Raw genomic sequence first — 144,179 nt, 5'->3', positions numbered from 1 at the left:
TTGCACTTTAGTGAGTTGATCAATTTGAGTTTGAATCATATGAAAATGTTTAACAAGCATCTTAACATCATTGTAGGTTCTCTCCACAATATCATGCAATTTACTAATAGCTTGAGAATTTTCCATTAAATGATTCTCTACTCTCATATTAAAATTTTCTTGCTTAACAATATAATTATCAAACTCATCTAAGCATTGAGCAGGAGGTTTCGAATACGGAATATCTTCCCTAGTAAAGCGTTGAAGAGAGTTTACCTCAATCATGGATGAAGGCGGAATTATCTTGCATAAATCTTCTATGGGAGGTAAATTCTTCACATCTTCAGATTTAATACCTTTCTCCTTAAGAGATTTCTTGGCTTCCCTCATGTCTTCATCATTTAATTTAAGCAAACCCCTCTTCTTCAATATTGGCGTCGGGGCTGGTTCAGGTGTAGTCCAATCATCATGATTCCGGCCTATTTTAGCCAATAATTCTTCAGCTTCATCTGGAGTTCTTTTCCTGAAAAGACAACCAGCACAACTATCCAGGTATGCCCTAGACTCAATGTTTAGTCCACTATAAAATATATCAAGTAAATCATGCTTTTCCAAATCATGTCCCGGTCGAGCTCTGATAAGAGAGCAAAATCTTGCCCAAGCTTCAGGCAATTTCTCTCCATCTTCCTGGTCAAAACTATAAATTTTCTGCAAAGCAGCATGTTGAGCACTAGCAGGAAAGTATTTCCGAAAGAAAACATCAAGAAAACCACTTGGGCTATCAATAGAATCAGGAGGTAAACTATTATACCAAGTTTTAGCATCATCCTTTAATGAGAAAGGAAAAATTTTAGCAACAAAATAAGTACGCTTCTTGATATCATCAGAAAACAAGCTACTCAAAGTAGAAAGTTCATTCATGTGTTCTACAGCACTTTCTTTTTCAGTACCACAAAAGGGTGTTTTCTCAACAATAGCTATATGAGATAAATCAAGAGAAAAATCATAATCCTTATCCTTAATGTTTATAGGAGATGTGGCAAATTTAGGATCAGGAGACAGCTTATATCTAACAGTATGTTGTGGAAGAAACTTTTTAATTTTACTTGCATCAGTAGTAGCATTGCATTTATCAATAAAATCATCATCAAGCTCCACATAATCCTCATCAGGATCATCACTAGAGTATTCAACAGACTCAGGTGAATTAATAGGTGTAGCAGCATTTTCATTAGGAGTTTCAGTATTTTCAATTTGTCTAGACCTAGCAATTGTAGCATCTAGAAAAGATCCCAATGAACCACTATCATCAAGCACAGCAGAAGCATCATCAAAATTATAAGAATTTTCAGATTCAGTAGAAGTACCAGCATGTGCAGCTTGTGGTGGTGAAACAAGTTGACTTATCACAGATGGTGAATCAAGAGCAGCAGAGGTACTCAGAGTTGTACCTTTTCTTGTAGTGGATGGTAATATGGCGACTTTAGGATCGCGAGATTTACCCATGATGGAGAATTTGCAGCGAACTATATCAATCCAAGTGAACTTGCAAATAAAGCTATGCTCCCCGGCAACGGCGCCAGAAAATAGTCTTGATGACCCACAAGTATAGGGGATCGCAACAGTCTTCGCGGGAAGTAAAACCCAATTTATTGATTCGACACAAGGGGAGCCAAAGAATATTTGTAAGCCTTAACAGCGGAGTTGTCAATTCAGCTGCACCTGGAAACAGACTTGCTCACAAGAGTTTATCAGTAGTAACAGTTTTATAGCAGTAGCAGTAGTGAAATATCAGCAGCAGTGTAACAAAGACAGCAATAGTGATTATAGTAAGCAGCAGGATTAAAATACTGTAGGCACGGGGATGGATGAACGGGCGTTGCATGGATGAGAGAAACTCATGTAACAATCAAAGTAGGGCATTTGCAGATAATAGTAAAACGGTATCCAAGTACTAAACAATCCATAAGCATGTGTTCCATATTTAGTCGTACGTCCTCGGAATGAGAAACTTGGACAACATCTTTTGTCCTACCAGCCGGTGGCAGCCGGGCCTCTAAAGAATCTACTGGAAATTAAGGTACTCCTTTTAATAGAGCACCGGAGCAAAGCATTAACACTCCGTGAACACATGTGATCCTCACATCACCGCCTTCCCCTCCGGTTGTCCAATTTCTGTCACTTTGGGGCCTCGGGTTCCGGACAGCGACATGTGTATACAACTTGCTGGTGTTATCACCAGATTTTGGCCAAATCAGGAGGTGGGCCGTACGAGAGATGGGCTTGGAAGATTACGTGTAGAAGATCTCTGAAGCGGCCTTGCACGAGGAGTTTGGGCTGGATTGCCCGTGTATCTTTAATTATGGTAGATTGTATCTTAGATTAAAAGTTAGAGTTTGTATCGTGCACGGTGGGGGTTATTCCCACGTTAGAAAGTCCCCTGGACTATAAATATGTATCTAGGGTTTATGGAATAAACAACAACACACGTTCAACCAAACAAACCAATCTCGGCGCATCGCCAACTCCTTCGTCTCGAGGGTTTCTATCCGGTAAGCGACATGCTGCCTAGATCGCATCTTGCTATCTAGGCAGCACAAGCTCCACGTTGTTCATGCGTTGCTCGTACTGAAGCCTTGTTGATGGCGAGCAACGTAGTTATCATAGATTTGTTAGGGTTAGCATAGTTCTTCGCGCAACATGCTAGCGTAGTGCAACCCTTGCATATCTAGCCGCCCTCACACCTATCTTAGGTGTGGGGGCGGCACCCCGCTTGATCATTATTTGGTAGATCTGATCCGCTACGATTGCTCCTTGTTCTACAAGGATTAGTTTAATATCTGCAATAGTTAGGCCTTACAAAGGGTTGGAGGATCCAGCGGCACGTAGGGTGTCGTTCGCTAGTCCTAGACAGATGTTCCGGGATCAACCTCGTGTTGGTTTTTAGGCCCTATCTAGGATCGGCTTACGATCACCGTGCGTGGCCGCGAGGCCCAATCGTGAGTAGGATGATCCGATTATGCGGTGAAAACCCTAAATCGTCGTAGATCTAATTAGCTTTATCTTGATCAAGCAGGACCACCATATATTCGTTCACCCCGAACGAATCATGGGTGGATCGGCTCCTTGAGCCGATTCACAAGATAACCTGAGAGCCGATCGAGGCTCTTATTTAATGTTTACGTGTATGCCATGCAGGAAACTAAGCGAGGCATCCCCATCACCTTCCTGACCAGGTATAGGTCAGGTGGCACGCCCTTGCACTCAGCATCGGACGTGTGACCAGAAGTGCTTTGCGGGCCGTCGCTCGGAGGGACCTCAGCCAGCCGCAGCTCTAGGTTGTTCCCGGCTCTACAGTGTTGACCGTCGCTGCCCGCCGGTGGGTTTTGGCAGTCAACACATTCGGCACGCCCGGTGGGACAAGCTTCTACATCAACCACATCGCCATCTACATCTGAGATGGCGGACGGCACGCCAGTCACCTACGAGGAGCTGCCCGACGAGCTCAAGAAGAGGTATGACGAGATCAAAGTCACCCTCGAAGCCGACCTCATCGGCTCTTTTCAGAGAACCCGTTCCCATGGCATCAGATGGAAGGGGTTCTCACCGCAAGGTGCACTCGATGGGCTCGACCTCGCTGCCCCGGCGGAGGACCGCACCAGGTCCCGGCGGCAGGAGATCAACTACTTGGTGGCTCACTCGCTACACCGTCACTCTGAGAACCTGGTCAACACGTTGGAGCGTGTCGCTCTTCGCGTGATCCAGGAGATCATGAGGCACCAGTACTCGCCGTCAGGACCAGCCCTCGGGACGCATCAAGGGGAGTTGCCACTCCAGTCCCGTCCACCGCTGCCATATGCGTTGGCAGCACCAGAAGTGCCGGCTACACCGGCATTCGTCGTCTACAAGATTGGTGGTGACCCTAGTGACTACCAGTTCTTGCCCGAGGCACCCAAGGAGATCCCTCAAGGGTACGCGTGCACGTATGTGCCGCATCGTGGCAACCGGGCACTCACAAACCAGGCCACAACGTCGTGACTTGGGAAAACAGGAGGAACGTCAGCGACAGAGCCTGAGAAGCAGACGTGGCTAACTAAGTACGCCACCCCGACGAACCTCCAGAGCTCAGCTCCTGCAGTTGGCTCAGAGCTGGAAAAGCAAGCATGGCTGGCTAAGTACGCCACCCCGGCGAATCTTCGTAGTTCAACTCCTGCAGCCATGACAATGGATCAGATCGGTACCATGCGAGAGACCAGTTCGGCATGGTGCCGAAAGGAGGGCAATCGGCTATTCCAAGCCGTACCCCGACGACTACGAGATGATCCCGCTGCCACCTAAATATCGGCTCCCTGATTTCTCCAAATTCAGTGGATCAGATGGCTCCAGCTCCATCGAGCACGTCGGCCGATATTTGGCGCAACTAGGACCGGCTTCGGTGTCGGATCAACTACGCGTGAGGCTCTTCTCACAGTCCCTCACAGGATCGGCTTTCGGATGGTATACCTCTTTGCCACCAGACTCCATACGGATTTGGAAGCAGTTGGAAGAGCAGTTCCATATGCAGTACCATTCGGAGGCTTCCGAGTCCGGCATTGCCGATCTAGCACAACTACGTCGAAGCGCGGAGAAACCGTGACAGTACATCCAGCGTTTCAGGAATCTTAGGAACCGATGTTATTCGGTTCGTATAACTGAAAAAGAAGCAGTCGAGTTGGCAGTAGCAGGCCTTGCAACACAGCTCAAGGACATGGCCTCCCAAGCAGATTATCCCTCATTGGCGCACATGGTTCAGAAACTGTCAGCATATGAACAGCGCCACCCGGACCTGTACCAAGATAAGTTCAAGCGTGCAGTAGTCCTGGTCGATGCAGAGGAAGACGAAGTTCCTGCGGGAGACCAAGAGGTAGCAGTGGCTGAATGGACTCGGGGAGGAACCCCCGTGCCCTGCAAATGGGTAAAGCCACCAGGCCCACCCAGGGGATTTGATTTTGACGTGACCAAGACTGAGCAAATCTTCGACCTCCTGCTCAAGGAGAAACAGTTGACGATTCCTGAAGGTCTCAAATTCCCCACGGTGCAAGAGCTGAACGGAAAGCCATACTGTAAATGGCACAACTCGCTCTCCCATGCCACCAACGACTGCAGGGTATGGCGTCAGCACATCCAAGCGGCGATAGAAAAAGGGCGTCTAATTTTCAACCAGTACGCCATGAAGGTCGACACCCAGCCCTTTCCCGCCGTTAATATGGTGGAGTGCACTTACCCTGAAGGTTGCCAGCCAGGATCCTCGTTCAGCATCAACATGGTAGGACCTGGGAACCACTCTGGCAAAGACGGAGACGAGGGCAGCTGCTCTCGTAGCAAGGACACAGAGGAGGCCGCTCCACGCGATCGGCTCCGTCATGATGGCAAGCGCTACGTCACAGAGGGAGAGGTGAAAAACATAAGATATCAGCGACCCCTCTCTGATCACCTCCTCAACAAGTATGTGAGTCAGTACGACCGAAGCCGACGATCCAGCGATGATGATGAAAGAGATCGTCTGGCTAGAGAAGCCAGAAGACATCGTCGGCACGATCACGATGAGGAGGAGCACGAGCGCCGTGCCACGAAACAATCAAGGGAGCAAGATGACAACGCCAGCATCGGGACTGCCCCTTCTTCGTACAACTGCTGGGATTCAGGAATGAGCCGATTGCCCACAATCGGCAATTGCCCAGAATGCAACAAGAAGAAGAAGGAGGCAGCCAACGTGTCTGTGTTCGAGCGCCTAGGGCCTCTCCCGCCACAGAGCAAACGTGCTGAGTCCCCTCGGTGGGCAGATCTCGAGGATTCCGAAGACGAGGGACAAGAAGAGGAAGAAGACAGGTACCACCGTCCGAGGTGGTGCCCTGACGGACTCAGCCGTTCACAAAAGCGCAGGGTTCAGCGATTGCGCGGCCTGGAGGAAGCCGAAAGGTTATACCTGCATACGCTAAGGAAGGCACGGCCTGATCTGGCTGCGAAAGTTCAGTGAACCCTGGATGAAGAGGGTCGTCCACGGAAAATGGAGTGGCGTCCCAAGCAAAAGAAAGCCGATGATGAAACATCGGCTGGTACAAACATGGTGTTTATCCTCCCTTCGGAGTTCAGTGCTCCAGGATTAGACGAGGTACCCGTGGCACAACTTGACTGCGGCCCACGGCCGGTTATCTTCGAAAAGCCACGAGAAAAGAGCTACAAACATCTGAAGGCCCTGTACTTGCGAGGTTATATTGATGGGAGGCCTGTAAATAAGATGCTGGTGGACACCGGAGCGGCAGTCAACATCATGCCGTACTCTATGCTACGTCGGCTGGGACGCTCTAGCTCAGATCTAATCAAGACCAACGTGACATTGAGCGATTTCAATGGCCAAGCGTCTGAGGCACAAGGTGTTCTGAACGTGGATCTGACCGTAGGAAGGAAGACTATCCCTACAACGTTCTTCATCGTCGATAGCACGAGCACTTATGCCGTTCTGCTAGGGAGAGATTGGATCCACGCCAACTGCTGCATTCCCTCCATGATGCACCAATGCATAATACAGTGGGATGGAGATGAGGTAGAGGTCGTCCAGGCCGATGACTCAGCTGAAATTTCGACGGCTGGCATGAACGCATGGGAAGCAGCAGGCCAAGAACCCCTCTCAGGTATCAATTTGGACGACTGCGAGCGCATCGACGTAACGAAGGGAAGGGTTAAGCTGGTTTTATCCACTGGCTTGACCATGTAGTTGAAGCGAAGCGATGATCAAGCATGGCGAGGCTGATCCCTGTGATCGGCCCCAAAAATCTTTGAAGGGACATCACAAGACCTTCAGTCAATGCTTCAAGCATCATGGAGGCCGATCCCAGCAATCGGCCAAAATTTATCCTCACCACGTGTTCTGCTTGTGTTAGTCCTTGTTCCTACCGGAGCCGACGTATGAATTACAGAGCCGATATCTGCCATTCACTGACAGATTCGGCTCGGGGGGCACCTAAATACGATGAACATGGGAACAGATGCAGGGGGACATGTGTGCAATGAAACATTGGGGGCCGATAGGAGAAAATCGGCCAGTAAAAAAAAAAATTTTGACAGCCGATGCAAGGGCATCGACTTTAGAATTGAGAAGCAGCCGATGCGCAGCCATCGACTCTAGTAGAATTATGCGAGGTTTACCGAATCTCCACCAAATCCAGGCCAACTGTGGTGCCTTCTGCTTCTTCGCAGGAGTAAAACAATGGAAATTTCTTCGGCTGCTTCGAGCCAATCCGGGTTTCTGAACCTTTTTGTCGAGGATTTCCAATCTTTGGTGCTAGTTCAGCCGTGTTGACAGAAGGGGTTATCGGCTGTTTAAAGAAGAAAGGGGATCGGCTTTGGCGCGTCTTCTCTGACATTCTCGCCTCGAGTAAGGCTCGGGGGGCAGCAGGCCTGGTGGATGCTCTGTTCAAGGAGCCGATTGGGATACCATCGGCTGATCTTTCGTTGCAACCTTCTTTGCAAATGATGAGTATTAAAGAGGACCATTGGGCTTGGTTGGAAGAATTCAAAGGTTTTCCTGAAGATTCTATATTATCCGCCAGACTTAAAAAATCATCAGTTGAAGAAGGGAAGGGCGAATTTCGAAGGACCGATGCGTTGTTATCGGCTTATTACGCATTGGCAAAGGGGACGAATCGGCAAGGTCAGTGGAAGAAGGAATCGGCTAAATTAAACTCAAAGGAAATCGGCAAAATCAAATTGGGGAAAAGTTCTTCATTGGTAGATTTCTTACATAAAGAGCTGATTGCTCTCAAAAGAAGGTACTAGGGGATACATTGCCCCATCTACTACTACTGGCCCTGTTCTAGAGGTCCTATCTACAGGCCGTCGTCGCCCTCGTCGTCGCCCTCGTCGCCGCTGTCGGTGCTCCCGGCGGGCTCGTCGTCGCTGCTCCAATGGCCGCCGATTGGGCCCTCATTGTCCTCGTCCTCCTCGTCAGCGTCGCCATCGTCGCTGTCGAAGTCGCTGAGGTTCCCCGGCCAGGGGCAGAACCGTTTGGCCGGCGGTTCGTCGGAGGAGGAGTCGTCCTCCGACTCCTCCGCCTCTTCTTCCTCCTCGTCAGAGGAGAGGACTGCCTCCCATGGGAAGAGGTCGTCGTCACTCGCCGGTACCAGCTCCCCGTCGACAAGAAACTGGAGGTCCTCCTCCCCATCGGTGAGGGGTTCGTCATCTTCCGATTCAAGGGAGAAGTCCCAGTCCCGCGCGTCCCAATACTCTGGGGCGCGGGCCTCGTAGATGGCCATCAGATTGACCTCCTGCTCGAGCTCGCTGGAGGAGGAGGACTGGAAGGACAGGCTGGAGGAGGACGAGGAATCCATGGTGGCTGAGAAGGTTTTTTGTTTGCCGATAGCTACTGAGGAGCAGGAGGATGAAGAAGCGAACCGCTCGACGCGGTTAAAAATAAAGGGGATACAGTGGAAATTCAATGTCACAGCAGTTTCCGAGGAAGTAGTGCCTAAAAATTTAACTGCCAGGTCACGCGGAGAAGTTGAGAAGGCAAGGCATCATGATGACGGATACTGCGACGGTTCTGCCACGACATGACCCGACGAAGAAAAGCAGAGTGATTTTGGAATTACCAATTCCAAAACCAAGGGGGCATGTGTTATCACCAGATTTTGGCCAAATCAGGAGGTGGGCCGTACGAGAGATGGGCTTGGAAGATTACGTGTAGAAGATCTCTGAAGCGGCCTTGCACGAGGAGTTTGGGCTGGATTGCCCGTGTATCTTTAATTATGGTAGATTGTATCTTAGATTAAAAGTTAGAGTTTGTATCGTGCACGGTGGGGGTTATTCCCACGTTAGAAAGTCCCCTGGACTATAAATATGTATCTAGGGTTTATGGAATAAACAACAACACACGTTCAACCAAACAAACCAATCTCGGCGCATCGCCAACTCCTTCGTCTCGAGGGTTTCTATCCGGTAAGCGACATGCTGCCTAGATCGCATCTTGCGATCTAGGCAGCACAAGCTCCACGTTGTTCATGCGTTGCTCGTACTGAAGCCTTGTTGATGGCGAGCAACGTAGTTATCATAGATTTGTTAGGGTTAGCATAGTTCTTCGCGCAACATGCTAGCGTAGTGCAACCCTTGCATATCTAGCCGCCCTCACACCTATCTTAGGTGTGGGGGCGGCACCCCGCTTGATCATTATTTGGTAGATCTGATCCGTTACGATTGCTCCTTGTTCTACAAGGATTAGTTTAATATCTGCAATAGTTAGGCCTTACAAAGGGTTGGAGGATCCAGCGGCACGTAGGGTGTCGTTCGCTAGTCCTAGACAGGATGTTCCGGGGATCAACCTCGTGTTGGTTTTTAGGCCCTATCTAGGATCGGCTTACGATCACCGTGCGTGGCCGCGAGGCCCAATCGTGAGTAGGATGATCCGATTATGCGGTGAAAACCCTAAATCGTCGTAGATCTAATTAGCTTTATCTTGATCAAGCAGGACCACCATATATTCGTTCACCCCGAACGAATCATGGGTGGATCGGCTCCTTGAGCCGATTCACAGGATAACCTGAGAGCCGATCGAGGCTCTTATTTAATGTTTACGTGTATGCCATGCAGGAAACTAAGCGAGGCATCCCCATCACCTTCCTGACCAGGTATAGGTCAGGTGGCACGCCCTTGCACTCAGCATCGGACGTGTGACCAGAAGTGCTTTGCGGGCCGTCGCTCGGAGGGACCTCAGCCAGCCGCAGCTCTAGGTTGTTCCCGGCTCTACAGTGTTGACCGTCGCTGCCCGCCGGTGGGTTTTGGCAGTCAACAGCTGGTAAGATCATAAAACAATGAATATCATCATGAAACAATAACATGTTCAGATCTGAGATCATGGCACTCGGGCCCTAGTGACAAGCATTAAGCATAACAAGTTGCAACAATATCATCAAAGTACCAATTACGGACACTAGGCACTATGCCCTAACAATCTTATGCTATTACATGACCAATCTCATCCAATCCCTACCATCCCCTTCAGCCTACAGCGGGGGAATTACTCACACATGGATGGGGGAAACATGGCTGGTCGATGGAGAGGCGTCGGTGGTGATGATGGCGATGATCTCCTCCAATTCCCCGTCCCGGCGGAGTGCCAGAACGGAGTTTCTGGTCCCGAGACGGAGTTTCGCGATGGCGGCGGTGTTCTGGATGTCTTCTGGTGATTTCGTCTAACCCCCTTGCGTTTTTAGGTCGAAGACCTTAAGTAGGCGATAGGGGAGCACCTGGGGCCGCCCGAGGCGTCGCCACCATAGGGCGGCACGGCCCAGGGGCCCACTGCGCCGCCTTATGGGGTTGGCGCCTCGTGGCCCCCCTCCTTCTGGCCTTCTGGCTCCGTCCCTCTTCTATAAAAATAGGCCCATTGGAATAAACTCCGGGGATTTTCCTGAAAGTTGAGTTTCTGCACAAAAACGAGACACCAGAGCAATTCTGCTGAAAACAGCGTTAGTCCGTGTTAGTTTTATCCAAAATACACAAATTAGAGGCAAAACAATAGCAAAAGTGTTCGGGAAAGTAGATACGTTTTGGACGTATCATGAGCAGACGTTTCTTGATGCCGTTGCAGATGATACCGTTTGCTTTCTCGACTTGCCCATTGGTTTGCGGGTGTGCAACTAATGCAAAGTGTAGTTTGATGCCTACCTCTGCACAATAAGCTTTGAATTCCTTAGATGTGAAATTGCTGCCGTTGTCTGTGACTATGCTATGAGGGACTCCAAACCGAAAGATGATGCTTTTCACGAACTTAATTGCAGATGCTGCATCTGGTAAATTTATTAGTTTTGCTTCTATCCATTTTGTGAACTTATCGACAGCTACGAGCATATACTCGTATCCTCCTGGCGAGGCCTTGTGCAAGTTTCCCACCATATCGAGGCCCCATTGAGCAAAGGGCCATGACAATGGTATTAGCATCAACTCTGCTGCTGGGGAGTGTGGTTTTGCGGCAAACATTTGGCACGCGTCACAAGTGCGTACTATGTCCTTTGCATCCTCGATTGTTGTTAGCCAATAAAACCCTGCTCTGAAAACCTTGACTGTTATAGCTCGACTGCTTGCATGGTGTCCGCATACTCCTTCGTGTACATCTTTCAAAATTATCCTTCCCTCCTCGGGTGTGACGCATCTTTGTAACACTCCCGAAATACTTCGTTTGTATAACTCCCCTTTGACCACAGTGAAGGCTTTAGAACATCTGATAACCCGCCTTGCTTCAACTAGGTCGTCGGGTATTTCCTTTCTTAAGATGTATGCTATGTATGCTTGCATCCAAGGAATTTGTACCATCATCACTACGTCTGGTTCCTCTTCTTCTTCCAGTGATGCTATTTTAGCCCCCGAGGGTTTCTCATCCTTCTCCTTCTTCTGTGGTTTCTTCGGCTTGGTAGATCTCTCGGCTATCTCCTCCCAAAACGCGCCAGGTGGAATCGCGAGGCATTGCGACCTGATGTTTGCGAGAACGTCGGCTTCATCGTTGCTGAGCCTACTGATATGATTTACTTTGCACCCATCGAATAACCTCTCGAGCTCGTTGTATACCTCTTTAAATGCTATCATGCTATCATTGACTGCGTCGCATTGATTCATCACTTGTTGGGCCACCAACTGTGAGTCGCCAAAGATTTTTAGTCGGGTTGCTCCACAAGCTTTTGCCATCTTCATCCCGTGTATGAGTGCTTCATACTCTGCTTCGTTATTGGATGCGTTTGGAAACGTCATCCGCAACACATATTTCAGCTTGTCACCTTGGGGTGATACTAATATCACACCTGCTCCTGCTCCTTCTAATCTCTTGGACCCGTCGAAATTCATAGTCCAGGTTCTCGACAAATCTGGAGGTCCCGTGTTTTGTAGCTCCATCCACTCTGCGATGAAGTCTGGCAGGATCTATGACTTTATTGCTTTTCTCTTCTCGTATGTGATGTCCCGGGGGGGAAAGTTCTATTCCCCAAAGGGAGACACGACCCGTGGCTTCTGGATTGTTTAGTATATTGGATAAAGGCGCTTCATTAACCACTATTATCGGGTGTGCCGAGAAATAGTGTCGTAATTTTCTTGCGGTTGTGAATACTCCATATGCCAACTTCTGATACTGCGGATACCTCTGTTTTGAAGGCGATAAAACTTCGCTGACGAAGTATATCGGTCGCTGCACTCCGTGGAGTTTTCCTTCTTCTTCTCTTTCGACCACCAGTACCGTGCTGACCACCTGAGGCGTGGCCGCTATATATAATAGGAGAGGCTCCTTCTTCTTAGGTGCCACCAGGATTGGTGGTGTCGAGATTGTGCGCTTGAGATCCTCGAAAGCTCTGTCTGCTTCTTTGTTCCATTGAAATTTGTCGCCTTGTTTGATTAGAGCATAGAATGGCAATGCCTTTTCTCCTAGCCTGGCAACAAATCTGCTTAGAGCTGCAACTCGCCCAGTTAGCTGTTGTATCTCCTTCAGTTTTGTTGGCTTCCGCATCGTTACGATGGCTTGAATTTTCTCGGGATTAGCCTCAATTCCTCTTGCTGAGACTAGGAAACCGAGTTCTCCCGCAGGGATGCCGAAGGAGCACTTTGTCGGGTTCAACTTGAGGCAGAACTTATCGAGGTTGTCGAAAGTTTCCTTCAGATCCTCGATTAAAGTTATCCCCTTCTTTGTTGTTATGACGACATCATCGATGTATACTTGTACATTTTTGCCAATCTGTGTTACAAGACACTTCTACATCATCCGCTGGTATGTTGCTCCCGCATTTTTCAGACCAAAAGGCATTGTTTTGTAGCAGAACACGTCGTAAGGTGTTATAAAAGCTGTTTTGACCTCGTCGTCTTCTTTTAGTCTGATCTGGTTATAACCAGAATATGCATCTAGGAAGGAAAGACGTTCACAACCTGCCGTAGAGTCGATAATTTGATCGATCCTTGGGAGGGGAAAGTGATCCTTTGGACAATGTTTATTGAGACACGTGAAGTTGACGCACATGCGAAGGACCTTTGTGTTTTTCTTCGGGACCAGTACGGGGTTAGCTACCCACGTGGCCTCTGTATGTAATTCTTTGATAAAACCAGCCTCTCTTATTCTATTGATTTCGGATAGCATGGCCTTGCGGTTTGGTTCCGAAAAACGCCGCAATGGTTGTTTTATTGGCCTTGCCACTGGATCCAAGTTAAGGTGGTGCTCGGCAAGTTCCCTAGGTACTCCTGGCATGTCAGCTGTACACCATGCAAAGATTTCCCAGCGCTCACGGAGAAACTCGACGAGCGCACTTTCCTATGCGAGATCCATATTTGCTGCAATAGATGTCGTCTTCTTGGGATCTGTCGGATGGATCTGTACTTCCTTACAATCCTTGGTGGTGCTAAAGGTTGGTTCCTTGACCGGCCTCCCCACGTCTGGCAACACATCATAGTCAGTTGTGAGCCTTGATTCCATATACTCTGCTTGCATCCCGAAGGTTTCTGATAACCGATGAAAATCCCTGTCGCACTTATCAGCTAGCGCAAAACTGCCTTTTGCTGTAATTGGTCCCTTGGGTCCAGGGATCCTCCACAATAAGTATGTGTAATGTGGTACCGCCATAAACCTGGCGTAGGCTGGTCATCCCAACAAGGCGTGGTATTGTGATGGGAAGTCGACAACCTCAAATTCTAGCATTTCGATCCTGTAATTTTCTCGGGTTCCAAACTGAACGTCGAGATTGATCTTTCCCAGCGGATAACTCGGCTTGTCTGGTGTGATCCCATGGAAGCGTGTGTCAGTTGGTTTCAAGTTTGCTAAGGAGATTTTTATCTTCCTCAATGTATCCGCGTACATAAGATTTAAACTGCTGCCTCCATCTATAAATACTCGTGAAACGTCGAATCCTGCGATCACTGCTGGCAAAATCAATGCTGATTGCCCTAGTCGAGGAACTTGTTGCGGGTGGTCTGCTATGGTGAAGCCAATGTCCTGCCCCGACCAATCTAGGTACTCAATTGTTGGTGGGGGCATCTTTTCTGCCATGAACACTTGTCGCGAGATTACTTTCTGAGCTCTGTTGGATGGCCTGGCTTTCTGAATCATCGAAATCGCGCCATTGGTGTCGACATACGGAGGTGGGTTTGGAGCTGCCGCTATTTGTAACTGATGTCGATTTGCATCTGTAATTGCGGGAGGAGGCGGAAGGTGGATCTCACTTCTTGGCCCTTGGGGGTTTCTATTCATTGCCTGCGTATTTGCTTGCCCTGCAAACTTCAGCATTGCTTGAAAATTTCGACAGTCCTTCTGTAGATGTCCATACTTGTTGGAGATATGCCCAAGAGGCAATAATAAAATGGTTATTATAATATCTTTGAGTTTATGATAATGTTTACATCCATGCTATAATTGTATTAACCGAAACATTGATACATGTGTGTTATGTGAACAACAAAGAGTCCCTAGTATGCCTCTTATCTAGCTTGTTGATTAATGGATGATTAGTTCCATAATCATGAACATTGGATGTTATTAATAACAAGGTTATATCATTGTATGAATGATGTAATGGACACACCCAATTAAGCGTAGCATAAGATCACGTCATTAAGTTATTTGCTATAAGCTTTCGATACATAGTTACCTAGTCCTTATGACCATGAGATCATGTAAATCACTTATACCGGAAAGGTACTTTGATTACATCAAACGCCACTGTGTAAATGGGTGGTTATAAAGGTGGGATTAAGTATCCGGAAAGTATGAGTTGAGGCATATGGATCAACAGTGGGATTTGTCCATCCCGATGACGGATAGATATACTCTGGGCCCTCTCGGTGGAATGTCGTCTAATGTCTTGCAAGCATATGAATAAGTTCATAAGAGACCACATACCACGGTACGAGTAAAGAGTACTTGTCAGGAGACGAGGTTGAACAAGGTATAGAGTGATACCGATGATCAAACCTCGGACAAGTAAAATATCGCGTGACAAAGGGAATTGGTATCGTATGTGAATGTTTCATTCGATCACTAAGTCATCGTTGAATATGTGGGAGCCATTATGGATCTCCAGATCCCGCTATTTGTTATTGGTCGGAGAGAAGTCTCAACCATGTCTACATAGTTCACGAACCGTAGGGTGACACACTTAAGGTTTGATGTCGTTTAAGTAGATATGGAATATGGAATGGAGTTCGAAGTTTTGTTCGGAGTCTCGGATGGGATCCAGGATATCACGAGGAGGTCCGGAATGGTCCGGAGAATAAGATTCATATATAGGAAGTCATATTCCAAGTTTGGAAATGATCCGGTGCATTTATGGCAGGTTCTAGAAGGTTCTAGAAAAGTCCGAAAGAACGGCACTATGGAAGGTGGAGTCCCGGAGGGACTCCACTAGCATGGCCGGCCAAACCCTAAGGGGGAGGAGTCCCAGGTGGGCTCCACCTTGGTGGCCGGCCAGCCCCACCTCAAGGAAAGGTGGGAGTCCCACCTTGGGTAGGACTCCCCCCTTGAGTAGGTTTCCCACCTTTGGGAAGTTTTGGTGTTGGGGTCTTATTCGAAGACTTGGACCACAACTCTTGGGGCTTCCACCTATATAAAGAGGGGCAAGGGGAGGGTGGCCGGCCACTCTTGGCTCAGCCTTGGCCGCACCCCTTTGAGGGCCGGCGCCCAAGCCCCCTCTCCCCAAACCCTAGTTACCTCTCCTCCACTACCTCTCCCGCATATGCTTAGCGAAGCTCCGCCGGAGATCTCCATCGACACCGCCACCACACCGTCGTGCTATCGGGATTCCAAGGAGGATCTAATACTTCCGCTGCCCGCTGGAACGGGGAGAAGGACGTCGTCTTCATCAACACCGAACGTGTGACCGAGTACGGAGGTGCTGCCCGATCGTGGCACCGTGATCAAGATCTTCTACGCGCTTTTGCAAGCGGCAAGTGATCGTCTACCGCAGCAATAAGAGCCTACTCTTATAGGCTTTGGAAATCTTCAAGGGTTAGTCTCGTTCATCCCCTCGTTGCTCCCATCTTCTAGATTGCATCTTGGCTTGGATTGCGTTCTCGCGGTAGGAAAATTTTTGTTTTCTATGCAACGAATCCCTACAAGACTGCCTTCTTCCATTGACGTCTAGATAAAAGTGCATTTGGCATGGTCCGTTTAAGAGGTCCTTGATACGTCCAAAACGTATCTACTTTCCCGAACACTTTTGCTATTGTTTTGCCTCTAATTTGTGTATTTTGGATACAACTAACACGGACTAACGTTGTTTTCAGCAGAACTGTTCTGGTGTCTCGTTTTTGTGCAGAAATCCAACTTTCGGGAAAATCCTCGGAATTTATGCAGAAGGCCCTATTTTCCCAGAATACTGACGGAGCCAGAAGGACAAGTCAGGTGGAGGCCCGAGGGCCCCACACCATAAGGCGGCGCGGCCTAGGGGGGGCCCGCGCGGCCCTATGGTGTGGCCCCCTCGGCCGGCCTCCGACGCCCTCCTTCGGACTATATATTGCCTTCGACCTAAAAACGCACGGGGAGAAGTCGAAGTCGCCAGAAAGCCTCCAGAACGCCGCCACATCGCGAAACTCCGTCGCGGGAGCCAGAAGTCTCCGTTCTGGCACTCCGCCGGGACGGGGAATTGGAGGAGATCATCGCCATCATCACCGCCAACGCCTCTCCATCAACCAGCCATGTTTCCCCCATCCATGTGTGAGTAATTCCCCCGCTGTAGGCCGAAGGGGATGGTAGGGATTGGATGAGATTGGTCATGTAATAGCATAAGATTGTTAGGACATAGTGCCTAGTGTCCGTAATCGGTACTTTGATGATATTGTTGCAACTTGCTATGCTTAATGCTTGTCACTAGGGCCCGAGTGCCATGATCTCAGATCTGAACATGTTATTATTTCATCATGATATTCATTGTTTATTGATCTTACCTGCAAGTTGTATACACATGTCGCTGTCCGGAACCGATGGCCCCGAAGTGACAGAAATCGGGACAACCGGAGGGGATGGTAGTGATGTGAGGATCACATGTGTTCACGGAGTGTTAATGCTTTGCTCCGGTACTCTATTAAAAGGAGTACCTTAATATCCAGTAGTTTCCCTTGAGGCCCGGCTGCCACCGGCTGGTAGGACAAAAGATGTTGTGCAAGTTTCTCATTGCGAGCACGTACGACTATAATTGGAACACATGCCTATTGATTGCTTTGTACTTGGACACCATATTATTATTATCTGCAAATGCCCTGCTATGATTGTTACATGAGTTTCTCTCATCCATGCAACGCCCGTCATCCGTCCCCGTGCCTACAGTATTTTAATCCTGCTGTTTACTAAAATCACTACTGCTGTCTCTGTTACTCTGCTGCAGTTATTTCACTACTGCTACTGCTATAAAACTGTTACTACAGATAAACCCTTGCGAGCAAGTCTGTTTCCAGGTGCAGCTGAATTGACAACTCCGCTGTTAAGGCTTCCAAGTGTTCTTTGTCTCCCCTTGTGTCGAATCAATAAATTGGGTTATACTACCCGCGAAGACTGCTGCGATCCCCTATACTTGTGGGTCATCAAGACTGTTTTCTGGTGCCGTTGCCGGGGAGCATAGCTTTATTTGCAAGTTCACTTGGATTGATATTGTTCGCTGCAAATTCTGCATCATGGGTAAACCTCGCGATTCTAAAGTCGCCATATTACCATCCACTACAAGAAAAGGTACAACTCTGAGTACCTCTGCTACACTTGATTCACCATCTGTGATAAGTCAACTTGTTTCACCGCCACAAGCTGGTACGTCTGCTGAATCTGAAAACTCTCATAATATTGATAATGTTTCTGCTGTGCTTGATGATAGTGGTTCGTTGGGATCCTTTCTAGATGCTACAATTGCTAGGTCTAGACAAATTGAAAATGCTGAAACTCCTGATGAAAATGCCACTACACCTGTTAGTTCACCTGAACTTGATTATTCTAGTGATGATCCTGATGAAGATTATGTGGAGCTTAATGATGATTTTATTGATAAATGCAATTCTATTACTGATGCAAGTAAAATTAAAAAGTTTCTCGCACAATATACTGTTAAACATAAGCTATCTCCTGATCCTGAATTTGCCACATCTCCTATATGCATTAAGGATAAAGATTATGATTTTTCTCTTGATCTATCTCATATAGCTATTGTAGAGAAAGCACCCTTTTGTGGCACTGAAAAAGAAAGTGATGTAGAACACATGAATGAACTTTCTTCTATGAGTAGCTTGTTTTCTGATGATATCAAGATGCGTACTTACTTTGTCATTAAGATTTTCCCTTTCTCATTAAAGGATGATGCTAAAACTTGGTATAATAATTTGCCTCCTGGTTCCATTAAAAGTCCAGCTGATTTGCGTGATGTTTTCTTTCGAAAATACTTTCCTGCTAGTGCTCAACATGCTGCTTTACAGAGAATTTACAGATTTGATCAGGGAGATGAAGAGAAATTGCCTGCGGCATGGGCAAGATTTTGTTCTCTTATCAGAGCTAGACCTGGACATGATTTAGAAAAGAATGATCTACTTGATATATTTTATAGTGGACTAACCATTGAATCTAGAGCATATTTGGATAGTTGTGCTGGTTGTGTTTTCAGGAAAAGGACTCCAGATGAAGCTGAAGATTTATTGGCTAGAATAAGCCGGAATCATGATGATTGGGAAACACCTGAACCAACTCCAACGCCAATATTGAAGAAGAGGGGTTTAATTGAATTGAATGATGAAGATATGCGGGAACCTAAGAAGTCTCTCAAGGAGAAAGGTATTAAATCCGAAGATGTGAAGAATCTACCTCCCATAGAAGATATATGTGAGATAATTCCCCCTTCACCCATGATTGAGGTAAACTCCCTTCAGTGCTTTACTAGGGAAGATATTCCGTATTCGAAACCTCCTGCGCAATGCTTAGATGAGTTTGATAATTATATTGTTAAGCAAGAAAATTTTAATATGAGAGTAGAGAATCATCTAATGGAAAATTCCCAAGCTATTAGCAATTTGCATGATATTGTGGAGAGAACCTCCAATGATGTTAAGGTGCTTGTTAAACATTTTCAAATGATTCAAACTCAAATTGATCAACTCACTAAAGTGCAAAATGATTTGCTAAATAATAATTCTAAAGAGAAACATGCTTATGAAGTAACAACTAGAGGTGGCGTCTCTACCCAGGATCCTCTATATCCTGAAGGGCATCCCAAAAGAATTGAACAAGATTCTCAACGCATTGAACCTAGTGCTCATTCTAAGAAGAAAAATAAGAAGAAACATAAAAATGTTGTAGAATCCTCTGAACCTGTTAATGATCCTAATAGTATTTCTATTTCCGATGCTGAAACTGAAAGTGGTAATGAACATGATAATGATAATGATAATGATAAGAATGATGCTTCTGATAAAGAAGAGGTAGAAGATGAACCTGAAAAGCATGCTAAAAATAAAAAAGTATACTAAAGAAGATTTTATTGCTAAGAAACATGGTAATGAAAGAGAACCTTGGGTGCAAAAGCAAATGCCTTTTCCTGCTAAGAAACTAAAATCAAAGGAAGAAGAACACTATAATAAATTTTGTGATTGAATGAAACCTTTATTCTTGCAAATCCTTTTGACTGATGCTATTAAATTGCCTCCTTATTCAAAGTATATGAAAGATATTGTTACTAACAAAAGGAAAATCCCCAATGAGGAAATTTCCACTATGCTTGCTAATTACTCTTTCAATGGCAAAGTGCCAAAGAAGTTGGGCGACTCAGGTATACCTACTATTCCTTGTTCTATTAAGAATAATTATGTTAAAACTGCTCTATGTGACTTGGGAGCCGGTGTTAGTGTTATGCCTTTTTCTCTTTATAAGAGGCTTTATCTAGATAAGTTGATACCTACTGATATATCTTTGCAAATGGCTGATAAATCTACTGCTATTCCTGTTGGTATATGTGAGGATGTCCCTGTTCAAGTTACTAATAACTGCTTGATATTAACTGATTTTGTTGTGTTGGAAATGCCTGAAGATGATAATATGTCTATTATTCTTGGGAGACCTTTTCTTAACACCGCAGGGGCTGTTATTGATTGCAATAAAGGAAAGGTTACTTTCAATGTTGATGATAAGGAGCATACTGTCTATTTCCCAAAGAAGATTGATAAAGTATGTGGAGTCAATACTATTTCTAATGTGAGAACTATCAAAGTTGGAACTATCGATTGTCCTATATATGAGCCTAAAGAAGGTTATCAAAATCTTATGATTGGATCCATATCGATACAATTCAAGGTAACATGATTGATTTGAGGTTTATTTCTTCATATGCTATGTAAAAATTATTCGGTGGCAAGACTTGATCAACCTTGTTAACGAATGCTTTTTATATGCATAGAGGAGGTAAACAACATCTCTTTCTTCCTCCACTTGTCTTATTTGCTGTAGCACTTTTGATTTGCAAAGTTCCTTAGTTAATTAGAGATTTCAAAAAATTTCCTGGCCAGTAATAATAAACTTAATACCCAGAAATGTGCATTTTTCAAAGTTTTCAAAAATTTACAAAAATTATACCGTTGGTCCTATTTTTCGAAGAGGCACCTGGGAGCACTAGAGGATGACCTGTGGGGCACCCCAGGGTGCCCCACCACCTGCTGGCGCGGCCAAGGAGGGGGGCGCGCCACCCTGTGGTGTGGGACCCTCCTTGCCCCACTACTTCATCTCTTTCTCCCAGAATCTTCTCTCTCCCGAAAAAACTTGAACCAGCTTTCTCTCACTCGCGTTTTTGCTCAAGAGCTCAGGATTTTTCGATCTCTTTGCTCAGCCCAGATTTTTGTCTGAAATTTGGCACATTTGCTCTCCGGTGTGTGACTCCTCCGATTATCCAAGTAGAATTTTGTTTGGTTGAGTATATCTTGAATATTTTGCTGCTGTAGGTAACATGTTTAGTGAGCTTGCATGCTTGTTCTAAGTTGTATAAACTAGTTTTGATGCATGATTAGTACTCTAGCAAGTTCCTATAGTAGTTCCCCTTGATTATATGTCACCAAATCAAATTTTATATTGTTTTTTGAAAATTTCAGAAAATGGAGTGGAATAGATATCAACTTAACCAACAAGAATTGGAGGTCCAACAAGTCATGAGAGTGAACCGTGAAGAGGGAGTATACCTCTCTTACTACCCGTGCGCGGATTTCATGAGAAGCGCAGGAATATTGGAAGATGTTCAAAGCCTAATTTCTCGTGCAGGGCTGAGTGATTTCGTTGATGGGGAACCAAGCCAATATGCAAAATTAACTATGTCTGTTGTGCAGGACTTTAAGTTCAATTGGTCGCGATCTAACCCCACGGTTCAGTATAAAATTTATAATAAAGCTGTCAACTTGCCATTCAGTGATTTTTGTGCAGCAATTAGAGTACCGCAATGGGGATCATGCGAGAAGATAAGGGGATCGCCGCAAGAACTCTTAAGCCTCTTCAAGATGATTTGCTATGGAAGGAGTTTCTCAGAGGATAGTGGTAAAATCACTAGTATTCAGCTCCCAGCTATCCGCTACTTTGCTTATTTCATTACTAAATGCGTTCTTGCTAGAAGGATTGGTGGTAAACTATCTATCCCGGATTTAGCTTTTCTAGCTGCGGCACTGCAAGGTAGTAGGACTTATAATTTAGGGGCATTGATAGCTTATAGACTTACTACTAACCGTGAGAAAGGTGGAATTTGTGGAGGTCTCATCGCCTCTCGTTTACTAGCTTTGCATAATGTAGAACCTCATCATCTTGATATTCCACTTTCCATAGAAAAACTTGACATAGCCTCTATGGTTAAACATGAATTTGTTTCTGACTCCTCCAACTTGGGTAACCTGTTTTACAAGATGACATTTTATAAGAAAGTCTGGAGAATAACTAAGAAAACTGAGAAACTAGTAAGATTGCCTGCGCCTGTTCTATTTAACCTTGATTCCAGGGAGGATTGGTCAGTCACAGAAGGTGCACTGAATGCACACATAGAGGGAGGAGGCCATCATGCAAGAGACAACACGGAGGAGGCCGAGGAACACCTCGAATCATCATCCGATGCAGCAAGTTCCTCGCATCAACATGTTGGATATGTGGAACCTCCACGCTTTTCTTCTGCACAGGAACCTTACTATGACTACGCCATACATTACCCACCGGCGAGGAACAGCGACCCGCGCTGGGGTTGAACTCCACTTAGGCCAAAAGCCTAAGCTTGGGGGGAGGTATACCGGCATCACTCATTCTTTGCATATTATGATTGCTGGATACTTGTATATACTTGTTTTGTTCGTTTGAGTGGTTTTCTAATGAGAGGGAGATGATATTTGGGGAAGTGCTGCCTGAAAACAGATTCTGAACTGTTACCGATTTTTTTTCCAAAAATAGCCAGAACAGTATTTTGCGAAGCCAATTTTTGTGCATGTTCCCCAGGTTGTTATCTAACTTTCATTAGTTGAACACTTTTCGATTTGAGCAGTGGAAGAATTTATTAAAAATCGAGTACTGTACTGCTGTCAAGTTTGACGAATTTCTGCTGCTTTGTGTTTATGTGACTTTTCTAGTTTGCCGTTTCTTGTTTTTGCTTTGTTTCCTTTCCAAAACACAAAAAGACCAAAAATATTTCTGTTGTTTCTCTTCACCATTTGTTTGCTTTGGTTTCTTGCATTTGTTTCGCTTTATTTGCTATTGCTAGTTTGCTATAAGAAAACCCAAAAAGATTTTGCTTTGTTTGCTTGTTTCCTTTTGTTCTTGTTTCCAATTCGAAAACACCAAAAATATTTGCTATTCTTCTTTGTTTTGTAAAGTTCATTATGAGTTCAATGGTCTTCGGTGGCTGGAGCGTGGTTTTCATTTCATATTATCCAAGCTACACAAGTGAAAGGCAATAATGACGATCTACGACAATTGGATTGTGGTGAGAGGCTGGTATAAACTCTATTTGTTTTCATTTTGTACATATACTCAGCAATGTGAGCATGCTTAGTTGGTTCATGTGAGGTATATGTTATTTGAGAAAGTCTAGTAGTTCATGATCTCTCATGTTTAGCTCCAATTTATTAATATGAGTAGCATGTTATGGATGTTTGCTTGCATTGTTTTATTCATAAGTAAGTATGGCATTGTGGTATCCTCCTCTGAATAATTCATTTATATCGACTTGGCACATGCTCATGCATGCATATGACTGAACCAAAGTCAATTAAGCCTCGATGATTTATATTGCTTCAGAGTTCTTGTATCACTTTTATGCCTCCGTTAATTTATTTTGCCGCAAGCATGATTATGACAGTTACTGCTCTCTTGATTTGTCGCTCCCTAGTCTATTGCTAGCCTTCACTTGTACTGAGCGGGAACGCTGCTCGTGCTTCCAAACACCTGAAAACCAAGTTGTTCCAAAGTGTCCACCATAAATACCTATGCATGGCCTTTCAAACCATTCCAAGTAAATTTTCATGCGCTACCTTTAAAACCTTCAAAATGCTTCTCAATTTGTGTTAATGTTTCATAGCTCATGAGGAAGTATGTGGTGTTTAGCTTTCAACCTTGTCATTTACTTTTGACGGACTCTCATATGGACTAGTGGCACATCCGCTTATCCAATAATTTTGCAAAAAGAGCTGGCAATGGGATTCCCAGTCCCAAATTAATTAACTTAAATAGACACTCCTCCATGGTTTGTGATTGTTGGACGGCACCCGAAGGATTCGGTTAGCCATGGCTTGTGTAAGCAAAGGTTGGGGGGAGTGTCATCATCATAATAAAACTAAAATAAAAAGGCACTCCTTCATGGTATGTGATTGTTGGCAGGCACCCGAGGATTCGGTTAGCCATGGTTTGTGTAAGAAAGGTTGGAAGGAGTGCCACATAAATATGCAAATAACTCATGGGAGCCGCTCTTGGGAGTCCGGTTGGCGAGGTAGTTAGTGTACCCATTACCATTCGTTGACAACAACAAACACCTCTCAAAATAATTTTACTCCTGATTTAAAAAATGAAAAGCTCTAGCGCATGTTAATCCCTGCTTCCCTCTGCGAAGGGTCAATCTTTTACTTTTGTGTTGTGTCTCCATTCTTTCTTTGAGCACTATCTTGAGAGCACAACTGTCATTCTTAGTATAATATGCTTGTCTCCAAATATGATTGATTGTGGTATAACTTTGATGCTTTTATCTTTGACAATCACTACTTCTAGTCTTTCTATGAACTCCAGAGGTGCCTGGGCATTTATGTTTTGCCGATCAAATACGGGCAAGCGAGATACCACTTTATCATACTCTCTTATGAACATTGCAATCCTGCTTATATACATGATTCATGATGCTTATTATTAATTGTTGGTACCTCTCCATGATTGACATAGCTGTTGGATGATCTTATTTGCATGTATCTCATTATGAACTGCTTAAGTATTAGCCATAGCATGAGAATATATACATCATATGAGCAAATGTGTTCGTGAAAGTTCTTTTATTGCTCAGTTGTTAACTGAATTGCTTGAGGACAAGCAATAAGCTAAGCTTGGGGGGAGTTGATACGTCCAAAACGTATCTACTTTCCCGAACACTTTTGCTATTGTTTTGCCTCTAATTTGTGTATTTTGGATACAACTAACACGGACTAACGCTGTTTTCAGCAGAACTGTTCTGGTGTCTCGTTTTTGTGCAGAAATCCAACTTTCGGGAAAATCCTCGGAATTTATGCAGAAGGCCCTATTTTCCCAGAATACTGACGGAGCCAGAAGGACAAGTCAGGTGGAGGCCCGAGGGCCCCACACCATAAGGCGGCGCGGCCTAGGGGGGCCCGCGCGGCCCTATGGTGTGGCCCCCTCGGCCGGCCTCCGACGCCCTCCTTCGGACTATATATTGCCTTCGACCTAAAAACGCACGGGGAGAAGTCGAAGTCGCCAGAAAGCCTCCAGAACGCCGCCACATCGCGAAACTCCGTCACGGGAGCCAGAAGTCTCGGTTCTGGCACTCCGCCGGGATGGGGAATTGCAGGAGATCATCGCCATCATCACCGCCAATGCCTCTCCATCAACCAGCCATGTTTCCCCCATCCATGTGTGAGTAATTCCCCCGCTGTAGGCCGAAGGGGATGGTAGGGATTGGATGAGATTGGTCATGTAATAGCATAAGATTGTTAGGGCATAGTGCCTAGTGTCCGTAATTGGTACTTTGATGATATTGTTGCAACTTGCTATGCTTAATGCTTGTCACTAGGGCCCGAGTGCCATGATCTCAGATCTGAACATGTTATTATTTCATCATGATATTCATTGTTTATTGATCTTACCTGCAAGTTGTATACACATGTCGCTGTCCGGAACCGATGGCCCCGAAGTGACAGAAATCGGGACAACCGGAGGGGATGGTAGTGATGTGAGGATCACATGTGTTCACGGAGTGTTAATGCTTTGATCCGGTACTCTATTAAAAGGAGTACCTTAATATCCAGTAGTTTCCCTTGAGGCCCGGCTGCCACCGGCTGGTAGGACAAAAGATGTTGTGCAAGTTTCTCATTGCGAGCACGTACGACTATAATTGGAACACATGCCTATTGATTGCTTTGTACTTGGACACCGTATTATTATTATCTGCAAATGCCCTGCTATGATTGTTACATGAGTTTCTCTCATCCATGCAACGCCCGTCATCCGTCCCCGTGCCTACAGTATTTTAATCCTGCTGTTTACTAAAATCACTACTGCTGTCTCTGTTACTCTGCTGCTGTTATTTCACTACTGCTACTGCTATAAAACTGTTACTACTGATAAACCCTTGTGAGCAAGTCTGTTTCCAGGTGCAGCTGAATTGACAACTCCGCTGTTAAGGCTTCCAAGTGTTCTTTGTCTCCCCTTGTGTCGAATCAATAAATTGGGTTATACTACCCGCGAAGACTGCTGCGATCCCCTATACTTGTGGGTCATCAGTCCTCGAGTGAGATGTACGGTCTCTGAAACCTTGGTCCACTATTTTGTCTGTTAGAACGGGAATCATCCTTGTAATCGCTGCGCTGCTCACCGCACCTCTGGTGATCATCTCGATTGTTTCCTCCACTGTTTCCTTGAAAACCAGCCGATATCTGGCTAGGGGCATCGTAATTTGAGAACTGCCAAGGAAATCGTCGCCTGTTTTGAAAATTTTGACCACGGTCCTCTTCAGGCGACCTATGCCGTTTGTTGTGAACATCATCTTCTCCATCTGCCCACCTATTTGCTATCTCCATTAATGCTGATACTGTCTTTGGGTTAGTTCTCCCCAAGTCTTCGACAAAATCTCCCCGTCGAATTCCAGCCACAAACACATCTATTGCTCTCTCGTCAGATATGTTCTCTGTCGAGTTTTTGATGATGTTCCACCTCTGGATGTACTTTCTCATTGATTCATCGTGCTTTTGTCTACAAGACCTCAACTCCTCTAGTGATTCGGATTTTTTGCATGTGGATCGGAAATTCTTGACGAATATATCCTCAAAACTTTCCCAACTGTCGATGGAACCTGGAGGCAGTTTCTTTATCCATGATCGCGCGGCTCCACTTAGGTGTACTTGAATGCTCTGTGATACGTCTCCAACGTATCTATAATTTCTGATGTTCCATGCTTGTTTTATGACAATACCTACATGTTTTGTTCACACTTTATGATGATTTTATGCGTTTTCCGGAACTAACCTATTGACGAGATGCCGAAGCGCCAGTTCCTGTTTTCTGCTGTTTTTGGTTTCAGAAATCCTAGTAAGGAAATATTCTCGGAATTGGATGAAATCAACGCCCAGTATCTTATAATTCCACGAAGCTTCCAGAACACCCGAGAGGGACCAGAGGAGAGCCACAGGGGGCCCACACATGTGGCCGACGCGTCCAAGAGGGGGGCCGCGCCCCCCTATTGTGTGGCGGCTCCGTAGCCCTTCCGACTCCGCTTCTTTGCCTATAAGAAGCCCCCTGACCTAAATCTTCGATACGAAAAAGCCACGGTACGAGAAACCTTCTAGAGCCGCCGCCATCGCGAAGCCAAGATCTGGGGGACAGAAGTCTCTGTTCTGGCACGTTGCCGGGACGGGGAAGTGCCCCCGGAAGGCATCTCCATCGACACCACCGCCATCTTCATCACCGCTGCTGTCTCCCATGAGGAGGGAGTAGTTCTCCATCGAGGCTAAGGGCTGTACCGGTAGCTATGTGGTTAATCTCTCTCCTATGTACTTCAATACAATGATCTCATGAGCTGCCTTACATGATTGAGATTCAGATGAGTTTTGTATCACTATTCATCTATGTGCTACTCTAGTGATGTTATTAAAGTACTCTATTCCTCCTCCATGATGTAATGTTGACAGTGTGTGCATCATGTAGTACTTGGCGTAGTTTATGATTGTGATCTCTTGTAGATTATGAAGTTAACTATTACTATGATGGTATTGATGTGATCTATTCCTCCTTTCATTGTCTGTCGGTGACGGTGTGCATGCTATGTTAGTACTTGGTATAGTTGTGTTGATCTATCATGCACTCTAAGGTTATTTAAATATGAATATCGAATGTTGTGGAGCTTGTTAACTTCGACATTGAGGTGCTCTTGTAGCCCTACACAATTAATGGTGTTCATCATCCAACAAGAGAGTGTAGAGTGGTTTTATTATGTGATCAATGTTGAGAGTGTCCACTAGTGAAAGTATGATCCCTAGGCCTTGTTTCCAAATACTGCAATCACCGCTTGTTTACTATTTTACTGCATCTCTACTTCCTGCAATATTACTACCATCAACTGCACGCCAGCAAGCTATTTTCTGTCACCGTAGACAGTCAAGTATTTTCTGGCGCCGTTACTACTGCTCATATTCATTCATACCACCTGTATTTCACTATCTCTTCGCCGAACTAGTGCACCTATACATCTGACAAGTGTATTGGGTGTGTTGGGGACACAAGAGACTTCTTGCATTGTGATCGTAGGGTTGCTTGAGAGGGATATCTTTGACCTCTTCCTCCCTGAGTTCGATAAACCTTGGGTGATCCACTTAAGGGAAAACTTGCTGCTGTTCTACAAACCTCTGCTCTTGGAGGCCCAACACTGTCTACAAGAAAAGAAGCGTGCGTAGACATCAAGCTATTTTCTGGCGCCGTTGCCGGGGAGGAAAGGTAAAAGGTACTCACACTCCGGATCTTGGCTACTAAGCTATTTTCCGGCGCCGTTGTAAGTGCTCGAAGCGATTTCCTTTAGATCCTGCAATTGCATCTTTTTGTTTCTTGTTTTACACTAGTTTGGCATAATGGAAAGCAACATGGAGCTTTTTAATCTTTTTCCTGAGTTAAGACATGGATGGTTGATACGTCTCCGACGTATCGATAATTTCTTATGTTCCATGCCACATTATTGATGATATCTACATGTTTTATGCATACTTTATGTCATATTTATGCATTTTTCTGGAACTAACCTATTAACAAGATGCCGAAGAGCCAGTTGCTGTTTTCTGCTGTTTTTGGTTTCAGAAATCCTAGTAAGCAAAATATTCTCGGAATTGGACGAAATCAACGCCCAGGGGCCTATTTTCACACGAAGCTTCCAGAAGACCGGAGAGTCAACGAAGTGGGGCCACGAGGCAGCCAGGAGGTAGGGCGGCGCGGCCCAGCCCTTGGCCGCGCCGACCTGTCTCCTGGGCCCCTCGTGGCGCCCCTTGACCTGCCCTTCCGCCTACAAATAGCCTTCATCGCGAAACCCCCAGTACCGAGAGCCACGATACGGAAAACCTTCCAGAGACGCCGCCGCCGCTAATCCCATCTCGGGGGATTCAGGAGATCGCCTCCGGCACCCTGCCGGAGAGGGGATCCATCTCCCGGAGGACTCTACACCGCCATGGTCGCCTCCGGAGTGATGAGTGAGTAGTCTACCCCTGGACTATGGGTCCATAGCAGTAGCTAGATGGTTGTCTTCTCCTCATTGTGCTTAATTGTCGGGTCTTGTGAGCTGCCGAACATGATCAAGATCATCTATCTGTAATGCTATATGTTGTGTTTGTTGGGATCCGATGAATAGAGAATACTATGTTATGTTGATTATCAATTTATATCTATGTGTTGTTTATGATCTTGCATGCTCTCCGTTATTAGTAGAGGCTCTGGCCAAGTTTTTGCTAGTAACTCCAAGAGGGGGTATTTATGCTCGATAGTGGGTTCATGTCTCCGTGAATGCAGGGAGTGACAGAAACCTCTAAGGTTATGGATGTGCTGTTGCCACTAGGGATAAAACATTGATGCTATGTCCGAGGATGTAGTTATTGATTACATTACGCGCAATACTTAATGCAATTGTCTGTTGTTAGCAACTTAATACTGGAAGGGGTTCGGATGATAACCTGAAGGTGGACTTTTTAGGCATAGATGCATGCTGGATAGCGGTCTATGTACTTTGTCGTAATGCCCAATTAAATCTCACTATACTCATCATAATATGTATGTGCATGGTCATGTCCTCTCTATTTGTCAATTGCCCAACTGTAATTTGTTCACCCAACATGCTGTTTATCTTATGGGAGAGACACCTCTAGTGAACTGTGGACCCCGGTCCAATTCTCTATACTGAAATACAATCTACTACAATACTTGTTCTACTGTTTTCTGCAAACAATCATCTTCCACACTATACATCTAATCCTTTGTTACAGCAAGCCGGTGAGATTGACAACCTCGCTGTTTCGTTGGGGCAAAGTACTTGGTTTGTGTTGTGCAGGTTCCACGTTGGCGCCGGAATCCCTGGTGTTGCGCCGCACTACATCTCGCCGCCATCAACCTTCAACGTGCTTCTTGACTCCTACTGGTTCGATAAACCTTGGTTTCTTACTGAGGGAAACTTGCCGCTGTACGCATCACACCTTCCTCTTGGGGTTCCCAACGGACGCGTGTCGAACGGAAAGACAATACGTCAACCACGCGCATCAAGCAAAATTTCTGGCGCCGTTGCCGGGGAGATCAAGACACGCTGCAAGGGGAGTCTCCACATCCCAATCTCTTTACTTTGTTTTTGTCTTGCTTTATTTTATTTACCACTTTGTTTGCTGCACTAAATCAAAATACAAAAAAAATTAGTTGCTAGTTTTACTTTATTTACTATCTTGTTTGCTATATCAAAAACACAAAAAAAAATTAGTTACTTGCATTTACTTTATCTAGTTTGCTTTATTTACTATTGCTAAAATGAGTAATCCTGAAGTTGAAGTTCGTTCGTTTAAGCAACGAGGGGGAGAATGTTTAAGAGATGCTTGGTATAGAATTAGTGATGCCCATAATAGGTGCACTAAGAAACACTCCACCACTATCCTACTCAGGAATTTTTATGTTGGTGTCTCTAGCTGGAATAGGTATGTTCTTGATTGTCTCGCGAAAGATAACTTCCTAAGTACTCCTGCATTAGAAGCTAGCTGCATTATTGAGAGTCTATTTGGAATACCCCCTGTTGATGAAGTTAAAATTGAAATCTCTCTTGAAGATGTTATGAAAAAATTGGAAACCATAGAGAAAAAATTTCCAAGTGTTGAAACTAAATTGGAAATGTTACTTGGTAAAACTGATGAACTTGATAAATCCTTAGGAGGAATTGATGAAAGAATTAGTGTCCTAGGAACTTGTGTTGTCCATGATAATCAAATCAATAGGATTGGTGAACTTGAAAAAGCTATTGGAACCTTGGGTTCAACTTTTTCTTCTCTTAAATATAAGGAGAAAGCTTATGTGGGTAAGGAGCAAAAGTTTATGTATGTCTCTAAAGTGCCTAAACCAAAAAAATATTATTATAGGCCTAAAATTGACAAAGCCCTTAGTACCACTACAGATGGGGGAGCTTATGGTATCGATGCTCCATCTCTTGATAACACTTGATACACACTTTCTGCGCCTAGCTGAAAGGCGTTAAAGAAAAGCGCTTATGGGAGACAACCCATGTTTTTACTACAGTACCTTTGTTTTTATTTTGAGTCTTGGAAGTTGTTTACTACTGTAGCAACCTCTCCTTATCTTAGTTTAGTGTTTTGTTGTGCCAAGTAAAGTTGTTGATAGTAAGGTTCATACTAGATTTGGATTACTGCGCAGAAACAGATTTCTTTGCTGTCACGAATCTGGGCAAAATTCTCTGTAGGTAACTCAGAAAATTAAGCCAATTTACGTGAGTGATCCTCAGATATTTACGCAACTTTCATTCAATTTGAGCATTTTCATTTGAGCAAGTCTGGTGCCTCAATAAAATTCGTAATTACGAACTGTTCTGTTTTGACAGATTCTGCCTTTTATTTCGCATTGCCTGTTTTGATATGCTCGATGGATTTTTCGATTCCATTGACTTTCAGTAGCTTTGTGCAATGTCCAGAAGTGTTAAGAATGATTATTTCACCTCTGAACATGTATATTTTGATTGTGCACTAACCCTCTAATGAGTTGTTTTGAGTTTGGTGTGGAGGAAGTTTTCAAGGATCAAGAGAGGGAGATGATACACCATGATCAAGGAGAGTGAAAGCTCTAAGCTTGGGGATGCCCCGGTGATTCACCCCTGCATATATCAAGAAGACTCAAGCGTCTAAGCTTGGGGATGCCCAAGGCATCCCCTTCTTCATCGACAACATTATCAGGTTCCTCCCCTGAAACTATATTTTTATTCCATCACATCTTATGTGCTTTGTTTGGAGCATCGGTTTGTTTTTGTTTTTGTTTTGTTTGAATAAAATGGATCCTAGTATTCTTTGTGTGGGAGAGAGACACGCTCCGCTGTAGCATATGGACAAATATGTCCTTAGGCTCTACTCATAGTATTCATGGCGAAGTTTCTTCTTCGTTAAATTGTTATATGGTTGGAATTGGAAAATGATACATGTAGTAATTGCTAAAATGTCTTGGATAATGTGATACTTGGCAATTGTTGTGCTCATGTTTAAGCTCTTGCATCATATGCTTTGCACTTATTAATGAAGAAATACATAGAGCATGCTAAAATTTGGTTTGCATATTCGGTCTCTCTAAGGTCTAGATAATTTCTAGTATTGAGTTTGAACAACAAGGAAGACGGTGTAGAGTCTTATGATGTTTACAATATGTCTTTTATGTGAGTTTTGCTGCACCGCTTCATCCTTGTGTTTGTTTCAAATAGCCTTGCTAGCCTAAACCTTGTATCGAGAGGGAATACTTCTCATGCATCCAAAATACTTGAGCCAACCACTATGCCATTTGTGTCCACCATACCTACCTACTACATGGTATTTCTCTGCCATTCCAAAGTAAATTGCTTGAGTGCTACCTTTAAAATTTATATCCTCTACCTTTACAATATATAGCTCATGGGACAAATAGCTTAAAAACTATTGTGGTATTGAATATGTACTTATGCACTTTATCTCTTATTAAGTTGCTTGTTGTGCGATAACCATGTTCCTGGGGACGCCATCAACTACTCTTTGTTGAATATCATGTGAGTTGCTATGCATGTCCGTCTTGTCTGAAGTAAGGGCGATTTACCACCTTTATGGTTAGAGCATGCATACTGTTAGAGAAGAACATTGGGCCGCTAACTAAAGCCATGATCCATGGTGGAAGTTTCAGTTTTGGACATATATCCTCAATCTCATATGAGAAAATTAATTGTTGCTACATGCTTATGCATTAAAGAGGAGTCCATTATCTGTTGTCTATGTTGTTCCGGTATGGATGTCTAAGTTGAGAATAATCAATAGCGAGAAATCCAATGCGACCTTTCTCCTTAGACCTTTGTACAGGCGGCATAAAGGTACCCCTTTGTGACACTTGGTTAAAACATGTGCATTGCGATAATCCCGGTAATCCAAGCTAATTAGGACAAGGTGCGGGCACCATTAGTATACTATGCATGAGGCTTGCAACTTGTAAGATATAATCTACATAACACATATGCTTTATTATTACCGTTGACAAAATTGTTTCTTGTTTTCAAAACCAAAGCTCTAGCACAAATATAGCAATCGATGCTTCCCTCTTTGAAGGACCATTCTTTTACTTTTATTGTTGAGTCAGTTCACCTATTTCTCTCCACCTCAAGAAGCAAACACTTGTGTGAACTGTGCATTGATTCCTACATACTTGCATATTGCACTTGTTATATTACTTTACATTGACAATATCCATGAGATATACATGTTATAAGTTGAAAGCAACCGCTGAAACTTCATCTTCCTTTGTGTTGCTTCAATACCTTTACTTTGAATTATTGCTTTATGAGTTAACTTTTATGCAAGACTTATTGATGCTTGTCTTGAAGTACTATTCATGCAAAGTCTTTGCTTTATGATTCAGTTGTTTACTCATGTCATATACATTGTTTTGATCGCTGCATTCATTACATATGCTTACAATAGTATGATCAAGGTTATGATGGCATGTCACTCCAGAAATTATCTTTGTTTATCGTTTACCTGCTCGGGACGAGCAGAAACTAAGCTTGGGGATGCTGATACGTCTCCAACGTATCGATAATTTCTTATGTTCCATGCCACATTATTGATGATATCTACATGTTTTATGCATACTTTATGTCATATTTATGCATTTTTCTGGAACTAACCTATTAACAAGATGCCGAAGAGCCGATTCTTTGTTTTCTGCTGTTTTTGGTTTCAGAAATCCTAGTAAGGAAATATTCTCGGAATTGGACGAAATCAACGCCCAGGGGCCTATTTTCACACGAAGCTTCCAGAAGACCGGAGAGTCAACGAAGTGGGGCCACGAGGCAGCCAGGAGGTAGGGCGGCGCGGCCCAGCCCTTGGCCGCGCCGACCTGTCTCCTGGGCCCCTCGTGACGCCCCTTGACCTGCCCTTCCGCCTACAAATAGCCTTCGTCGCGAAACCCCCAGTACCGAGAGCCACGATACGGAAAACCTTCCAGAGACGCCGCCGCCGCCAATCCCATCTCGGGGGATTCAGGAGATCGCCTCCGGCACCCTGCCGGAGAGGGGATCCATCTCCCGGAGGACTCTACACCGCCATGGTCGCCTCCGGAGTGATGAGTGAGTAGTCTACCCCTGGACTATGGGTCCATAGCAGTAGCTAGATGGTTGTCTTCTCCTCATTGTGCTTAATTGTCGGGTCTTGTGAGCTGCCGAACATGATCAAGATCATCTATCTGTAATGCTATATGTTGTGTTTGTTGGGATCCGATGAATAGAGAATACTATGTTATGTTGATTATCAATTTATATCTATGTGTTGTTTATGATCTTGCATGCTCTCCGTTATTAGTAGAGGCTCTGGCCAAGTTTTTGCTAGTAACTCCAAGAGGGGGTATTTATGCTCGATAGTGGGTTCATGTCTCCGTGAATCTGGGGGAGTGACAGAAACCTCTAAGGTTATGGATGTGTTGTTGCCACTAGGGATAAAACATTGATGCTATGTCCGAGGATGTAGTTATTGATTACATTACGCGCAATACTTAATGCAATTGTCTGTTGTTAGTAACTTAATACTGGAAGGGGTTCGGATGATAACCTGAAGGTGGACTTTTTAGGCATAGATGCATGCTGGATAGCGGTCTATGTACTTTGTCGTAATGCCCAATTAAATCTCACTATACTCATCATAATATGTATGTGCATGGTCATGCCCTCTCTATTTGTCAATTGCCCAACTGTAATTTGTTCACCCAACATGATGTTTATCTTATGGGAGAGACACCTCTAGTGAACTGTGGACCCCGGTCCAATTCTCTATACTGAAATACAATCTACTGCAATACTTGTTCTACTGTTTTCTGCAAACAATCATCTTCCACACTATACATCTAATCCTTTGTTACAGCAAGCCGGTGAGATTGACAACCTCGCTGTTTCGTTGGGGCAAAGTACTTGGTTTGTGTTGTGCAGGTTCCACGTTGGCGCCGGAATCCCTGGTGTTGCGCCGCACTACATCTCGCCGCCATCAACCTTCAACGTGCTTCTTAACTCCTACTGGTTCGATAAACCTTGGTTTCTTACTGAGGGAAACTTGCCGCTGTACGCATCACACCTTCCTCTTGGGGTTCCCAACGGACGCGTGTCGAACGGAAAGACAGTACGTCAACCACGCACATCAATGGTTTGATGCGAAAATTAAAAAACCCATGGAACATATTAGTATGAACACCATTGTTGCTAATGATATGGAATCTATGCTTGGGGAAGCTGGTTTTGATGAGCATGATATTTTTAGTCCCCCAAGCATTGAGGAGAAAATTTTCTTTGATGATACTTTGCCTCCTATTTATGATGATTATAATGATAGTGGTCTTTTGATGCTGCCTGTTATGGAGGATAAATTTGATTATGATTACAATATGCCTCCTATATTTGATGATGAGAATAATAATGATAGCTACTTTGTTGAATTTGCTCCCACTATTACTAATAAAATTGATTATGCTTATGTGGAGAGTAATAATTTTATGCATATAGCTCATGATAAGAATGTTTCATTTGATAGTTATATTGTTGAGTTTGCTCATGATGCTACAGAAAATCTTTATGAGGGAGGAAAATATGATTGTAGAAATTTTCACGTTACTAAAACACCTCTCTTTTTGCTGAAAATCTTGAAGCTGCACTTGTTTTATCTTTCTATGCTTGTTGCATTATGCTTCATGAATTTGTTTATTTACAAGATTCCTATGCATAGGAAGTGGGTTAGACTTAAATGTGTTTTGAATTTGCTTCTTGATGCTCTCTTTTGCTTCAACTACTATTTCTTGAGAGTGCATCATTAAAATTGCTGAGCCCATCTTAATGGCTATAAAGAAAGCACTTGTTGGGAGATAACCCATGTTTTTGTTTTACTACAGTAATTTTGTTTTATATTTGAGTCTTGGAAGTTGTTACTACTGTAGCAACCTCTCCTTATCTTATTTTATTGCATTGTTGTGCCAAGTGAAGTCTTTGATAGTAGAGTTGATACTAGATTTGGATTACTGCGCAGAAACAGATTTCTGTCTGTCACGAATTTGGGCAGGGTTCTCTGTAGGTAACTCAGACAAATCTGCCAATTTACGTGCGTGATCCTCAGATATGTACGCAACTTTCATTAAATTTGAGCATTTTCATTTGAGCAAGTCTGGTGCCTCTAAAAACTTCGTCTTTACGGACTGTTCTGTTTTGACAGATTGTGCCTTTTATTTCGCATTGCCTCTTTTGCTGTGTTGGATGGATTTCTTTGTTCCATTAACTTCCAGTAGCTTTGGGCAATGTCCAGAAGTGTTAAGAATGATTGTGTCACCTCTGAACATGTGAATTTTTGATTATGCACTAACCCTCTAATGAGTTTGTTTTGAGTTTGGTGTGGAGGAAGTTTTCAAGGGTCAAGAGAGGAGGATGATATATGATTACGAAGAGTGAAAAGTCTAAGCTTGGGGATGCCCCCGTGGTTCATCCCTGCATATTTCAAGAAGACTCAAGCATCTAAGCTTGGGATGCACAAGGCATCCCCTTCTTCATCAACAATTTATCAGGTTTCTTCTCTTGAAACTATATTTTTACTCCATCACATCTTATGTACTTTACTTGGAGCGTCTGTTGTTTTTATTTTTGCTTTGTTTGAATAAGTTCATCCTTGTGTGGGAGAGAGACACACTCCGTTGGTTCATATGAACACATGTGTTCTTAGCTTTACTTTTAGTGTTCATGGCGAAGGTTGAAACTGCTTCGTTCATTGTTATTTGATTGGTTCGGGAAATGTTTCATGTGGTAGTGGTATAATGGAACACTTGCATAATCTTGTAGATCATTGAGATTTGATAACTTGATTCTTTGCAAACGTTTTGAGGTATTTAGATGGTAAGGCTTGCTGGATAAATAAGTTAAAATTAGTAGTGATTGTTGTCTTTAAGCTTGTGCCGTACTACAAACTCTATTTAAATAGTTGAAGGTGTAGTTGGACTTGATAGCTTTCCATGTCTGAGAGTTCATCGTAATAACTAAGTTGTGCTGAAGGTCGAGGGAGCTAGCGGGGTACTTGTGCCACCGTGAACGGCCCTCCTTGGAGTAAATTTTAATCATGCTCTTAATGATGAACCTGCTAGTTGTTTGCAATAAGCTTGTGAGTTCTTTTTGACTAATGTTAAGCTACGGTTTTTGGCACTTCCACCATCCAAATTTGCTAGCCTCTTCGGTACTGTGCATTGCCTTTTGCTCACATTGAGAATTGTGCATACTTCGCCAGTACATCCAAACACATGGGAGGACTTTCTCTTGTTCTCCTACACATAAGCCCATACATCTCCTCAAAACAGCCACCATACCTACCTACCACAGCATTTCCATAGCTGTTCCGAGATATATTGCCATGCAACTTCCATTTTAAATTACATTACATGTTGTCGTTTATTATTTATATATTGCTTTGCATGATTCTATACAGCTGATGTGTGGTTTACCCATGTTACGCTAGATCATTGCACATCCTGCTACACTAGCAGAGGCATACAGTTTCATACATCATGTTTTATTCATTATGAGTTATTTGTACCAAAAAGTGTGTTGTCATATTAGGATGTTGCCCCTAAAAGTGAAAAGAGCCATGGAGGCCATCGAAAAGAGAAAAATAAAAGAAAAAAAAAATAGAAAAGACAAAGAAAAAAGAAAAGAAAAAGAGAATAAAGAAAAAGGGGGCAACATTACTATCTTTTATCCACACTTGTGCTCATGTTTTAGCACCTGCATATTCATAGTCATCATTTGTGCTCATGTTTAGCACCTACACTTCATATGAGAGAGTTTTCATGTTTTACTAGTATAACTATGTGGGGAATTTACACTATAGAACTTGGGTTGTATATTCCAATGATGAGCTTCCTCAAAAGTGCTCTAGGTCTTCATGAGCAACCAAGTTGGATGCACCCCCACTAGTTCCTTTGGAGAGCTTTCATACACATATAGCTCTATGTGCATCCGTTGCATGGCATTCACTACTCCTTGCATAGCTTCGATCATAAGGCTTCCTCTTGTCTAATGATCACTTATAGCTTTGTAAGATTTTCTTCCATTTGGCCTTCCAAACCCCCATTAACGTTCTTTATGCCATAACATCCTGGTGCTAATACCAAATGCTTGCGCTCACCGGTTGAGTAGACTTCGAAACATTTGATTCATGATGTTCATGTTTATGTTTACTTGACTGAATCCTTCTTATGTTGTGAAAATTTACTTGATGCTTGGAATGAAGGATAGAACTTCTACGCTGAATACTTAACACATATTTAATGAACTTTGTACGGTTTCATGTCTTTGAAGCAATAGTTCATGAAAACTTCTAGCTTGTTTAACCCTTACATTATCATCTCTTATATCAATATAGACATTTGCTTTGAGTGATTTGATCTCAGTTCATATGGTTAACATTATTATTGGATCAAGATTATGTTGGTAGCATGTCACTTCAGAAATTATCTTTGTTATCGTTTACCTACTCGAGGACGAGTAGGAACTAAGCTTGGGGATGCTGATACGTCTCCAACGTATCTATAATTTTTGATGTTCCATGCTTGTTTTATGACAATACCTACATGTTTTGTTCACACTTTATGATGATTTTATGCATTTTTCGGAACTAACCTATTGACGAGATGCCGAAGCGCCAGTTCCTGTTTTTTGCTGTTTTTGGTTTCAGAAATCCTAGTAAGGAAATATTCTCGGAATTGGATGAAATCAAAGCCCAGTATCTTATAATTCCACGAAGCTTCCAGAACACCCGAGAGGGACCAGAGGAGAGCCACAGGGGGCCCACACATGTGGCCGGCGCGGCCAAGAGGGGGGCCGCGCCCCCCCTATTGTGTGGCGGCTCCGTAGCCCTTCCGACTCTGCCTCTTCGCCTATAAGAAGCCCCCTGACCTAAATCTTCGATACAAAAAAGCCACGGTACGAGAAACCTTCCAGAGCCGCCGCCATCGCGAAGCCAAGATCTAGGGGACAGAAGTCTCTGTTCCGGCACGCTGCCGGGACGGGGAAGTACCCCCGGAAGGCATCTCCATCGACACCACCGCCATCTTCATCACCGCTGCTGTCTCCCATGAGGAGGGAGTAGTTCTCCATCGAGGCTAAGGGCTGTACCGGTAGCTATGTGGTTAATCTCTCTCCTATGTACTTCAATACAATGATCTCATGAGCTGCCTTACATGATTGAGATTCATATGAGTTTTGTATCACTATTCATCTATGTGCTACTCTAGTGATGTTATTAAAGTACTCTATTCCTCCTCCATGATGTAATGTTGACAGTGTGTGCATCATGTAGTACTTGGCGTAGTTTATGATTGTGATCTCTTGTAGATTATGAAGTTAACTATTACTATGATGGTATTGATGTGATCTATTCCTCCTTTCATAGGCTGTCGGTGACGGTGTGCATGCTATGTTAGTACTTGGTATAGTTGTGTTGATCTATCATGCACTCTAAGGTTATTTAAATATGAATATCGAATGTTGTGGAGCTTGTTAACTCCGGCATTGAGGTGCTCTTGTAGCCCTACACAATTAATGGTGTTCATCATCCAACAAGAGAGTGTAGAGTGGTTTTATTATGTGATCAATGTTGAGAGTGTCCACTAGTGAAAGTATGACCCCTAGGCCTTGTTTCCAAATACTGCAATCACCGCTTGTTTACTGTTTTAGTGCATCTCTACTTCCTGCAATATTACTACCATCAACTGCACGCCAGCAAGCTATTTTCTGTCGCCGTAGACAGTCAAGTATTTTCTGGCGCCGTTACTACTGCTCATATTCATTCATACCACCTGTATTTCACTATCTCTTTGCCGAACTAGTGCACCTATACATCTGACAAGTGTATTGGGTGTGTTGGGGACACAAGAGACTTCTTGCATTGTGATTGCAGGGTTGCTTGAGAGGGATATCTTTGACCTCTTCCTCCCTGAGTTCGATAAACCTTGGGTGATCCACTTTAGGGAAAACTTGCTGATGTTCTACAAACCTCTGCTCTTGGAGGCCCAACACTGTCTACAAGAAAAGAAGCGTGCGTAGACATCACTCTGCATGGATGTTACTCTAGTTCCACCCATCAATTTCACCATCTCGAGATAATCAACTAACCAATCCTCAGGATCTTGCAAGCCGTCGAATTTTTTGTAGTTATCGGGTAGTTTAAACCCTGATGGAACTCTAGTTTTACGGACTCGTCTTGTGAAACACGGGAGCCCACACATATCTTCTTCATTGACCTCTGGTGAGTGCCTGCGTTCCCTTCTCTCCTGTCGCGCTCTGTCTACCCTTGCCTGAGTAGCTGCATCTCTTGCCCCACTCGTTCTTGCAGGATCTTGTACTGTTGCCGTAGGTCGTGGACTATTTTGCCTTGCTGATCCTTCGGGAGGCGTACCTGCAAATGCTGTGCCCATCACTCCAACTCCTGCCATGGCCATGTTGTACAATAGTTCCCTTGGGTCTCCAGGAGGTGGCCTGGATGCGAGTATAAAAGTTTGCGTTGCCATGTACCCAGCTTCTGGCATTTTGGGAATAATGTTCCCCCTTGTGTCTATGGACATGAAGGACATGTCGAGGTTTTGAACTCGATTCTCCCTTTCAGCCTCAGGTATGTTTTGCAGTCGAGATCTTGCTCTGTTATGAGCTGCTCTGTGACTCTCTCCCGAAGTACCTGATTGTCGACTCAAGTCCGCCCTTCGCCTGCTTGACGCGGAAGCTGCGGCTTGCCTCCTGTCTAGCTCAATTCTCTATTTTTTGAGCTCCCGTCTAGTACGAGCAAGTCTATATTGGTAAGCTTGTGACTCTTCAGGTGTCGCTGCTATGGTCATTGGCTCTGTGCCATCCATGGCTCTTGCAACTCTGTCCCATACTGCCTGCGGAAATTGCACCATCTCTCGTGTTCCAGGCCCGATATATTTGGTCCCCAGACCTCGCGTGAGATATGCGGGATCGACGTACGGATTTCCCGCGTCGTCAAAGTTCTCTGATGTCTCCTCTTGTGGACGACTTGTTTCTCCAATTGCATAGATTTGATGGTATTTTGAGTTTTGAACTTTGTCAGGATTGGTGACACCATCATATAGATTGGTGAAGACCTCTCCAATAATAGTGGATCTGTCGATGAAGTTGAAGCTGTCGATGTTGCTCGAGTCATCGCTTATATTGGAGTCCGCGGATGACTCGAAGGACATGTCGCAGAAGATCTTGGCGAGTTTTTCACTTGCCATAGTGTTGATGAAGCGTGGCGGCAAAATCTCCTCGTCTCCTGTCTCAGTCGATGACGTGGAATTCGAAAAATCGGAATCGATCTCCGATAATCCCGACGAGATCGGAAATTCGAGACGATACGATCCTTCCTTTTCGACGCGGAAGTGGAACTTGCCAAACGTCATCTCCATAGGCTCCTCCAGATATGCACATGCATCCAAACGGGAGGGCGGGTGAGGAACAAAATCGACTAGATCAGTTTCGATATGTTTACCTCTATCCATCGCGTTGCTTGCTACCGAAGAAGTCGACGATCTTGAACGTGCCATCGAGATCAGCTCCTTGTCGCCTCCAATTCCCACAGACGGCGCCAATTGACAAGGGATTAACTTATCAATGCCTACGAGTTGTAGACTAGGGTTTAGTTGGAAGTAGAGGGCAACTAGATCTCGAGGGTTTCAGCCGAAAAGTACTCGACGATTGAGAAACTAGGGTTTGCGTGAAACAATGAATCGATCCTTTCTTTGTCCCTCGACTCCCCCTTATATAGGAGGCGGAGCCGAGGGATTCGTGGTACACAAGTTACAGAGTCCGGGAGGGTTTCTGAACCGTCCCATAATAATTACAAGCTGATATTCCTAATACAATTCTATCTTTCTTTAATACTAATTGGGCTTCCAGGCTTCATATTCTTTGACTCGTGGACCTTCAATAAACCCCGGGTACCATCTTCGGCAGGCCCATTGGGGATGCCTATGTCAGGCGGCAATAGAGTTGCGGCGGAGCCGACAAGTAGCCGAGGCATGGAAGAACTTGGTGTTTTCATCGCCTTCAAGGGAAAAACACACTTTTGCCCAAAGCCTCCAGTAGAGAGCTTTTTCCTTGACAGCAAGGTGGAGGGCGTCCATAGTAAGGGAGTGGAGGTGGTTTTCATGGGGGTACAGAGGATGGTCTTACTCCAACAAGTCCAGAAGGCTGATCAGAATGCGGCAATCATTTTCCCGGAAGAGGGTAGGGGAGGATCTCTTCGCCCAAGCTTTGCAGTGGAAACGACATTGGCGAAGGCGTGCGGCAATTTGGGTAGTAGGGTCATGTCTAGTCGTCCTAGCCCAGGTGGAACAGATGAGGTGTTTAAAACCATCGTGAAGCCCCCAAGAAGCATCGTACCGGAAGTGCCCGCGTTTGGGGATGAGGGTGGAGATGGTGGCAATAAGGGGGACGTGGTCGGAGGTATCATGAGTGAGCGAGGAGAGAGTCGACGAGGGGAACGTGGCGTTCGAGGCATGGTTAATGAAAACACGATCTAGCCTAGCGAGGGTAGGATTATTGCGGCGGTTAGACCAGGTATAGCTACGGTCAGTTAGGGGGAGCTCGATAAGGTAGAGGTTATTGATGGAGTCATTAAACATGGTCGCATCGTTGACAGAGAAGTTGTCGTTGTTTCGGTCGGAGGGGTCACGAGTAAGGTTGAAATCCCCGACAATAATCCAAGGAGTGTCGCCGTCCGGTTCATGAGTGGCAAGCGACTCAAGGAACAGGGTTTTCTCCGCCCTATCGCAGGGGGCATAAACGTTAGTAAACCTAAGCGTGAAGCCATCTGCGACTAAAGCGAGGTCCAGGGAGAGGAGGTGGCGGGAGGAGGTCTCGTTTGCTAAGTTAAACATGTTTTGATCCCAGGCGGAGAGGAGTCCACCTGAGGCCCTAGTAGAATCGACGGCGCGGAGAGACCGGATGTGGGAGGGGAGGAACGTGGCGTCCTTAGAAGGCAAGAGAGAAGTGAGCTTCGTTTCTTGGATCGCAAGAAGATTGGGTTTGGCGGCAGCAAGGTCCGCAAAGACAGCGCAACACTTATCGTCATCTCCTAACCCCCGAACGTTCGAGGTTTCGATTACGAAGTTAAGGCAAGCACTCATAAGGAACAGAAATTGCACCAGGTAGCAAAAAAGAGCTTACTGCCATAAATTTTAGAGGTAAACAACCAACGATGGTTTACAAGGAACACCGGAGAGGAGACCGGCCGCGTCGATGCCAAAGCATCATTCGGAACCGGAGTACCTCGTCTGCCTTGTTGACAGCGTCGGGGTCAACGCCGCAGGCAGAAGCAAGCGCACAGTGTAAATACAAACTAATCACCATAGGGCATTTTCAAGCTCATGTTTGGTTGCCTGCAGTACCCACCACGTCCATGGGATGCAAGAAATCAGGCTGGATGATTGCACTAGGTATTATTCGTAGCACACACGCTACTCAAAGCACCTGCTCGAATCAGTAATTTCTGGCAAGCCAGTCTTGTTCCAGTCTTGTTCGAGGTGCGGAGGGGAACACGGCTGCACGCCTGTTGGTAAGTTTGCACGAAATTAATCGTTCTCACATTCACTGTGTCTATTTCACCTCGTATGTTTTGATCTACAAAACAGTTCTTCGATTTCATGATGAGCTCTACACAAACACACAATGCACATCGACAATCACATTCTCGCGATTGATTCCACGTTCCAAGTTTTGTTAACTATAACTCTTCAATTTTGTGTCTATGTTTGAACTTTTTGTTCAATCTCATCAAATTCACGAGGCTGCCATTGTTGTGTACCATGCCACGCACCCGCGAGGTCGACAAGGAATTTGAGGTTGATGGTTTCTGGGATGACTATATTGTTGAGTGGTGATCGAGTGTCGATGCCGACTATCTAGTGTCGAGTCAGTGTCAAACTAGTGTCTGCAGCGTTCATGTGTCGAGCTATGGTTGTATGAACTATCTGTATCGATCTATGGATCAATGGACAGTTCAATTATGTGTCGAAGTTTAGATTTTACTTCAAATTATGTGTCGAAGTTTAGATTTAAAATATGTCTAAATACATTTATATCTTGACAAAATTAAGACAACTATTTTTAGACGGAGATAGTACAGCTGGAGAATTTTTAAAGGAGAGGTAATGTATTTTACTTCATCTAAGTTTTAAGAAAAAACAGATGATGTAAAAACAAAAAAAAAGCAAAAAAAATGCATCGTATGATGTAAATTATCTGTTTGCTCTAATGATGTGATCTTTTGTCGAGGACAAACGGGTGAGATACCCGACTCAACAACTGTGACGGAGACGGTAGACGGCGCGAAGAAGTTACCGATCAGGCGACCACAAAGAGAGCCGTGAAAGTTCCATCGAACGGCCGGATTTTGTTGCTGTGTGGACCAGATATCTTGATCGGACGGCAACAATAGAGTCCACGAATTACGGAACTAACCGGCACAGTCGCACCTTCCGGTTGGTGGGCGGTATCCTTCACCGAATAACATTTCCTTTCCCCTTCACTGCGCCGCCGCCGCCGCCGCCGCGCTCGCCGGATTCCGCCACATTATTTTCCGCCCACGTCCTCCCGGCCCCGTCCTGCAGGCTCGCCGCTGCGGCAAGCTCCTTCGCATCTCGAAGTTTACCACGACAAGCTGACTCATTTAGTCGGGTGATTGGCGCAACCCGTGGGCCATGACGCCGATGGCTTCCCTCTCCCTCTCGGTCTCCACCGTGCCGGGGCGCGCGCGCCGTGCGACGAACGTTCAGGCCCCTCGAAGGCGGCGCATGGCGGTGGTGCGGGCGAAGGTGCGGGAGATCTTCATGCCTGCGCTGAGCTCGACGATGACGGAGGGCCGGATCGTCTCCTGGACGACCGCCGAGGGAGACCGCGTCTCCAAGGGCGACCCCGTGGTGGTGGTCGAGTCCGACAAGGCCGACATGGATGTGGAGACCTTCCACGACGGCATCATCGCCGCCGTCCTCGTCCCGGCCGGCGGGACCGCCCCCGTCGGCGCCCCCATCGCCCTCCTCGCCGAGTCCGAGGAGGATGTCGCCCTCGCGCAGGCGCGTGCCCAGGACCTATCCAAAGCCCAGGGCGAAGAGCCCCCTCCTCCCCATGCCGCCGCCGTGGCTCCACCCACCGTGTCTCCCGCTCCGGCGCCAGTGGCCGCGCCGACGAAAAGCATCGCCACGCCTCATGCCAAGAAGCTCGCGAAGGAGCACAGAGTGGACATCTCCAAGGTCGCCGGTACCGGGCTGAACGGCCGCATCACGGCGGCTGACGTTGAGGCAGCCGCTGGCATCCAGCCAAAGCTAAAGGCTGCTCCACCTCCAGCCCCTGCGGTTTACTCTGCGCCTCCAGCAGTAGTGCTGCCTCCGGTGCCTGGCGCAACAGTGGTACCATTCACATCCATGCAATCGGCGGTGAGCAGGAACATGGTGGAGAGCTTGTCAGTGCCAACATTCCGAGTTGGGTATGCCATCACAACTGATAAGCTTGACGCGCTCTATGAAAAGGTATCATTGCTATGAACCTTCCACAAAGTATTGAATTGCATAGCTGAATCCTCGTGATACTGCCCAGGTGTTCATGTGTGTGGTGACAGTTGATTAAAATGGATTTGATAGGTTAAGTTGAAAGGGGTCACAAAGACATTGTTGCTAGCGAAAGCCGTAGCCATGGCGCTCGCTCAGCACCCAATTGTGAATGCCAGCTGCAGGGATGGAAAGAGCTTCAGTTACAACAGTAGTATCAACATCGCGGTGGCAGTTGCCATCGAGGGTGGCCTTCTTACGCCTGTCTTGGAGGATGTTGATAAGGTACAAGCTTATTGCATTAGTTGTTTTTTCTGATGAAATGCAACATTTTTAGCATCCGAGTAAGTCAGCTGAAAAGCTCTAAACTAAAATTGACATGGCAGGTGGATATATATCTGCTTGCACAAAAGTGGAGAGCCCTGCTCAAGAAGACGCGCTTGAAGCAGCTTCAACCAAATGAGTACAGCTCAGGTATAGAACGTGTGTTCTGGTGTTTTGACAATTGGTATTCATTGACACTCTGCTTACATGCTGATCTGCTAATGTATAGGGACATTTTCGCTGTCCAATCTGGGTATGTTTGGGGTGGATAGATTTGATGCAATCCTTCCACCTGGTCAGGTTAGTTTTTTTTCATCGCTGACCTGTCAGTACCAATGCAGATAAAATTGCTTTTGTGCGACATAAGAACTAAGTACTGCATGTAAATGGCTTGATGCAGGGGGCTATCATGGCTGTTGGAGCATCGAGACCTACTGTGAAAGCTGATAAGGATGGTTTCTTCAGTATCAAAAACGAAATGCTGGTTAGTCTGCTTTTCACATAGTTATAATTTGGATATATTGACGCTCTGACTGTTGTTTAATTTGGATACAATTTGGAGTGTGTCATAAGAATGCGACTGAAATTAATGCGCGCGAACCTAGCACATGTTGCTGAAGTATATTACTACATCATATCATATATAATGTTAGAGCACAATAAGTATGTAAACTTGGTTGGCTACCCGGAGGTGCTGACAGGATTTTCTGTTTGCCTGAGCTGGCTTATCTAACAATTTGGTCAGTTGGTCTGGTTCCGAAACTGCAAGCACATTTTGAGTGTGTGGCCTCATTAGTTTTAACATTTTGAGTATGTTTTGTGGCAACTATCAAGGATACTGAGTGTCTCCTGATTTCCTTAGAGGCTGTACATTCTCAGTACTAACCTACAAATGGTGTGTTTCTTGTCAATCTTTTCCATGATCATACTTCACAGTATATGCCACAGACCACAGTTAGACCTTTAATCCTCCAGTTACAACCACATCCTTTTGTTTGGTGGTAGTAACAGAACTCCCTTCAAGCGCAGCTCCTAACGAAGTTTCTTATTGCCTTTTCAGGTCAATGTTACTGCTGATCACAGGATTATATATGGCGCTGATTTGGCAGCATTTCTCCAAACGTTTGCAAAGATTGTGGAGGACCCTGAGAGCCTAACATTGTAAGGAGAAGTTCCTCACAGGTGTTGCCTGCACGTCCGTGATTTATCTGGTTCCAATTGGAACATGATGATAGTACTAATAATGGTGTGGAGAATCCGCCGAGATGTTAAAGATGTAGAATAGCCACAGACAACACTGTATACTCTTTCTTTCTTGGATGTAGATACCCTGATTCAGCAAACCATGAATAGTCTACATTTCTTGGAGTGTTAATAATAATAATGCAAAAGATCTTTTTTACATTCAGAATGTCTGTTTGTGGCTTGGATGATGCTGGTTAGCAAGAAATCAAGGTTAAGCAGTGCTTCAGTGATGAAGTTCACTCGAAAAACCCATACAAGAATCTACAAATCATGAATATATAAGCGTGCACATAAAAAGAGAGGTACTAAATCCTCTGAAAAGTAGGTTTCATTTGGCAGTCGATGAGTTTCAGGTACTGAAGCTAGAGCAGCAGCATCCAGGTGCTGGTAGCAGCAACACAAGTAGCTAGCGTGGGAGGCGGGTGAGAGATTCAAGGCATATGCTGGGCCGCAGCGTTCTGCTCGTCGCCGGCCTGTGGCCCCATGGCCTCCCTGAGCTCCAGTATCTCGACGCGCCGGTTGGTGCGCTTCCTGATCTTGATGGCCACGTCCTGCGGGCTGAAGGCTCCGCACACGCTCACCCGGCCGTGCTTTCGGTCGATCAGGTGGCTCTCCAGCTCTGCAAAATTTGATTCAGATCAACACCCAGACAAGACAGATGACAACTTCAGGTGCGTGAAACCAGTACTGGCCAAGGTACAGGTTTGAGAGAGAGAGAGAGAGAGAGAGAGAGAGAGAGAGAGAGAGAGTGTGTGTGTGTGTGTAGGAGGTAGCACCTTGCATCTGGAGCAGAGCCCTCCTGATCTTCTGGTAGCACCCGTTGCAGTCTATGCTCATCCTGAGGGTCATGTAGTAGAACTGCTGCTGAGGACAGTAGACAGAAAAACATACACCTTGTCAAACCTGCAGCCTTCCAGGCTGCAAGCTGCTCATATGTACACACGAGAAGGGATCGGCCATTACCCTATACTCCATGAAGACGATGAGGCTGCTCTTCCCGGGCAGAGGCGCGGCGGTGTCGACTGACCGGAGAAAGCTTCAGGGTCTGGGGGAAAAGTTGCAAGGAAAGCAAGAACCTTAGGTGCAGACAGTATGGAATTAGCGTGGCCTAAGAGCCTCTTTATGGCCATCCGGTTCTCTGTTCCACTGTGGGCACGATGTGCGTTGTCGGAATCAGATTCTGCTTCCCAGATTTCCTTTGCCTTGTGTTCTTCGCCTTTCAAGTCCAGGTAGGGCCTGAAAACATATGCTCTCGGTATTAACTTATGCTTTTCAGTCTTCTTCCAGGCTATAGCTTGTACTTGACAGTTTACCTTTATGCATTTTCATTCGTTGCCGCATTAGCAATAGTTTACTGTCTGTCTGAAACTATAGAATCATATATGCAGCAAGGGGTAGCGGTAGTAATATTTCAGTGTTCAAACAAGAGATGGAATGCATAGATTTGTCACCGAAGGACCTGTAAAAAGCTGCGACATATACGTTAATCTATGTGAACATCTCCATGCTTTTCTGTATTCACTGGACTTTTCCAGCCTTGCATACACACCTAATTTATGCGTTGTAGGCCACCGGATTAACTAGCCGGCTAGTTTGACCTGCCAGTTTAATCAGGAAATTATGCAAGAAGAAAAGCAGCGACGCAGTGAAGTAAAAATAGGATTTGGCCTCTAGACAGTGAAACTGGTCTCAACCTGCATGATGGTTTCCAGGATCAGATTCCTGAATCTGTTGCCCAGTTTGTGCTGCACCACCAACACCAAGCCAACAACCTACTCTACATGCCCGGATTTCTTCGTCACAGACAGCACCATCTACATAATGTAACGATAGGTAAACACCAAAGTTGAGGAGAAGAACAGATTATGAGACGAGTTTCTCAATTTATTCTACAGAGTACAAACACCACTCTGTCTGGAAGGGATTTAAAGAGCAGTACATCAAGATGGCAATGCGCAAAGTCTTGAGAAATGGAATTCATGCATGAATCAAAAGTAAAGCTCAGCCTTCATATCCTGCTACTGGTTTCATTCACCATCTGACAGGTCGATCGTTGGTGGCTTTGTGCTGGCAGGAGCCTGTTCATTGTTCTTGCATTCCTCTTTGACAGTCACTGAATTCACCGGCTCAGTACCTCCATTCAGGGCAGAGTTGCTTGCCTGGCTGCTTCCGTCAGAATACCCCATTAGGGGACCAGATCCTCTAGCCTTACGTTCAGCCCACTTCAGCACATTTTCAGACTTCAAAAAATTTGTAAGATCAACTCTAGGACGCTTGGCATCAGGGAGTGCACCGTCAGCAACAGAAATGCCACCTCCCTCCTGACTCTCCTCAATGGAGCAATGGAGGATCGTTTTCTGCGCAGCTGGCTTTGCAGCTACATACTCAACTTTCTCCCTTGATTGCAGCCTTGCCCTAGGCGCCGCCACTTCTGCCGATATGCCTTCAGCCTTGTGAGTAGATTGCTGGCTGCTGGTGTTCTGCGCCGCTGGCTTTGAAGATATGCCACCAACCTGCATTGATTCCAGGATTGCTATTGGAGGTACTGGTTTTGCAGATCGCTCACCCTTGAGTCCCTTAAGGATTATCTTCCCCGCGGATTGATTAGCATGTCTTGCAGCACCCATGCTGGATAGCATGCTTGCCCCCTTCTGCATATCTAGTTCTGGCCCAACTTGATTTTTCATTACATCAGGAGGCGGCAATCGATCCGCGACATCTTTTCTTGGCATAAAACTGAGCCATCTTTCACCAACCCACTCAAATGAGCGCCGCAGGTCCCCCTCGAGGATCTCCCTAACTATCCTCTGTCCTGTAAATTTTGAAAAACATGAAAACGTTGTGCTAAAAAGCGGAATACTAGAGGAGTACAAGGGAAATAAGATCACATGACAAACAGAAGTAGTAGTCACCTGGGAAATATACTCTTACACGGCCGACAGTTTTCGGCTCCAACACGATCCCCTCCCACCATCCGTCTGGCCTCCGTACGTCGACAACTGTCCCAGCGGTCACCGGACATGGGGTATTGGGCAAATCTGAAGGAAAGGGCCGAATCATCGGTCTCCCAGTAAGGCGTATGCCCAGCCGGTCAGGTAGAGCAGTTCTTTGCAGTTTAAGCCATTCCTGCAAAAGAAAGCCAATGCCAGGTTAATACTAATTTCTAACTCAGACTGCATCAACCCATTTGATTAATTACAGAAGAAAGCACTGCAATGCGAGACAGAAATAATAAACCAACCTTGAGATGTCCTCTCCCTTCGGCGTGAAGGATATCTTGGTACTTGACCTTGATTTGAATGATATCGTCCTTGCGCTTCTTCTTTACTATCACACCTATGAACCAACAGCCCCTGATGCCGCTGTCCTGGGACAGGGCTTCAATACGGCAACCGATGTCGAAAAGTTCATTTGCATTGGGCTTCACAACACTCTGAAGCAAGCCAGAACCAGAAGCAGACCCACCTGATGGATGGAGCTTCACCATGGCCTGCGCATGGGCTGCATTGCGCGAAGGCTTGTTCTCCACAGTCCCAGTCTTTGGTGCATTGACATGATCATTGTTTTTGCCGGTCTGTTTACTGGTAACATTTTGTCGAGGGAGCTTCTGCACGATCTGGTCATTGGCTGCATGACACTGTGGGAGCTTCTGCACGGTCTGGTCATTGGCTGCATGACACTGTGGGAGCTTCTGCACGGTCTGATTGTTGATAGCAACATTTTCTGGAGCATCCTTTGCGACAATCTGATCATTTGTTGCATTGCATGGTGGGAGCTTCTGCACGGTGTCGATAACAGTAAGGGCAGTATGGGTTTCGACGCCCCGATCACCATTGACATTACCCGGGGCAGCTGGGTTTTGGACGAGCTGGTCTTCACTGATTTCGTCGTGCTTCCTCTTCTGCCCCGCATCAGTTTTATCTGTGCTAGGTTCCGTGGAGTGCACCATGGAAGAGGGTGCCCTAAAGAGTGCCTGAACAATCTCCTGGTTTGCATACCCTTGAAGATTTGCGATGTTAAAGGGCTCGAGAGTGCTTCCCACGATCTGCCGCTGGCATAGGTAGGGTTTCCATTTGCTGTGCTCTTCTTCGTTTCTCTGGAACCACTCAAAATGCTGGTCATTCAGGACCGGAGCCAGTCCCTCTACCCAATTCACTCCGACATCCTGCAGCCCATAGGAGAAGAAAACCTCCCTGTCATGAACATCCGGGGGCATTGCAAGAGTTTGGTCATCGCCGGGTTTCTCCAGCCAACGTGCCACGACCATCTTGTTTTCGCTGCCGTCTTCATACAGATCTTCCACGTAAGCAACATAGCTCTCTGTCCCTTCTACGCCTTGTTGGATGTAAATAAAATCATGAACCTGCAAAGGTAGCAGCCGACAATTTGTAAACCAAGCTGCATATCCTTCGAAGCCAAAAAAAAAAGAAGGCTTATGTGCGGATGACCCAAGAACGTACCGAAATTCTCATTCCGTTGCGGTAAAAGGATGTGTAACGCTTCCGCCATTGATCCAAGTGCGGCAGAGGACCTAACCATGCAAAGCCTTCTGGGTTGTTTCCAGTAAATGTTATAGGGCCGGCATCCTGGATAAACAACAAAAATTAACCTCGTAAGTTATGAGGAAGCAATCCTCAGCAACAGGATAGATAGAGGAAAAACATAGTGAAATCATCATACCATGGACGCGGAGCTACCACCATCATGGTCAACAACAGAACATCCATCAGATGTATTAGCCGACGTAGAGGTTCTATACGGATTATCTGCACAAATGGTTTTTAAAGAAAGAAAGTCAGGCTCCACTCATGCATCCTCGAAAAGGAAATTAATCCATTCTTGAAAAGGAAATTATTTCATCCCCGAAAACAGAAGGTATTTTAGCGCTCGTGTCCCTAGACCAAAACATCGGATCAGATCTGTTATGTCATAGTAAGAAACAAATACATAAACCCAATGTATTAACTGAACATCTAACAAGGAAGCCAGGAAGGAATGGTGTTTAAGCCGCTGAAATTTGATATGCATCTGCCAACTTATTTGTCATCCTACAGAAGAAAGGAGATAAACACATACTGTAACACAACCCAAAATGGTAGATAGATAGGGCTAATAAGGGAACACAAGGAGAGCATTGTGTCGCGCACGTCCCTGCATGGTATTCAGTCTCCACTCATCGTGTAAAAAGTATATATTTCGAAAACGTAATTAAATTCCTTCGCTACCAAAAAAAAAATCAGATCCATATCCCTAGACCAAACATCAGATCAGACCAAACGCTAGAGCAGATTTATTGTGCCATATTAATAACCAACAAAAGAAGGAAAATAACATAAACCCACTGTAATTTTTTTGACAACTTTATGGTAGGGGAAACCCACTGTTTTCATCTAATTAAACCTCTTACGAGGAATAATCAGATAGATCTACTGTGTCATAGACCAAACACCAGAGCAGATTTATTCTGTCACAGTAATAAAAAACATAATAAGAAGGAAAATAACATAAACCCAGTGTATCCGCCCAACATGATATGATGAATACATCAGATCTACTTTGTCATACACCAAAAACCGGGGCAGATCTATTGTTTCATAGTAATAACTGACATAATAAGAAGGGGAAAAATAAACCCAAAGGTATTTCACCGAACATCAAACGAGGGATAACCCAGATAGGCAGATACTGCTGATCAGGGGACACAAGGAGAGCAGTGTCTCGCGTGTCGGTGCTAACACGAGACAAAAACATGACTGAACAGAAGAAGAAACGGACCTGGATATAGTTGTAGACAGCAGCGCAATAAACACCAAAAAGTTCCCCAAAAAAAAACAAATTATGCTAACCAGACAGTAGAAACATGAGAAAAAAGATGGGATCTTGCGTTCAAGACGTAAACTTCCCTAATACGAACCATATTCATATCGATCGCCGGAGCGATGACTCAGTACAAACACTAGCTTGCAGCCTTGCACTAAAACCATTCACCAGTCACGTCAGCACCCAGGAAAGGAATGGAACAGAGAAGAGAAGAAGAACGCTGGCTACCTGCGACGAGCGAAGTGAGCCAGTCCATGACCTCCCTCCTGGTCTTACACCTCAGCTGGCGGCACTCCATCTCCACCATTGCAGCCCTCGACGGCCCCGGCGACTGGGCCACCGCCGCCTGGATAGACCGCAGGAACTTGGGGTGCGCCGAGTACTCCATGCTCCCCACGCCCCAGAACTTCCCGTTCACCGCTGGATCCCTCTCGACCTCGCCGTCGAAGTCGCCGTCGCGAGGCCGCGCGCGGCGGAGATAGTAGCACACCAGGCGATTCCCATTGCCGTCCAGCAGGACTTCCTCCTCCCACCCGACCCACTTCTTGCTACTGCCCTCTCCCGCGGCTGCCGGCGGAGGAGAAGAGCGCGAGCTCTTCGCCATGGCTAGAGTGAGAGGAAATCACCACCACCACCTGGTGGTGGACGAAAACCAAATGGGGAGCGGCGGAGGGGGGCTTCAAACGGGTGGGGGCCAAGGAGAGGGACCGAAATGTGAATCGTAATTCGAGTGATGGGGTATGGGGTATGGGGGCTTTTTATAGGAGTAAACGGGGATGATTTTTTGCAGAGTGCCCTGGACTTCACAGGAATTTCATTTCCCAGGGATCGATCGTGACAGTTTGACCCTAGTTGTGCTAGGAAATTCTGTCCTAAGGTTTCAGTTTTTTTTTTCTTCTACATCCATAAGGAAATGAGGAGCAAACTCTATGAATGGGGGAGAGGGTGGTGGGTGCGATTTATGCGCCGGAAAAGGCGAGCATGATATGTGACTGTGAGAGGAGGGGACTGATGGGCGGGGAAATGGAGAGTAGAATGTGTGATGTTGATTATGGACAAGGGAAATGGCGATTATGATATATGAGGGCGACACCGGTGGGAGCTGATTTGTTGGCGGGAAAATGGAGAGCATGTTAGGGAGAGGACGGTTTCATGGGCCGGAACCAACAAGCATAATATGTGAAATGGGAACTAGTATATGGGCCGAAAAATGGAAAATATGATAAGTGAGGGAGGGGGCGGATTTATGGGAATGAAACAATGAGCTTGACGTGTGAGAGATGAGGTTGAAATATGGACGGAAATGGCGAGCCGAATATGTAAGAAAATGTGACTAATTTATGGGTGCGTGCTACGCGCACTACCGGTTCCGGCAACCTCTGCCCCTTGTCATAATGACCCGTCGCTACCACTTTTACCAGCCCACTACGAGCTTTGTCTATCAAATTCGAAAACGAAGACATGTTTAAACTTTGAAATTGATATATTTCAAATTTCAGTTTGAGAGTTGAGTGTTCCTGCTCTACAAAAAGGAGAAAACTCAATATGATCAACTTTAACAAAAAAAGATTAGCCAACTTCCAATCATAGTTTCCTTTGACTTTTAACCTTACTCCACATGAAAAATCAACCAAAATACCCAAGTTTCAACTCCAATGATCAAAGTTTATTTCACACACACACACAAAATCTAGGACCCAATACCATCATCTTTAGTACTTGTGGCTTGCTTGGTTAAGGCAGCTACTGATGGTGTGACAGACCATGTGTGTGCTGGCTAACGATAGCGTGATAGCCATGCGATAAGCTAACGGGGACAAACAGAAGCAGGGTGTCGCGCCTCTAGATGTCTAACACAAGATGGGATTGATGAGAAAGAAGGCGAGAGTACAAGACAAACATAGAGGACATGAAAAGATAGAAACACGAAGAAAGAGGAAGAGAGATCCAAGAGAGGACGCGATGAATTAACAACGACCGATAAATATACAGAGAAACCTGAGAAGGTACATCCCACACGCATGCGCTGATGTCGAATTCACAAGTGTCTGTTAATTGGAAATTTCTTTGTGTGGGAGATCTAAATTAAGAAAAGTATCCTACTTTGATGGTGTCCCTCATGGGAGACGAGGAAGGGGAATTTTATTTGCGTTCATGTTAGCGAGATCTATTGGGTCGATGGTCATGTATTTGTGGGGGATCTGACAAAAAGAAGAAAATTCTGAAACAAGTAAAATAAATACCTTTGAAATTAGCCGAACTTCCTCCATCAGATCTTCTCAATCGTATATATAGAGTTTCATGGCTTAGATCTGAGTTAAGCCGTATACTTTCTTGTATAGCTTTGATGCTATCCCCATCCATCGCCATTTAGCAATGTGTTCTCTTAAGTTGCAGGGCCTAGTTTCTAGCCGACAAACTGTGCAAACACTCTTACGTTTTAGCAAAAGATCTTTCATTGGAGCAACTATTTATAGTCAATTTCGAGTGATCGTCCACGTGGTTTCTTCGCATCGTTGTCGTCTTGCCTGCCAGGTGTCTATGAGCCTATGAGGTACGTGATCGGTTGCCACATGTCTTGACTCTTGAATCGATTAATGTACAAATTCGAAAACATTGTTCTTGTAGTGGAATTCCATGTGCTTCTTTCTTTCCATTAAGCTAGACTCATGATGTAATATATGGTTGTGTTAGTTCATACAAATGCACCATTGAATTGTAAATGATTTTCTTTACTTGTGGAAAAAATATGATGCAAACCCATGATCATTATTGGTTCTTGAATCCCAGGTCCCTATGTTTTTGCCAAATGAATTTAACTTGATCATATTCCATCCCTATTATGTAATATCTAGCATAATTTTCCACTATATGCTCTTTTTGGAGTTTAATTGCTATCGTTGTTATGCCTTTTACTCTATAATTAACTCGGTAAAAATGCAAATATTCTAACTAATGATTTCAGGTTGTTTAACAAAGATTTAAAAAATGATATATGGCTTGCATATTTAAGAGAACCAAACGAGGGACAAATTCTAGCAACAAGAATAATAATATATACTGAGGCCTAAAGTGTAAAATTCATTTGTGAGAGGAGTCAAAAATAAAAATTAAAAAACATAGGGGCTGGAGTAAATGTATGCTTCGTCGTGTGCTACCTAGTTTTGTCTCCTCCTGGCCAGTCTACTCCAAATAATCTTCACTTTTATAATTCCTTCCTAACATATGATTTCTCTTTTTGCCCTTTGCAGGTGCCCATGCTACTCGGTTCTGTCTAGGTCAAATTTGGAAATATAGCACAATCTTCTTCGCATTAATTCCTGTGAGCTGTTCATTATTACCAATTAAAATTAGTACTAGTACTACTAAATCTCGTATATCCAGCATATCTCCACCATTTAATTTGCTTCCACTGTATTTATGGCTCTACTTCTTAATTCGATATACTACGATTTTCCTTGAGCCTATTTCTTATTGCATCAATTATTTAAAATACATTAATGCATTAATTAGTTGAGATATATATCGACCATTTAATGCATTAATTTGCTTCCGCTGCTGTATTTTTTTTAATACATTAATGCATTAATTGGTCGAGATATAGAGATATATCTCGACCATTTAAGGCATTAATTTGCTTCCGCTGTTGTATTTTCTAGCTCTACTCCTTAATAACCCGCTACCATACGATTTCCAGCTCATGGGTATACGTGTACGTGCGTATAGAGGCTGGAGTTTTTGGCTCCGAGTGTACAACCCATTTGGCCATTTCGGATGGGTCAAACTCCAAGTGTTTGCGTCAGAAACGTTACGTAGGCTCTATTCAATAGCACCAGTGAAGGGTGCGGTCCTTGAGCCGGTGAGCGCCTCGCCATTCATTTGACCAGGCGACCTCGCTTGGGCTGGCATGTGGTTCTAAGGACATAAAAGAAGAACCACGAGGATGGGGGTGGTGGTCTCTGAAATGCACACGTGGAAAGGGGCACCTCTGGCTTCGGTCCAGGGACACGTGGCGCAAGGTGATGAGAGTCATGTGTCCTCATTGGAGAGGAGGTGTTGCATCCCGTACACTCACTATAACAGGTGGTGGTATGCGGCTCCACCATGGCACACTAGGCACTGGCCACCACAACCACCGACGTTTTGGTCCGTTCTGCGTCTTAACTTTTCCATTTGAAAAGGTTTTCTCTTTCCCCTAGTTACGATCACCATACCATCAAAATATCGTATACATGTACAACATTAAGGAGTATATTATTTTGGTTCTACTCCTTAATAATCCACTACTTTACGATTTCCAACTCACCAGTATACGTGTAGGTACATATAGAGGCTGCATGTTTTGGCATGGAGTAGAGTACTTTTCGGTGTGGTTGGTGACTAGCGTCCAGCTACATCGCAAACGCTGCTCACATGAGCCAGTAATGGATGGATGGGGCAACCTCGCCGGGGCGGCCATGTGGGCCCAGACGTTAGCCACACCAACAAAGAACCTGAGGGGTGGCGGTGGTACACTCCATGCACATGTGGAAAGGGACATCTCTCACTAACTGCATCTATCTGCCCGGTCTGGAGCATAGTTTTAAAAACCGGAGCGGACCGCCGGTTGAACCGGAAAAAACCAGAACCAGACCATCCACTGGTCTCTTAAGCGCACTGGACCGTACGCGCATGCGACCCAGATAAAACCGGTGGGACCGCGGCTCGACCGGCGGTTTCAGCAGAAAACCAGCCCTAACAGCTCGACATGTACAACATTAAGGAGTAGATTATTTTAATTCGCAAAAAAGGAGTAGATTATTTTGGTTCTACTCAATAATCCACTACTTTACGATTTCCAGCTCACCAGTATACGTGTACGTACATATAGAGGCTGCATATTTTGGCACGGAGGAGAGTACTTTTCGGTGTGCTTGGTGACTAGCGTCCAGCTACATCGCAAACGCTGCTCACATGAGCCAGTAATGGATGGATGGGGCAACCTCGCCGGGGCGGCCATGTGGGCCCAGACGTTAACCACACCAACAAAGAACCTGAGGGGTGGCGGTGGTACACTCCATGCACATGTGGAAAGGGACATCTCTCACTAACTGCATTTATCTGCTCGGTCCGGAGCATAGTTTTAAAAACCGGAGCGGACCGCCGGTTGAACCGGACAAAACCGGAACCAGACCATCGACTGATCTCTTAAGCGCACTGGACCGTACGCGCATGCGACCCAGATAAAACCGGTGGGACCGCGGCTCGACCGGCGGTTTCAAGAGAAAACCAGCCCTAACAGCTCGACATGTACACATTAAGAAGTAGATTATTTTAATTCGCAAAAAAAAGAGTAGATTATTTTGGTTCTACTCCTTAATAATCCACTACTTTACGATTTCCAGCTCACCAGTATACGTGTACGTACATATAGAGGCTGCATGTTTTGGCACGGAGTAGAGTACTTTTCGGTGTGGTTGGTGATTAGCGTCCAGCTACATCGCAAACGCTGCTCACATGAGCCAGTAATGGACGGGTGGGGCGACCTCGCCGGGGCGGCCATGTGGACCCAGACGTTAGCCACACCAACAAAGAACCTGGGGGTGGCGATGGTCCACTCCATGCACATGTGGAAACGGACATCTCTCACTAACCGCATCTATCTGCCCGGTCCGGAGCATAGTTTTAAAAACCGGAGCGGACCGTCGGTTGAACCGGAACCAGACCCTCCACGGAAGTATTAAGCGCACTGGACCGTACGCGCATGCGACCCAGATAAAACCGGTTGGACCGCGGATCGACCGGCGGTTTTAGGAGAAAACCGGCCCTAACAACTCGATGGTCCAACCGCTTGCCGCGCGCGAGAAAAATTACGAACCAGACCCTCCACTAGAGTGTTGAGCGCACTGGACCGTACGCGCATGCGACTCAGATAAAACCGGTGGGACCGTGGCTCGACCGGCCCTAACAACTCGACGGTCCAACCGCTTGCCGCGCGCAAGAAAAATTACGAACCAGATCCTCCACTAGAGTGTTAAGCGCACTGGACCGTACGCGCATGCGATCCAGATAACACCGGTGAGACCGCGGCTGGGTCGGCGGTTTCAGGAGAAAAACGACCCTAACGACTCGACGATCCAACCGCTTGCCGCCCACGAGAAAAATTACTGACTGGGACAGGAATGGAACCCGTGTCGTACTTCAACTTCCCTACCAGTTGAGCTGCGTTTCTATTATGCATAGAGCAGACACAAGTTCTTTTTATGTGGAGAGCTCTTCATGGAATCCTTCCTCTAAAGAGTATCTTAATTAACAGACATATTGGCACGTCTGGAGAGTGTCCGATCTGCCATCAGGGGCCAGAGGACATTATGCATCTTCTTTTCAAATGTCCTACGGCCAAAGAATTGTGGCAAAGTCTCGGTTTGGAGAACATCATTAATGAAGCAACTTCCATGGACAGAGCGGGATCAGCGGTGCTGGAGTACTTACTTCGACAGAATGGTAACACTCTCCCTGGGTTCGAATTTGTTAAACTAAAAGAAACTATCTGTGTATCAGCCTGGTATCTTTGGTGGATCCGACGCCGTCGAACGCACAATGAGGAAGTTCCACCATTACTCAAGTGCAAAATGTCCATTCTGGCGATAACTGCAAACGCGATGAAGGCTGAAAAGAAAGCCCCTGCAGGGACGGGCAAGTGGATCAGACCTCCACCCCGTACACTGAAACTTAACGTCGATGCATCGTTTGTTCTGGAGGAGAAATTAGGGGCAACGGGAGCTGTCCTTCGTGATTTCATGGGAACCTTTGTGCATGCAAAATGTGAGCTATTACCGCATGTCCAGACTGCGGCGATGGCTGAAGCAATGGCGCTCCGTGAAGGACTGAAAATGGTTGAAGAGATGGGCTGTCATCACGTCATGGTTGAATCTGACTCGGCTGAAACAATCCAAGCGCTTACAGGTGAAAATAGATGGTGGAATGAATCTTCTGCTATCTTTGCTGACTGCATCGATATAGCATCCAATATTGGGGAGGTTCAATTCATATTTTGTCCTAGGGATGCAAATCAAGTAGCACATGAAATAGCCAAGTATAGCTTTCAGCATAAAATTGCTTGTAACTGGGACGATGAGCCCCCTAGTTTCCTATTAGACAAGCTCCTAAACGATGTAACTATGATTTGATCTATGAGCAGCAAGTTTTTTACGCGCTCTTTTCCTTACCAGGGTACCGAAGGGGACTGGAAGGTTTTTAATGAGGCGGCTTGCTTGCTAATATATTTATAGTTTCAAAAAAAACGCACGTACACGGTGGCACCAAAAAAAATGAACCACCTCAACACCTGATAGGTTTCATGCTTCCAACTTTGTGCTCCATGGCACACATGCGTGTTAGCTGTCTGCTGGCTTCCCCTCAAAAATGTAAAAAAAACAGCTATGTGTTGGATGGTTAACAGATTTGCTGTATGTAAAATTGCATACATGTGTGTACCTACTTAGCTGTTTCGGACATTGCAAAGTTAAAAAGTTGGTGCTCAGCTGCTTACTAATTTGTTATGTTATTATGTAAATTATTATATTAAATTGAAGGTTTAAAATATTTTTACATATATAAATATTTATTTATTGCGGCATTTATACGTAAAAAATATACTAATCTATGTCTTAAAAAACCAGATAGTGAACCGGTGAACCAGTGATCTGACCGATAAAAACCTGAACCGACAGCCTCACCGGTTTAGTCACCGGTTCAGGTTTTAAAACTATGGTCCAGAGGACACATGGCATGGGTGAAGATAGAGCTGGGCGCATCCTACGTCTAGTGTGGGCCGCCAACGAAGAAGTGTCACATCCTCTACGCGCGTCATAGATGGTGGGACACCAGACCCTGACCACCACAACCACCGACGGTTTGGTCTGTTCTACGTCTCATTTATTTTTCATGGCATTTGGAAAAGGTTTTTTTTATTAACTTGGGATTTCTCACTGCCGACTATTTTCCGCGACAAACTTTATATTTGCACTGTTGCGCTGCAGTACATTTTTATTTGTCCATTAACACTTCCCACAAACCACACCATGTCACGAGAGAACACACAAAAAACTCCTAAACGATAATGGATCCTCAGCAATCGAAAGAAAGAAACAACCGGCTATTTGTCTTGCGCGGCAGAGACTGTTCACTGTTGTAAGTTAAAGCAAATGAAGGAATGAACTATGTTATATTCCATCAATAATCTCACGGCATGTACAATGGTAATAGCACTCCATGTCATATATATATAGATAATAGTATAGACAGTGTCTACAATGGTTTGTCTGTAAGCTATCTATTTTTAGCCATAATCATGTGTGAATATAAGTTATAGACACTCTTCATACAACAACAAAAATGATGTCTGTAATTCATCTGTAATAAGGCTACAGACTGTCTATAATTTTACAGATAGCCTTCCTCTCTCTGCTCATTCTCTTTTCTCCACATCACCAAAATCACCTATAACTATCCCTTACAGACGGCTGAGTCATCACCATTGTACATGCCCTTAGGACAAGGGGAAGGGACGAGAGTAACAGTCATGTCCGATCGTGGGAGCGTGGGAGAGTCGCGACGGTTGTAATGCGACCAACTGTGTGTGCTAATTACAAGTAAACCATTAAACTCGTGTTTATTAAATAAATCCTAACACTTCCTCTTATCCTTGTTTGTCTTTGTGACTGATCATCTTGTGAATAACTTCCTCCAAAAATCTTGTCGGAATGGGCTACTAGGTAGAAGCTGCTCCGGAGCGATCTGGAGCTTGTCTATCAGCTTGGCGGAGATGAGGTTGAGCCCATCGCCCCCATCCACTAGCATATTGCGGATGAAAATGTTGTTGATCGTGGGCGACACCACGCCAGTTGTGCTCTCTGGATGATCCTCTACATCGAACGTGATGGGCACGTGTGACCAATGCAATGGGTGTTGGTCAGCTATCATTGGCCGAGCGGTGAACACGGCGCGGGAGAGCCGCTTCATCTCCCCTTGAGAGCCCATGGTATAAGCTCCTTTGTGGATGCAAGCAGCATCTCTCACTTCCTGGAAGCCTTGGTCTTCATCCTCGCCATCGTCAGCCCCTCACCCCAATGATGGTTGTCCCCGAGAGCCACTGACGGGTCCCCTGGGTTGTCGCGTCCTCGTATGGCCCTCCTTCGGCGCCACCACGCCGACCAACATGCCCGCTAACGCGCGCGGCCTCCCCCGTCGACCCTAGTGGGGCACGCCCGCGCTAGGTGCATGGGTTCTCCACAGACGAAACAGTTGTGGAGCATCCCGTCGACTTGACGGTGTTTCCGTGATTCGACTATGAAATGCAGAGAATTACAGTCTTGGAGTTCATGCTGATCGGATGCGTGGAAGGTGCACCATGGACCTTTGGCAGTCTTCACTACCGCCACCTCTGCAATCACAGGCTTTGTGGGCTCCACCGGATTGCGGGGATCCGTGATGAAGGCCTGCTTCTGATTCTGCTTCCGCTTCTTGTTGGTCCCGGTGTCCGCGCTTATGGGCTCCGCGGTGGCCTTGGCGGCCATCTCAGGGCCCATGTGCCCCTCCTTCATGAGGGCGCACTTGTCCACGAGTGAGTAGAGGACATGTGTGGTGCGGATGAAGCTTTGCTTCTTGCCCATCTTCTCCGGCATCCGAACATCATGAACCTTTCTTTGAAAAGTGTTGATGATCATGCGGCCGTCTGTGTTGGGGATGTTGTGTGACACTTGAAAGAACCGTTGCATGAAGCTACACAGTCTCTCATTGGGACCTTAGACTACCAAGTGGAGGTAGTTCATTGTTCCCGGGCGTTTGTGTCCGCCCTAGAATTCTATCACGAAGTTCTCACACAAGGAGGCCCAAGAGCTGATGTATCCTTGCGGTTGGTTGATACGTCTCCAACGTATCCATAATTTTTGTCGTTCTATGCTTGTTTTATGACAATACTTACATGTTTTGCTTGCACTTTATAATGTTTTTATGCGTTTTCCGGAACTAACCTATTAACAAGATGCCACAGTGCCAGTTCCTGTTTTCTGCTATTTTTGGTTCCAGAAAGGCTGGTCGGGCAATATTCTCGGAATTGGACGAAATCAACGCCAAACATCCTATTTTTCCCGGAAGCATCCAGAACACCGAAGAAGAGTCGGAGGAGAGCCAGGGGGCCACCAGGAGGGTGGGCCGCGCGGGCCAGCCCCAGGCCGCGCCCCCCTATGGGGAAGCCACCCTGTCGACCCTCCTGCGCCGCCTCTTCGCCTATATAACCCCTTTCGACCTAAAAACGCAGTACCAATTGACGAAACTCCAGAAAGACTCCAGGGGCGCCGCCGCCATCGCGAAACTCCAATTCGGGGGACAGAACTCTCTGTTCCGGCACCCTGCCGGGACGGGGAAGTGCCCCCGGAAGCCATCTCCATCAACGCCACCGCCTCCATCATGCTCCGTGAGTAGTTCCCCCATGGACTACGGGTTCTAGCAGTAGCTAGTTGGTACTCTCTATCCCATGTACTTCAATACAATGATCTCATGAGCTGCCTTACATGATTGAGATCCATCTGATGTAATCGGTGTTGTGTTTGTTGGGATCCGATGGATGATACATTATGATTAGTCTATCTATAAAGTTTGTGAAGTTATTGTTGCTGCAATCTTGTTATGCTTAATGCTTGTCACTAGGGCCCGAGTGGCATGATCTTAGATTTGAGCTTTATAATTATTGCTTAGATTGTATTTACAAGTTGTATGCACATGTCACTGTCCGGAACCAAAGGTCCCGAAGTGACAAGAATCGGGACAACCGGAGGGGATGGCGGTGATGTGAGGGACACATGTTTTCACGGAGTGTTAATGCTTTGCTCCGGTACTCTATTAAAAGGAGTACCTTAATATCCAGTAGATTCCCTAGAGGCCCGGCTGCCACCGGCTGGTAGGACAAAAGATGTTGTGCAAGTTTCTCATTGCGAGCACGTACGACTATATATGGAAAGTATGCCTACATGATTAATGAATTGATGTTCTTTCTTAATGCTTTATCAATCCTATCAATTGCCCAACTGTAATTTGTTCACCCAACACTTGTTACTTGTTATTGGAGAGTTACCACTAGTGTAGATCGCTGGGAACCCCGGTCCATCTCTCATCATCATATACTCGTTCTATATGTCATTGGAAGTAGTATCAACTATTTTCTGGTGCCATTGCTCCCGATATTCTTTTGCTGTGTTCTTTGTTACTATTGCTCTCATATTACTGTTGCTTTCACATCACCCCTGTTACTAGTGCTTTTCCAGGTGCAGCTGAATTGACAACTCAGTTGTTAAGGCTTATAAGTATTCTTTACCTCCCCTTGTGTCGAATCAATAAATTTGGGTTTTACTTCCCTCGAAGACTGCCGCGATCCCCTATACTTGTGGGTTATCAAGACTGTTTTCTGGCGCCGTTGCCGGGGAGGCATAGCTCTACTCATAAGTTCACCTGGGGAGTACACTCTACCTCTCTCTCTGTTTTTTTTTGTTTTTTTTTGCTTAGTTTACTTTTTCCTAGTTTATTTGTGCTTAGTTTATTTCTGTCTAGTATTACTTTGCTTAGTTTACTTTTGTCTAGTTTATTTCTGTTTTGTTTTATTTTCCTCATATACCTGAAAATCCATAAAAATTTGAAAAACCTAAAAATTAAAAAATGCTGTTATGGGAGAACCAACAACCTACTTGGAGCTTATAGAATGTTATAATAATTATAGAGAATCAAGAACTGGTAAAGTAATGAGTGTTGTGATAGAAAAATTGAAAACAATTGCTAAAATCTTGCTTAAACGCCATGATATAAACTGTTGCTCTCAACAGGACACTAAACATCCTAAATTTCAATGTGGCTTTAGTGAGGAATTTTTAATTAAGAGCTATAATCGGAATTGCTATATTCATTATGGGTTCGAAGAGGTAGAACAATTTGTCATATTTATGGGAGCCTCCGAGATAGAATCCTTCATGGCTAAAAATTATGAAACTTGTGTTGTTTGTAAGGACCTTAAAGATTATGTCTCTTCTATCCTTAATTTTTTCAATGAAAGTTACAGTGATAATCCTTATATCATTGATTATAAAGAGAGACTCATTAATGCACAAGAAAGCACTCACAATTTGCAGGAACCTGTGGAAGAAGAAATTGATGAACCTGAAAGCTCATTGGATGAAAAAGAGGAGGAAATTGATGAACCTGAAAGCTCATTGGATGAAAAAGAAGAGGAGAGTGATGAACAAAAGGTGGAAGAATGGATTAGCTACCCATGCCAACCTTCTAATGAGAGTAACTCTTTATCTCTTACATTATTTGATTGTCCTCCATGCTTACCGAAAGAGGTTGAATATTATGTTCCTGTGGATTCTCTTGAAATAGTACCTATGAGTAAAACTTGTGAGAATAATTATGCTACTGTTATATATGATAATCCATGCTACTTTGATAAATCTTATGATAATGCTTTGTTTGTGCCTGATGTCGAAATGCATGGTACTAAAGAATTTTGCTTAGCAAATGTTTATGATAAATCTTTAGATGATGGTCCTATGTTACTCGATAATATTAATTGTACTACTAATGAAGATGGGATTGGAGAGTTCTTGACTTTATCTATGAGTCCCATATCTCTTGAGATTGATCAATCATCTTGTCATATTATTGATAAAAGTGAGTTTGAAAGTTTTAATTCCACTATTTTTGAGCTTGATAAAAATTATGTGTTTGGAAATCATGAAAAGTATGCTGCATGTGATAGTTATATTGTTGAGTTTGTTCATGAAGCTACTGAAAATTATTATGAGAGAGGGAAATATGGTTGTAGAAATTTGCATGGTACTAAAATACCTCTCTATATGCTTAAAATTTTGAAGTTATCCTTGTTTTATCTTCTTATGCTTGTCACTTTGTTCTTCATGAATTTATTTGTGTACAAGATTCCTATGCATAGGAAGTGGGTTAGACTTAAATGTGTTTTGAATTTGCTTTTTGATGCTCCTTTTGCTTCAATTCTTATTTCTTATGCGAACATCATTAAAACTGCTGAGCCCATCTTAACGGCTATAAAGAAATAACTCCTTGGGAGATAACCCATGTGTTTATTTTGCTACAGTATTTTGTTTTATATTTGTGTCTTGGAAGTTGTTTACTACTGTAGCAACCTCTCCTTATCTTAGTTTTGTATTTTGTTGTGCCAAGTGAAGCCTCTAATCGAAGGTTGATACTAGATTTGGATTTCTGCGCAGAAACAGATTTCTATCTGTCACGAATCTGGGCTGTTTTCTCTGTAGGTAACTCAGAAAAATATGCCAATTTACGTGCGTGTTCCTCAGATATGTACGCAACTTTCATTAGTTTTGAGTTTTCTGATTTGAGCAACGGAAGTATTTCTTTAAAATTCGTCTTTACTGGCTGTTCTGTTTTGGCAGATTCTGTCTCTGTTTTTTGCATTGTCTCTTGTGGACTTTAAGCAAGGCTTTCTACACGTGGAGAGCTGTAGCTAATGTTTTATTGAGTTCTTGCAATGTGTCACTACAGGACCAAGGTGGATTCAAATTTTTTGAGTACTAACCCCTCTAATGAAGTTTATGAGAAGTTTGGTGTGAAGGAAGTTTTCAAGGGTCAAGAGAGGAGGATGATATATGATCAAGAAGAGTGAAAAGTCTAAGCTTGGGGATGCCCCCGTGGTTCATCCCTACATATTTCAAGAAGACTCAAGCGTCTAAGCTTGGGGATGCCCAAGGCATCCCCTTCTTCATCAACTTATCAGGTTTCTTCTATTAAAACTATATTTTTATTCGGTCACATCATATGTGCTTTACTTGGAGCGTCTGTGTGTTTATTTTCGTTTTGTTTGTGTTTGAATAAATTCGGATCCTAGCAATCCTTGTTTGGGAGAGAGACACGCTCCGCTTTTTCATATGAACACTTGTTCTTCGTTTTACTTTTAATGTTCAATGATAAAAGTTGGAAGCTACAATACTTATGGTTATTTGGTTGGAAAAAGAAAATGCCTCATAATGTCTTGGATAATTTGACACTTGGCAATTGTTTTGAGCTCTCAAGTAGATCATGATTAAGTTTTTCATGTAGTTTAAACCTATTAGTGGAGAACTACTGTAGAGCTTGTTAAAATTGGTTTGCATAATTAGTCTCTCTTAAGGTCTAGATATTTTCTAGTAAAAGTGTTTGAGCAACAAGGAAGACGGTGTAGAGTATTATAATGCTTGCAATATGTTCTTATGTAAGTTTTGCTGTACCGGTTCATACTTGTGTTTGCTTCAAACAACCTTGCTAGCCCAAAGCCTTGTACTGAGAGGAAATGCTTCTCGTGCATCCAAAACCTTGAGCCAAAACCTATGCCATTTGTGTCCACCATACCTACCTACTATGTGGTATTTCCTGCCATTCCAAAGTAAATTGCTTGAGTGCTACCTTTAAACAATTCAAAATGCTTCTCAATTTGTGTTAATGTTTTATAGCTCATGAGGAAGTATGTGGTGTTTTATCTTTCAATCTTGTTGGGCAACTTTCACCAATGGACTAGTGGCTTCATCCGCTTATCCAATAATTTTGCAAAAAGAGCTGGCAATGGGATTCCCAGTCCCAAATTAATTAACAAAAATAGACACTCCTCCATGGTATGTGATTGTTGGACGGCACCCGAAGGATTCGGTTAGCCATGGCTTGTGTAAGCAAAGGTGGGGAGGAGTGTCATCATAATAAAACTAAAATAAAGAGGCACTCCTTCATGGTATGAGATTGTTGGCAGGCACCCGAGGATTCGGTTAGCCATGGTTTGTGAAAGAAAGGTTGGAAGGAGTGCCACCCAAAAATAAAATAAAATGGGAGCCGCTCTTTGAAGGTTTGTCTGGCAAGGGGGTTAGAGTGCCCACTACCATTCGTTGACAACAACAAGCACCTCTCAAAATTTTACTTTTTATGCTCTCTTTATGTTTTCAAAACCAAAGCTCTAGCACAAATATAGCAATCAATGCTTCCCTCTGCGAAGGGCCTTTCTTTTACTTTATGTTGAGTCAGTTTACCTACTTCCTTCCATCTTAGAAGCAAACACTTGTGTCAACTGTGCATTGATTCTTACATACTTGCTTATTTGCATTCATCATATTACTTTATGTTGACAATTATCCATAAGATATGCATGTTGAAAGTTGAAAGCAACCGCTGAAACTTATATCTTCCTTTGTGTTGCTTCGATGCCTTTACTTTGAATCTATTGCTTTATGAGTTAACTCTTGTGCAAGACTTTTGATGCTTGTCTTGAAAGTACTATTCATGAAAAGTTTTGCTATAAGTTATCTATTTGTTAGCAACTATAGATCATTGCCTTGAGTCACTTCATTCATTTCATATGCTTTATAATAGTATGATCAAGGTTATGTAAGTAGCATGTCACTACAGAAATTATTCTTTTTATCGTTTACCTGCTCGGGACGAGCAGGAACTAAGCTTGGGGATGCTGATACGTCTCCAACGTATCCATAATTTCTGTCGTTCCATGCTTGTTTTATGACAATACTTACATGTTTTGCTTGCACTTTATAATGTTTTTATGCGTTTTCCGGAACTAACCTATTAACAAGATGCCTGATACGCGTACAGCACGCATCCGTTGGGAACCCCAAGAGGAAGGTGTGATGCGTACAGCGGCAAGTTTTCCCTCAGTAAGAAACCAAGGTTTATCGAACCAGTAGGAGCCAAGAAGCACGTTGAAGGTTGATGGCGGCGAGATGTAGTGCGGCGCAACACCAGGGATTCCGGCGCCAACGTGGAACCTGCACAACACAAACCAAGTACTTTGCCCCAACGAAACAGCGAGGTTGTCAATCTCACCGGCTTGCTGTAACAAAGGATTAGATGTATAGTGTGGAAGATGATTGTTTGCAGAAAATAGTAGAACAAGTATTGCAGTAGATTGTATTTCAGTATAGAGAATTGGACCGGGGTCCACAGTTCACTAGAGGTGTCTCTCCCATAAGATAAACAGCATGTTGGGTGAACAAATTACAGTTGGGCAATTGACAAATAGAGAGGGCATGACTATGCACATACATATTATGATGAGTATAGTGAGATTTAATTGGGCATTATGACAAAGTACATAGACCGCTATCCAGCATGCATCTATGCCTAAAAAGTCCACCTTCAGGTTATCATCCGAACCCCTTCCAGTATTAAGTTGCTAACAACAGACAATTGCATTAAGTATTGCGCATAATGTAATCAATAACTACATCCTCGGACATAGCATCAATGTTTTATCCCTAGTGGCAACAACACATCCATAATCTTAGAGGTTTCTCTCACTCCCCCAGATTCACGGAGACATGAACCCACTATCGAGCATAAATACTCCCTCTTGGAGTTACTAGCATCAACTTGGCCAGAGCATCTACTAATAACGGAGAGCATGAAAGATCATAAACAACACATAGATATAAATTGATAATCAACATAACATGGTATTCTCTATTCATCGGATCCCAACAAACACAACATATAGAATTACAGATAGATGATCTTGATCATGTTCGGCAGCTCACAAGACCCGACAATTAAGCACAATGAGGAGAAGACAACCATCTAGCTACTGCTATGGACCCATAGTCCAGGGGTAGACTACTCACACATCACTCCGGAGGCGACCATGGCGGCGTAGAGTCCTCCGGGAGATGATTCCCCTCTCCGGCAGGGTGCCGGAGGCGATCTCCTGAATCCCCCGAGATGGGATTGGCGGCGGCGGCGTCTCTGGAAGGTTTTTCATATCGTGGCTCTCGGTACTGGGGGTTTCACGACGAAGGCTATTTGTAGGCGGAAGGGTAGGTCAGGGGGCGTCGCGAGGGGCCCAGGAGACAGGTCGGCGCGGCCAAGGGTGGGGCCGCGCCGCCCTACCCCTGGCCACCTCGTGGCCCCACTTCGTTGACTCTTCGGTCTTCTGGAAGCTTCGTGGAAAAATAGGACCCTGGGCGTTGATTTCGTCCAATTCCGAGAATATTTCCTTACTAGGATTTCTGAAACCAAAAACAGCAGAAAATAGCAACTGGCACTTCGGCATCTTGTTAATAGGTTAGTTCCAGAAAATGCACGAATATGACATAAAGTGTGCATAAAACATATAGATATCATCAATAATGTGGCATGGAACATAAGAAATTATCGATACGTTGGAGACGTATCAGCATCCCCAAGCTTAGTTTCTGCTCGTCCCGAGCAGGTAAACGATAAACAAAGATAATTTCTGGAGTAACATGCCATCATAACCTTGATCATACTATTGTAAGCATATGTAATTAATGCAGCGATCAAAACAATGTAAATGACATGAGTAAACAAGTGAATCATACAGCAAAGACTTTTCATGAATAGTACTTCAAGACAAGCATCAATAAGTCTTGCATAAGAGTTAACTCATAAAGCAATAATTCATAATAGAGGCATTGAAGCAACACAAAGGAAGATGAAGTTTCAGCGGTTGCTTTCAACTTATAACATGTATATCTCATGGATATTGTCAATGTAAAGTAATATAACAAGTGCAATATGCAAGTATGTAGGAATCAATGCACAGTTCACACAAGTGTTTGCTTCTTGAGGTGGAGAGAGATAGGTGAACTGACTCAACAATAAAAGTAAAAGAAAGGTCCTTCAAAGAGGAAAGCATCGATTGCTATATTTGTGCTAGAGCTTTGATTTTGAAAACAAGAAACAATTTTGTCAACGGTAGTAATAAAGCATATGTGTCATGTAAATTATATCTTACAAGTTGCAAGCCTCATGCATAGTATACTAATAGTGCCCGCACCTTGTCCTAATTAGCTTGGATTACCGGGATTATCGCAATGCACATGTTTTAACCAAGTGTCACAAAGGGGTACCTCTATGCCGCCTGTACAAAGGTCTAAGGAGAAAGCTCGCATCAGATTTCTCGCTATTGATTATTCTCAACTTAGACATCCATACCGGGACAACATAGACAACAGATAATGGACTCCTCTTTTATGCATAAGCATGTAGCAACAATTAATTTTCTCATTTGAGATTGAGGATATATGTCCAAAACTGAAACTTCCACCATGGATCATGGCTTTAGTTAGCGGCCCAATGTTCTTCTCTAACAATATGCATGCTCTAACCATAAAGGTGGTAAATCTCCCTTACTTCAGACAAGACGAACATGCATAGCAACTCACATGATATTCAACAAAGAGTAGTTGATAGCGTCCCCAGGAACATGGTTATCGCACAACAAGCAACTTAATAAGAGATAAAGTGCATAAGTACATATTCAATACCACAATAGTTTTTAGACTATTTGTCCCATGAGCTATATATTGTAAAGGTAGAGGATAGAAATTTAAAGGTAGCACTCAAGCAATTTACTTTGGAATGGCGGGGAAATACCATGTAGTAGGTAGGTATGGTGGACACAAATGGCATAGTGGTTGGCTCAAGTATTTTGGATGCATGAGAAGTATTCCCTCTCGATACAAGGTTTAGGCTAGCAAGGCTATTTGAAACAAACACAAGGATGAAGCGGTGCAGCAAAACTCACATAAAAGACATATTGAAAACATTATAAGACTCTACACCGTCTTCCTTGTTGTTCAAACTCAATACTAGAAATTATCTAGACTTTAGAGAGACCAAATATGCAAACCAAATTTTAGCATGCTCTATGTATTTCTTCATTAGTAGGTGCAAAGCATATGATGCAAGAGCTTAAACATGAGCACAACAATTGCCAAGTATCACATTGTCCAAGACATTATAGCAAATTACTACATGTATCATTTTCCAATTCCAACCATACAACAATTTAACGAAGAAGAGACTTCGCCATGAATATTATGAGTAGAGCCTAAGGACATACTTGTCCATATGCTACAGCGGAGCGTGTCTCTCTCCCACACAATGAATGCTAGGATCCATTTTATTCAAACAAAACAAAAACAAAAACAAACCGACGCTCCAAGCAAAGCACATAAGATGTGATGGAATAAAAATATAGTTTCAGGGGAGGAACCTGATAATGTTGTCGATGAAGAAGGGGATGCCTTGGGCATCCCCAAGCTTAGACGCTTCAGTCTTCTTGATATATGCAGGGGTGAACCACCGGGGCATCCCCAAGCTTAGAGCTTTCACTCTCCTTGATCATGTTGTATCATCTCCCTCTCTTGATCCTTGAAAATTTCCTCCACACCAAACTCAAAACAACTCATTAGAGGGTTAGTGCACAATCAAAATATACATGTTCAGAGGTGACATAATCATTCTTAACACTTCTGGACATTGCACAAAGCTACTGAAAGTCAATGGAATCGAAGTATCCATCGAACATAGCAAAATAGGCAATGCGAAATAAAAGGCAGAATCTGTCAAAAACAGAACAGTTCTTAATGACGAATTTTATTGAGGTACCAGACTTGCTCAAATGAAAATGCTCAAATTGAATGAAAGTTGCGTACATATCTGAGGATCACTCACGTAAATTGGCATAATTTTCTGAATTATCTACAGAGAATTTTGCCTAGATTCGTGACAGCAAAGAAATCTGTTTCTGCGCAGTAATCCAAATCTAGTATGAACCTTACTATCAACGACTTTACTTGGCACAACAAAACTCAAAACTAAGATAAGGAGAGGTTGCTACAGTAGTAGACAACTTCCAAGACACAAATATAAAACAAAGTACTGTAGTAAAAAAACATGGGTTGTCTTCCATAAGCGCTTTTCTTTATCGCCTTTCAGCTAGGCGCAGAAAGTGTGCATCAAGTATTATCGAGAGACGAAATGTCAACATCATAATTTGTTCTAATAATAGAATCAAAAGGTAACTTCATTCTCTTTTTAGGGAAGTGTTCCATACCTTTCTTGAGAGGAAATTGATATTTAATATTACCTTCCTTCATATCAATGATAGCACCAACAGTTCGAAGAAAAGGTCTTCCCAATATAATGGGACAAGATGCATTGCATTCAATATCCAAGACAACAAAATCAATGGGGACAAGGTTATTGTTAATAGTAATGCGAACATTATCAACTCTCCCCAAAGGTTTCTTTGCAGAATGATCAACAAAATTAACATCCAAATAACAATTTTTCAGCGGTGGCAAGTCAAGCATATTATAAATTTTCTTAGGCATAACAGAAATACTTGCACCAAGATCACATAAAGCATTACAATAAAAGTCATTGACCTTCATCTTAATGATGGGCTCCCAACCATCCTCGAGCTTCCTAGGAATAGAAGCTTCGCGTTCTAATTTCTCTTCTCTAGCTTTTATGAGAGCATTTGTAATATGTTTCGTGAAAGCCAAATTTATAGCACTAGCATTAGGACTCTTAGCAAGTTTTTGTAAGAACTTTATAACTTCAGAGATGTGGCAATCATCAAAATTCAAACCATTATAATCTAAAGCAATGGGATCATCATCCCCAATGTTGGAAAAAATTTCAGCAGTTTTATCACAAAGCTTTAAGCTTTAGCAGTTTCGGGCAGTTTTTCGCGCTTTGCATTAGAAGTGGAAACATTGCTAACACCAATTCTTTTATTAGTAATAGTAGGAGGTGCAGCAACTTGTGGAGCATTAGCATTGCTAGTGGTGGTAATAGTCCAAACTTTAGCTATATTATCTTCTTTTTCATTTTCTTCTTTCTCCCACCTAGCACGCAATTCGGCCATCAATCTTATATTCTCATTAATTCTAACTTGGATGGCATTTGCTGTAGTAGTAATTTTACTATGATGATTTTCATTAGGCATAACTTTCGATTTCAAAAGATCAACATCAGCAGCAAGACTATCGACTTTAGAAGCAAGTATATCAATTTTCCCAAGCTTTTCTTCAACAGATTTGTTAAAAGCAGTTTGTGTACTAATAAATTCTTTAAGCATGGCTTCAAGTACAGGGGGTGTGTTCCTATTATTGTTGTAAGAATTCCCATAAGAATTACCATAGCCGTTGCCATTATTATAAGGATATGGCCTATAGTTATTACTAGAATTGTTCCGGTAAGCATTGTTGTTGAAATTATTATTTTTAATGAAGTTTACATCAACATGTTCTTCTTGAGCAACCAATGAAGCTAACGGAACATTATTAGGATCAACATTAGTCCTATCATTCACAAGCATAGACATAATAGCATCAATCTTATCACTCAAGGAAGAGGTTTCTTCGACAGAATTTATCTTCTTACCTTGTGGAGCTCTTTCCGTGTGCCATTCAGAGTAATTGATCATCATATTATCAAGAAGCTTTGTTGCCTCACCAAGAGTGATGGACATAAAGGTACCTCCAGCAGCTGAATCCAATAGGTTCCGCGAAGAAAAATTCAGTCCTGCATAAAAGGTTTGGATGATCATCCAAGTAGTCAGTCCATGGGTTGGGCAATTTTTAACCAAAGATTTCATTCTTTCCCATGCTTGTGCAACATGCTCAGTATCCAATTGTTTAAAATTCATTATGCTACTCCTCAAAGATATAATTTTAGCAGGGGGATAATATCTACCAATAAAATCATCCTTGCATTTAGTCCATGAATCAATACTATTCTTAGGCAGAGATAGCAACCAATCTTTAGCTCTTCCTTTTAATGAGAAAGGGAACAATTTTAATTTTATAATGTCACCATCTACATCTTTATATTTTTGCATTTCACATAGTTCAACAAAATTATTGAGATGGGCAGCAGCATCATCAGAACTAACACCAGAAAATTGCTCTCGCATAACAAGATTCAGTAAAGCAGGTTTAATTTCAAAGAATTCTGCTGTAGTAGCAGGTGGAGCAATAGGTGTGCATAAGAAATCATTATTATTTGTGGTTGTGAAGTCACACAACTTAGTATTTTCAGGAGTACCCATTTTAGCAAACTAGATAAAGTAAATGCAAGTAACTAATTTTTTGTGTTTTTGATATAGCAAACAAGATAGCAAATAAAGTAAAACTAGCAACTAATTTTTTTTGTATTTTGATTTAGTGCAGCAAACAAAGTAGTAAATAAAATAAAGCAAGACAAAAACAAAGTAAAGAGATTGGGATGTGGAGACTCCCCTTGCAGCGTGTCTTGATCTCCCCGGCAACGGCGCCAGAAAAAGAGCTTGATACGCGTACATCACGCGTCCGTTGGGAACCCCAAGAGGAAGGTGTGATGCGTACAGCGGCAAGTTTTCCCTCAGTAAGAAACCAAGGTTTATCGAACCAGTAGGAGCCAAGAAGCACGTTGAAGGTTGATGGCGGCGAGATGTAGTGCGGCGCAACACCAGGGATTCCGGCGCCAACGTGGAACCTGCACAACACAAACCAAGTACTTTGCCCCAACGAAACAGCGAGGTTGTCAATCTCACCGGCTTGCTGTAACAAAAGATTAGATGTATAGTGTGGAAGATGATTGTTTGCAAAAAACAGTAGAACAAGTATTGCAGTAGATTGTATTTCAGTATAGAGAATTGGACCGGGGTCCACAGTTCACTAGAGGTGTCTCTCCCATAAGATAAACAGCATGTTGGGTGAACAAATTACAGTTGGGCAATTGACAAATAGAGAGGGCATGACCATGCACATACATATTATGATGAGTATAGTGAGATTTAATTGGGCATTATGACAAAGTACATAGACCGCTATCCAGCATGCATCTATGCCTAAAAAGTCCACCTTCAGGTTATCATCCGAACCCCTTCCAGTATTAAGTTGCTAACAACAGACAATTGCATTAAGTATTGCGTGTAATGTAATCAATAAATACATCCTCGGACATAGCATCAATGTTTTATCCCTAGTGGCAACAGCACATCCATAATCTTAGAGGTTTCTCTCACTCCCCCAGATTCACGGAGACATGAACCCACTATCGAGCATAAATACTCCCTCTTGGAGTTACTAGCATCAACTTGGCCAGAGCATCTACTAATAACGGAGATCATGCAAGATCATAAACAACACATAGATATAAATTGATAATCAACATAACATGGTATTCTCTATTCATCGGATCCCAACAAACACAACATATAGAATTACAGATAGATGATCTTGATCATGTTCGGTAGCTCACAAGACCCGACAATTAAGCACAATGAGGAGAAGACAACCATCTAGCTACTGCTATGGACCCATAGTCCAGGGGTAGACTACTCACACATCACTCCGGAGGCGACCATGGCGGCGTAGAGTCCTCCGGGAGATGATTCCCCTCTCCGGCAGGGTGCCGGAGGCGATCTCCTGAATCCCCCGAGATGGGATTGGCGGCGGCGGTGTCTCTGGAAGGTTTTCCGTATCGTGGCTCTCGGTACTGGGGGTTTCGCGACGAAGGCTATTTGTAGGCGGAAGGGTATGTCAGGGGGCGTCGCGAGGGGCCCAGGAGACAGGTCGGCGCGGCCAAGGGTGGGGTCGCGCCGCCCTACCCCCTGGCCACCTCGTGGCCCCACTTCGTTGACTCTTCGGTCTTCTGGAAGCTTCGTGGCAAAATAGGACCCTGGGCGTTGATTTCGTCCAATTCCGAGAATATTTCCTTACTAGGATTTCTGAAACCAAAAACAGCAGAAACAAAGAATCGGCACTTCGGCATCTTGTTAATAGGTTAGTTCCAGAAAATGCATGAATATGACATAAAGTGTGCATAAAACATGTAGATATCATCAATAATGTGGCATGGAACATAAGAAATTATCGATACGTCGGAGACGTATCAATGCCACAGTGCCAGTTCCTGTTTTCTGCTGTTTTTGGTTCCAGAAAGGCTGGTCGGGCAATATTCTCGGAATTGGACGAAATCAACGCCAAACATCCTATTTTTCCCGGAAGCATCCAGAACACCGAAGAAGAGTCGGAGGAGAGCCAGGGGCCACCAGGAGGGTGGGCCGCGCGGGCCAGCCCCAGGCCGCACCCCCCTATGGGGAGGCCACCCTGTCGACCCTCCTGCGCCGCCTCTTCGCCTATATAACCCCTTTCGACCTAAAAACGCAGTACCAATTGACGAAACTCCAGAAAGACTCCAGGGGCGCCGCCGCCATCGCGAAACTCCAATTCGGGGGACAGAACTCTCTGTTCCGGCACCCTGCCGGGACGGGGAAGTGCCCCCGGAAGCCATCTCCATCAACGCCACCGCCTCCATCATGCTCCGTGAGTAGTTCCCCCATGGACTACGGGTTCTAGCAGTAGCTAGTTGGTACTCTCTATCCCATGTATTTCAATACAATGATCTCATGAGCTGCCTTACATGATTGAGATCCATCTGATGTAATCGGTGTTGTGTTTGTTGGGATCCGATGGATCACTACAAGAGATTTGATATACTGTGACGAAAATTCTCATGACGGTGGTCCGTAACGTCACAAAATATCATAATGCGTGACGTTTTTGCCCTGGGCGTCATGGACTCCCTAAAACCGTGACGGCCACACAATCATCGTCACACATTACCACATTCTGTGACGACCTCGGTAGAATTCATGACGAGTGTGGATGGGTCACAGAAAAATTATGGGAGACGAAGGAGGGAAATTAAACATAAGTCGTATAACCATCAAACCAGGACCATAAATTTTTCAGTATTCAAATAATTTATCCAAATTCAATTTGCTTTTGATAAATTTTGGATGAAATAGTAAATTAGTATGACAAATCTCGGCCAGTATTTGGCCGGTAGTTCCAAGATTTTCGAAATACCAAAAATACTGTTACCCATCGGTATTTTTTGCCTATCGAGAAAAAAACTGAGCGTGCTCTTCGTATTGCAAATAACCGGTATTCACGTTACAGCTTGATTTCTGTCATATTACTTGCACATTTTTTTTGTATACGCTGCTATCTCTCATATGTACAATATATAAAAAACCGAGGACTTATCTGTACTGTCAAAAGAAAAAAAAAAACAAGGCCTTATCTGTTCCATCTGGATTCAATCTTACATACGAGTCTTGTCAGGGCAGGAGAGGACAACGGCGTACGGTACTTGATCATTGGGTACTGCCTGATATTGCAGCCTCCTCTCCTCGATCATCGGTGACGCCGCGCCGTTGCCCTAGCAGACGCCCCCCAACCCACCCCCTCTTCCCTCCATCGCAGGCGATTGTGGCTGTTCGTCGTGGCTGCCGGTCTCGGTATGTGAAGTCCCTGGCAGACCACACCGCCGCCTGCCGCGGGTCGATCGCGATATGCCGGTAGTCTTCGTCGATGGAGCGGCCGAGAATGAAGTTCTGGCGAGGAAACTCCTCCTCGTCGTTGTCGCCAGTCGCCACGGAGGGCCGCCTGCGCCTCGGCCTCCTTCTCCCACCATGTCTTCTTTGCCGGCGGAAGTGGTGGCGAGGCTGTGGCGTCCTCCTCCTTGACGCGCGGCACGACCCCGTCGTCCGACGGGCTGGAGCACAGGACGCACGCCTCGCCTCGTCGCGGAGACGTGCCAGCCGTGCAGCAATTTGTGTTGTACTGGCATGGGGATGCGGTGCCAGTACAGTAGTCGGCCTCGTCGAGGGTAAGCTGCAACGAGCGGAGCACGCCGCTGCCGCCGGCCTGGTCGTTGTGCGCCAACATCGGCGGGGTGCGTGGGAGGTTTGCGCGGCGGTTGGACGGCGGCGGCTAGGGTTGGACGGTGGGGAACAGAGAGAAGTGCGCGCCGCCTGGGTTTTAAGGGAGGCGGCGGATGCGCATTGAAGGCTAGTCGCCACCCTCGCCGTTAGGGTTTCCGTACGGGAGGCCATTAACGCCAATGACCAACCTCCCCGCGTTGTTTTCGATGCGAACCGCCGCGTCCTCTCGCTGACAAGGCGTCCCACACGCGAAAACCGTCGTTCCGTGAGGCACCGACGCGCCCGATTCACGCCCTTGGCCAAGGGCCGGCACGTGGTTACCGACGCTTCTATTGGGCTCGAAAAAGCGCCGGCGCCGTTTGGGGCGCACCGGTGTGAGCCCATTTTCACTGCCGGCCCGAAAACGTTATCGGGGCCGCCCGGTGAAGATGCTCTTATGGTCGCGGGGTAGCCACTCCCTCCAATTTTCCCACAATTTTCATTTTTTCCTTCCACCCAAAAAAAATTCCCTCCAATTTTTCCCTCCACCCAGAATATTGTTTTCGCTCCATTCTCTTTTTTTCACGGACTATACACTCAGAAAATTGCAAACCCCTAGCCTATTTCTCCCGCTGCTCTCGCCCCATTCTCTCCACGCGGAGGTGGCTTCCGATCCAACCGCCCCAGCCAGGTCGACCGGCGCTGCCCTCCCCATCGGCGGGATCGCGACGCCGCCCTTACTCGCCCCCAGCGCGCTCGAGCGCCGCCACCCTCCTCCTCGTCCAGCCCGCTCGAACGCCGCCGCCCATCCGACCGGCGGGATCGCAGCCGCCGCCCTCCCAACTGGCGGGATCGCAATCGTTGCCCTCACCCACGGCGTCCTCCTCCGCACACGCGTTAACGCCGCCGGCCGCACCCAGAACTGCCTCCTCCGCAACCGCGAGATTGCCGCTGCCCTCCTGAAGGTAACAACCTCTTCTACAAACCTTCGTAGTAGTGGAGCCTTCAGGTAATTCGTGTATTGGTTGATCCGTTCAGCGTATCTGAACTGCTTCTAGATCAAAATTGATAATCCCAAAGAGATGAATTGTTGATGTTTTGCTTCGCGTGCACCGCAGTTATTTTGAGTTGGCTAACTAACTGAACTGTATACATGTGAGATTGATAAAACTCTCTGAATTTTGATGTGATTGATAAAACTATATTGAGTTGGTTGTAGTTGAATCCTTTAGCTGGTAATTTTAGATGCTTATGATTGTAAACTCAAAGATGAACCTGAACGGCTGAACCAAAACTGAACCTGGGAAAGCTGAACTTGACAAGATGCAAAATAAACCTGACGGTTCGTGGCAAGCACACTGCAGCTATTTAAGTGTTACCAGTCTATGTCTAATTAAGATGCAAAGCCAATCTGTGAGAGAGCAATTTCTTAACACTGTTTCTTAATTTATCATTTAATGATTGATTAAATAAATATTTAAGACTTAAATAGATGGCATAATGATGTAGCAAGGTAACGTCAAAACTGACCTGAGATTTCCGAATATTCAGTACCAAGGTAGTCTTCTGTCATTTCCAAATATTCTGCAATGCATCGGAGATGAGCTAGTAGATTGCCTAGTGTGAACATAATCCTTACATGGACGGCTAGTTCCCCATCTTAAAATCACTTTATAACCTGGGAAAACTGAACTTGACAAGAGGCAAAATAAACCTGACGGTTTGTGGCAAGCACACTGCAGCTATTTAAGTGTTACCAGTCTATGTCTAATTAAGATGCAAAGCCAATCTGTGAGAGAGCAATTTCTTAACACTGTTTCTTAATTTATCATTTAATGATTGATTAAATAAATATTTAAGACTTAAATAGATGGCATAATGATGTAGCAAGGCAACGTCAAAACTGACCTGAGATTTCCGAATATTCAGTAGCAAGGTAGTCTTCTGTCATTTCCAAATATTCTGCAATGCATCGGAGATGAGCTAGTAGATTGCCTAGTGTGAACATAATCCTTACATGGACGGCTAGTTCCCCATCTTAAAATCACTTTATACCTGCACCACGGCCAGTTAAATCAGAACACATGCCGACACGTTAGTTAGTTCTTCTAATGTTTCCTGATATTCTTCTTCACCAAGGTAGTACAATCATGCCCGCAACTCCGGAGTATGTTTCCTGATATTCTTCTTCACCAACGTTAGTTACATGAATAACAGTTGTTGATGTATGCTTGCTACGTCGTTGGCTATTTGTTGTGCTGCTGATTCTTTATGTGCTCCTGGCAGTTTGCTATGAAATTAGCTGCTTGTGCCGCCGGTTGATGTACTCTTAGTTGTTCATGTGCTACTGGTTACTTGATAACTTGTTGTTGTTGGCTGTTTGATTCATGAAAGAAAATTATATTTTTTGCATGTGCTTATGGCTTCTTATCTAACCTAAGCAAATATACTTTTCTTTTGCAGACTGATATGGAAACGAAAAGGAATGAAGCAGAAAGAGAAGATGAGCAACCAGTGTCTAGTACACATATTGTGGCGCAAGTTCTCAAAGAGCACAACTCCTCAAGCACCTTCCTTTCAACCATGGGGTACCAATCAAGATCTGGGAGGTCTAGGACATCAGCTTCTGAAGAACTCGTCCGAGAGTTAGAAGAAAAGGTTGAACAACAGAAGAGAGAGGCACTAGATGCAAATACGATGTACCAACAACAGTTAATCGAGAGAGGTGAAACGCAAGAGGCTGCACTTGAAGAGATGCAAAGGAAGCAACAAGAAGAATTGGCGGCTATGAAGAAGAGCCAAGAAGAAAAGAATAAAGCATATGAAAAGAAGCAAGAGGAACAAGACAGCCTTATTAGCTTCCTCTTACGTAAGCATGCTACCCAGAACTGACACCATACATGATGGTGCACGGAAGCTACATTAGATGGTGGTGCTATTCTAGCATCCTTAGTTTGCTCGTCCTTAGTTATGTCAATTTTATAGTGCTTAACTTGTTTAGTTCTGTAATACGATAATTGGCTGTGAGATTATATTTGCTTGTGAGGTAATATATATTGTGATTTCAATGGCATTTGAGTATATGTTATTATAGGCATTCAAAATTAATTTTGATTCACAATGTAATGTATATTAAATTTAAAAATTATTGCGAGCAATAATTAAAAAATTAAATAAAAATAAATTGATATTGCATACAAGAAATGATTCTTGAAAATAATACGTACAAAAATTGGGAAAATATTTTTTTTTCAAAATAAATAAATATTTTTAAATGAAAATAAAAAATAATTTTAAAATAAAAAATAAAAAATTCGAAAAACCAAGAATATTTCTAAATAAATGAAATGACATCACATATGATGTCATTCACATCTGTGACGCTAATCCATGACGTTTCCTAGCCATAGGATGGCCCCTCTGTGCTGACATCACACATGACATCATCCATGCTCCGTGACGTTTTCTGGCGTGCCGCGTCACTAGAGAGTAATCTGTGACGGGGATTTCGTGACGATGCTTGTGACGCTCAAACTACGTCACTGAGGGGTCTTTCGTGACGTTTACTGCTATTGCATGACGTTTTGAGCTCGTCACAGTATATCAGATCTCTTGTAGTGGATGATACATTATGATTAGTCTATCTATAAAGTTTGTGAAGTTATTGTTGCTACAATCTTGTTATGCTTAATGTTTGTCACTAGGGCCCGAGTGGCATGATCTTAGATTTGAGCTTTATAATTATTGCTTAGATTGTATTTACAAGTTGTATGCACATGTCACTGTCCGGAACCAAAGGTCCCGAAGTGACAAGAATCGGGACAACCGGAGGGGATGCGGTGATGTGAGGGACACATGTTTTCACGGAGTGTTAATGCTTTGCTCCGGTACTCTATTAAAAGGAGTACCTTAATATCCAGTAGATTCCCTAGAGGCCCGGCTGCCACCGGCTGGTAGGACAAAAGATGTTGTGCAAGTTTCTCATTGCGAGCACGTACGACTATATATGGAAAGCATGCCTACATGATTAATGAATTGATGTTCTTTCTTAATGCTTTATCAATCCTATCAATTGCCCAACTGTAATTTGTTCACCCAACACTTGTTACTTGTTATTGGAGAGTTACCACTAGTGTAGATCGCTGGGAACCCCGGTCCATCTCTCATCATCATATACTCGTTCTATATGTCATTGGAAGTAGTATCAACTATTTTCTGGTGCCATTGCTCCCGTGTTACTTTCTTGTTATTCTTGTTACTATTGCTCTCATATTACTGTTGCTTTCACATCACCCCTGTTACTAGTGCTTTTTCAGGTGCAGCTGAATTGACAACTCAGTTGTTAAGGCTTATAAGTATTCTTTACCTCCCCTTGTGTCGAATATATAAATTTGGGTTTTACTTCCCTCGAAGACTGCCGCGATCCCCTATACTTGTGGGTTATCATTGGTTCGTTAGCCATGATTTCACCGTTGGTTTTAATACCACTAGGAACCAGTTGGCCATGACTTTTCATCTACCCCGGCAGCTACCATCACAATGGTGTAGATCTGAAGGAGCTTCCAGCGGTTGGTGGTTCCATCATACTGACCAAATGAGTTGGCTCTGAACTTTGCGGGACACTGCCCTTGGAGCAGAGCAGGAGTGAAGGCAAGGCAGTCTCCACCATAGTCAAGGGTCGTCTGGCCTATCTCACGTGGATCAACGAAGTCTGCCTCTCGTCATGGATGGCAATGATGTCTACGCATGCTTTTATTCTTGTAGACAGTGTTGGGCCTCCAAGTGCAGAGGTTTGTAGAACAGCAGCAAGTTTCCCTTAAGTGGATCACCCAAGGTTTATCGAACTCAGGGAGGTAGAGGTCAAAGATATCCCTCTCAAGCAACTCTGTAATTACGATACAAGAAGTCTCTTGTGTCCCCAACACACCCAATACACTTGTCAGGTGTATAGGTGCAATAGTTCGGCCAAGAGGTAGTGAAATACAAGTAATATGGATTATTATGAGTGGTAATTGCAATCTGAAATAAAAATGGCAGCAAGCAACCATGTAGCAGAACTGGTTGTAAACGGTGTTTCAATGCTTAGAAACAAGGCCTAGGGATCATACTTTCACTAGTGGAATCTCTCAACAATGATGCCATAATTGAATACATAGATATTATCACTTCACTACGCTACTCTGAACCACTCTCCGGTTTGATAACAAACACAACTTCACTGCGTAGGGCTGCATAAGCATTCCTTAAACTTCGCATTCCCAATCTATGGACGCCCCACACTATCACCTTGAGCATACAAAGATGGTACTAACTAGACACCACAATTCATAAGTATTTCTGTAAATTAAGCTTAAGAAACAAACACGGTGTGCACACTATCACCTTCACACCGTTGGATAAGGTGTCCCCAGAGATCCCCTAATACAACCACTTGAGTAGCACAATAGTTCAAAAATTACATCTACTTATTTAACTAGATTACAAAGTTAATGATCACATAAAGATCATACATGGAGAGATAGATTGACCATATAGCTACCGGTAAAGCCCTCTAGCCCCGGGGGGAGAACTACTCACTCCTCATCATGGGAGTCAGCAACGGCGATGAAGATGGCGGTGGAGTCGATGGAGATGGCTCCGGGGGCAATTCCCCGTCCCGGCAGGGTGCCACAACAGAGACTTCTGTCCCCGAGATCTTGTCTGCGACGGCGGCGGACCTACGGAACTTTTCATGGACGGATGCTGATTATTTAGGTTTTTCCCGAGATCGTGAATAAATAGACGGAAGGGTGAGGTCGGTGGAGGCCAGGGTGGCCCACACCACCCCTTGGCGCGGGCCCAGGCCAGGCCGCGCCAAGGCATGGTCTGGCCGCCCTGCGCCTCTTCTTCGTCCCCTCTCTGGACTCTATCTTCGTTACATAATAATATTGACTTCGGCTTTTGTTTCGTGTAATGCCGAGAATATTTCTTGTACAACTTTTCTGAAATACATAACAGCAAAAAACAGGGAACTGGCACTGTGGCATCTTGTTAATAGGTTAGTGCCAGAAAATATATAGAAGTGCAACGAAGTGCAACGAAGTGTGAGAAAAACATATATAAATTGGTGTAAAACAAGCATGGAGCATCAAAAATTATAGATACGTTTGCAACGTATCAGGCAACAACGCCGAATGCAAACCCGTGCATCCTACTTCATGCTACCGTTGAGGGTTTCCCATGCGTCGCGGCTTTGAAGTGGTGAAGATGACTCCACCGAGACATGTGATGGAGCGCGAGCCGCATGTGGCTCCACTTGTGGAGAAGGACATGTAGACCTTCCTGGTGCAGCAGCTGGAGACCCCAACATAGGTGCTCCTTCTTCCCCTGTTGCTGGTCCATGTTGCGAATGCAACCATGACAGGTCCAAGTCTAAGTGCTCTGTATACTCGAGGAGGCTATCCACCGTGGCTTTCCACTCGTAAAAAAGTAGGATCTCCTCATTGATACCTTCAATCAGGATTACGGATGAAGCATAGTACCTTTTCCCTAGAAGACCTAGGTTTAATCGAACCTTGGGAAGAATTTGCTTAGGTGTAAGATTACGCTATTTGTTGGAACCTTGAGAGTTTGGTTGTCTTTCTGTTATCGAACCTTTCTAGCATAATTTTTTTGTTGTTTTTGGTGTGTATATATTGATGGAGATAGTCTAGGGCCTAGGATTCACCTGCAGCTATGCATACATATATATGGGATAAACATAATAATAATAATAAACGCAAAATGAGTCATGTTTAAAATAAAGATAAATATTGTGGGTGGTACATCCTAATTTTCTATAGCTTTAGTTAGCCACAACGACTATCGACTTTTGGTCCACTACCACACCTCTGCAGCCCAAAGCATTCATTAAGTAATTAAACAGACCAAAGCATTACATATAGTAACGTTACCATTACCCCAAGTGGATCGCAGTTCCTCTATTCTATTAATCCCTTCTATGAGTGGATTTCGATCTAGAGGTTGAAGCACCACTCATACCCCTCAATACCTTGATCGGTCCTCATAACTTGGGTACCTGACAAGTCTTTAGATCGAGGCAAAGAGATGATAAACATTGACAAAATCATGTTTGAACTCAGCACAATATTCCCATGTTAAAAGATGCGCACAAACGATGTGAGGCTTCACCCAAGCCCACAGGCCATGAGGACTACTCACTTACAACGAGATCAAATATCACAAATTTTGCAAAGATAGATTCAATATATATATATATCAGATATTCTTACAATATCACCAATCACGAAGATCGAGATTACAAGTAGATGGACTATGGCTATGGAGGTGGAGAAATAGATGTGGATATGGTGATGGCGGGGGCTAGGCGATGGATCTCATTAGATGTGATGTGGTGTTGGCGACTGCGACTCCCTCTTGTCTAGCGGTCGAATTATATAGGGGGCCCTTCACGAAACTTTCTAGGGTTGACTTGGCCAAGGAGGTGGCAACCGATACAAATGGCCATATAGGTGGGCTCTGGTCGAAGAGGTGATAATTAGTCATTAATGGCAAAGATAGAGAGATATTTTATCAATTTCTTGACAAATATGAGAATTAAACATGGAGTATAGATGCTGGATTATGCAGCTATCAACATCCCGAACATCATAAAGAACTCGGTGTTTAAACTGGCATAATGAGAAAGCAAGATCAATTACAATTGGTAGTCTCATGTCTCATCACTTCATCAAGCCAAAAGCTAGCATGGATAGAGTAATAGCAAGAATACTATGCAGGTTTCGATAAGTCAAGACAATCATAATAAAGATATTATAAATAAGAATGACTAGATGAACAAGTTTCTACTCCAATTCTTCTAGATAACTTTCAGCTTGGCCACGGAACGAGAGCACAGTTTCATACTTAAGTCAATTAAGAGTGAGAGATCATGTCAACAGAAGCTTTTAGCCAAATAAAACTTCATTAACATCCACATTAATAAATCACTGTTATCTGATGCATGTAAAATGCATACATGAACTTTGTCCCTTATCATATTGAATTCCACATATTTGCAACATATATGATAATAAAACCGTGTTTTACATTGATCTATGGGGATTTCCCAATGATCTCCTTTATTTGGTTTATAACTCTGCAGAACATACATTCCCTGTTTTGTGTATTTTTCACTTTTAGAGACCTATACGGAGTCACATTGACCTGGGATTTTTGGTGCGTCGTTATTTCATCGGGAGAAGCACCCTGGAACCTGGAAGCACACCTGGATGGGACTGAGGCCCAAAAGAGACTAGGTGGCACACCCAGACATGTAGGGCGCACTACCTAGGCTCTTTCGGCCATCGATCGTCCAAATCACTTGATTCTTTCGCCCACCAACGTATTTTGACCTAAAAATCACTATATATTAGCCTTGAAGAGTTCTCGGGGGAGAGCGCCGCACAACAGAACGAAAACAGAGGCCGCAGAAGCGAATATTGGAGGGGGAAACTCAACCGGGATTACCTCCGGAGGGATCTCCACCTTCTCCTATGTCTTCATCATCATCACCATGATCAAGAGGGAGTAGTCCACCTCTGGACTACGGGTTTGCGGCAGTAGCTTGATCTATTTCTCTCATGTTCTTCATAGTTCTTAGTGCCATATGAGTTGCCCTACATGATTATATGGCTATATTTGTAATACCTATGTGGTGGATCCTTATTCTATGATATTGTGCTATGAGATCTGATCATATTATGTGTAAGATTTATTGATAGATGCATATTATGTACCCCGTTCTTAAGTATTTGTTCTGATCCAACTTTAATGCAAGAGTGTTTATGGGGTGATATGTGTATTAGCGGGAGTAGCATGGTTTTAGTGATTGAATAGTGACAACAAATTCATGATATATTATGGTTTTGTCTATTCTTTTGCCATCTCACTAGGGATAAGTGAATGCATGTGCTATGTTCGTCACATGGTAAAAGTGATGATATTGTTTGTTCAAGGTAGCATATTTGATATTCAAACATCATGTCAAAGTACTTATGGCTATGCTCTGTTAATTCTTAATACAAGATTGCATGGAGTTGGTCCTTTCTTGTGGAGTATAAGAGAGATGTGTTGCATCATATATATGTTAGGACGTGATGCCCATATGAATGTGTATCTTTCACATGTTATTATTTTGCATCTTCATATCTCATTGATGAATTGTTATTGTCCACTACAACTTAAAAGAGAGAATAGTCAAGTGAACCCATGAACCCCGGTCCACTTTTTATCATAAGAAACACATTTATATTGCTTTTATCTTACTTTCTATTTGTTGCACTATTTTAATCCGAAAATACAAAAATATTTACTTTTCCTATTTGCATCCAAAACCCCAAAAACAATCAACCCTTTTATTGTTTTTACTTAGTTACTTTATTTTATCTAGTGATGAGGGTGCTCCTCGGTAATGCCCACCATGAGGGGCTTAGGGCTGACAGAATCCTGGAGGCTAGCACGAGACATCGGACACCAAACAAACGGGGAGAGATATTTACCAAGGTTCGGGGCCCTCGATGAGGTAAAACCCTTACTTCCTGCTTGTCTGATCTTGATTATCGAATATATCGAGTTACAATGGGGTAGCCGATAGGCTGCTATGGTCGACTTGTCGAGATCGAGGCAATGATTCTAGGTTTTTAGCTCTAACTTGCGATGGTTCTACGTATTGTTGTTGTGTTGTTCGGTAGGCCCCCTCCTGACCTTTATATAGCAGGCCAGGTCTCGAGAGTTATGTCCGAACTCGACTAGGTTACAATGAGATATATTCTAGTCTTTTCTTTAACGATGTCTTCTTGCCTTGTTCATCAAGAATGCGTCTTCTAGTAGGTATCCTTTGCTGGAACCGACGTATAGGTCCACCTTGGTTGTTGGGAAATCTTCATGGGCCCCTAGTTGGGTCGGGGGAGGTAGAATAATGTCGGATACCCAAAGGGTAATGCCCACATCATCTAGTTTTACTTATTTTATTACTACTTGTGTTTTATTTACTTAGGAAAAACCTTGTGCTTGACAACCACACGGTGGAGTTGGGGACACAAGGCTTTAAATTACTTTGCAGGATTGCTAGAAGAAGAGAGGGAGAGATACCTCTTTGCGCAGTTCCTCGAGAGTTTATATAACTCTCGAGTCACCCCTGTGGGGAAAATTGCTTCATGGACTACACACTCTGCACTTGGAGTCCCGATGATTTAAGAGTTTTTGCTGGTGTTGTGAAGCTCCATCGCTATCTTACACTTCTTTTCTTTTCTTTGCTCTTCTAGAACTTTTCCATACTTTAGTAACGAGAACATGCCAAAAATCTAGTGAGTTTAATCAAACTATGTAGACTAGGAAGGATACTCGTAGCATTATGATTTCGCAAAGTCACCCATTAGAGTATTCCAACTTTGCTTATAACGCTGACTTATGTGATGCCAAATTTTACCCACGATAGCATTGCTGCTACAAGAGTTTATCAACTCAATAGCCAAAATCCAAGAGTTTTCTTCATGAAAGATCATTTGTAGGCCATAGGAGTTGTTGGCGACCATGGAGTGCGACAGTGTTGCCGACACGCATAAATCTATACCATACTTTAATCAACATGTCAAATTTCGGCATGGTTCTCAATTAACCCCGGACATCAAATGCTATCTGAACAAATCATTTCTAAGAGTGCTATCAAGTCAATTAAAACACCTATGGTGTTGAGCATTTCAAAGGTAAAACTTTTGAGACAATTAAACTCACACAAGTCTTTATTTGCAGATTTTTTATAATTTTCTTATTTGGCAATATTATTTCCAAGATAAGATTTGGTTAACTAAAATAACTAGAGTAAATACTAATTAATCAAATTATTCATGCCTCAAAAGGTTTAATCTAATTATCAATAATTACACCCACTAACGTAGTAGTCCTAACATTACTACTAGCTATAATAGACATTCAAATATTAAAAGTGGGAGACATAGTACATACCTATCGTTGGAATTTCACATTCCTCTTTAGTATGATGTGTTTCCTGAAAACTCAGGTAGATCCTCTCTTCAATTAAATTTGTAAGAGGTAAATGGAAAAACTTTCGAGCTGAAGATTAAAAGGAAAAAAATTGGTATTTTTGAGAACTAGGATATAGAGAAAAGAAATGGGCGATTAAGCTCGGCTATTTAAATTCAGATAAAATAAACGAAGAGAGAAAAACAAAATAAAATAAAAGTGTTGGAATGAAACCAACACGAGTGTTTCAAGCAAAGTGCAACCTCATTACATACACAAGTGCGACTCTCAATTCTTTGGGAGACATCACCAAGCTTAGGCTTTTGTAAGCCCTCTTTTGAATCATTGTGGCGGTGGATACGTACAATCATGCCACTGGAGACTCCAAGCGGCTAATTGCAACAACAGTGGTAGGAAGTGTCTTGGAGGTTATTAATGGCGAGGTTGCTCATGCTCTTGATGGTGCTTTAGAGATCAAGTATGTAGTCATATGTGGTGTAGGGGCGCGGGTGCTCCTCTTGTTCTGGGTCTTCTTCTTGTTGTTCTACTTCATCGTCTTGTTATGGTACTTCTTCTTCTTCTTCCAAGTGGTCATGCTCAACCTGCGCATCTGATGGCAACAACTCTGTCTGTACCAACTCGTTGGGACTCCAAGTGCAGATTGTTGCAGTAAACATCTTTTTCCCACAAGGGTGACTCGAGGATTTATATCAAACTCTCGGGGAATTGACTAAGAAGCCGAGTTCCTCCCCTCCTCTTCTAACAACCGTGTGGTTGTCAATCACAAGGTTTCGTATTAGTAATAGGAAATACAAGTATAACTTAAAGTAACAAACTAAGCAAGCTAAATAAAAATATTAAAGGGATAAAGGTTTTTGGGTTGTGTGTATGTAGAGAAAGTATTTTTGGTATTTTAGGATTAATAAATAGTGGTAAATATAAATTGTGGTAATAGTGTTCGAAAGGTGTTTCTATTGATTTAAAATAGACCGGGGTTCATGGGTTCACTTGTATACTCTGTTTTTAAGTTGTAGTGGACACAAACAATTCATCAATGACATAATATTGGTGGATCGTCAACATGTGTTTGAGAAGCATTTATATGGGCATTACGTCCTAACATAGAGATGATGCAACACATATCTCTTATACTCCTCAAAAAGAAAAAAAAACTCCAATCAATCTTGAATTAAGAATCAACAGAGTATAGCCTTAAGTAATTTGACATAATGTTAGAATATCAAATATGCTACCTTGAACAAATAAGATTTATCACACTGTCACATGGTAATTATAGCACATGTATTCACTTTATCCCTAGTGAGGCAGCAAAATAAAGGTAAATACAATAGTAGATCTTAAATTTGTTGTCACTATTCAATTATTACAACCATGCTACTCCATCTAATATACACTTTCCCAACACATGTTCTTGCATACAATTGGGATCAGAACTATGTGTCAACAAACTATAAAGTTCATGCATGCATTTTACATGCATCAACGCCCCCTGGGCTGGGCGCGCCACCAGGTCTCTTTTGGCCCTCCTGGCCCATCTCGTGAGATCCAAGTGCTTCGGATGCTTCTCTTGATAAAATATTGACATTTTCGGAGTCCTAGCTCAATTTGACTTCGCTTAGGTCCCTGGAAGTTAAAAATACACAAAACATGTGTTTCCTGTCCTGTAAAGTTATAACCAAAATAAATGGAATCATTGGTATAAATCCCCAAAATTCAATATAAAACATGGATATAACATCATATATGTTGAAATGTGTGGTAATATGTGTCAACAAACTGCAAAGTTCATGCATGCATTTTACATACATCAACATCCTCAAGCTTAACCTATGCTCGTCCTCGAGCATAAAGGTGATAAAACTAACATGGACTTTGGAGTTTGTTGCTTTGCTTCTTTTCATTGTCACACAAAGTTCACAAGGTTCAATCCTTAAATAGTAACAATGAGAAGAGCTATAAAGTGATATCTTTTACAATCTACAAACCATGCTCAACAATAAGTGGTCTTGTGTTCAAACAAATGAAAAGTATTATAGACCATAAATCATGCTTGGACGAACCTATAGAATTTTTGGAAGGCTCTTTTGTTTCTTTTCTTTTTGGATATTGACGGCTCCCAAAAGTGCAGGAGATCAATTGTAGTACTTTTCAATAAGAAAGGTTGTAGAACCCACGATAATCTGAAGGTATTGGTTAGCGGATTTGACAAGTAAACAATACTAATAATGCAACAGTTTTTGGTGTTTTGGGTGTATAGTTTGCAATGAAATAAAATGCAGAAAGTAAATAACAATATTTAAATGTTCTTAATGAGAGAAAGCCCAATCCTCTATGCAGCAAGAGGACAAGTTCAAGTGTGTGTGTTTGCTTATATGAGACAAGTGTTCCCGAGGGCGACATGGATTCACTAGCATAGAGTTCTACACGGCATGGTAAATATTTTGTCAAGTTTCATTCCCCTAGTGGCGGAACCTAAATTAGGTGCAGACATAGATATGAGAAAATGCACCCCTTATGATGGGTCCTAGAGCCATTCTCATGTGCAACTATAGGAATCATTAAGACATAATGTCCCACCATAGCAACTAGGTCGTTGGTCCTCGACATAAACCCCTCTAATGCAACTCAAAGTATTGGAAAACGGTTTCTGTCATTCCGTCCCTTCGAACACTCATTCATTACATTAAAGTGTAGACTTATGAGCCCAAATAGGTGAATTAATATGCGGTCTACATTCGCTTAAAACCATAATAGAACACCATAAAAGATAAAAAAAAAACTTTACCAAATACTCATTACACATCATACAGAATAATAGCCAGATCATCCTATGCCTTCAGAAATATGGGGAACTACTCACAAGTGTCAAACATGATATAGACTGGAGGCATAATGATTACAACACAATCTGAATTTATAATCTATCCACCAAATAATGAAAAAGTATCAATCACAAACATGCAACTAGCCCTTAAAAAAGTATCCGGGGTTCAATCAAACACAAACTATGAGGGAGAGGTGAAGTCAATATTGTAGATGGTAATGGTGATGAACATGGTGCTGACGTTGGAGGGCTGCTACTCCAGACTCCAGATACCGATCTCGATGGATTCTCGTGATCCAGGCAACAATGCGCCATGGATGTGCCGCCGCAAAGTTCGGGCTTTTGTTTACATGATGGAGTTCATTCCTCTCTCTCTCTCTCCCTCCATTGTTCTCTACGAAGCAATATAATATCGCTAGCATCGGTGCTTCATTTTCCTCCTTGCCCGTCGAGGCAGCGACTCCCTCCCCCTTTGCCGAAGGCTATGGCCACCACACTAGTCCCAATGCCACTGCCTCCTCCTGAGAGAAGAAGCAAGGCGGTGATTTAAGCTGCCCATCGTGGATATCAATGGCAATCCGGAAATTAATTGGCAGGCTACTCGATCCCAACCCACCGCCGGAAGAGAGCTGCAAGCCCATGATGGGCGCCAGAGCGGACAACCACCATTGGTTTGATTCTCTTGTCCCCAATCTCGTGACCACCAGCTCGGCAACTCCTCACTACCTTCGGGCATCGACTTTTGCCTCCCCACAATGTTGGGCAACCTCATCCTCTTCCCTCTTCTTCTACCATCCGTCGTGCTCATGATCTCGAGTTCCTGAGCTCATGTGCAACGACTTCCTAACTATTATTCTTTTCCTAGATAGGCGGATGTATCTGAAAACACTATTTATAATCATATTTATAATTCTTTGTGTGTGGATTAGGATTCGCGGTATTTGTGAATTCCATACCATACACTAGCCCTATTTGCAGGAGATTAAAGACTTTAGCAAGGATTTCAATCCTCAAATATATGCAGCTTAATGTTTCAACCGGTGTTCAACAATAGATCCATCTGGAAGATGAATATACCTTTAAAAACAAAGGTTTTACATGGTACGTTTGTCGGGGTGTTATTCTTACTAAAGATAACGTTGAAAAACACAACTGACATGGTTGTACAAAATTTGTTTTCTGTCACGAAGAGGAGACAATAAAACATCTTTTCTTCCAATGTCAGTTTGGTAGGTCTATATGGTCAATCGTTCAGATAGGTTCTATCTTATACCCACCTCGAAGCATTTCAAATATTTTTGGCTATTGGATAAATGTGGTGGATTCTAGATTTAATACGCTGATCAAAGTGGGACGATTGCTATTTTTTTGTCGCTATGGCTATGTAGAAATGATAAGGTTTTTAACGATAAAAATTCTTCTCTTATGCAGGTCATTTAGCGGTGTATGGCTTTGCTCTATTTATGGTTGTTGCTTTAGCGATTGGAGGACCGCGACCTCTTTACGAAGGTGTCTACACAGTTGGAGAATACGGTCAAGGAGTATATTTCCAAACATGAGTGGCTGCATAATTGCCGGATGCTGCTACTCTAGACTAGTTGGTTGTTTTCGTTTTTTTGCTTATGCAACGTTTACCATGTTTTTTTAATGTATTTTAACGTCTGTGTGCATCTTAACTATGCAGAGGCAGGGTGTAATACTTAAATCTTTTGAGTAATTAAGTTTTATCAAAAAATGCAGCTTAATGTTGGTATAAGAAAAAAATTAGAGATAATTGTATTAGTCACAGTAGCTATACACCCATGCGAACACTTCCAATTCTAAGCTATTCCAAGCCATCTTTTTGCGTCATATTATGATGTTGCTTCATGGCCAGTTGATAATCAAGCAAATCACAGTTATCTAGTTCTTACAGTGTTGAATATGTAGCAATGATACATCCGCAGTGGAAACATTATGTGATTCAAATTTGTCAAGATTGACACTTGCAGAACTTCCAGGACTCCCTTGCTCTTCTAAAGAAAAGCGGCCCTTAGAGAGTCACACATTTTGAACGTATGGTCAGACGCATTTATTCAGTACCGACCTCATCCTTCCCATAACAATACCCTTGATAGGTATTAGTGATCAGTGATCAAGTTCGTGCCATAACATTTCCTTAGACCACATAGTTTTACTGATCAGTGATCAAGTTCGGGCCTTAAGATAATGGTTTTTGCATGGAAAGTCGCCTTCAGTCAGGTATTTATTTGCACACACTCTTTGTTCATTTCCTGTCTGACAAATGTCACTACTTCAAGGGCCGGTATGCTTGATTGAGTGCCTTTTTGAGCAACTTGGAAAATTTGTAACAGAACAGAATTTTATATGATGAAAAGAACTCTTTGCACATCACTATTGAAAAATAGTTTATTTGAGGTTTCAGAATCTGAATTTAGGTAGTGCTCACAAACATAATGGCAAATGTATACTATGTATAAATTAATGTCCAACATGGCACCTCGGAACACATTCTCCAATTGTAATTGGTGCCATCAGCTCTAGGATGTGTGCCATCAGCTCTCCTTATGCTACCAACATATATATGGAAGGTTAGGCAATTCAGATTTCGATATATATACCTGCTACTTATATTTTCATAATGCAATATAGTCAGAGATAATGTGGCAAAATACTAATGTATGACCTGGAACTGCTATTATGCCCGTCACAGTTTAGCATGGTTCAGTTGGAAGGCATACAAGTAGCATCCCAGTAAGCCCGATTTCTTACTATATATTATCTATTTAACATAGATGAAGTCTCATGGACTTTAAGTCACCAGTCTCATCTGAAAGCTTATTCCCACACTGATGCATAAATATGTTTCTCCATCGCCTTAACTGAGCACAACTTTAAAGTTTATTCACATTGATGCATGAATAATTTTCTCTATATATTGATTAGTAAATTCTTAAAATGAGGGAGGGGTACTGTTTTTAATTGGATTGATTTGGGGCACACTACCTATAAGCTTTTTGATATTTTCCTTGAATGATAATCTTGAATCATGATCCACCTTTTATATTTTTTGAACTTTGACTCTATGCATTAATGGATATTTTTTAACTTCCTAAATTTGTAGTTTGTTAGAAAGATGTATATTCGGGAGGACAGATAATATGCTGCCGTTTGTGAAAGCAAGGACATAAACTAGAGAGCTCACAGTGGAAGCAGACTAGTTACCATTGTCGGTGCTCTTCCCTTGATATGTGTAGACTGTAGTTACATTCATATTTGAGCTGAATATTGTATCTATGCTGTAATATTTTGGACAACCCTTGCAGGGTTAATTAAGAAGCAAAATGAGATCCGTTTTCATAGTATTCTTCACTTTCCAACTTCTTTCAAGCATATAATGAGATAATCAATAATCTGATGGAGTGGGAAATTTGTATGCAGCTTATTTCAGTAAAATTAACCTCTTTTTTCTCAGAGAAGCTAATATGAGGTACCATTACCAACGCTACAATTAACAACCCGGCTCTAGGAAAACCTTAACCACTAGGGACAGTTTAGTATGAACAAACTTAGCATATAGTTCTCTACAACCGAATCACACATTCGATGATAATTGCATAAGTTCATACAAGGACATGTCTTATAAATTTAGGTGGAAATAGTGACACCTCTAGGACACTATCCCTAATGGGTGTGCCTACGGTTGGAACGCTCCTTTTGCAGCTCCGCCTGAAGGGAGACTATCTTCTTGTTCGCTGCCGCTAGGTCCTGGCAAAGACCCTTGGTGGCAGCAACCTCCTCTTCAACAGCCTTGACAAAGGATGATGCTCCCTGCAAGAGTCAAAAGAAGAAGTTGAAGTACTTCTTTTATCAGCATCAAGAACTGATGATATAGAAGCGAAAGCATACCTTCATCCCAACCGAAGTCGTCTTTATATGATCCTTCCCCTTAATATGCAGGCCCACAGGGGATAACACGGATGCACCTTCAAAAGGTATTGTCGATGAGCTCACATGTGCAACCGGAGTCTCAACCCTTGGAGGCACCACAGCCCTTCACAAAGAGGAGGGAAAGTCAGCACATGGCTGTTGGATATTTTGGTGATCTAGGCTGCTCTCCTAGGTCAGATCTTTTTGGGTTGCTACAGTAGGACGGTGCTACAGTAGGGCGGTGCTACAGTAACTGGCCACCTATCCTTATGTGTTGTCTTGATCGGAGACATCGATTTTGATCCAACGGTGCTGGTTCCCCTAGTGCATAGTGCTAAACATATATAAAGGGGTCAAATGACCCTAGAAGAGTGGAGAATACACGGCTGCTCTCAGTTCTCTCTCTCACTCTCTCTCTCACACAAATTAAGCCACCGATCAGGCTAGCACTAAAGCACTGGGAAGAATCAAGCACAAGTTGCTCCATTTTGGTGTGAGCAATTAAACAAGAGGAGACATGGCATCATCTTCAGATCAAGGTATTTCTGATCTTATTCTTTTGTGGCTCAAACTAGAGCTAGTTGATCCTGCTGGATCCAACAATGGTATCAGAGCATCTAGCTCTTAAGTTTGAGCCCTCTTATGTTAAGATTCATGCTTGATTTATCAAGCCAAAATCAAGATCAGGGGCATATGCACATACCCATGTGTTTATATGTTGTCACCAAGTCAAGACATATGCCCAAGTTGTTTCTGTGAAAGAATTTTATGCTTATGTTTAAAGGCTGTTCTTCCTGGTTATCAATTATGTTTTAAGTTTAAGCCCTGTTTTCTTAAGTAACAGCCCTAAAAGTTCTAAAGTGAATCTAGGGTTTTCTCGGTTTTAAGCATATATGAAGGGGATTAAGACAGATTCTTGCAAATCTTCAAATTCCCCAATTCCTAGAAACCCTAGAGTTAAAATCCTTTATGATTCTCCTCTGAAATCAAGTTGTGGTTTCGGCTTAAGCATGATTCTTTAAAGGGGAATGAATAAATAATGATGAATTTAAGCACTTCTTCCCAATTCCGAAACCCTAGATTACGAAATTCCCCAAATTTGAAGGAACCCTAACCCTAATTCAAGATCAAGATTAAGAAGCGGACGATTACCTTATGGGCCTCGTCGTCGTCGCTGGCCACGGCGGCGTCGGAGCCATTCTCTAATGTTGGCAGGTGTGCTCGGGTTCAAACCCGAGCGGCCTCGCCGTCCGCTGCACCGGCCGGCAGCTCGTCTCTACGTGCGCTTGTCGCCACTGGAGCTCGCAGCCGTGCTGGAGAATGGTGAGGGGAGGTCGCCGTCGCGGGGACGCCCGCACGCGCGCGCCTGCCTCGCACGGAGGCGCCGCCCAGAGTCGCTCGACGGAGCTGCGCGCTGGCCAAAGCTGCACGCAACTCCGGCGAGAGGGCCTGGGTGACGCCGAGTCTTCTTCCCCGTCGCGTGGTGCTCGCCGCCGCCGCCTCTTGGTCGCTCGGCGTCGCCATCGCTGTCGGGAGAGGAGAGGAGGAAGAAAGAAAGGGGGCTAGGGTTTTTTCGCCGGGAGCCGGGCGACGGTGAGCTGGTTTTGTTCCAGCTGCGGTCGTTCCTGGCCGTCGGATCGCATCCGACGGTTCAGGTCGTCCAGGCGTGTTGCTAATGGGCTGTGGCCCAAGAGGGGATCAGGGGGAGCTAAGTCTTTGGGCTGGGCCAATTTTGGCCCGCTCAATATAATTATTATGCTAATAATAATAATAATAATAATAATAATAAAAAAAAAAAATTAGGGCTGAAATAAATATCTTTTCAGGGCTATTTTTTTCTGGATAAATTGATTATGCTTATTATGTTTATTTTAGGCCACAATTTTAATTGTCATGCTTAGTTAATTTACATGTTGATATTACTTTTATTATTTAGTTTATTTATGATTAATGAATTATGGTGATATTTATCACTATAATTATTATGTGATAATGCTTCCGCTGCAAAATAAAGTTTATGGATCCTCAAATAAAGTGTGGTTTTATGCCTTGTCATTCTGACCAAAGTTGTTTGACGGGCATTTTAACTGCAAAATTCTTTTATTGGTCTGTTTCACTTCTGGCCAAAGCTGATGTGAACCGGGTCGGTAAAAGAAAATAATGAATGAGGATCATTAATGTGTGGCTTCTATTTATCAATTTGGCCAAAGCTAATTGATGAATATTTGTCCACAAAATTTTGTTGTTCATTTTCATCTCTGGCCAAAGCTGATTTGAATTTGATCAATAAAATTTAATGATGATTATGATGATGCTTACTAAAGCATTTTGAATTTTTCTTTTGCAGCAACTAATGTCTCTAATATTGCTGGAATGCTAAATGGCATCGAACAGCTAAATGGCAGCAATTATGTCACGTGGAAGGAGAAGCTTGAGATCACTATGGCCTTACTCAATATTGATTATGCTCTCCTTAATGATCCTCCTGAGGTGCCTAAAGAAAATAATGAAAATTATGAAGCCCTCAAGAAGGAATATGACATTATTAAGACTAAGTGGGATGACTCTAATCGCAAGTGCCTTATGATGATAAAGGGCTCCATTACACAGAGTATGAGGGGAGCCCTTCCTGATTGTGAGACAGCAAAAGGGTACTTTGCAAAAATTGAGCATCAATTTAAAGGGTCTTCTAAAGTTTATGCAACAAGTCTTATCAGAAGGCTAATTGATGAAAAATATGATCCCACTGGAAGTCTTCGAGAGCATATTATGAAAAAGTGCAACATGGCCGCCAAACTAAAGTCAATGGAGATGGAAATCTCTAATGGTTTCCTCGTCCATTTTATTATGTCATCTTTGCCTCCCCAATTTGATCCATTTATGATCAACTATAATGCGATGGATGTTAAATGGGAGATTGATGAAATGATGGCGCGATGTGTGCAAGAAGAAGAAAGGCTTAAGGCTGACAGAATTGATCATGTTAATCAGTTTGGTCATTCACAAAAGAAGAAGTATAGAAAATTTGTGAATGAATATGTGAAGCCCAAGCCTTATAAGTTCAAGGAAAAAGGCCAATCCTCAAAAGGTTCACAGCAAAAGAAGCCAGAAAAAGCGCCTAATGCTGAAGGAAATAATTCCAATGCTTGCCACTTTTGTGGAAAAGGTGGGCATAGGCGAAAGGATTGTTTTGGCTTCAAGAGATGGCTCAAAGAAAGAGGTACCGACACTATTACTGTTGTTGAAGAATCCCTTTATGTTAATTATGCCACCAATACTTGGTGGATTGATTCAGGTGCAACAATTCATGTTGTAAATTCGTTGCAGGGATTCAATATGAGGAAGACCCTAAAAAGAGGGGAAAGAACAATTAGAGTTGCTAATGGTGTTGAAGCTTATGCCGAGGCGATTGGAGACTTCACTCTTACACTTCATGGCGGTTTTAAGCTTCAGCTAAATAATGTTCTTTATGTACCCTCGATGAAACGGAATTTAGTTTCCGTCTCATGTTTAGATGATGATAGTTATGAGTGTCACTTTGGGAATAAGCAGTGTATAATTATGTATGACAATAATAATGTTGGCCTTGCTGTCGACACGACAAACTTTATGTAATTTCCCTTTGTGATGATATAAATAATGTGGGTTCTACCTCAAATATAAATGTCGGTACCAAACGCAAACGTAATGATAATGAGACTTCTTCGAAATTATGGCACTATCGTTTAGGCCATATTTCGAGGGGGAGGATTGAGCGTCTCATTAAAGATCAAGTTCTTCCTTCTCTTGATTTTTCGGATGCGGATGTTGATCATTGTATCGACTGCATCAAAGGAAAATATGCCAAGAAAATTAAGAAAGGTGCAAATCGAAGCACGGGAGTTTTGGAATTAATTCATACGGATATATGTGGTCCGTTTAATGTGAGATCGGTGGACGGTTATAATTCATTCATAACGTTCACTGATGATTTCTCCCGTTATGGATATATTTATCAAATCAAAGAAAAATCAGAGGCATTAGACAAGTTCAAGATTTTCAAAGCTGAGGTTGAAAATCAATGTAATAAAAGAATTAAAGTTGTAAGATCTGATCGTGGTGGTGAATACTACGGCAGACATGCAACTTATGGTCAAATTCCTGGACCATTTGCAAAATTCTTACGGGAAAATGGCATTGCCGCCCAATACTCAAGACTGGGTGAACCTCAGCAAACGGGGTGGCTGAAAGGAGAAACCGCACACTTATGGATATGGTGCGGAGTATGTTAAGCCACTCCACTTTACCGGAGAATATATGGATGGAATCCATTAAAACAGCAGCAAATATTCTAAACAGGGTTCCCGATAAATCGGTGCCCAAAACACCGTATGAATTATGGATCGGGAAAAAGCCAACCCTGAATTATTTTCATGTATGGGGCTGTCCTGCTGAAGCAAGGATTTTTAATCCGGTTATGGGAAAATTAGACCCCAAGACAGTCAGTTGCCATTTTATTGGTTATCCTGACAAATCTAAAGCATATCGATTTTATTGTCCAAATCAGACAACGAAATTTGTTGAAACAAGACACGCTGTGTTCTTGGAAAGTGATATGATGAGGGGGAGCATGACTCCCAGAGAAATAGTCTTGGAGGAAAAACAGGAATATGTCCCGATGCACCGTAATCCAAGAGCCGGTGTTCCCAGTACATGCTGAAATTGCACCTCAAGTTTCAGCTCCTGTAGCTGATGGTGCTCACATAACTGGACAACAAAAGGACCAAGAACAGCAATTACGAGTGTATTCAAGAAGGCAACGTGCTGCTAATGCAACACCTGCTGATACACCGGCGACTGTTCCAGATGTCACAACTAATGATGCTCTTATTGAAAATAATCAGCAGTCTCAAACTGTTATTAATGTGCCGAATAATGAGCCTCTTAGAAGGTCACAGCGGGCTAGAAAGCCTGCTATTCCTGATGATTATCTCACCTACATGAGTGAGGATACAAATGAGCCAGTGTTGGATAATGATCCAACCTCATTTAAGGAGGCTATGGAAAGTGAATATTCGTCTAAATGGCTCGATGCTATGAAAGATGAAATGAAGTCCATGAGCACTAATGATGTATGGGACTTAGTAGAAATCCCTGAAGGAGCCAAAACAGTTGGATGCAAATGGGTCTATAAGACCAAACGTGACTCCAAGGGTGATATCGAAAGGTTTAAAGCAAGGCTTGTGGCAAAAGGATTCACTCAAAGAGAAGGGATTGATTATAATGAAACTTTTTCACCCGTCTCTTCGAAGGATTCATTCAGAATAATTATGGCACTCGTGGCTCATTATGATTTAGAGCTACATCAGATGGATGTCAAAACGGCATTTCTAAATGGTGACTTACATGAAGATGTATACATGGCACAACCGGAAGGTTTTGTTATGGAAGAAAATAAACATTTAGGATGTCATCTGAAGAAATCCATCTATGGTTTGAAACAAGCATCAAGAGAGTGGTATCTCAAATTTGATCAAGTCATAAAGAAATTTGTTTTTAAGGAAAATAAGAAGGACAATTGTGTTTATGTTAAGTTCAGGGGGAGTAATTATATCTTCCTGATATTATATGTTGATGACATACTCTTGGCCAGCAGTGATAAAAATATGTTGATGGAGACCAAGAGATTCCTGTCTTCAAAGTTCGATATGAAAGATCTCGGTGAAGCAACTTATGTTTTAGGAATTGAAATTCACCGGGATAGATCCAGAGGGATCTTGGGGCTATCTCAGAGAGCATATATTGAAAAAGTACTGAAAAAGTACAATATGTATAAGTGCTCAGCCTCGCCTGCTCCTATTGTTAAGGGCGATAAATTTGGGACTTTCCAGTGCCCAAGAAATAATTATGAATCTGCACAGATGAAGTCAATTCCTTATGCCTCAATTGTTGGGAGTATTATGTATGCACAAGTGTGCACTCGCCTGATTTAGCTTTTGTGACCGGGATGCTTGGCGAGATATCAGTCCAATCCAGGTCTGGATCACTGGAAGGCTGCTAAAAAGGTCTTGCGTTATTTGCAAGGTACTAAAGGCCTCATGCTTACTTATGAGAAATCTGATAATCTCGAAATAGTGGGTTATTCAGATGCTGATTTTGCGGGGTGTGTTGATACTAAGAAATCCACATCAGGTTATATCTTCACCCTTGCAAAAGGAGCTATATCATGGAAAAGCTCGAAGCAAACTGTTACTGCATCGTCGACAATGCAGGCAGAATTTGTAGCATGTTATGAGGCAACCGGGCAGGCGGTATGGTTGAAGAATTTTATCCCTAAGCACTAAGAGTGATTGACAGCATTTCCAGCCTCTCACTCTATCTTTGCGATAATCAACCCGCAGTGATCTATGCGAGTAACAACAAGTCAAGTGCAGCTGGCAAATTTATTGACCTTAAGTATCTTGTTGTGAAAGATAAAATCCAGGATCAAACAATAGATATCAAGTACATTAGTACTAAATTTATGTTAGCGGATCCGCTCACGAAAGGCTTACCACCCAGCGTATTTAGAGAGCATGTTGCCGGCATGGGTTTGGTTGAAAGCTTTTAATCCTGGAGAAGTTGGAACTATTATGGCACCATCTCCCCAAAAGGGACTCATTTTGAGATCGGATGGGAACCATAGTCACTTGGTTTAGCAGTACTTAATTGACTGTTGTAACCTATTGTCTTGGTGTACCATTTTATCAAAAGATGAGTCTGTAATGTTTATGATGTTTATGTAAAGAATTATGTAAATTAAGTTAATATATGATGTGAATAAAGTTTATGGAGCTCATAAATTAAAGAGGTTCATTTTGATATGAAGTAATGTGCTATAGTCACTAGATTAAATGGTACCTAACAGACCATTATAATCTTTTCGTCCTAGTGCATTATTTTGTTGAAAAAAATGAGCTTATAATGATCAGCCTTACGATCAAGGGGGAGAATGTTGGATATTTTGGTGATCTAGGCTGCTCTCCTAGGTCAGATCTTTTTGGGTTGCTACAGTAGGACGGTGCTACAGTAGGGCGGTGCTACAGTAACTGGCCACCTATCCTTATGTGTTGTCTTGATCGGAGACATCGATTTTGATCCAACGGTGCTGGTTCCCCTAGTGCATAGTGCTAAACATATATAAAGGGGTCAAATGACCCTAGAAGAGTGGAGAATACACGGCTGCTCTCAGTTCTCTCTCTCACTCTCTCTCTCACACAAATTAAGCCACCGATCAGGCTAGCACTAAAGCACTGGGAAGAATCAAGCACAAGTTGCTCCATTTTGGTGTGAGCAATTAAACAAGAGGAGACATGGCATCATCTTCAGATCAAGGTATTTCTGATCTTATTCTTTTGTGGCTCAAACTAGAGCTAGTTGATCCTGCTGGATCCAACAATGGCATGTGTTTAGACCAGAAAATCTCGAGTCAATTGTAATGATACCTTGTGGAACGAGGCTTCTTTGTGGAGGGGGGAAACCTCTACTGCCTCTTCATCCGAGGAAGACACAACGAGGCGTCGCTTCCCCCTAGACTAAACCAATGAATCCGGAGAGTTAGCACGACAAACCTTGTGGTATCGTAAGAATAGGATAAAACCAGGAAACATAAGACATAACCTTGGCAACTGGATCCCGAGCCGCAGGCGACTTCACTAGATTTTGTTTGGGGGGCTGGGCAGGCTGGTCCTGAACTTGTGGTGGAGCTGGAACCTTTTCCGCTTCTAAGGTCTTCCACATTCCAGCCGACTTCATCAGTTAAGAATATAAGTACTGAAGTTGTCACAGTAAGAAGGGAGAGTAGATTGAAATCTTACTACAGGAGCATCCAGCCTGCTCTCTTTGGGAAAGTGACACGCAGACATTGGGATCCCATCTTTCCACTGCGAGAAGCCAGTGGGACGGTGCAGAAGGATACCACACGCTAGAAGATATGCAAGTCAAAAACAAAGGATCATTTGGAGGAAAAAGGTACTAATGGAAATTATATGCGGATGGGATTTGGTTTACCCGTATGATCCTTGAGGGGGTCCTTCCCGGAGGCTTGGACCAAGGCAGGATCATCTCTCTTCTTTAATGGGCTAATGCACCGCATATAAAAATCTTCAGCAACATGAGCAAGTTCATTGATCTTGCATTTCTCCTTGACAGGCACTGAGTTCACCGGCGCGGTATCTCCATTCGGGGCACGGACGGCGACGCCTTCCTGGCTGTTGGCGTCTGAGTAACCCATCAGGGGACCAGATCCTCTAGCCTTATGTTTAGCCCACTTCAGGACGTTCTCGGGCTTGAGAAAATTCGTATGATCAACTCCGGGACGCTTGTCGTCGGGTGGTACAACATTAACAGAAGACATGCCATCTCCCACATAGTATTGCCGGCTTACCTTCTCTGCAACTGGTTTTGCAGGTTCAACCGCAGGACCCTTCTTATCATACTGCAGCCCTAGTTCCCGAGAGGAACAAAGAAGCATTGTCTTCTGTGGAGATGGTTTCGCAAGTCCATCTTCAACTTTCTCCCTAGATTGCAGTGTTGGCCTAGGCGTCACCGGTACTATGAGTACGCCTTTACCCTTGTGGCTCGATTGTTGGCTGTTCTGCGGCAGAAGCTTTGAATCAATCTCATTACGTTGAGAGAGCTTTTGCAGGGTGTCAGTAGCAACAAGGGCAGTATGGATTTTGATAGCCCGATCATTAGTGACATTACCCCGGGAAGCTAGGTTTTTGATAAGCTGGTCTTCACTGATTTCTGTGTGCTCCCTCTTCTGTCCCCCATCAGTTTTTTCTTTAGGTTCCTTGGATTGCACCGCCATGGAAGAGGGTTCCCTAAAGAGTCCTTGAACAATTTCCTGGTTTGTATACCCTTGCAATTGTGCGATGTTAAAGGGCTTGAGAGTGGTTCCCACGATCTGTCGGTGGCATAGATAGGGCTTCCATTTCTTATGGTCTTCTTCCCTTCTCTTGAAGCACTCGAAGTGCTGATAATTCAGGACTGGAGCCAGTCCCTCTACCCAATTGACCCCGATATCCTGCAGCACATTTGAGAAGAAAACCTCTCTTTCATGAACATTTGGGTGCATTTCAAAACCATGGTTGTCACCGGGTTTTTCCAGCCAACGTGCCAGCACCATGCAGTTTGCACTACCGTATTCATATAGACCTTCCACATAACCAACTTTACTCTCTGTCCCTTCTTCAGTCTTGATGTAAATAAAATCATGAACCTGCAACGGTAGTAGCACAAAAAATGTAAACTGACTGGCTCCATCCCTCGAAATGTAAACAAGGCGTATGTGCGGATGACCCAGAACGTACCGAAATTCTCATTCCATAGCGGCAAAAGGATCTGTAATGCTTCCGCCATTTATCCAAGTGTGGCACATGACCTAACCATGTAAAGCCTTCTGGATTGTTTTCAGCAGATGCTGAAGGGTCATCCTAGGTGAACAACATAAATATCATTATGTGGAAGCAATCATCAGGGACACTATAAACAGAGAAATTAAAATCATCTTGAAATCATACCTTGGATGCCGAGGCAGAGGTTATGTACGGAGAATCTGCATAAACAGTAATTTAGGAAAGAAAGTTAGACTCACTCAACTCAACCTCGAAAAAATATTAATTCACTCTCGGAAAGAAAAGGTCAATTCCACGTATAGGTGTCCCTAGACCAAACATTGGATCGGATCTATTTTATTATATATATAGTAATAACCAACATAATAGGGAAAAGCATGCATAAATCCAATGTATTCACTCAACATCTATAACAAGGAAGCCATGATGTTTAAGTCCATGAACTTTACACGCATCTACCAACTTATTTGTCGTCCTAGAGAAGGAAGACATAAACATAACATAATCCAAAAAAAAAAGGTAGATACACACAGGGAGAGCATTGCCTCACGTCCATGCATGGTATTAAGTCACCACTCATTGTTAGAAAAATTAATTCAATCTCGAAAGGAAATTAATTCATGCTCAAACAAGAAAATCCAGATCCACATATCGGCTTCCATGGACCAAACATCGATCGGAGCAGATCTATTGTGTCATGGACCAACCATATATCAGAGCATATCTACTGAGTCATAGTAATAACCAACATAAGAAGGAAATGAACATAAACCCATGTATTCAGCCAACATCTAACGAGGATCAATTCATCAGATCTATTGTGTCATGGACCAAACATCACAGCAGATCTACTGTGTCATAGTTAAGAAGAAAAGAAAACATATATCCAATCTATTCACCCAATATCTAACGAGGAATACATCAGGTCTAGTGATCGACCTACCTGCAAAGAAAAGATCTAGTGATCTACTGTGTCATAGACCAAACATCGGAGGAGATCTATTGTGTCATAATAATGACCAACATATATATATAAGAAGGAAAGGAAAAAAAAAGGACATGGTGTTTTGGCTCATAGGTCCAAATGCACCTATTGTAAAACATGCATTTTTAATGTATTTTAATATATCAAAAAATCTGAAATAAATCTGTATGTAAATCCGGATGTGCTATGTTCACACACGAAATTTTGAGAGAAAAAGATTTTCTTGTAGGATGTGTAAAAAGACAAATAAATGTCTCCTGAGAAGCTATGTATGAGCACCCAAAATTGTCTTTTTTAAACAAGTCTCAAAAAGTATCACTTTTTCCGAAATTTTGTGTGGGGACATAGAATGTATGGGACCTAGAATTTTTTCCAGATTTTTTTAATATTTCAAAATATATTGATTATGCAGTAGGTGCATCTACGCCTGTGAGCCAAAGGATTTCCGAAAAAAAAAACAATGTATTCAGTGACTTCAGTCCCAACATCTAACGAGGAATGCATGATGTGTCAGCCCTTGAACTTTACAAACGATTTATAAGTTATAACCCAGGGAGGTAGATACCGCTAATAATAAGGGTGCACAAGCAGAGCATGCATGATCTGAGATCTCGCGTCCATGCAAGGCAATGGTGTGCAATCCTTGTCTCGCATCGTGAATTCATGATACGAGACAAAAAAAAAAATACAGTATGAACCTTGCACTACAAGTCTAGAATATTCACCTCCGCACCTAGGAATGGAATGGGACGGGGTCGAGAAGAACGATACGTACCAGCTGCGACGAGCGACGTGAGCCAGTCCATGACCTCCCTCCTGGACTTACAACCCAGCTGCGTGGCCTCCACCGCCACTGCCAGCGCCCTGGACGGCCCCGGCGACCGGGCCGCCGCCGCATGGATGGACCACACGAACTGGTCGTGCGCCCAGTACACCATGTTCCCCAGGTCCGACAGCTTCCCGACCACCGCTAGATCCCTCTCGACCTCGCCGCCGCCGTCGCGGGGCGGTGCGCAGCGGAGATAATAGCGCACCTCGCTCTGCACGACCTCCTCCTCCCACCCGACCCACTTCTTCGCCGCCGTCTTGCCACTGCTCTCTCCCGCGGCTGCCGGCGGAGGAGGAGAGCGCGAGCTCTTCATCATGGGAGGGCTGAGAGGAAACCACCACTACCAGTCTACCACCACCACCACCTGCCAGTGAACAAAAACCAAACGGGGAGCGGCTGAGAGAGGCTTCAAACTGGTGGGGGCCGAGAGGTGGGGGTTTGGGGCAATTTATAGGGAGTGAACGTGAGAGATTTTGCACATAGTGCCCTGGAGTTCTGAGGTATTCATTTCCCAGGTTGGCTCAAGTGTGAGAATCGGCAGTTTTTGGCCCTAATTAATTGTGCTAGGACATTATGTCCTAGGATTTCAGGTGCTTTTTCTTCTGTGTACATCCATGCGGAAAATGACGAGCATAATGCATGAATGGGAGAGGAGGGGAGGGGGCCAATTTATGCGCGGGAAATGGCGAGCATGATATGTGAGAGGAGGGGACTGATGGGCGGGCAAATAGCGAGCATAATGTGTGCCAAAAATGGCAATCATGATAGTTATGTGAGGGCGGCAACGGGGAGGGGGGCTGATTTATTGGCGGGAAAATGGAGAGAGGGGTAGTTTATGGCCGAAACCAACGGGCATGCAATATGAAAGTGGGAATGGTGTATGGGCCGGAAAATGGAGAGCATAATACAGAAGGTGTATTTATGCGCACATATGTCGCGAGCATGATACCGACAACCGTGGTCAGGGGAGGTTTGATCCGTGGGCCAAAAATGGTGAATATAATAAGTAGGGAGGGGCGGATTTATCGGCGGAAAACGACGAGGTTGACGTATGAGAGAGGGGATTGATAGATGGATGGGAAATGGTGGTGAGCCTAGTATGTAAGGAAAGGGGACTAATTAATTTATGTGCACGCTACACGCACGAGCGGTTTCCGACAAGCCTTGACCCTTGTCATAATGCCTCGTCGCTACCACTTTTACAAGCCCACTGCCAACATTTGCTGGGCCGCGGGAAGGGGGGTCTAATTTGCTGGCCGGAAAATGGAGAGCGGGGGGTTTATGGGCAGGAACCAACAAGCATGATATGTGAAAGGGAGACTGGTATATGGGCCGGAAAATGGAGAGGGGGGATGATTTATGCGCACGGATGTGGCGAGCATGATACGCGAGAGCCGCGGCAGGGGGGATTTATTCGTGTGCCGGAAAATGGTGAATATGATAAGCTGGGAGCACCTGGTATGGGCGGGAAACAACAAGTTTAACCTGTGAGAGAGGACGTTCATGGATGGACGAGAAATAGTGAGCCTATTATGTAGGGGGCTAATTTATGGACAGGTGCTACACGCACGAGCGGGTTTAGGACAAGCTTTTCCCTTATCATAATGGCTTGCCGCTACCTCTTTTACCAGCCCACATTCACCTTTGTATCTCAAATTCCACACCGAAGACATGTTTCAACTCTGAAATGTTTCAAATTTTACTTTGAGGGTGGAGTTTTCCAGCTCTACAAGGAGAAAACTCAATAGGATCAACTTTAAGAAATTTTTCTAACTTTCAATCATAGCTCCTTTGACTTTTAACGAAACTCCACATCAAAAATCAACCAAAATACCTAACTTTTGAACTCCAAAGATCAAAGTCGAATCTACGCCCCTATATTATTTTCTCACTAGTATAGAATAGCCCAATTGTGGAGTGGTAAAATCGCCATTAGTGGTGTATATTCGCATGCTGCCACCAGCATGACAACATTACTAAGTGGTACTAGTGGCGTGCGATTGAACACGGAACTAAATATTGAACATACTTGCGGCATGCTGAAGGAACCACACTGGTAAACTACACTAGTGGTGTGTGCCTCCTGCCACACGCCACAAATGTAATTTTAAATTATAGATGAATTGAGGGGGGTTTCCAAAAAAGTTGTGGGTCACCTGACCCCATGGCTAACACGCGCCACTGATAACAAAATAAAAATAAATATATCATCCATGTATATCTCTTTAGTGCTTTCTTGACTTGCTTCCACTATATTTCTGGCTGTGCTCCTTAATCCATCACACTACTCCAGATCATCGTTATCGATATTATGTGTAAAGAGGCTGGATGATTTTGTACGTAGTACAGCCCATTTCGTATGGGTCAAACCATAGTATGGCGTGTGCTTCTGCAGTGCTCGTGGAAAGAGAAGAAGAATCCCCAGGGTTGGTATGGTGGTTCATGCCATGCACACGTGGAAAGAGACATCTCTGGCGTCGGCCCGGGGACGTCACGGCTGGTGGCGGCAGTGCAGCGCCAACGGAAACGGCCTTGACGTGGCATGCCAGCCAGAGCGTCAAGCTGAACAAGAAAAGCAACTATGCGTCTATGCCTCAGCATACCCTCCCCGGCCGACGGCGTTTGCTCAACCTGCTGTCATAATCCTCATCCTTATGGTTATCAGCAAGAAGAAAAGGTTTGGACGATCCAAAGAGACATAAAACATTTGTCTTGATCTAAATCCATGATACCTTCGACACCTTGGATGCTTGACCATTTTCTCTTATGTGTCTCCGCTGCTACACGCAAAGGAAAAAACGACGACACCAACCCCGAATTTTGGCCCATGTAAGTGTTATCCGTCTTCTAGAAAAACGATGAACACAACATGTACGTCCTCATTTAACAGATTGATAAGATAGACAATATACATGTCATGGCAAGTTGCTAAACACAATGCATCATGTGTAAACCCTAGGCCAGAAGTTATCAAGTGATAATGCCCTATACCTTTACACGTCATGTGGGCCCCGCTTCTAGATGCTCCGACCATTTCCTCCCACGTGTCTCTACTGGTCGTGTGCAAAGGGAGACGACAGCGCCAATCACAAATTTTGGCACCTATATAATCATTTTCTCATGCAATGTATTTTATTTTCTTTCTTTACATAAAAATAGATGCCCTACATTATTCTAACTTTTGGGGTACGCTGTGTCAGATAATCTGAACCTCGTGTTCTACTGAGTCCAGTGCCAATTTCAATAAAGTGTCGTATTCTATCCAACAACAAAAAAAAGTCCAGCGCCAATTTTCGACAACCCAGGCCCACAAGTTTAGGTTTATTTTTGGGACAGAGCCCACAAGTTGGGCATTAGATGGTTGAGGAGGCGTTTTCGACAACTCGGCCCGCAAGTATGATTTTGTAACAAAATTTGGTTGAAAGTTACAAAAAAGATGCGGAACACAGTTTGGTTAAGTATGATTCAGTTTTTGTTCTAAATAAAAGGGAGAGAGCCCCCACTTCTACCACCTGACTTGTCGGCCCAGGTTAAGTATCTCACCTGACTTGTAGGGCCAGGTTTTCAAAATCAGTGTCCAACTTATTAAATTATGAGATATAGATTCTGTGAAACAAATTACTCACCCCCAAAAGATTTTGTTTTGTGATAAAAAAAATCCTTCCTTGTGGCTTTGTGAAACTATGGCCCCAATAGCTGTGGTTTCCTGAAATTTCTTGAAAATAAAAGCCGCGGACAAACTTCCTTTTTAGATGCACAGACAAACTTAGTAAAGCGTCAGGTGAATGATCAGTTTAATTTTGAGTGTATATTGAAAAATAAAAAAAAATGCTTTTGTGATGTTGAAAATTAAATGTTGGCTTGGAATAACCCTCTATAGCTGTTGGGCGTTAGCCCCTAGTTAACCTATAATATAAGTTTTTTTATTAAGAAGAGAATGTCCAGTTAATTAACGGAAAACCGGCGAAAACCGTTACAACAAATCCACAGATGAACTAGCCCCCTAAAACATGCAACTCCACGACTGCCTAGGCACACCAACGAACTGAGTCAACCCGCAACAACCACAAACTCACACATCGACCACCATATCATGGAGGAAACACCACCCAAACCACATGAAGAAGATGAAAACCATCCATCAAGCAGCTGCTGCAGATGCGTTCCTTGTGGCACTATTCTTCTTGCTTTTGCTCCTAAGATATTCCTTCACCTTCTTGACTTTTTTTCCCGTAGCCTTCTCCGAGATAGGAGGCAAGCAATCTTTTTGGCGGAGCCAGGGCTAGCTGCCTCCAAACTGACAAGCAAGTCACAAAGTTCTTTTGCAAAGAGGGCATCAGAGACAAGAAGCTGGGTGGACTCAACTGATGGCGTTGCAAAAGCCATCATCGAGGCTGCAAGCGAATCCACCTCCAAATGCACCACCAACAGAGGAGGAGCTGACTTCCCACACAACTCTTGCAACTCAGGCATGAACAACATCACCGGGGTCTGACCCCGTCCTCACTCTCACAGGCATCGTTGAGGCTAGGCTCAACTGATGGCGTTGTAGAAGCCATCGTCGAGGCTGCAAGCGACAAATGCACCACCGACAGAGGAGTCGACTTCCTAGAAAACTCTTGCAACTCAAACTCTTGCAACTCAGGCATCATCAACATCACCCGGGCCTTGACCTCAACGGTGTCCTCACCCTCACAGGCAACCGACACCCGGGGATGCGGCAACGGGGAAGGACAAGCATGGGGGGAGAAACTGCCATAGAGGCTGTCTTCTCCAACCTCAACTAAACCGGCAATGCCCTCAGCCGGAGGAGAGGCTTCAGGCACAACTGGCAACATGTAAGATAAGTCCCTACCCTCACCAAGAAACCTATAATAGAAGTCACTTTGCACATATTTTAGGTTAGCTAGGAGACAGTAGTAGCAATTGCACCAACAGACAGTGAACTTCCTCGCATTTTACCAAAACTAACACACTAAGAAATCTCAACAGTACTTTGCAGAGTCATGCTCATGCATCATGGACTGAGCACTTCTTTGCCAGGATATGCCATGTGCGTGTGTTAAGACAGGTAGCAGCCTACGCAATTTGAGTAGAGAGGGAATGCTGAAGTGGATAGCAAAAACTTAAATTAGCTGACAGAATAGTTAATGATATACACAACTCGACCCTCTTCACTACTCAACCATCTACCCTATAGCTACAAACTGGGGAAGAATCCGCAGAGCTCAACCTTACAATTGGAGCAACATTTCCTTCCCTCTAGAATCGTTCCATTGGTCATTACTAAACTAAGTAGTAAGTACCCCTCGCCAACACAGCATTCTCAAAATGATGCCAATCCAAAAAGACCATCAACTTTGCAAAAAATAGGGGCAATCTCCACTGATTAGATGGGTCCTGTATTTGGTTACCCTTCGGTAGCTTGCGCCCTGGCACGCGTCTGTACTTGACAAATCATGCTTAAACTTGCTGCCTGATCTCCTTGATGATTGCCTTCCTTCACAACATGGAACAAATCCCTGATAGTAGCAAAGCTATCCACCTTCTGCGCACAGACCATCTTATCTTTAGTCGCACAGCGTCGCTTCCCATAATTGGCCTCAAAGTCAATTGACTTCTCATTAGCCCTCTGAAGCACTGATGCAGGTATTCCTGAATTAAGACAACAATATGAGCATGCATCACTTCCTGTTTCCTCTGGGATAACTACGTGAAAAGCTTCAGGCAAAAAGAGCACTTAAAATTTGATAAACTGAGAAACATAAATATTGGCTTGGAAGTAACCTGCTAATCGAGCAACATTTACACCATAGCTTTTGGGACATGAACCAGCTGTTAATCTATAAAGAAAAGTCACTTCTTCCAAACCGCCTTCTCCAATGCCCACTTCGCAAGCCATATGGCAAAGTGATACCTATTGTGAGGTATTCAAACACAAAGGTTAAAACCTGTATATGACTGAACTCAAAGTATGATATGAACACTTTACCTTGTTATCCTCGTGTTCCACTGCTAACCTATGGTAGTGAGTAGAAAACAAGCCTAGACACTGCACATGACGAACGAGATAATCCAGAACAGATGCCCTGTTATAGTCCAAAATGCAGTAAATCAATAATCGCAGTGTAATAGAAAACAAGATAAGAAAATAACAAAAGAGTACCAGGAGTACATAACAACACAATGTTAGGATCATTAATTGAACTTACGCAATAGCTTGTCCATCAGAAGTTGATGTGCCCCGCCCAAGCTCATCTAAAGCCACGAGAGAATTCTTTGTAGCTGATGACTAAAGTAAAAGTTGAACTCAAGTAAGAAAGCATGCAAAATGCGGACAATCATTCATATCTGGAAGGGAATCTTACAAGCACAGAAGCTGTCTCCATGAGCTCCACCAAGAATGTACTTTGCCCAGCCATAATATGATCCCTTGCTCCCATGCGAACAAAGATGCGGTCAACAAGAGAAAGCTCCAAGTTTTCTGCTGGTACATTTGCTCCGATCTGTCAAAGAAACTGTACCGTTAGCAAGCAATGTTGACAGATAAGATGGTGGATTACCAGTGCTAAGGTGATGGATTACCTGTGCCAATATTATGGTGAAACAAACTTGACGCAAGAGAGTTGATTTACCACCCATATTTGGACCAGTAAGAACAATGAAGCTGGCATTCCCTGGCCCACCCATCTTAATATTATTTGGTACGAAAGAACCCTTGCTTAATGAATCACTTCGAATAATGGGATGCCCAAGATTTCTTGCATGGAAAATAGGAGTATCTTCTGGACCAGAAGATTCCCTGATGATTGGACAGCAAGTTGGCCCCTCAAAATAATCACCCGCAATAGAAAGACTAATAAGAACATCTATCTCTGCATGATAAAACCAACAAAATATTTAGTGAGCTTTTGTGACAAACCATACTTTTAGTTGTACGTCCTCATTCCCATAAAGATTTAGCACAATAATACAGAGGTATACATCTTTCCTAAGATGTAGAAGGCATGATAAATAGTACTACATATAAAGGAAAGTGCTCAGTTGATTCACAGAGTATGAAAAACTAGTAACATTATCTCAATATAAATCCATCCATCCCTTTAAATTTGATATCACCCTTGTTGCTGCCTAGTAGCTAGCAATAGGGTACCAAGAACATACAACTACAATCACTTTTTTAGTAAGAAAATCAAAAAACTGGCAGATCAGGAGTATAGTGAAAAGAACAAAGAGCAATAAGGAGTTCGGCCTAACTAAGTTACTAAAAATGGTGTACAGGATGATATCACCCTTGTTGCTGCCTAGTAGCTAGCAATAGGGTACCAAGAACATACAACTACAATCACTTTTTTAGTAAGAAAATCCAAAAACTGGCAGATCAGGAGTAAAGTGAAAAGAACAAAGAGCAATAAGGAGTTCGGCCTAACTAAGTTACTAAAAATGGTGTACAGGATGAAAAAAAAATCATCAGATGCAGTGTTACCAGCAACTACAGAAACCAACTGCCTCCACTTGCTGTGATGCTCAATAAAGAGATGGATTAGCTTCTGAAGAATGCCTTTCAATATTGCTTCTTTGTCTGCCACAGCCTTGGAAAGTTCTGATAGTAGTTGTTTTACTTCTGGTGTCCAGTACCGGTAGAACCCCTAGCCAAAAGTTGAAATTATGTTTAAACTTCAATTCATAACATATATCTTACTTTGAGTAAAACAACTATAAGCCTTTAGAATACATTTCAATATGTGTTCAGGCAAAATGCACAACTGCTCTAGTGCAGAGAGGTAATACAGGACAACATTTCCAGAACACATTGCTCATACTGGAAAAGTCCAAGTTTTTGAAGTGTTTGTCTTTTAAAGCCGCATCCATCCATCAAACACGCAAAGCGTATCCTAGGAATAAGATGTCTAAAAGGGGTTTCAAAGTGAATCCCACTGATGTTGTCCAACTAACGCCGAAGATGGATAGACTGAAAGGTTATGAACAAACAGCATTGGAACTAAACACGGAGACAGAGGCATGATAGTAAGTAAACCACCACCACCACACCACACCACCCCAACGCCGCCCCTTCTTTTTATTTTGCGGGTAGCCACCCCTTCTTGTTGGTGGTGTGGGGTGTGGGGTGTGGTATGTGCACACTAATGTGAAACTGATCAACTAGAAGAATGTTAAAGGTGTTAATTCTTTTGTTTTGTAACTGAAAACAACAAAATGGATCAACGTGCCAAATAACATGTAATAGTATCAGTACAGTTCCATACTTGCTTGTATTTAAGTACAAGAAAAATCATGGCTCCTTACCTTTTTTGTAGACTGCATCTCATAGTTACTAGGAACAGAACCTTTCAGGCTCTCAGACACTTCAATAAGGTAAGTATCCTTTCCAACATTAACATAATCAACCTGCACCACAGTCAACCAATTATTAGCGGTTGCTAAAGAAACTAATAAATGATCAGCAGTTTGAAACAGAAGTGCGACATAGCACTACCGACGAATCTCCGAGCAGCTTTCTTTGCTCCTTCAGGTACTCCTGTAGACTGGATTCAATCTCCTCTATGGCAGAGCAAGTGGCATCATATTCAGGATCACAACCTTCAAGAGGTATGATTCGGCCATTACGATCAGCTTCTGACCATTCAAATGCTGCCCTGAAGTAATCTAAAATTGACGATACATCTGGTAACCCTTTGCCTGTAAACAGTTAGCGTTTGCAGAGTGAGCTTACACATTAGAGGCAGTTAAACAATCTAATAAGAAACCAGACCAAAGAAAGAAACAAATGAAGAGCAAAAGAGACATCGTGTAGCTTAACTAGTAAGGAAAGTTATTATTACTACCTGGTGAAAGCAAATCATTTAGCAGACAAGACCCCTCTGCGCCTGTCAACACCCTAAGAGAAGAACATGCTTGGAACATCTGCTGGCAACCACGAAGAGCAGCAGTGAACTCCTGGAGCAGTCTCTTTGATGTGTCTTCATACTTAACAACTGACTTAGAACTCCCATTTTCACCACTGCAAAGAATGTGTAGATGAGTCATTCAGAATAATAGAGTAGATTTAAAAGGTCCAAAAGTAGAAAGGCAAAGCAAACTTCTATAGCTAAACCTAGAGAAAAAATGACAAAATGCAAAAGGCAAATGACTCGAGCTTGTTTAATGATAACACTACTAATAAGGTGTGATATTGAATTACCAGCTGGAGAAAAGGCGTGCAAGCAGGCGCTCCATGTCTGGGAGCCTAGATAAATCCTTACGCAACTGCATAGCACAATCATGCCCAACTCCCTGGAAAGATGAATTAAGGATTAAAAATAACAACAAAGAGTAAAATGACAAGGCATAATCACCCCGTCAAAAAAAAAAACAAGGCATAATCATGCAAAACATGAAAGAAAATTTCTGGCTGCAATCCTTAGTATATGAAGTGAAAGCAGATGCACAATCAGGATATACTATTATATGGTAATCATCAGTTTGAAATGTCATAATTTTGTTCAAACATTTATAATAATGTTGCACTTCAATTCAATCTGAGGACTACAAATTTTTGACTATGAATAAATAAGCATCATACTTGGCAAACACATAGCAGTAATTGCCTCAAGGCTAAGATAGGGTCCATATATGGAGAGGTTTCCTTTGCTACTCTGAGATGAGCAAACAACACCACCTTTTCTTTAAGCCACACACGACAAAACAAGGGAACAATGTGATACTAGCAAGCATATAAGGCAGTTATAAGTACACAAGCACTTAACACCTCAATCGTAATTAGATGCCAACAGCCTTCAAACAAACATACTGTACTGACACGTAATAAAGGGCATCAGAAAAATAGAATGCTTTTAATTACTTCCATCAATTGTGTTCATTGGTCTACAGTATAATCCTTTGTGAGGAAAATAGTAACCATATGGAGATATTTGTGATTTTCCACATGTATGTACTGAAAGATATAATGTATGCGAGAGTATCATATATTGCTCATGCCCTCACGCTGCTCCCTGGCTGGGACGGTACCAGGGTGGCCTGAACCCTTGACCCGGTCGACGTGACTTCCTTCTTTGGGCAGGCATGTCCAAGGTTATCGAATTCGCAAGGCCCCATGCAATGGTGGTGGCTTGCCCCTTTCCTTCAGCTTGGGGTGGATGCCAAAGCGGCAGTCCCATCATATGCAGGTGGTGGTTCGGTGCAGTCAGGATGGCAGGGTGGCCAGCCAGTGCGGCAGTGCAGTCTGCTCACACTTTGCCCTGGGTGCGTTGGTCAGCAGCATGCCAGTTATTACTGGCGGTGCAGCATCCGGTGGTGCCTGGTCATCTTCACCTTTTTTTCACAATGGAACCAGTGCCAGATCTAGCTCTCTCAGCAGGAAAGATGATGCACATTGATGCCTGAGTGATGATGCACCAGGTTTTATCCTTAGCAGAGTTTGTGGTTCACACATTTTGGTGCATATTTGTTGTGGCTGGTTGTGGGTATTGCGCGTATGTCTGCAGTGTATATCTTGTTTGTCTGCTTGAGGGCTCCAGGCGCAACTTCAGATAGGCGTCTGAGCCCGTTATATGTTTTTGGGCAGTTTTTTCCATTAATTCATTCGCCAATTATTTTGTCCTATAGTGAAATGAGATAGATGTCGCTTTAAAAATAATATAGATGCAAGCACTTACGTATCTTACGCTGTATACATTTTAAAAGAAGGAAAGAAACAAAATATGGGTTTGTGATATTATAATCTATATGGTTCATTTCAGTGCTCTCTCTCGATATGGTTCATTACATGCCTGTTATCGTTCTCTCTCAAGCTAGGTTCGGTACCAGTGAAGTCTGTATTAATTTGGGATTGGTGACTCCACCCTATGAATCGGGAAAAACTTAAGGGTATGTCATGCTTTGCCGCTTCCTACTAAGGCTTAGTGAAACAAGGTGGTATGCACGGTTTACCATCTCATGTTTCCACTCATTTTTCACACTATCTCCTGGTACACAAACTAATGCTGCATTACTTTGGAAGTATCTGAAGCATAACTGTTGCATGTAGATCAAATTTTGCCCAAGCAAAACAAAACCCACCCAAACAATAGCTTTGTATTACTTTGTTAAGTCTTCATTGCTTTTTTGCTACAACTATGATAAAAGAAACATCTCCATAGGATCCTACTCAAAAAGAAAAAACAGGCTTATGCTGTTAGGAAGATTTTTTTACATCAAAGACACAAACCTTGAAAATAGCGATGGCACCTTGACGCTGTAGTATTGCTTTGCAATTGTACAAAGGCCTTACAATCCACCGCTTGAGCAACCTTTTTCCAAATCCAGTAACACAATGATTCAATTGTTCATACAAGGTCCTGAAAGTATACACAAAAGTATGTTGACACAGAGTTCAATTTCTAGTCAAAACTAAACAGATTGAAGCAGGCAGTACCCTGAGAGACCACCAGTTGCATTCTCTAAGATATCCAAATTTTCAAGTGCTGCTGCATCGAGTATCATATGCTTCCGGGTGTTCTTGATGATCCCAGAACAGGTAAGGGGCTCAAACTCAGCACATGGAAGCATTTTGTTATACAGAAAGACTTGCTTCAAATAAAACAAAGAACCTCCCAGAGCAGAAAGCGCATATGCTTGATCACCAGCTCCAATTAGCTCACTTAATAGTTCAGGCAGACAACCCATATTGCTTTGTGCACCATCAGTGTTTTGCGATACAGCAAGATTATCCGATGAGCTGTAGTACTGCTCTACCTCATGAATAGTTTTCTCTGCATCCCAAAATTCTTTAGATGGAAGCAAATCATTAATCAAAGGGTTTCTTGTATTATTTTTCAGTGCCCTCTCAGTTTCTGGACTCAACATCTTAGCTGGCTTTACGATTTCCACAGGTCTCATTTCAGATAAAACTGAACATAACACATGACGCTCAGCGTCATCTTGGAACTGAAAAACAACAATTGTATAATGATAAGAGACTACACAATAAACAATGCAGCTTTCGAGAAATCCATTTAGTTTGATTGTTATTTTTTACACGTAAGTACACCTGAAAATAAATGTAAGTATCATAAAACCACCAACCTGGCCGACAATGAATTTGCTTGTAGAAACATCAATTATACAAACACCAATTGTGTGACCATCTTGACTCTTCTTTGAGCTATATTGGGAATCTTCTGTCACAGACAAGATGTATGACGGATCTGGATTTGACAGAAGGGACTCTCCTTCTGTCAGTGTTCCTTTTGTGACCAATGCACATATTTCACGCCTCACAACCTGGAGGGAGTAAAGCAGGACAATCACAAGAATAAATATGGTCATGCTCCCAACATGCAAATAACAACATATGAATATACAAAAAAAAAAAATACAACCACAGGACAATCACAAGAATAAATATGGTCATATATGTTCTCAAACAGAAAAAATAGTCATATTTGGAATATATTTTTTAGGTCATGATAGGTATAACAGAATTGGTAACATTGACCATGGAATGTAAACAAACCTTGTCTTTTGTACCCGTCTCTTTACGGCGAAGATCAAGCTGGTCAGGAGTTTCAGTCTGCTCTACAACCAGAACGCGGTAACCCTGTGATGCAATGGATGTTATTATCAAGATGAAAAACTCTGCCCTTGATGAACAAAATTACATCAAATATGTCCTAACCTTCTGAGCCAGTTTCTCCAAATTCACTGCTAAATTCTTCTCTGGGAAGCCACAGTGGGGTTGGTCACCCTAACATAACAGGATGCAAAACAAATAAGCAGAAGAGTTCTGGTCACAACACAAGGGAAGATAAAAAATGGAAAGCAGAGTGGTAGCAGAAAAACCAATAAGCAGAAGGAATCTTCATACCTTCATGTATTGAAGATCAAGGTCCTTTGCCCCAACATGAGCATCCATCTCATACAATTCATAGAACTTTCCCATCTGTTTCAAATTCATGGAAGAATGAATAATCACTAAACTAGACGGTCTTAATTTAGTACCCAATATGCAGTGGACAAATATAGATGTACCTTGAAGAAGAGAACCTTATCCATGTGCTGTGATTTGAATTCCCACCATTGTCTCTGTTAATCAAGATTAACGGTTAGCATTACAGTCAAGTTACACAATAGAAAAGGGGCGTATTGTCAACATGAGCATACTACCTGTCCACCTGTCAAGTTTTTGAGGAATTGCGGAGGTAAGGAGAGAGTTCGTGGATCATAGGCTGGGTTTCCAGGAGATCTCCCTTTTGCATCTTTGCGCCCTCTACAGTTGAAAACCCATCATAACTAGTAAGTAAGTTATAAAACCCGTTAAGAAAAGAATATAAAAATTCCATCAATTCCGACCGCATGTTTAACCAGATATACACCTAATAATTTGAACAATACTATAAAATGCCTCTTCCATCTAGCTGCCTAACTGCTATGATTTAATCCCAACTGCTATGATATGAACTGGAAAAGGAAATAATCAAAATGGCAGTCCGAAAGCACTCACTCCCCCAGGAATTTGAACTTGTCCCCCTGCCGTTGCCCAAAGCGCTCAGCCAGGTCTCCAGTAAGAGCAAGGTGAGCATTCTCTAGATTTTTCTCCCCTGCAACAACAGCAGCAAATCTTACAGACTGAATAACCACACCGAAACTCAATCGACAAAATTCAGATCCCATTACTCACCTCTACCGCAGCTCGTCGGCACTACTTTCAATTCAGCTTTCGCAGGCGTGTTATCAAGCTGAAAGCTGAACTTTTTAGCACAGCCCAACGTAGCGACATCCACGTTTTTCCTCTTGGTCGACAGCGTCGACCCAGACGACGCGGATGCAGAACCCAGCCCAGGCGTTGACCGCAGTGTTGATGCTGAACCTGAAACGGACAGGGAGCTCCTCCTCTTCTTCCCCTTGCTCGAGCTGACGGTAAGAAGAACCTCTTCCTCGTCGTCCAAGTCCACTTCCTCGGATTCATCCTCGGGGGCAGCGTCGTCCTTCCTCCAGTCCTCGTCCTCGGTGGAATCCTCATCCTCCGGCGCGGCGGGCGACTTGGCCTCCGCGGTGTCGGACATCCGCCGGAGCCGGCGCAGCTTCCTGGCCGGCGCCGGCGGGGGCGGAGGGGCGGCGGCCCACTCGAACTTCTCGTTGGCGAGGTCGACCTCCTCCTCCTCCCCGTCGTCGTACGCCACGCGGTGGCGGCGGGAGGCCCCGTCGTAGGCATCCACCGTGCCCTCGTACCACGCCTCGTCCAGCGGCCAGTACACCCGCAGGCGCCGCCCCACCGCCTCCTCCGCGGGCGCATCCGGTTTCTTGGCCTTCGGCGGCGGCGGCGGCGGCGGGGGGGTGGGCTTGGGAGGGGGAGGGGACGGCACCACGAGGGGGGGTTTCTTGGCCTTAGGGTTGAGCGGCGACGGGGTGGGCTCTGCGGCGGACTTCGGGGTGGTGGTGGCGGCGGAGGGGGGTGAAGGGGATGGGGAGGAGAAGAAGGCGGTGATCTGGCTCTGCTTCCGGATGAGAGGGGAGCGGCCGTTGCTGAGGCGGCGCGACGCCATTGCTGGGGAAGGAGTGGCTGTTCTCTTCTCCCGAGGGGTTTAGGGCTTTGGTGAGGGATTGGTGGAGGCGGTGAAATAGGAGAGAGGTGGGTGGAGTGGAGGGAAATGGCGCGGGGTGGTGGCGGGAAACGGAGGGAAATGGCGACTCGCCGGAGGCGGCGAGGTGCTGCCGGGTCCCGGCCGCGCGCGGGTAGGAGAAGGGCCTGGGTGCGGGCCTACTGGACCGGTCCGGTAATGATCGGTTCTGTTCGGTTGCGGCTCTGTACGATCCCAAAGCCTTTTCTTTGGGAGCTCCTATCTCCCGCTTTAAGCGGGAGCGAACCTCCGTCCTGCTTGAAGCGGCCACTTCGTGGGCCGTCTGCGCGTGGCCCAACAAAAGGTATTGCCTCTTTTTTCGTGTTCTTGTCGTTTTTATATTTTCTGTTTTTTTTGTTCAGATAAATTCCAGATCTGAATGTTTTCGAAAAATAAAGAACATTTCGAAAATTTCGTTTTTAAAAAATTAAACAGTTTTAGAATAGAACATTTTTTGAAGTTGAACATTTTTTAGAATTGAACAAATTTCAAAGTGAACATTTTTTAAAACTGACCATTTTGAAATCTATTTTTATTCAAATTGTACGTTTTTTAAAACTGAACGTTTTCAAAATCTAAGAAAATTTCAATTTTGAACAAATTTAGATTTGAATAATTTTAAAATTGAACAAATTTTTAAAAATTCAAATCTAAAAAATGTTTAGTTTTTAAAAAGTTTAAATCTGAACAAAATTCGAATTTGAACAAATTTCGGATTTGAACAAATTTCGAATTTGAGAAAAATTATAAGTATGAACATTTTTTAAATCTGAACAAAAAACAAATCTGAACAAATTTTGAAATCAGCAAAACCAGCAAAACCCAAAAAAGAAATAAACCAGAACCGAAAAAACATGGAAAAACCAGTAAAACCGGAAATCAAAGGAAATACAGGGTAGGCGCTAAATGGGCCGGCCCACCCCGTCCGCCGCTTCAGGCGGGAGCGAATCGCTCCCGCTATGAGCGGGGAATAGGGATGGCGCTTTTCTTTACACAGTCATCCATAATGACTTCTTTTCGATAAAAAAATGTTTTATAATTAAAACATTAATTACTCCCTCCGATCAATATGAATAGATGTTAAATAGATATGTATGCAACTAAAATGTGTCTAGATATGTTGTAAGAATACGGATCCTTGACGAACAAAGTAAAAAGACGTCCATTAAGGAAAGGATAGATTAGATCTTGATGTAACCTAGTCGATTTCGATAGAACTCTCGGGATCTAGCCTCCTATATAAAGGCTAGGAGAGGGCTACCGAACAACACGCTTACGCAACCAACACAATCTAGCATACACCAACCCTAAAAACCTTGCCTCCCAGCGAGATCACCATAGCAGTCTATCGGCTGCCCCATTGTAACCTATTTTACTCGATAAATCAAGATCAGACAAGCAAGAGTGATGGTTTTACCTCATCGAGGACCCCGAACCTGGGTAATCTCGCTCCATGTTCGTTTATTATCCGATGTCTCGTGTTAACCTACAGGATTCCGTCAACCCTAAGCCCCTCATGGTGGGCATTGCCGAGGAGCTCCCTCGTCAGAGAGACCGCATCATTGTCTCTCAAGATCGATGTGATGGTAAAATCCAAAAAAAACTTTGTTGATGAAAACTTTGGAGGCAAAGAAGTAGATGATGGAGGCCAAGGCCAAAGAGAAGGAGGCAAAGTGGACCACGCTCCGAGAGGATGCAAAGCGCAAGGCCGACATTGACGAGAGGAGAGCACGTGCCGAGGAGCACCGTGCCATGGCGGAGCTCGTCACGGCGGAGAATGTCACTATAATGATGAACCCGGCCGACATGGATGAGGGTAGCCTTGAGTGGTGGAAACTTACCAAGACGCGGATCTTGGCGTTAAGGAGGGAAGCTAGCTACACGCGCTGCCATGAATGCCGTGATGAATGCCGGAGGTGATGTCGGAGGGGAAGACACTACGGCGAGTGGTGGCGGCCATGTCGAAGCGCCGGCAACCGACGGTCACGCGTGATCACTCCCCTCCTTGATGATGTGATGTTTGATCTTCTTTTAATTTCGTGTTTCATGTATGATTGAGTACTTTGAACAATCTATTTTGCATGATTATGTTGTTGCATTGAGATTTAGCAGATTATTTGCATAAACCCTTTGTTTCCAGTTTTTGGTTACGGGACGGAAAACGGCCGCGCAGTACAGACACGCCAAAACGCGTTTAGGGTGGCCTGGATACGCCGATTTGGCGTTGCGGTTTGGGGGTTCTGCCAGGGTGTCATTTGGTTTTCCCTTTTCCGAGAGGACCTCCGTTTCGGGTTCCAGAAAGCTCGAGCTTGGAGTTCCTACGGTTAGCCACAAGGCCGTGCTAGTCCGAATTTGGTTTCTCAAAAAAAATGTCCAAATTTTGTTTCTAAAAAGATAAAACAGACCCCGTATTTGATACAAACCGGCGACCGTCATATGCAGCGAGCCTCGCATCCTCGTTCGGCTACACACCCCAAACTCCCAACGGAAGAGAAAAAAAAAATCCTACAGCTTGAATCCCTCTGATTCCTCCCGGCTCCCTCGAGTGAGGGTCTTCGGATTTGTTATTTTCGTTGGTTGGATCAGCAGATTCTGAACAATCATTCGACAGATCCCTCTGGGATTGGAAGAAAGGCGCCTCTGCCTACTTTTCCGATCTCCCGGCAATGTCTCCGGCCACCTCGGCCGGAACGGCAGGGCGGAAGCGCAATGGTGCACCCGTTCGCCCACGCACAGGCTACAAGCGCCGGCGAACCCCCGCTCTGGCGCAGCAGCAGGCAAGCGGCTGGGCATCTCTCACTCCCGATATCGCCCGCCTCGTCGGCTGGCGGCTGCTGGCCGAGGACGTGGTGGACTACCTCACGTTCCGCGCCGTCTGTTCCGGCTGGCGCGCCAGCACGTCCAGGCCGGACCCTGTCTCCGCCCTGAGCAAACCGTTCCTCCGCCCGCGCGGCTGGGTCGCGCTCTGTGACGGCGACGCGGCGCCCCTGAACGCCGCCTCCTGCTGCGAGATCACCTTCTTCCACACGCGCACGGCGCGCCGCCTGCGTATCCACCTCCCCGAGCTGCGGGCCCACAGGGTCGTCGGCTTCACCGACGGCCTACTCATCCTTCTACACAACCGCAAGACGACCGTCCGCGTCGTCCACCCCTTCACGCGCGCCATGGCTGACCTCCCGCCCCTCGCGCCCGCCTTCCACAAGGTGATCAAGGACCGGGGATCTCTGCTCCACATGAGCGCCTACGTCTGCTCTTCACCCTCGTTCCCCTTCTTCTCGGTGGTTGCCCATTTCCCCTGGAAACACGTGGCGCTGTGGACGCAGCCAGGCCGCGTGGCGTGGAAGTCCATCCGCCATGGCCTGGAGATTCGGAACATCATGCCCTTCCAAGGCATGCTCTTCGCCACCGTGAGGTCGACGAAGCAGATAGTGATGGTCTACCCTCCATGCAAGTTCTCGCTCGCTTACGCTGCAGACTCATTGGCCAACAAGAATATATGGTGCGAGTACCTCGTGGAGTTCGCCGGGTGTATGATGCTCGTGGTGCAACATGGAATTACGGAGGCTGGTGACGCCATGGCATGGCCGAATTGCGCCTTCAAGATCTTGGAAGTGGACATCCACGGCCAGAAGATGTTGCCAATCCGCAGCCTCGGTGACCGGGCTCTGTTCCTCCACACCGACCGGTGCCTGTGTGTCCCGACCATGAACCTGCCGTCCATCTGCGGCGACTCGGTTTATTTCACTATGCCACGCAAGCCTGTCGTGATGCAGTCTCTCGCAAGCGGTTTGTCTGAGGACCTATCTGCGTTGTGCCAGATACATGACATGGAGGAGGAGATGGTACGCCCGTCCGTGCGTCCCTTCGCCATTGCTGATCATCTTCTCACGTATTGCCATCATTTAGAGTGGGCATGGGGACTTATGTTTCACGAGTTCCACTTCATACCAGAATCTTTCAAGGAGCTGCACAAGAAAATACAAGCACATTATTCTCAAGTTCGGATTCCACGCAAGCTGTAGCAGCAGAAGGTGCAGAGTCCAAACTTTGTCATAGTGGATGAGTGTAAGTCTGTAAGAAAGAAACTTTTTTGTAGAGAAACTTCTCTTTTGGGTTGTTTTCTTATAATGAAAACTTTATTATTATTATGATGATGAAACCTGGAAATTCAATTTGGCTTCCGGGTGTGTATGCTCCCTTTACCAAAATATCATATTTTGAAGTGTCGAAAGTTTTTGACAAAAAAAATTAACATGAACATCTCCATATTATATGTTCGTTCGTCAAGTTTCACGAAAAACCAATATTTTTTGTGGTCTATGTAAAACAGAGAAAAATTATCTTGTGAAAAATATTATTTTTTTATGAAATGACTTTGTGAGCGTGTAGCACGTGAAGATATATGATAAGGGGTGGCCCGATCTTCTCAGTAAGCAACGGTGGTGATGATGATCACGGGTGATGGCAGCGGAGGAATACGACGATGAAGTGGATGATAACTTGTATGACGCAACGAGATCTCTCGATTGGTCCCTGTCGCCAATGCAACAGCTCTCAACCCTGCAAGATATTCGCAACTCCACACATTTGCGCACGTAGCCGCCGACCACGAAGCGGTAAGTTGCAACCGTTTAATTCCCAATGGAACAGCAGATTACACAAGACTTTTTTCAGGATCTACACAATATCAAGCAATATGGTGTAGGGATTCAATAGTTTTGCTAGAGCAAACAACTAAGAACTAGGGTTTATCTTAAACGTGGTCTAAAGTAGCTAGGGGGGCGTCCTGGGCACTTATATAGGTGTCCGGGACGAGTTCTGGTCGAAAAGATACAAGAATAACCGATCCAGAATAGATCTGGTCGAGACAGACTCGGACGAATCCGGTCTGGAATCCGGTCAACCGGGCCAGGGACCGGGTCGGCCGGTCTGGCGTCCGGTCAACCGGGCGGCAACCGGAAACCTCGCAACTTTCCGGTTTTTGCCCGGTACGATGCGTCCCTTCCGGTTGGCGACCGGTTGGCGCCCGGTCAACCGGGCTAGGGACCGGACTGGCCGGTCTGGAGGCCGGTCTGACCGGGTTCTGGACCGGCCTGGACGTCGTCTTCTCCTCTCGCGCATGCCTCCCGCTCCTTCCTCGCGCGACCATGAGATATCTTCATCTCCAGCTCCATGTCCAGCTTCACGTCCATCTTGACGTCCGTCTTCATGTCCAGCTGCTCCTCTACTCCTCGTGCGACGCTCATCTCCTCTTGATACCTGATGATACATAAGTAATAGGACTTAGGCAGTATAAAGTTCTCATCAATCAAAGTACCGTTTAGAAACAAGTTCACCTGTTGTTTAAGTAGCTTCGCACGAGCCCTTGTAATTGGTCCAATCCGAACTTCATTGGACCTGAGCTTCATAGCAGGTTCATCTTCATTAATCAATGACGGAGGTAATGGTGTAGTAGGGATGTCCTCATCATCTCCCCCCTCTTCAAAAGGCGTCGACCTCGACGCTCCAAGGTCTTCTCCGTCATATGGTGTCAAATCAGCAACATTGAAAGAATTACTGACACCAAACTCATCAATTGGAAGATCTATCGAGTATGCATTATCATTGATCTTGGCAAGCACTTTGCAAGGACCAGCACCACGAGGCTTCAACTTAGACTTCCGCAGCTTCGGGAACCTATCCTTGCGAAAATGTACCCAGACCATATCACCAGGCTTGCACAACATCTCTTTGCGCTTCTTGTTCATCCTTTGCAGCATTGCTCTTGCCTTTCTTCTCTATCAACTCTTTAGTCTTCACATGGATCTTACGCACAAAATCTGCCCTCTTGGATGCCTCCATATTAACTCTCTCATGTATGGGTAAAGGCAATAAGTCAAGTGGAGTAATGGGTTTGAAACCATACACCACCTCAAAAGGACATAGCTCCGTGGTAGAATGTACCGCCCTGTTGTAAGCAAACTCGACATGCGGCAAACACTCTTCCCACTCCTTCAGGTTCTTCTTGATCATGGATCTCAACAGTTGTGACAAGGTTCGATTCACCACCTCAGTTTGACCATCAGTTTGGGGATGACAAGTAGTACTGAACAGTAGCTTTGTCCTTAGCTTTCCTCAAAGTGTCTTCCAGAAGTAGCTCATGAACTTCACATCACGATCAGAAACAATAGTCTTCGGGACTCCATGTAGTCGAACAATCTCCCTGAAAAACAGGTTAGCAATATGCGACACATCGTCGCTTTTGTGGCAGGCAATAAAGTGTGACATTTTAGAAAATCTGTCCGCTACCACAAATATAGAATTATGGCCTCTTTTAGTACGCGGCAAACCCAACACAAAATCCATACTAATATCTTCCCAAGGTGTAGTAGGTGCCGGTAACGGAGTATACAAACCGTGAGGCTTCAGCTTGGACTTGGACTTGTTGCAAGTAATGCACCTCTTCACATACCTGTCCACGTCCCGCCTCATCTTTGGCCAATAAAAGTGATCAGCGAGCATGAGTAGCGTCTTCTCACGCCCAAAGTGACCCATCAAACCTCCAGCATGTGATTCCTGCAATAAAAGCAAACGCACAGACGATTCTGGAACACATAGTTTGTTAGCTCGAAACAAGAACCCATCATGTATGTGATATTTATCCCATGCTTTACCAAGAGCACATAAGCGATATGGTTCAGCAAAATCATGATCCGTAGCATACAAATCACATATCACCTCTAATCCAGGAATTTTAACATCAAGTTGAGTTAATAGCATATTCTTCCTAGATAGAGCATCAGCAACAATATTATCTTTTCCTTTCTTATGTTTAATAATGTATGGAAAAGACTCAATGAACTCAACCCACTTAGCAAGACGCCTATGCAAAGTAGATTGAGCTTTCAGATATTTCAAAGCTTCATGATCAGAATGTATGATAAATTCTTTTGGCCACAAATAATGTTGCCAAACCTCAAGAACTCTAATTAAAGCATACAATTCTTTATCATATATTGGATAGTTCAACTTAGCACCAGAAAGTTTCTCAGAGACGAGTAACTACCTTTTTCTATTTTCGTTTCTACGGTTGGGCAGCCGCCGCCACGATGAGCTCTTGCTGTTCTTCCAGCAGCGCCCTCTTACTGTTTTCAAGAATGTGGATTGCATTCCTCAAATATGCAATTGGGCGACCCTCTTGCATCAACACACCACCAATTCCAATACCACTAGCATCACATTCAATCTCAAATTGCTTATTGAAATCAGGAAGTGCAAGCAACGGTGCAGAAGTTAACAATCATTTCAGTTCATCAAAAGCATGATCTTGGGCAACGCCCCACTCAAATGCAACACCCTTTTTAGTCAATTCATTCAAAGGTGCAGCAATAGTAGAAAAATTGGGCACAAAACGGCGATAAGACCCAGCTAGACCATGAAAACTTCTTACTTGACTCACATTCATGGGAGTAGGCCAATTTTGAATAGCTTCAATTTTAGACACATCTACTTCTACTCCATGCTTAGAGACAACATAACCCAGAAATATGACCTTATCTTTGCAAAATGTGCACTTCTCAAGATTACCATAGAGTTTACTATCACGCAACACTTGCAAAACATGTCTAATATGTATAGTATGATCAGATTCATTGCGGCTGTAGATTAATATGTCATCAAAATACACAACCACAAACTTGCCAATAAAATCACGCAAAACATGGTTCATCAGTCTCATTAAAGTGCTAGGTGCATTAGTTAAACCAAAAGGCATTACTAACCACTCATATAAACCAAATTTTGTTTTAAAGGCGGTTTTCCACTCATCCCCTTCTTTCATCCTAATTTGATGATAACCACTACGCAAATCAATTTTAGTGAAAACAGCAGCACCACTCAATTCATCTAGCATATCCTCTAAACGGGGAATAGGATGACGATATCGAATAGTAATGTTATTTATCGCTCTACAATCTACGCACATACGCCATGTACCATCTTTCTTAGGAACAAGAATAACAGGAACAGCACAAGGACTAAGGCTTATGCGGATATAACCTTTGTCGAGTAGCGCTTGTACTTGCTTCTGTATCTCCTTCGTCTCTTCGGGGTTCGTTCTATATGGTGCCCGATTGGGTAGCGAAGCTCCAGGAATCAAATCGATTTGAAGCTCAATACCTCGCAATGGTGGAAGTCCTGCGGGTACCTCGTCCGGAAACACGTCGCCAAATTCCTGCAAGACATTAGAAACACCAAGAGGAAGAGGGGTCATGTCGTTAGAAACCAAAACCGTACCCCTGTACAAGAGCACAAGAGGCATGGCTGTAGGATCCTCACTAAATTCTCTCATGTCTTCTTTGGTGGCTAATGAGACTAAGGAATTCACTCTCTCACTTTTCGTTATATCACTCACAACATTACAATTCTCTCGCCTATCTAATGAAACATCCTCCAAGTTGACTTCAACTTTCTGACGAGACTCATTGACAATTTGCTGTGGTGTCATAGGCTGTAAATTGATTTTCTTGCCCTTGAACTCTAAGTGATATGTATTAGCACGGCCATTGTGTTGCACAGAACGGTCATAGAGCCAAGGCCGTCCCAATAGTAGGTGACACACCGTCATAGGAACGACATCAAAATCAATGCAATCCTTATACGGTCCAATAGCAAACTCAACACGCACCATGTGGTTTACCTTCATCTCACCATTGTCGCTCAACCACTGAATATAGTATGGATGCGGGTGCGGTAGATACTTCAACTTCAGCTTGGTACATAACTCCTTGCTTGCTAAATTGCGGCAACTCCCGCCATCAATAATGACCTTGCAAGCCTTGTCAGGACCAACTAAAGCCTTTGTTTGAAACAAATTGCAGCGCTGAGTAGATGCACTAGGCAACACATTAAGAGCACGCTGCGACACAACAATGGTGCGAGCATCAGACGGATATGCATCTTCACCATCAGTGTCATAGTCATCATCTTCTGGAGCATTAGGATCAACATCATCTCCAGTCTCGTATTCATTGTCCTCATTGATAATCATAACTTTGCGGTTAGGACAATCTCTCTTGAAGTGACCCTTGCCACCACATGTATGATAAATCATATCACGGTTACGCGCAGTAGACACATTAGAGCCACTCGTACTTGCAGCAGATTCGGACTTCTTTGTGTTAGACACATTGGAGACCGGCTTACTAGGCGGAGTAGAGAAAGGTGCGGAGCGCGTCGAAGGCGCCAGCGCCGAAGATGGTGCCGCGCGGGGTGTGAAACGCCCAGCTCCTGTAGTTCGACCTTTGATCTTTGCTTCGTCAGCCAACTGTGATTCAGCTTCTCTTGCATGATGTAACAATTGATTCATATTGGTGTAGCTGTAGTGACGAATAATGCCTTTGATATCATACTTCAATCCGTTGAGAAAACGCTGCATTGTCATCTCGAGAGACTCACGAACACGGCCACGCTGCATAAGCATCTCCATCTCCATGTAGTATTCATCCACAGTCTTCACACCTTGTCTCAATAGAGTCAGCTTATCATATATATTCTGCAAGTAATTTGTAGGCACAAAGCGAGAAGTCATTGCCTCCTTCATGGCACGCCATGTGCGTATAGGTTGCTCACCATCCTCGTCTCGGTTACGAACAAAAGCATCCCACCAACGCAAAGCGTAGCCATCAAATTCGGAAGACGCAAGTTTAATCTTCCGATCTTCAGTATAATGTGGATGTAAGCTCCACAACTTCTCAACCTTCAGCTCCCAAGTGAGGTATTCTTCAACATCAGCTCCTCCTTCAAACTTAGGTATAGAAAACTTGGGCTTACCCAAACCATCTTCCTCATCTTGTCCACGACCATTGCGGCCAAGTGGAGCCCAACCGCGAGGACGATTACCACGTGGCGCACCACGAGCATTGTGTGCGTCATCTTGAAGCTCAGGATCTTCGTCATCGTCTTGTTGTTGTTGCGCTCAAATTCTCAACAGCTAAGCGCAAATCAGCAAGACTGCGTTGTACATCCGTCATTTGATATTGCATTGTAGTGACGGTCACATGAGTAGCATCCAGCTTTTGGGAGATCTCTTCAACCTTCCCATTAAGCACATCATCCTGAGCGCGGAATTCACGTTGCATCTCATTACGAAGAGCCTCATACTCCCTCCATGTGATGATATCTGCAGCACTCTTGTTTTCCTGGTTAACAAGTTTATGATCACTAGCAGAGATCGTTAGTAGATTAGTGCACTAAATCAAAAATATATGGTGGTACTCTCACAACTCACTCAAAACTGATAAGAAAAATAAATCTTACCGTTCCAAAGTAAATTAGTGTTGCTTACCACTTGTAGTAACAACTAGTGCACGGATGTAGCGAAGCGAATACCAAGGGTATAAGAACAAATCACACGACAAAGCAGGGTATATGTAGGGCTGTAGGTGGCTACCTATTTGCACCAATAACAAGCTCGAGCGCTGACCGTAGACAACCAATGATACTCACACAAGGCGATATAATGGGGCAATGCAACTATTTGTAGGAAAGGTTGCAATGCACTAGAGAGACGCTAGCAAAGCTCAACGAGACAGGCACAAGATTGCTCAACTACGGGTGCAGTAAAGTAAACTTAGGTCTTCACTTGATTCAACTAGCACTTCACTTTTCTTTTTGGATTTTTCTGTTGTATAACACACGCAACTATGTAGCTCTTTTTGCTTCTTTTCAATTTTCTCTTTTTTTTTTGATATATGACACAACTCCTTGATAACACGGCCAACAGAAATATGCAAAGCACCGATAACCTAACGAGCAGCCTGTCGAGCGGTAAAACTAGTCTCTTCTGGGGAAGTTCCTAGTCACTTTATATCGATAGGCTGTGTCTATGGTTGGGAACAAGCACACTGTACGCTATGTGGACTCGGAGTAACAAAACTGACACCACTAGATAAAGTAACACAAGATGATAGAGTAAACTCAAACCCTAAAATACTAGATAGAAAGAAAAGATACGCAAAAACAACTACAAAAAGCAACTAAAACTCGAAATTAGTGCAATCTAAGGCTATGGCAAACCCTAACCCTAACTTTTTATGGCTTTTTCTAGATAGGAAACACTCACAACTCAACTATGGGGTGGATTGTGGATGGCTTACCGAGGAAAACTGGAAATCTGATACCAAGATGATAAGGGGTGGCCCGATCTTCTCAGTAAGCAACGGTGGTGATGATGATCACGGGTGATGGTAGCGGAGGAACACGACGATGAAGTGGATGATAACTTGTATGACGCAACGAGATCTCTTGATTGGTCCCTGTCGCCAATGCAACAGCTCTCAACCCTGCAAGATATTCACAACTCCACACACTTACGCACGTAGCCACCGACCACGAAGCGGTAAGTTGCAACCGTTTAATTCTCAATGGAACATCAGATCACACAAGACTTTTTTCAGGATCTACACAATATCAAGCAATATGGTGTAGGGATTCAATAGTTTTGCTAGAGCAAACAACTAAGAACTAGGGTTTATCTTAAACGTGGTCTAAAGAAGCTAGGGGGGCGTCCTGGGCACTTATATATGTGTCCGGGACGAGTTCTTGTCGAAAAGATACAAGAATAACCGACCCAGAATAGATCTGGTCGAGACAGACTCGGACGAATCCGGTCTGGAATCCGGTCAACCGGGCCAGGGACCGGGTCGGCCAGGCTGGCGTCCGGTCAACCGGGCGGCAACCGAAAACCTCGCAACTTTCCGGTTTTTGCCCGGTACGATGCATCCCTACCGGTTGGCGACCGGTTGGCGCCCGGTCAACCGGGCCAGGGACCGGACTGGCCGGTCTGGAGGCCGGTCTGACCGGGTGCTGGACCGGCCTGGACGTCGTCTTCTCCTCTCGCGCATGCCTCCCGCTCTTCCCTCGCGCGACCATGAGATATCTTCATCTCCAGCTCCATGTCCAGCTTCACGTCCATCTTGACGTCCGTCTTCATGTCCAGCTGCTCCTCTACTCCTTGTGCGACGCTCGTCTCCTCTTGATACCTGATGATACATAAGTAATAGGACTTAGGCAGTATAAAGTTCTCATCAATCAAAGTACCGTTTAGAAACAAGTTCACCTGTTGTTTAAGTAGCTTCGCACGAGCCCTTGTAATTGGTCCAATCCGAACTTCATTGGACTTGAGCTTCACAGCAGGTTCATCTTCATTAATCAATGACGGAGGTAATGGTGTAGTAGGGATGTCCTCATCAATATACGTGCGAGAATTTTTTATTTTAATTTTTCTAAATTCAAAATATGTTTAAGATGCATTTCAAAATAGAGAAAACATATGCTCTCATGTTTCAAAACACCACTTCCAAACAATCAAACCCCTAGTCTTTCCGTACGTGACTCTGCATGATATGTCCGTGTGTTTTCTTCTAACTTTTGGTGAACATTGTTCTGTTATGGAACTGGTTTTACGAAAATTCTTATCTTTTTGCAGAGAATTTTTCTCCTTTTAATTGTGCGAGTAACAATACATGCATATAAATAATAGGATGAAGTGGCGCAAGCTTTGATATATATAGCCGCCAATAGTTATGCCGCATAGTTATAAGTAGCGCTGAATGCCGATGCCTTAACTTCGGCCATCAAGTTTTTTTATGGCTGCATGCGTAAACATTAACCAAATATTTCAACATTTCATTGATAACACCATTAAAAAAGCATGTGATGTCACAGAGCATGGAGAAGTTTAAGTGGCATTTTGATCGAAAGGTTTCTATGTTTCACTAATGGAGCGACTACATTTTCTAACCTTATTCCCATGCATGTTTTATTTTTCCTCGTCGTATCCTCTTCCCATTCTTTATCCTACCAAAGCGTCTCTTTATCTTATCTCATTGATCTTCCCCAATTTGTCTTCCCATCTTTGCTACATTGCCCACATCTCAAAGATTCGGCATTGACTTGCCTCACCCGCTCTAGTTCATCCCTAATGTTGCGTACGGGGTCGACCACCCGCCTTCTCATTCTCACATATAGCCAAGTGTCACCTTCTCTTCACCGACTTGACACTTAATGGGTTGGGGTCCTCGAAATCATCATTGAAGTGGGCACAAATGACTCATGCGACGGTGATGACTGTTGCGACGGTGGCAAGGCTTTGTTTGGTATGAGGACAAGGATGAATAAGAGATGGCGGGTGCTGATGGTGAGTGAGGCGGCGACGTTGTTAGGTCTATTTTTTTCATCCTACACAATTTTAAAAGATTCACGTACCATGTGTGCTAAAATTTTGTGTAGTAGTGTTGTAATAATTTTTTGTGTCCTCAAAGCATAATTCTAAAAACGGTTGTAACAGTCATCTGACAACAATCATTCATTTATTTTATCTGGTGTCAAGAAAACTTTTGATCTTTCTTAGTATTGGGATAGGTAAACAAAATTGTAAGACATATATTCTATCATGCTTGTCACATATCACCTCATGAGGCTTGCGCATGTTAAGCAGACTATATAGGCGGAAGAAACATATGATACCATTAGATACTCCTGGGATTCTTAGTGAACACTATATATTATTAGACTTTTGAATGGGTAAACTTGCCTCGCGAGAATCGTGCCGAGTTTGGGTAAATTTCTCGATGCATATCCGCAAATTCTAATCATGCATTTTTATTTTCATATAATATTGGATCGCGTCCAAGTTTAATTTCCAAATCATGTCCTCGATATGGAGGACAGGGTATGAAATCTATCCGACAAGCCTGAAATGAAGTCCAACAGGAGAACAATAATTAAATAAATAAGAACCCTACAAGTTAGCCCTAGAAAGACGACATTGATGATCTTTCATTTTACTCTGGCATACGAAATAGAAAATAAAACAAGTTGCAGATTGAAAACAAATAAGAATAAGATCTATCACACTAAAAAATATTTAAAATTGAAACATCACTTGAATTGGTGGAAGAATTATGACTCTGGGAGTTCTTTCTCGGGATTGTGGAAGCGAATATAAGCAAGTCAGATGTTTCAAAATATTTTGAACAATTTATTGTGATATAGCTCCGGAGAAAAAAGTGATTAATTTCATAATGATGTGTGAATTTGAATAACCTGCGTGGACTGATACAAAATTATATGAGCAAGAACAATTGCGAGGGGCATTCCTATGAATATCTCTTAGCAAAGAAGAAAACACCAATATTGTCATAAGTACCAACGATATCCTATTGATTCTCAATCATAAAGATTGATGCAAACCAAAATTCCTAAGTATTTTTGTACTCCCTTTTTCAGTTATACCTTTGTATATGTTTCTGGAGTTCATACCGTGGGAGAATTTTGGTTATACCTTGAATTTTTGTACTTCATAAAAAATTAAAAACAAAAACGGAAAAACAGTGGGACCGCCCAGAACAATTGCGAGGGTCATGATCCATGGTCCATGGCCATGTAGGAAGCCGCATCTGTACACCGTCTTTGGTGGGAGGAATGCTGACGCGTAGGTCCAGTGGAAAAATGATGATGCAAGATCGAGCAGCAATGGTTAAGGACACCTTCTGAATATGTATGAATATAATTGCTTCATAGTATAGATGTATATATGAGTTTTGGGCTCTTAATCTGGCCTCAGTTCTTCTAATTAGTTTTAACTGTTCATATTTTCACACTTGTACGTTAGACCCATAGCTAGTACTGTGCTAAGTTCATCTCAAGAAAAAAAAATACCGTGCTAAGTTGCAGGAGATGGTTCGCTCGTCTTCTTCTTCTTCTTCTTGGGCACACCAGTTGTAATGGTTGTAATACGCAGCTGCTTATCTTGCATCCTTATTTTCGCCTTGAGGGGATGGTCATCAGGTATGTAACGATACTCATCAAACATGAGCCCTCTCGCCCTACAGTAAATAAGAGCACACAAAATAGATCAGGGTGTGCTTCTGAAAAACTAGGCTCAATCTTGAATCCTACCTCCGATCTAAAATAAAGGGTTTTTGGAAACTAATTTAGCTTTCTGAAAACGGAGGTAGTACCACTCTCGTACGCTTACCATTGAACATGATTGCAGTATGTGACGAGATGCTCGACAATGGTGAAGGGCCCCACGGAACCCAATGCCGCGACGGGGAAGGGCACGACGTGGGCAGAGCCGCCGCCCAGAGAGAAGCACTCGACACCGTACTGAGAGAAGCAGTACACAGAGTTCCCGGTGACGGAGGGTAGGTCCCTGACCGAGACGGACAGGCACCTGTCATGGCCGAGGATAAGCGCGCGGTCGCCGATGTCGCTAACCGGTTCCAGCCGCCGGCGGTCGAGGTCCACCTCGAAGACCTTCATGGCCGCCCTGGTGATTGTGACACGGTGCCGGACGGCGAGCAGCATGCGGCCGCCGGACTCGACGAGGAAGTAGCGGCACAACGCCGGTTCACCGAGCGCGTCTGGGATAGGGGTGTCCACCGCGAAGGTATTCTTGTTGGTCCGAGGGTAGACCTGGAGGATATTGGTGGAGGTAATGGTGGTGGCGTAGAGGCGGCCGCGGAAGGCGAGTACGCTCTGGATGTCGAGGTCGAGGGTGACGGCGTCCCAGCGGCGTCGCCGGCAGCAAAGAGGAACCACGGGCCCGGGAACCAGGCCACAACGGCGTCGATGGTGGAGGTGGTCGCGGAGGCGGGGGTGGTGAGAACGGCAGCGTTCATGCGGAGGAGTGAGTAGCGGTCGGTGCCGAGGACGCGCAAAGTTGGGGCCATGCTGGGGAGCTCGAGGAGGATGGCGCGGTTGAAGAAGGGGTGGAGGACGCGGACGGTGTTGTAGCGCTTGTGGAGGAGGACGAGGAGGCCGGAGCTGATGGCGACGACCCTGTAGCCGGCAAGGTCACGGATGCGGACGCGCAGGCGGCGGCCGGTGGCGGGCTTGAAGAAGGCGACCTGGCGGGCGTCGTCCGGGCGCACGGCGTCGCCGTCGCAGAGCGCGACCCAGCCGCGCGCGGGGAGGTAGTGGTGGGCGCCGAGGAGTGGGGAGTCCGTGCTGGCGCGCCAGTCGGAGCAGGCGGCGCGGAGGCTGATGTAGTCCACCACGTCGCCGGCGATCAGCACCCGCTCGGCCACGAGGCGGACTATGTCGCCGGGGAGCGACGCCCAGCCTCCGACCTCCTCGGCGGCAACCCTCCGGCGCTTGCGACCCTGATCCACGCCTTGCTGATGCCGTCACAGCTTAACTCCCTCGGCCGGCGGCGACGCAAGAAGGGGAGCAGGATCAGGCATGCAGTTGTTCTGAAACTCAGACGCAGACGCAGACGCGTACGGACGGGCGTGGGTGCGAGACGCAGAATCGTGGACGCGCTGCGGGTGTGGTCCTGGGCGAGCGGAGCGGACAGGCTGGCACGACGTGGGTGATCCAGCTGCTGCCGGCCGCTCAAGGCGCCCCTGTCCGTGCCCAAGATGCGCGCGCGTGTCTTCATTTCGACGTGGGTGAATCAGAAAAGCGAAAGAGGAGAAACGATGGATTGATTCCGCGGGCGTGTCTTTTCAGCCACGCGCGCCCCTCGTCATCTCCCCTTGTTCGCAACAAAAGAGTGGGATTAGTGAATCTTGCTTGCCGGGATGGAAGGTGGGAATGACGGATTGTCCCGTCCCACTTGCATCTTTAGACGTGCTGCATGCTTTGCTCTTGCGGGGTGCCGAATCGATCGATCACGTAGAATAGTAGGTCAACTAGCTCGAGTACCTTAAATCCTTAACCGAGTCGACATATTCTACATTTGTGTACGTGTGCACGTACGCAAGTTCTATTTTTTCCGGTTCAACTGGAAATATCGAACCGAAATTTGTTTCTTTCCAATCAACAGCCACACCTCCTTTTTTAAGCGGAAGGCTCAAAATGAGTCCGGCTTTAAATTAACGAAGCCATCAACCGGCAAACAGTTACAACACACACATGCCCCAAGCGCAGATCTAGCAAAGTCCCCCAAGGCACTAACCGGGACGTCCGCTACCGAAGCAAGACCGTGCATAAGCAGCCACGCCGATAAGGTGAGAGGGCTAGGACACCAGCCACACCTCTTTTGAAATCCAAAGTAGAGTAATATACTATACAGTGAGTACTCTAATTCTGTCTACATATATGCGCATGAATATATATTCGTGTACGTACGTGCACATACGCATGCAAGATCCATCCATCCAACCAACCTGCTTTTTCTTTCTTTTTCCGGTTTTCAACTTGCTAGTTGGTCATGATATATATATATGTCGAGTCTACATATATATATACTAGCAAAAGTGCTCGTGCGTTGCAACGGAGATGACAATTACACCACGGCTCGTTAGTATAATTTCATCACAGCCAACACTGTCGGACAATATAAGAAAGCCCGCATGATTCGATTCGTCGGAGTGGATTTTATAGCCTGCAACTCATTTGGACACTGCGGGTCTAAAATTCATGTAAATAATAATACATCACCCTCATCATTATGTAGTACTCCATAAAAAAACATGTCATTTCTTTATTAGATAAATAAAAAATTGCACAATTATTTATGCTAATACTGCTTTACCGCAATCTTTTAGTATCCAATGTCTACTAATATATAACTTGTATAACCACTCCAGCAAGCTGTCAACGAAGAGGTCCAAATCCATATCCAGCAGGCATTTGTGTTCCATTCCCGTTAGGGCATATTGAAAGGTTTATTTATTTGAGAGACCATTAGACAGTTCAGAAGATGGATAATATATCTAAGTGGCACCTCCTATTTGTCGACCTCCCAAAATTTTCAAACTAAATTTACGTTTATTGTATAATTTTCAGTAACTACATATTGACAATATGAATTTGAACGTAAATTTGAGTGCAAGTTAAATCAACAATAATTCAAATTGTTAAATTTACGTAGTTGAAATTTCTAAACAGATAATTCCAAAATTGAATAATATATGTAAATAGATAAATAGAGTATTATTTCTTGTTTAAACAAGCAAAATGTTGGAGTGCATTTTAATTACATAACATCAAAATCTATGTATTTAAATTGAATGGCCGTATACAATGCAGCTAGAAGCCTAGCACCACCCACCGGCTAGCTACTTCTGGTTATCTCATGACAAGGAGCCAAGTCCTCAATCTGCTCCTCCTCGTTCAGTCGTTCTGCTAGCACCCACGAGCAGCTGTTTATCGTTCTGCTAGGCCGCAGAGCAATGGGCGGCGCTTGGGTTCACCAGGTGGGCGGTCATTACCGGTAGGTGTGGAGAACGATGAACGGCGCTTTCGATCTGGTCGGGGCGGGGATCCGGGGAAGACCACGAAAGTGCAGGAACGGATCGGGAAGCTCGCCGGCGACAAGGGAAGTGCTGGACGTACGGAGCGAAACCTCGTTGGGGAAGCGGAGCGTGCCGGCGTGCTACAGGTCCCATGGCACCCCTGTCCGCCCGCACGGCACACGCACAACAAACCGCCCTCACCAGATCGGGGGCGTCGTCCCCTCCCATTTAATCTCTCTCGGGGCCTAGAATGGCGTTCGGCCTGGACCTCGAGCAAATCCCCTTGTTTCACACGAGACGCAATCAGCTAAATCCCCAAATCGAATCTATGTTCAACACGAGAGGCAATCAGCCAAATTCCATAATCTAATGTCAAATCCCCAAATCGAATCTTTGTTCCACACGAGAAGCAATCGGCCAAATTCCAAAATCGATTCTCTCGATCGACAAACACAGCCCTGACTATAACGCGCGCGAGGACTTCTGGGGCACCATCCTATGCTGCGCTCGGCACAAAGGAAGGAAATTACTCGGGACCCGAAATCACTCGGGGAGGGGAGAAACAGAAAGAACGACCGCGACTGATTCTTCTTCTGCTCGTGGACGAAGCGGTGTCTCGAGAGGTTGTGCGGCGGGCGGCGTTGACCCGCGGCGAGCGGCGGCGTTGACCCGTGGCGAGCGGCGCTGCTGCGCCGGGATGTGGCCGCGGTCGCCCGCGCCCCTGCTGACGCTCGACGACGTCGTGCGCGCCGGGATGTGGCCGCGGCGAGTTCCGTGCTCCCGCTCCCCTGCAGAAGCTCGACCCGCGGCGAGTTCCGTGCGCTCGTCGCGCGCGTGGCCGTGTGGAAACGAACGCGGTGGAGGAGGAAGAGAAAAGAACCAAACGAACCGGTACCATAGTGGCAATTTGTTGTATTATGCGATTTGGTGGGAGGGCAAAACGGTCCTAAAAAAAGTTGGACGAAAATTTTGGCAGAAACCTTAGCTCCTTTATTATTAGGTATAGATATATGCGCATGAATATGTCAAAAAAGAAGATTTGCAGTACTACTTGTGTTACTAGTTAGATGCGCCACGACACACGGTAATTCAATCCCGTGACAGCCAGCTGGGCCGCACACTCGCACCTACCTATGTCTCCAGTCCATGTATTAATCCACCTCGCACCATCATCCACTCACCTACACCTGCTCTCTTCTTGGCTGTTTTCTATTTTTTCCTTCGTCTTGTTTATTTACAAAAAAATAAGAGAAAAATAAAAGTACTACTACTTGTAATCACTCAGAAATTATTAACTTGCTAGTTGCTCATGATCGATCGATCGACATTGGAATCAAGTCCAACCACGATTAATTCGATGCTATATACAGTGTTAGAATTAGATCAATCACTCCCGTGCCAGCCAAATTGCTAGCAGCTAGTCCGGCCAGTATAATGCATCATTAACTTTCAATTCACCTGCACATCCATGTCTCGCACCATTCACTCACGCACATGAATTAGAACTTCTTCTTCTTCTTCTTCTTCTTCTTCTTCTTCTTTAAAGCTTTATATTTTTCCCTAAAAATTTCCATTGTCTTGTTATTTAGAACAGAAACCGAGAAAAAAAACACCTTATCTATAAGAAGAAAACAATAATAGTACTAGATGAGCTACTGCGCTCTCCATCTTCAAATAGTATAAATAGCACTCGATGAGCTACCTAGTGACGTACTGTGCTCATGATGGAGCTTCCAACACCCCTGCTATACAAATACACATTATTCACAGGATTTCGCTGGTCAAGTCTTGGACAACCAAAATCTATATTTTGGAATCAAACTAACGGGAGCCGAGGAGGTCGTCCACCCTGAGATCTGTCAGCAGCCCATGTCCTGACCACCATAATCATCGCCGTCTCCCGCTCCTGAGGGGGGCTCTCTTGCGAAAGTCCTCCACCGGGGCCATCGTGGCCCACTCCCGCGCCTCTCATCTCCCGCAATTGCTACAGAGGAATCGATAAGAAACCACATGGCCGGTCATCGAAGCTAGTCGAATGGCGCAAATATGCTCTGGCTACCAACTACTATGCCACGCGGGTGCTTGGGGTGTATGATGGGTTGGATGTACCAATGGAAGCTCCGACAAGATTGACAAGCAATATATACAAATTATTAGTAGAGACCGGGATCCACGAACTAGAAACAAATCTCCTAAAACAATTGAAAAATAATCACACACCATAAGACAAAAGGTGGGTTGGGGCCCATAGCCAAATTTATCCCAACGTATCGCCATGAAGCCCATTCTACAACCAGCGCGCTCGAGTCTTACGGAACAAAACTACCAAAACATAAAACCTAATACCCCATTTTCTCCACTCACCTCCACACATTGACCGCTCCAGACGAGAGAGGCGGCGGTGTTGCTAGCCGACAACCATAGTGTCGACGCCAGCATGCTCGGAGCCGCCTCGAACAAAATGTGCCCAACGAGAGAGGCAGCAACGCGGCTGACCAATAAACAAAGGCATAACTGCCGGTGCGCTTGTAGGATCGCGCGCTCATCGGTAGCACAATGCATGTTGCTCCATCGAGCTCGCCAACCAACATTGTTGAGGGAGTTGTGAGGGCATTTACGCTAGCGAGGGGTTGGCGGCCACCATCATGATGCGACAGCAGCGACATGCGCCAGGCACAACGAATGCAGGTGGAGCTGATGAGCAAAGAAAGGTAGGGGAGATGGCGGCTACATCCTTCACTTTGCCGCCAAGATCTTGCCGATCTTCAATCTGCAGATCAACATACATCGTGTCGAGGAACCATGGGCTAGCTTGCTTCGTCGAAGTCGCCTGCTGGTCTACACGCGTGTGGTGGCCGACGGAGGGCTCCGTATGCCGGTTTTAGAATATCAAGTCCATGGCGCCCTCCTATGTTCCCCACGTCCACCTCCATGAGCAGCAATGCTTGGGCTCTATCCCGATACTCTCACGGCAGCCTATCATTTCATGTGTCGTTCATCCATTGGGCATAAGTATTTTGTGTCATAGGACAACTATTGCGTACAATTACATACTCCATGTCGTTGTCACGAGTTATCATTTTATACATGAAATTCGAGCTATTACCTGTCATTTTATGTTTCGTTGTTTCTTATCTCGTTGTGGTGGGGTGTTCGGATTCCCGAGTGTCAAGTGATTTCTTCACCAATCTGAATTTTCTGCAAGTGGTAATTTTTGCATATGAGCTTCGACCGAGTTAATTTCGAAGGCGTCTGAAAGCTTTCAGAGAGTAAGGATTTTCACGACTTGTGCGTTTTGGCATATCCTCTCGCCTTCCTTTATTTTGGCATTTTGCTACCTGTTTTACGGTGCTATAGACACAACTTTCGAGGGTTGTAGCATAATGTTTTGGACTTTTTGGCCCAATTCTTAATGTTAGGCTTTCTTATTAACCTATGCTAGAAAATAGTTGTTTCCTATCATTTTATGTGCCATATCGTTGTCTCTCCTTATTACTTTATGCATGAAATGATAACTATTACAAATCATTCCATCCGCCGTCTAATTATTGTAGCAGCGCTCTAGGATAGGCGTCAAAACATTTCAACTTGCTAGTCTTTCATGATCCATCTGGGTTGCACACCTACGTCTCCGGTCCGGCCCATACAATTCATCATTAATTAATTCACATGCACATGCATGCACCAGCCACTCATACACAGGAATCAGAATTTCTTTATCTTCTTCGCTTTTATATACAGTGTTTCCCTTGTCTGGCTTATTAACAACAAAACTAGGAAAAAGGTACCTAGTCTTTATGAAGAAGGAATGGCGGCAGCACATGGCCAGCAGCATCAACGACATACAACAACAAGCTTCTGGATGCAGTGCTAAAACATCTGCTG

At 44.1% G+C, this 144,179-nt stretch overlaps 6 protein-coding genes and 1 pseudogene across 7 annotated transcripts; 4 read left to right on the top strand and 3 right to left on the bottom strand.

Annotated features, from left to right (window-relative positions):
• The first annotated feature begins 44,427 nt into the window (after positions 1–44,427).
• LOC127301325 (dihydrolipoyllysine-residue acetyltransferase component 4 of pyruvate dehydrogenase complex, chloroplastic) lies at positions 44,428–47,236 on the top strand. Its single transcript, XM_051331544.1, has 6 exons — positions 44,428–45,490; positions 45,602–45,793; positions 45,895–45,982; positions 46,062–46,132; positions 46,233–46,316; positions 46,893–47,236. The coding sequence occupies exons 1-6, from the start codon at positions 44,666–44,668 to the stop codon at positions 46,995–46,997; spliced, it is 1,365 nt and encodes a 454-aa protein (XP_051187504.1). The 5' UTR covers positions 44,428–44,665; the 3' UTR covers positions 46,998–47,236.
• A 134-nt stretch (positions 47,237–47,370) lies between these two features.
• LOC127303945 (heavy metal-associated isoprenylated plant protein 26) lies at positions 47,371–48,178 on the bottom strand. Of its 2 annotated transcripts, none has more exons than XM_071820226.1 (3): positions 48,041–48,178; positions 47,854–47,941; positions 47,371–47,696 (listed from the first exon to the last, which is right to left on the bottom strand). In XM_071820226.1, exons 1-3 carry the CDS (start codon positions 48,050–48,052, stop codon positions 47,509–47,511), a joined length of 288 nt encoding a protein of 95 aa, XP_071676327.1. In that variant the 5' UTR covers positions 48,053–48,178; the 3' UTR covers positions 47,371–47,508. The 2 variants fall into 2 exon arrangements, with proteins under 2 accessions (XP_071676327.1, XP_071676328.1); XM_071820227.1 differs by having other exon boundaries at positions 47,854–47,938.
• A 926-nt stretch (positions 48,179–49,104) lies between these two features.
• On the bottom strand, positions 49,105–107,762 carry LOC127303944 (uncharacterized). The gene is made up of 6 exons (XM_051334657.2): positions 107,396–107,762; positions 105,801–105,835; positions 105,591–105,713; positions 50,319–51,440; positions 49,990–50,203; positions 49,105–49,889 (listed from the first exon to the last, which is right to left on the bottom strand). Exons 1-6 carry the CDS (start codon positions 107,760–107,762, stop codon positions 49,105–49,107), a joined length of 2,646 nt encoding a protein of 881 aa, XP_051190617.2.
• Positions 78,387–81,529, top strand: LOC139831174 (uncharacterized). Its single transcript, XM_071820533.1, has 3 exons — positions 78,387–78,427; positions 79,063–79,426; positions 80,925–81,529. The coding sequence occupies exons 1-3, from the start codon at positions 78,387–78,389 to the stop codon at positions 81,351–81,353; spliced, it is 834 nt and encodes a 277-aa protein (XP_071676634.1). The 3' UTR covers positions 81,354–81,529.
• LOC139831073 (uncharacterized) lies at positions 96,424–99,866 on the top strand. The gene is made up of 3 exons (XM_071820225.1): positions 96,424–96,797; positions 98,606–99,478; positions 99,586–99,866. The coding sequence occupies exons 1-3, from the start codon at positions 96,776–96,778 to the stop codon at positions 99,630–99,632; spliced, it is 942 nt and encodes a 313-aa protein (XP_071676326.1). The 5' UTR covers positions 96,424–96,775; the 3' UTR covers positions 99,633–99,866.
• Positions 107,763–112,556: 4,794 nt separating the features above from the next.
• LOC127301324 (DNA mismatch repair protein MSH6) lies at positions 112,557–122,215 on the bottom strand. The gene is made up of 21 exons (XM_051331542.1): positions 121,128–122,215; positions 120,951–121,047; positions 120,614–120,716; positions 120,479–120,532; positions 120,315–120,389; positions 120,126–120,194; positions 119,964–120,047; positions 119,534–119,731; positions 118,884–119,395; positions 118,677–118,806; positions 116,652–116,743; positions 116,296–116,471; positions 115,947–116,149; positions 115,757–115,858; positions 114,936–115,098; positions 114,035–114,324; positions 113,818–113,955; positions 113,662–113,741; positions 113,442–113,538; positions 113,237–113,366; positions 112,557–113,104 (listed from the first exon to the last, which is right to left on the bottom strand). Exons 1-21 carry the CDS (start codon positions 121,990–121,992, stop codon positions 112,860–112,862), a joined length of 3,903 nt encoding a protein of 1,300 aa, XP_051187502.1. The 5' UTR covers positions 121,993–122,215; the 3' UTR covers positions 112,557–112,859.
• Positions 122,216–123,708: 1,493 nt separating this feature from the next.
• LOC127303943 (uncharacterized) lies at positions 123,709–125,496 on the top strand (annotated as a pseudogene).
• The last annotated feature ends 18,683 nt before the right edge of the window (positions 125,497–144,179 follow it).

The sequence above is a fragment of the Lolium perenne genome, chromosome 5, assembly GCF_019359855.2.
Source record: "Lolium perenne isolate Kyuss_39 chromosome 5, Kyuss_2.0, whole genome shotgun sequence".
NCBI classification, from domain to species: Eukaryota; Viridiplantae; Streptophyta; class Magnoliopsida; order Poales; family Poaceae; genus Lolium; species Lolium perenne.
This window is presented reverse-complemented; position numbering and strand designations above follow the sequence as displayed.

Excerpts from the sequence above, each read along its gene's own strand:
- LOC139831073 (XM_071820225.1), top strand. The coding sequence starts at position 96,776 with ATGGCATCATCTTCAGATCAAG. Across the intron at positions 96,798-98,605 it reads GGCATCATCTTCAGATCAAG|CAACTAATGTCTCTAATATT; the intron begins GTATTTCTGATC and ends TTTCTTTTGCAG. Across the intron at positions 99,479-99,585 it reads GAGATGGCTCAAAGAAAGAG|GGATTCAATATGAGGAAGAC; the intron begins GTACCGACACTA and ends AATTCGTTGCAG.
- LOC139831174 (XM_071820533.1), top strand. The coding sequence starts at position 78,387 with ATGGGGATGCGGTGCCAGTACAGTAGTCGGCCTCGTCGAGG. Across the intron at positions 78,428-79,062 it reads AGTAGTCGGCCTCGTCGAGG|AAAATTGCAAACCCCTAGCC; the intron begins GTAAGCTGCAAC and ends CTATACACTCAG. Across the intron at positions 79,427-80,924 it reads TTGCCGCTGCCCTCCTGAAG|ACTGATATGGAAACGAAAAG; the intron begins GTAACAACCTCT and ends TTTCTTTTGCAG.
- LOC127303945 (XM_071820226.1), bottom strand. Across the intron at positions 47,697-47,853 it reads GGCTCTGCTCCAGATGCAAG|AGCTGGAGAGCCACCTGATC; the intron begins GTGCTACCTCCT and ends CAAATTTTGCAG.
- LOC127303944 (XM_051334657.2), bottom strand. The coding sequence starts at position 107,762 with ATGAAGAGCTCGCGCTCTCCTCCTCCGCCGGCAGCCGCGGGAGAGAGC. Across the intron at positions 105,836-107,395 it reads CACGTCGCTCGTCGCAGCTG|ATTCTCCGTACATAACCTCT; the intron begins GTACGTATCGTT and ends CTGTTTATGCAG. Across the intron at positions 51,441-105,590 it reads GCTATGGAATGAGAATTTCG|GTTCATGATTTTATTTACAT; the intron begins GTACGTTCTGGG and ends CTACCTTTGCAG.
- LOC127301325 (XM_051331544.1), top strand. The coding sequence starts at position 44,666 with ATGACGCCGATGGCTTCCCTCTCCCTCTCGGTCTCCACCGTGCCGGGG. Across the intron at positions 45,794-45,894 it reads TCTTGGAGGATGTTGATAAG|GTGGATATATATCTGCTTGC; the intron begins GTACAAGCTTAT and ends TTGACATGGCAG. Across the intron at positions 46,317-46,892 it reads GTATCAAAAACGAAATGCTG|GTCAATGTTACTGCTGATCA; the intron begins GTTAGTCTGCTT and ends TTGCCTTTTCAG.
- LOC127301324 (XM_051331542.1), bottom strand. The coding sequence starts at position 121,992 with ATGGCGTCGCGCCGCCTCAGCAACGGCCGCTCCCCTCTCATCCGGAAG. Across the intron at positions 118,807-118,883 it reads GCAACTGGTGGTCTCTCAGG|GACCTTGTATGAACAATTGA; the intron begins GTACTGCCTGCT and ends GTATACTTTCAG. Across the intron at positions 115,859-115,946 it reads AGCTGCTCGGAGATTCGTCG|GTTGATTATGTTAATGTTGG; the intron begins GTAGTGCTATGT and ends ACTGTGGTGCAG.